Consider the following 121,896-nt stretch of genomic DNA (forward strand, 5'->3'; position numbering starts at 1 on the left):
CATATCTAGAGATGTTAAAACCACATTTCTGCCCCTGATCCGAGTCCAAGTTGTTTGAATTTTGATTATCTTCCAATACTGAGTCCTGTTCTGATACCAGGTGGTGATGCAATGCATTAAAAAAAGAAGAAAGTAGTCGCTCTTCTGACTGTATTTGTCATTTTGTTATTTTAGCCTTAAAAGGTCACTCATTCAGGAAGTACATTTAACAGGAATCAAGATTCAAGATAATTTATTGCTATTGCACAGGTGTACAACCAAAGTGACTTTGCGCTTACTAAGGACAGCTCTAGGAAAAGGTAGTAAAATAAATGTAAAATGAATGCAGCCACAGAAAGTTATCCAGTGTAATGTACAGCTATGTTAGCTGAGATCTTTTTCCTGTCAGTGGAAAAATCTTGATCCCATTCCATGATCTCACTGAACTTAACGCTAAACATGAGAGCTCTGCTACCAACCTAACATCAACACCCTTTGGGCAAAGGCACCGTCGTCCCATACGTGGCAGGAGTCTCAGAGAAACTGAGAAGAATCTTCCCCAAACACAACATCCCAGTAAACTTTAAACCCAACAACACCCTCAGACAGAAACTGGTCCATCCAGAAGACACAACACCCAAAAAGAAGCTCGGTGAGTTCGTTTATGCAGTCCAATGTAGTGAGGACCGTCCAGATCTCCACATTGGGAAAACTAAACAACAATTACACAAGAACATGGCACAACACAGGAGAGCCACCTCTTCAGGTCAAGAATCTGTACAAGGGACACACCTTTGAAGATGACAAAGTCCACATTCTGGACAGAGAAGATAGATGGTTTGAGAGAGGAGTAAAAGAATCTATCTATGTCAAACATGAAAAATCCACTTTAAATAGGGGCGGGGCTTAGATTTCACCTTTCCAACACCTATAATGCAGATTTGAATCTCATTCCTAAGCAGTTTCAGTCTAGGTCACACCTTCCTGCATCTAATCAACACGATGACTCACCATCAATAGAGGCTAACGACTCATCAGGGGATGGAGAGGAGGGGTACTCAGAGTTGTTTCTGCTCATTAAATAACGACAGCTACAGCTTATAAGCTTGACTCTCCCAAATTCCAGTTAGAATTGACAAAGCTCCTCAGATGAGAAGTAAAACATTTGTTAAGTCCAGTTGCCTTTATTTGAATGCTTTGGAGAAATAGTCAATAATAAAAAAATATATCATGAAGTCATAAAACGCATAATTTATGCTCACATTCAATTTTACCATCTCTTTGTGGGAGGTGGGAAATTTATCACGGTTAACCCTCTTATGACCATAAATATAACAGGTATTTATTTTATTTTTGTTTTTTGGCTTTAAAATTGTAATAAAAGTGCAAAATGTTTGTAACTCTGCTCATTTTTTCCGAACAACCTCAGCTTTCAGTGTCTGGTTTGTATTTAGTGTTTATGTTTATTAAAGTCTGTAAAACTGCAGCTTAAATGAAAAAAAAAACGGATTTGAATTTTCTTTACATTTATTACTAAACAGGTACTTGACTTGAGCAAAATATTTCAAATGACCAATTTAAACTCAGAACTGTGTTGCAAACACAGAAAAAAGTGTGACCTCTGGCCTCACGTTTACCAGTTTAATGACTGCAGCCCTGTCTGTGACCACAGGTCTATGCTCTGGTCCAGAGAATGGGATACAGTAAAATAAATACTAGGTTACATAAAATAACACTCATACATCACAACTGTAGCTACATCTCTACCAGCATTATAAACATCAGTCCCCAGTTGAAGATACCATCTCCACCAAGATTGATTAGGGCCCGCTTCACGATTCTGACAGCTGCCTCTGCTGCACCATTTCTATGAGGAGAATCTGCAGGGTGGATCTTCCAAACCCATTCTGATCCATGCTTGGCAGCTAGGTCTTCAACTTCAGACTTGTTCGGTTGGTCAAGGAATTTGTACAGCATTTCCAGAGCAGGCTTGGCTGCTACAAAGTAGGTGCCTGGGTCTGACCAGAGTTTCCTGGGGTACCCTCTCAGCAGTGGCGTGTCCAGATCTTTTAAAATGGGGTGGCCCATGTGAGGCACTACTTTGTGCATGGGTGGCACCAATTGTTTTGCCTTTTTTTTTTTACCTCAAGCCTTTTGTGGACAATGAAAAGCCCATTTAAAGGGAATTCAGTGTGGTGGCACCTGGGGTGGCCAATCAGATTCCAAGGGTGGCATTCGCTGCCCCAGGCCACTCCCTGGGCACGCCCCTGCCTCTCAGTGAAGTGAACCTTTGGTAGGCCATCAGGAAACCCTCAGATGACTGGTCACTTACCACATCTGTGTGTATGGCACAGGAAACCACGCGGCAGAAGACGATTCCCTAATACCTTAAGTTTGGTTCTTTTCTTCACTTCATCCTTTACTTCATATGGGCGAACAAGTTTATGGTGGTGAATTCGAAAGGATCAGCTGGGTTTGTTTGCTTGCTCTGGAGGTAAATGTGCCATTATTTGCTGATACAGCCTTGTTCTGCTCTTCCTGCAGGTCACAAAACTGTCAACCATTTTCTTGGCTAATCTCCTGCCTTTCATTGCCCATGCTGTCTACCTGATCCGGAGTTCCTGCTACTCCTTCATGGTTAGCTTCATGGGACTCTCGGGCTAGCAGAGTAGACACCCATGCTTCAAATGGCAGGACCGGCAAGTTACTCTTCTCTTCATCGAACACCTGGATTCTACCTCCACAAAGTAGGAGTCCAGTGTTCACATCTTTGTATACTGCCAATCTACTGAGAGTTGTGTCTGGAAAAGTTACATCAACTTGAGCTGCGAGAAAGAGGCCATCACATGCTCTCTCCAGGTCTTTGCTGGTCAGCCCAGCGTGCGTGGGTGTTGTTGCCTCCCATTTTTGCAGTTTTGGGTTTGAATTCCTCTTCAGCCACTGCTTGGCAGCTCGACGAGTCCAGGCAATAACTCTCTTCAGTTTGGTCAGGCTAATAAATTGTGTTACATCAACGAGCTGTTTAACCCAGCCAGTGGTCTATCTTCTTGGCAGAGTGGATTTCGCTCCTTTGCAAAGACTTGCGGTCAGTGGATCTCCTCCCTGCTGACTCATTTTGGTCTGAACTCTGGTTGGTGCAGCTAAAAATACCTTTCTTTGAAGTTTGTTTACACTCTCTCTGGCCTGTGCTGCAACTTCTCTAGCTGATTGCACAGGCCACTCCTCTACTGGCCACTTCAGGAACTCTGGTCCATTTTGCCATGTGGAATTCTCCTTCAAATTGTCAAATGAGCCTCCATTTGTAATGATGTCAGCTATGTTTAGATCTCCACGGACCCACCACTAGTCTTGCACTGGTGCAGCCTTCTGGATTTCACCCACCCTATTCGTAAAGAAGGTTTGGTATCCATAATTGTCTCGATGAATGGCTCCTAGGACTGTTTGACTGTCCAGTAGATGGAACCATTTTTTAATCTTCATTCTAGCATATTTTTCCACATATTTCCTGATCCTGGCTGCAAAGACTGCGCCACAGATTTCTGCCTTGACAGCATCTCCCATTTGATCCAGGGGTGCCAGCTTGGCTGTTGCTTCCACAAACCGGACTTCAATACTTGGACTTGTCTCCCATCATAGGTACATCACAACTCCAAAGGTTTTATCACTTCTATCTGAAAAAGTGATGCCCCAGGGTTTTCCTCTCCAGTCAGATGGTGTTAGGCTTCTGTGGAATTTCACTTGACAAAGCTGCACATATTCTTCAAGAAGCTGAATGGCCTCTTCTTTGAGGCTTTCTGAGAGGGGTTGGTCCCAGGTTTATTGGGTCAGCTTACCATCCCCTCCTTCTTGGAATGCTTTCCGAACCAGAATTGCTCCTTTCTGTTTAACTGGTGCAACTAGACCAATAGGGTCGTATAGCACAGCAACTTGGCTTAGCGCTCTCATAGTTAGTGGGTTAGGTGTTTCTGTTCTCACCTCCTCTGCAAGAAGATTTTTCCCAACTCGCATCTTCTTTTTCCTTTTAGAAAAGTTCACTGCAGTCAGCATGTAGTTTGTCCTCCTCTACTTGGTAGCCGATGCCCAGGGCTTTGTTGTTTCCTTCCATCATTTGGTTTGGAAGAATTAAGGTTTTCCTCTGCTCCTGGCCTTCTGCATCAGCTCCCTTCCTCCCACTTTGTCTTGACCGGACCCATGGCTTAAGGAAGAAACCTCCACATTTTAAGATTTTTTCAACTCTTTCTGTAATGTTGTCAAGTCTGTGCAAATCTTTGTGGGAGGTCTAGAGGTCATCCACATAACTATCCTCTTCAACAACTCTTCGTTCATCCTCCAAAAGAGCAAAGTTAGGGCTTGCTGTTTCCCTCATGGCCAACTGTGCAATGCAGCCTGCGGGTTTGTCACCGATGTTGACTCTGGTGATTGCATATTCACTGATATTTCTGCTGGACTGTCTCTCCACAGAAATCTGTGCAGGTGCATCTCTCGCTCCTCCAACCAGACAGAGGTGTACATCTTCTTTACGTCTCCTAAAGCAGCATACACACTTTCCCTGGACAGCTCTAATGGGATTAAGGACGTCAGGTCCCTTTAGGAGAAGATCATTCATTCTCATACCTTTGTATTTCTGGCTGCTGTTCCAGACAATGCGAACTGGTGTTGTCATTGAATGAGGGTTTGGTGCTATCAGATGGCTGACATACCACACTGGTCCCGTTCACTTCTCCAGACTTCACTAGTGAGTTTCACAGCTGCACCTCTTTCGACCATTTCATTAATCTGGGTTGCATGAGCCTCCTTCCAACCTGGCTCTTTGCTCAGCTGCTTTTCCATTCTCAAGTAGCAAGCCTGGACTGCCCTTTTGTTCTTGGGGAGGGAGGTAGGATCTTCAGTCCACGGATACTTTGCATCCCAGTGTGGAGTAGGTGTGTGAGCATCCTTCTCCTTGTAAGTGAGGCCTCTTTTGATGATTTCAAACTCCCTCTCCTCAGCCAAGGTCATGTCCCTTCCTCCGGGTGGACAGTTTCCGCATCGACATCCTCCACATCTTAGCTCACATGCAACTCCAATGCTGTCCCAGTGCCACCATTCAGTATAAATTTGGACAGAGCCGCATCACATTGCCAGGCTGGCTTGATTGTTGGAACTGTGATTTCCTGATAGCTGACAGCAGCGGTTCGCATGGAGCGAGCAAAGTAGGTTTTAGCCCCAAGTGCTGCCACCTCCACTTTTTCGAATAAATCAGGATGGGCTCTGCCCACTGTTTTACCCAATGGGCCTTCCCACAAAACAAGGTCTCCGATGACTTTAAGCTGAACCAAAGCTAACACGGAGGTGGAAGCTAAGCTAACGGAGGTAGCAACCTAGCTACAACCGGAGTTAACTGTGCACAACACCAGAGCTTCTGAGTCAGAGATACGCTGGGCTGACCGCTGGGTAAAACCGGGTGGAACACAGAGGTCTCGGAGACCTCCACAAGCCGGCAGCCGCACAGCAGACAAGTGCCGCTGCAATCTGAGATGCGCTGAGCTGCGGGGAGGGGAGAACCGGGTGGAAAGGTTTCCATCCCAGAGCTCCACAAGCCGGCAGCCCGCGCAGCACACAGAAGCCGCAATCAGACAGAGATGCGCCGAGCTTTGGGGAGGGGAGAACTGGGTGGAAAACATCGGTCTCCCGAGAGCTCCACAAGCCGATAGTAAGAACCCAGCTCCACCAACATGTTATATTTCAACCCATTTTCTAAAGTGCAGCGTTATGTTAAATGCACTGGGTTTTACCCTGTTACATTTAAATGTCATGGTTAAACAGTACATGTTAAAATCTAAGCTCAGCCATGAAGAGCGGCAGTGACCTAAAATCCATAAATATAATTTTACTTAGTGAAAAAAATGAAGTGGAGACTCCTATTAGTGCAATTAATGCCACAGCAAGTCATTTTGTCCAATAATTGCACAAATAATATCCAAAAAAGAATACACAAATGCGAAAACTAATGGTCTAAGTTGAGAGACTGAAAATGACCGAACAGTTTTCAGGCGAGGCCGACGCTCAGGCTGAGGCCTTTCCACGGAGCTAGCTCTGCGGTCACATAGGTCTGATGCTCATTAATTATACAGAATTTTAGGCTTTTAATACACTTAAACAGAAGAGTGAGAAAAAAAATTCACCCCCTCAGAGTTGTCATGAGTGTAAAATAGATCATTTAAACCAAAAACATGTTTTGTAACCAGTCTGTAAACATGTTTATTTCTGCTGTGAAATTGGTATTTTTAACATGGGAGTCAATGAGGATTTGCTCGCTTCTGACACCAGCCCCCAGCGGATGAGTGTGGAACTGCAATTTATTTCACTCCCGGGATTGCTTCAATTTTTCACCCGCATTGTGGAGGCTCGGTGGGGAATTACTTTGCAACACTCCCCAGGAGACGGAGAAGAGGGCAAAACATTTCCGTGGTGCGTGCGTGTCTCTCCCTTTTGGAGCTGACGGAGAAGCATGAACCAGGCTTAACTTGCAGCCACGGAGAGGACAGACCAGTGTTTGTCTGCGGGCAGGTGTCTGCGGTCGTCTCCCTGTAAGTTTATTTTCTGCCTGCTTCACGTCAGCTGGATGGATTTTAATATCAGAGCTTTTTTTTTTTTTTTTTTTTACATGCATTTGAGTCCGTGGCTAGTGTGTTTGGAACAGAGTCAGGTAGCTGCAAATGAGACAGAAAAGGGGACATGAGAGAGACTTCTGAACTGCTGAAGAAACTCACTCAACAAAGAATCACAGATGTTGATATTTCTCACTCTAGATTCTCCGGGTCATAACTTCTGAATTACAAATCAAATAAAAATAATTCAAACGGTGTACATAACAGAGGTCTAACAGAAGATTCAGCTTCATTCCAGCATTATTTATATTTACATAAAATATTTATTTACCTGAAAATATAATTGTATTAGTGCAGAATTTTATTAGTTGACTTTTTGTCATGAAATGTTTAGCTTTCACCTTTTATTTGGCTTATTGATGTTTATAATGCTGGTAGAGATGTAGCTACAGTTGTGATGTATGAGTGTTATTTTATGTAACCTAGTATTTATTTTACTGTATCCCATTCTCTGGACCAGAGCATAGACCTGTGGTCACAGACAGGCTGCAGTCATTAAACTGGTAAACGTGAGGCCAGGGGTCACACTTTTTTCTGTGTTTGCAACAGGGGCGGATTCATTTTTTTTTAAACGGGCGGATTTAGGACTGAAGAAGATCCGGGGCTTAACACACACACGCGCACACACACACGTGACACACACTAGTCAACAACATATTTGTCTTGTACCACATAATTTTTAATCTGAAGCTACATGTGGCAAGGTGGAGAAACGAGGGCCTGGGCGGGATTTGATCCTCAGACTCCCAGGTGAGAGTCACACACTCTAACCAGTCAGCCAAAGGGACATCCCCTTGGCCAAGTAGCCAGGGCGCATGATCAATCGAGACACTGTGACAGGACCCTCACACTGTCACATACATATTAAGCTTTTGCAGGGCAGAGTATTGTTCCTGTTAGTGTTTTGTGTGAGATGATAGTAGATATTCCCTTTCTTTCTCCAACCGCTTTACCTGATAAGCTAACTTTAGGCAAACCAGCAGCACAACAAATATTTTCAAACAAGACTCACAAACCTGAGTCAACACCAGTCTCATCAAAGCTGGGGTTCTGTCATTGTACTTTTTGTCTAAAAAACATCCTTATGTCCATCTTCACACATGCGTTTCAGGCAGAGAGTGTAGAAGAAGCCGGCTGCTGAAGGGCTTCTTCTTCAGTGGTGGAGGCTCAGGCAGGCTGTATACAAACTACTGCCAGCTGCTCCCTCTCTGTTGGACTTTGGTACTGCATGTTACTTCCACGATTTAGATCCTGGGCTTTTTATAAAACATCCGGGGCTTCAGCCCAAGTAGCCGGGCCTAACGCCGCCCCTGGTTTGCAACACAGTTCTGAGTTTAAATTGGTCATTTGAAATATTTTGCTCAAGTCATTTTAAAGTACCTGTTTAGTAATAAATGTAAAGAAAATTCAAATCTGTTTCTTTTTTCATTTAAGCTGCAGTTTTATGGACTTTAATAAACATAAACACTAAATACAAACCAGACACTGAAAGCTGAGGTTGTTTGGAAAAAATGAGCAGAGTTACAAACATTTTGCACTTTTATTACAATTTTAAAGCCATAAAACAAAAAAAAAAACTGTTATAGTTATGGTCATAAGAGGGTTAACCGTGATAAATTTCCAACCTCCCACAAAGAGATGGTAAAAGTGAATGTGAGCATAAATATATGCGTTTTATTACTTTATGATATATTTTTTTATTATTGACTATTTCTCCAAAGCATTCAAATAAAGGCAACTGGACTTAAAAAATGTTTTACTTCTCATCTGAGGAGCTTTGTCAATTCTAACTGGAATTTGGGAGAGTCAAGCTTATAAGCTGTAGCTGTCGTTATTTAACGAGCAGAAACTACTCTGAGTACCCCTCCTCTCCATCCCCTGATGAGTCGTTAGCCTCTATTGATGGTGAGTCATCGTGTTGATTAGATGCAGGAAGGTGTGACCTAGACTGAAACTGCTTAGGAATGAGATTCAAATCTGCATTATAGGTGCTGGAAAGGTGAAATCTAAGCCCCGCCCCTATTTAAAGTGGATTTTTCATGTTTGACATAGATAGATTCTTTTACTCCTCTCTCAAACCATCTATCTTCTCTGTCCAGAATGTGGACTTTGTCATCTTCAAAGGTGTGTCCCTTGTGCAGATTCTTGACCTGAAGAGGTGGCTCTCCTGTGTTGTGCCATGTTCTTGTGTAATTGTTGTTTAGTTTTCCCAATGTGGAGATCTGGACAGTCCTCACTACATTGGACTGCATAAACGAACTCACCGAGCTTCTTTTTGGGTGTTGTATCTTCTGGATGGACCAGTTTCTGTCTGAGGGTGTTGTTGGGTTTAAAGTTTACTGGGATGTTGTGTTTGGAGAAGATTCTTCTCAGTTTCTCTGAGACTCCTGCCACGTATGGGACGACGGTGCCTTTGCCCAAAGGGTGTTGATGTTAGGTTGGTAGCAGAGCTCTCATGTTTAGCGTTAAGTTCAGTGAGATCATGGAATGGGATCAAGATTTTTCCACTGACAGGAAAAAGATCTCAGCTAACATAGCTGTACATTACACTGGATAACTTTCTGTGGCTGCATTGGTTTTACATTTATTTTACTACCTTTTCCTAGAGCTGTCCTTAGTAAGCGCAAAGTCACTTTGGTTGTACACCTGTGCAATAGCAATAAATTATCTTGAATCTTGATTCCTGTTAAATGTACTTCCTGAATGAGTGACCTTTTAAGGCTAAAATAACAAAATGACAAATACAGTCAGAAGGACGACTTCTTTCTTCTTTTTTTAATGCATTGCATCACCACCTGGTATCAGAACAGGACTCAGTATTGGAAGATAATCAAAATTCAAACAACTTGGACTCGGATCAGGGGCAGAAATGTGGTTTTAACATCTCTAGATATGTCAGCTTTAAAAACTAAAACAATCATTTATGAACTAACATTAACACTAACATTAATTACACTAATTGATATATTTTTATTGTGTTTGAACTCAAGGGTCTCATTATCAGAGTTTTCTAACTTGTTGGATTGTGAATCTGTTTAAAAGTTTTGCTCTATAAGTGCCCCTTTTTGAACTTTGAGTACCCGCCCCGTCAAAGGTCTCTGCACGGCCCTGCCTGGAAGTTCAATCAACCCATACTGATAAATATCAAAGCACTTCAGAACACCTGGAGAGCTGGTCAATACCACTTTAGGAGATGACAAGAACCTCTGGATGCTTGAAAGCAAGAGTATAAATGATATGCTTAGGACTTTTTTACTAGATAAAACAATTAGATCACAGTGCCAGGATACTTAAAGCAGAGGTGTGACCAAGTCACTGCTTTGCAAGTCACAGGCAAGTCACACGTCTTTCCAGTCAAGTCTCGAGTCAAGTCCAAGTCAAAGACAACCAAGTCCAGGTCGAGTCCAAAGTCAATGATGTGGAAGTCCAATTCAAGTCCAATTCCTTAATTTTGAATTTTCAAGTCATAATCAAGTCATCTGTCCAACTTCAATTTAATGACAATGTTAATAAATACATTCCAGAAGTAAAGCTTCTTAAAACTTCATTTATTTGCTCAAACAAGCAGAACGTGCAACTAAAACTGATTATAAACAAAGTGCTGCTACGTTTAGCAGTACATCAAACCCAGAACCAAGAATGATGTAGGATTTTTGTCCATGTCGTGCCACTTTTGTGCTTAAAGATCAAATATGCTCAAGTCATCATCAAGTCAACAGATGCAAGTCGATTCAAGTTGCAAGTCATTGGCGTTCAAGTCAGAGTCAATTTGCAAGTCTTTATAGATTTTATCATGCCAAGTCACCTAACAAAGTTGCCAATGTCGATTGTTATTTCCTATGCTTGTCATTTCAAAATCATTAGTTTAATTTGAAGAATTAAATCTTTTAACTTTCAAACTTGTCTCTTCATTGAACTGAAACACAGACCCACGGATATTATCGGCAGTTTATTGATGAAAACAACCTTTGAGTCTTCTTAAAACTAAAAAATTTGGTTATTAATTTATTAAAATTAATATCTCAAATTAATATGTAGAATGGTTCCTCTTTCATAAAAGAGCATAAACCATTACTCTACATAATTGACAGAGCCTAATCAGGTTCACTACAGAGGTCATTAAAATAATGACTCGAGTCTGACTCGAGTCCACACCTCTGCTTGAAAGAGAGCAATGGAAACAGATGAGGTTTTCTGCATTGTGTTACTTTCTCCATATGAGTTCCTGCACATCTGCAAAAAGGAGCTGCTGGAATGTTGCCTTGTGCGTAGTGATGGTGCGTTTCCACCATAATACACCCACTATTTCAAACAATGTGAAAACGGCCTCTAGCTTACTGTTACTCATCCCGCTGCTTCCTTAGACGCTATCAGGAAACCGGAAACATTTTCTAAAAGGGACTCACTAAAAACAAGACTGGCAGGAATATTGTGCGCACGTGTGTGTCACTCAGCTCATTAGAAAGCAGAGCAATCACTAGAAAGTGGTTTTTACACTACAGATCATGTGTTTTATGACTTTCCAACATGTCAAATTATCTTTTATTATTCTAAAACATGAGTCAAAAGGGATCTTTTTGGAGCATCAGGGATTTGTGAGGTCACGACGATCATCGTCTAAGAAGATCTTCTCATTTCACGTTTGAGGAGCGTGTTTGTGCCAGAGTGAATGAAAAACATTCCACATGTAATGGCAGCTAAACACCTCTGTCTGATGACATGAAAAGGAAATATGAGGTGTGCTTTGTTCTGTTAATCAACCGTCAGATTGTTGTCTTTTCTTTCCTCTTGTTTTGGTTTCTTTTTGAGCCATGTTCAGACCGGCTGGGTGTCATCACACCTCCAACAGGGTTGTTATTAGGAAATCAACATAATTGTTTTTCCAGCATGTGCTTTAGGTCTTAGAAAATGAGTCATTGTGATCATTTTTAATCACAATCAGCTTTATATGAATTATAGAAGTTATATGAAACATTAAAACACAGCACAGGGATGAGAATTTGAGGGGAAAAGTTAACATTTTTAATTAGAAAACACATAATCTGGGTTAAAACAATAATACTTCTAATTGTAGGGATTAAAATACAGCGTTCAAGACGAATGTGTTCCACTTCCTGTTAGAGACGTGAAACTTTATCTAAAAAAAATAAGTTCAGGATCTGGTCACATTAAAACATTTCCTTTAGATTTTTCTAATAATTGAGACACTTTTTGTCAACTTCTCCTTAAACTTGTGCAGAAATCAGCAGACGCCCGACCTGGAAGGGCAGTGGGCGGGGCTAAATAAAAGATTATAATCTATTATCAAGGTTCAAGGTAACTTTATTAATACCCACGGGTAAATTTGATTTGCCATGTGACACGAGAATTAGCGTCCAGGTTACGCACACAGTCACAAAACACACACATCAATGAAAAATATAAACAATAAATGAATAAAAATAAAAAATAGTCACGCCAGACTCAATTCTTATTGATTAACGCTACTGCCTCGGGAATAAAGCTTGTTTTATACCTCTTGGTCCTGCACTTTGGTACAAAAAATCTCCGTCCAGATGGCAGGAGAGTAAACTGGCCATGCAGTGGGTGGCCCGTGTCCTTAACAATGTTATGTTTATTTATTTCGCAGACGCTTTTATCCAAAGCGACTTACAATTTATAACTTGTAGGGCATGTTTTGATCAGCGGGGGAAACCGGAGTACCCGGAGGAAGCCCACGCATGCATGGGGAGAACACGCAACTCCACGCAGAAAGGCCGCGGCCGAGTTTCGAACCTACGAACTTCGTGCTGCGAGGCAACAGTGCTAACCACTGCGTCACCATGCAGCCAATATATGAGCAAACAATAGCTTTAGCAATCCTCTCTACCTGCCCACTGTACAGCTGTGCCACACTCTTCCCTGGTTTTCCAAGCAGACGACCTGACCACTTTACTATCCTGTTCAGCATTTCCTTTTGCTTAAGATTTGCCTGACCAAACCATGAGGCTAAGGAAAAGGATAAACACTTTCAGTAAAACAACAGTAAAACATGGATATTATGGAATGAGGCCAGTTTTCTAAGGCAGTACAAACGCTGCTGGCCTTTCTTACCCACAGCATCAGTTTTCCTCAAAATTCAGCTCCCCAGATATTTATATGATTTCACTTGCTCAATAGTTTGACCTTTAATTATGGAAAGATCATGCTGTTGTTGTGGCTTCCTTCTAAAATCCATGATCATATCTTTTGTTTTAATTGCATAAGTTGTAGATGACTCATCACACCAAGAGATAAAATCCTCAAGAACAGGTCCATGGCTGTGTTCCCCTTCTCTCAGGAGACTTACTACTACCGAATCATCAGCATATTTAATAATTGTCCTTCTCTCATGTTTGCTTCAGCACATGTTAGTGTATAAAATATACAAAAAGGGGGACAAAACACAGCCCTGGGGAGGTTGAAGTTAGAGCAACAGGACGGAAATCGTTTAAAATACCTGGATGCCTCACCTTAGGAATCGGTACAATTTCTGCATCCTTCCATAGTTTAGGGACCTTTTGTAACCGTAAAGATTCATTAAAAATGTGCAGTATCGTGTCAGGTGGTATGCACAGAATCTAAGTAAGCAGCCACAAATGTCATCTGGTCCTCTGCTCTTATTTACTCTAACTGTCCTGATAGCCCTACCTATGTCCTCCATTTCAGCTTTAAAATGCTCACTATCCTTAAATTTCTCCCTCAGGACTTCCCGTTCCCCGCTGAAGTCCAGAGCGTCATACCAACAATAAAAACTGTTCAGGGCATTAGCTAATTCCCTGTCAGTGTTAAACGGGTCTAGACAGACGGTTGTATAATGGGCCTCAGAGCCATGTCCTGCAATAATTTCCATGCTAGTCCATGCTGAACCAAGTTTATTTGCTGCCATTTTATTATTATATTTTATTTATTATAGAGAATAAGTTGTGTTATACGTCCCTCAAAGGAAAGCTGTTGCAGCATTGTTCTTTGAATTCTCCATCATCCGGTCTGGTTCCTATCAGCGCAGGCTGGACTGGTCAAATGAACACACACACACACGCACACACGCGCGCACACACACACACGCACACACGCGCGCACACACACACACACACACACACACACACACACACACACACACACACACACACACACACACACACACACACCCCAGGTACAGGTGTTTTTGAGGTAGAGTGCAGCTCTTCCTCCAGTAGCTACAGTTTCCCAGCAGTGACCTTATCTCCTGCTTTCACTGACTGGCCCAGGTGCTGAGAATGTGCCCGCCCCTTATGCCTGATAGGCTGACACCTTGACATTCTTCTCACCTGTTTCTGTGTTTATTGCACGACTTCTAGCACAGAAGGATCACACACACAAGACCTCTGGAGCCTAGCCGGTGCTCTCGTAGGTGTGGGATTGTGTTGCATGACTTTATTTTCCATCATGAGCCTGAAAAACAGGAAATCCTCACAAGACAACTTGTAAGTAAGCTTCTGTTTCTTTGTGAAAAGTGTATCGTTTTAGTGATCTATTGACTATTTTCTCATCTGTCATCGCTGTAGTGGTTTTGCCCTTCCCTAAAGATATTTACATGAATCAAATTAGAGTTGGTATAAGTCCAGGCTGCGTTGTGTCTGCTCTATGAAAGTGAAACCTTCCTCTGGAGATCCTGCTGTTTCCCAGAGAGCAGACTCCTCATGCATGAGCAGATTCACAACAACACAGGGACAAATTCGGTTTTTATTTCAGTCAAACACTTGTTTTCTAGTACAAACTGACATGATCCCTGTAGCTTCTAGCCGTAATGCTGAACATATATCTTTCTTTTTTTATTCGCTCGACTAATTCCACCTTTCTGGAAATAAAAACGATTTCTCTGAGACGATAAAAAGAAATCCTGACATGTTTGCTGTCAGCTGCTTTAATCCACACTCTGAAAAGCCTGTAAATTTACTCAAGCTCCTGTCAGGAAGGGAGCTGTTTTTATTTATTTGTCAGGATTTTGTAGGATTTGATCTAGTTTTATATTGATCTCACCTCTTTGACTGGTGTAAAAGCTGGATCATCAGTTTGACGTTCCTCCCCGGGTCTCTTGGATTAGATCTCCAACACAATCTGGACCTGGTGTTGTGAGAAGGAACAGCAGCTTGCTCAGCAATAAGAGATGGTCCAATCCGAGTCAGAGTCCAGAAACTGCAGAACCGGAAATATCCCTCAGGTACGGGAGGCTCTCCAGCTTTTAATATCACACACGCAAGGAAAAAAATGGTTAAATTAGGCAAATTTATTTGCAGAAATTAAACAACAGGGTTAACGATGCGTCTTTGACCTTAGAGAGCAGAACCTGGCAGAGGAGTATCTGACTAAATCAGATGGGTTCGTCAACAGCAATGTGAGTTCTGTGTATCCATATATTTTTTATATTTATAAATGTTTTAAATACAGTTTAAGAAGAAAAAGGTAATGACAAAAGGTTTCTGCTCAGGTTTGCAGCTCATTCCCAGTGTTTTATGCATCAGGAGCATAATAAAATTAATCATTGTTGCTTTCATGGGACTGTAGGGAAAGCAGCAGGTGGTTTGCTGATGTGGAGCATACAGGATGACCAGCGATGGTGAAGCTCATAAATCACACACTTGTTAATGCTGTATACTGTATGTAATACTTAAATTGGCACATTTATCACATTTGTGTGGTCACCATTTTTAAATAAAAACAAAATCTCTAAATATTTCCCACAAATATGTAAACTAACGCTCCACGGATTTCATGTTGAATCTCGTTAAACAAAAGATGCTGATTGCTGTAACATTTACTCTAAAATGAACCTTTTAAAAGTTTTGGGGGTGGGGGGGTGGGATAGGGTGTCACAGAATTGCTAAATAAAACATTTGTTTCAGTGTGACACTGCAGTTTGAATATGTTCGGTATTATTCTTCCTTCAGACTAAATTCAGATTGAATCAGCTGAGATTAAATGGAAATTGCCAACCTGCAGCTATTTGGTCACATGGCTCAGCTCGACTATTAGACTTCTATTCTGCAAATATCCACAGAGAAGTGTGTGTTCTCAGTAGATGCACAGAACATGAAATTGCCTGCAGACGCTGACGGAGCGTCGATGCTGTGCTCACAGCTTGTTTTGTGCTAAGTGTAAATTATTAGCCACTGCAGGTCCAGGTCTAATTACAAACCTACTTTCAGTGCCTTCAATACATCCTCGGATAATTCACTCAGCCCACACTTTGTTAACGCCTCGCTGTTTTCCCCGCAGACCTTCCTGAAATACAATAAAACCTTCCACAAGCTGTTTCCCGAGGTTCCTGAGGAGGACAGAGTGACACACAGTGAGTCGTCTCGCAGCCATTGATCATGGAAACCGTATGGACAGTGTCTGTCTTGTCCACTTCCCTTAAGTCTTACTTCTTTTTACTAAGTGATCTGTGATGGATGCAGAGATGAAAGACTATTTCTGATGTCCAGGTGGCGCTGGGAGGTTTTTAATGTTCTGTGCGTTCTGTTGCAGCATTTACCTGCTCCTTGCAGAAAGAAGTGCTTTATCACGGAAAACTCTTTGTCTCTGAGTGTCATGTGTGTTTCTACTCGTCTGTACTCCTCAAAGAGACCAAGGTAACACATTTAGGGCATGTCTAGAGTCATTTTTGACATAAATGAGCATATTGACCAATTATACCCCGCTAATATCACCCGACTGGCTCAGAGACACAAACGCCCTTATTTGTGTACCAACTGCTGAAACACCCGATGTAGCCAAGTCACACTACTGTAGATGTGTTCTAACAATAATCTTGACTGGCATCAGTCTGCGTCTCATCTTAAACAGTTAAGATACCAAAAAAGCACACCCAGTGCAAAGATGCTGCTTCTGATGTGACGGGTTGATGCATTCGTTCCAGAAAACGGCACCATGCTAGCTGCAGTCTTGCCTTTTTGCTGTAGCTTCACAACATCTGAACACTAATTCTAGCAACATTCTCCACTACAGTTTTTTCACCATGACTCAAAAAGTTTTTTGTCACCAGAAAATCAACCTGATGTGACTTTTCTGACTCCCTGCAGGTAGTGATTCCTTTTTCTGATGTGAAGGAAATCAAGAAGTATAAATCCCCTTTGTCTATGCTGTCCATTCAGACCTCCAGCAGAGACAAGGTCAGACAGTGTGCACTTCTGAAATATGCAGTGATTGTTACTTTATGCAGAGCACTTTAGCCTCTGCATGTTGTCTAATGTAAATTATTTAGTCATCTGCAAAAGCTAAAACATGCATTAAAAACTGCATCTTTTAGAAACTGAATCTCCACCTAAACTTGATATTATTCTTAGAATAATTAATTATAAGAATTGTATCATTAAACATTTTATGCAGCTTTACATGACATAAAAATATACATTGATTGTGAATTTATTTTGATTAAATGCATATTTTCCTGGCATTGACTTTGAATGGGTTTGTCCCATTTTAACAAGGATTTTTTATCCTTCGCCTCAAAGTTCTAAAATAAAATCTAAAAGCAGGAGCCTGACCTCTTTTTCTGTTGAAATCTAGCAATCATTAGAAAGTAAACATGAGAAAATGAAGTGTGATCATGCAAAAAAGCCTTAAAATGCTTAGAAACAAGCCTGTGACTGAATTATGCTCAGATTTAATCCTTTCTCTCATTTCTCTCTCTCAGTATTCATTTGCATCTGTGAGGAATTATAAGTTGTGCTACAAACTCCTCCACGGCATCTGCTCACAATCACAGGTATCCCATAACACACATGCGACTGAGGTTTTAGTTGTAATAAACTCAAACATGGTTTGGGTTTTTGCAACAGGAGGAAAGTGGAAACAGCAGCCCTCAACTGTCCCCAGCAGAGAATGAAGCAGAACGTGACACAGTCAGTGCAGCTCAATTTAAAAGAAGTGAAAATTAAAAAATACAAAAAACAAGGATGAATAATCTTCTATCCTCATCTGCAGGTTTCCAGTTGTTCAAGTCTAGAAATTGGGATGGAACAGGATTTGATTAGCAGTGATCTTGAGCGTGAGTTTCCTCTGATGACCAGTGAAGGTAGAGATGTAATATTCTTATTAATCAGTAATTACCATAAAATGCTGCAACATTTAACAACACAACTGTCTTTTCAGCTTCCAGTACTCCTGGTTCCACTCAACAAAGAAGCTTAACGAATAAAGACCACAGAGGTGTGTGAGCTGAGTCAGAGTCGTGGTTCAACAGAAATGATTGAATTTAAAGGTGCAATATGTAGCAGTGAAGTAAAAATGGCATCCTGTGGTAAAATATGGTTACTGCAACCACTTTAAACATTTCTGGAGCATTTTGCCGTCAAATTGCAATTCTCTGTGCTGCAGTATTAGCTCACAGGAGACTCAGAAACCCTGCATTCACTGATGGTAAACAGTTACGTCCCTCCTACCTTTATTTTGAAAGGAGAAAAACTGACAATCCCCACTGCCAGCTGGATATGAAATATGTGTCAGTATAACCTTCCTTCCAAAATGACTGAAACATTAGACTCTTGGGATTTTCTCACTGTAAAATTCTCACTATATTCTTACATACTGCACCTTTAACTGTCATGTTTATTTTTCCAGCTGCGCCATTGAACAGGAGGTCAACAGAGACGGTCACGCCATCCGTCTCCAGAGAAGTTACACATTTCAGCATGCTCTTCTACATCTACGTGACGCTGTGAGTATAGATCTTAAGATGTGCTGAGTCACACTTCATTTCTTCACATCATCTAAAGTTTTTTTTCGCACATATTAGCTGCTTTTTTGGCCCAGTGGCCTCTCAAAAAAGAGGAATGCATTCTAATTTCTATGCTAGAGTTGGCAAATGATGCTTAATATCGCACAATTAGATATTGTTCAAGTCAAATGCCAGCTTTTAATTAATCGGTTGCCATGGATCTGGACCGGCGCCATCATGTCTTGGAAAGAGAGATATCTAATCCTTCAGATTGTGATGATGGACACGTTATCTCTCTGCACAAAGAATTTACAGATTACATTTTTTCTTAGAGACATCCAGCATCTCCTTCTCCTGATGAGCTGCGCTTTAGAGTATACGGGAAAAATTCAGGACCTTGTGATATTTGCAGGTTGTTGCTGCTGCTGCTGGTGTCTGGATACATTGGGTTGAGGATCACAGCTCTGGAGGAGCAGCTGAGCTCTTTGGGAGCCCTGGCTGATTTGTACTAACACAACAGAGTGAGTAACCTAAAACAGAGAAAGCTTTCCTAAAAGAGCAATGTAGAAGGAGGTGTGCTGGAGAGAGTGTAGGAGGGTACAGAAGGAGATATCTGAAACTGGTTTGGAGATCAGATTAGATATGAGTGGAGCCGTTCTACTGGTTTAAAACAGTGAGAAGAGACGACTGATTACATTCCTGAAGGTCACACCTACCAGAATGAGTCTGGCTTTTTGTATGAGCTGATAATAACCTACGTGTTTAAAATCAGGGTTCATTTAAATGTAATCTATGAGCCACTAGAACAACTTTAAACTTTGTAATTGTGATGCATTCAAGAGAATGTTTTTAGTTTAACAGCATTTTTGTTTTTTTTTATTCTTTCAGCTGTTCCCTTTAGAAACCAGAAAACAGCCACCAGTAGCAAAGAAACCAAACATTAGACTGGCAAAAGTCGTCAAAACAACGTTTCCCGGCTGGAGGGACAAGATTTTAACCTGACAGAATGAAAACTGGAGGCAGGTCCTTCTGCACAGAGTCATGGGAAGAAAGTCTGCTGATAACATCTTTATTTTTGGGCTGAACAGCTGAGCTCAGCAGGCAGCAAATACAGAAGTCATGGGAGACTTTTTGTCTTTTTCAGGAGGAATTGATCCAAATCTGCAACCAAGGGATCAAATTAAAACGAAACTCTGCATGGATATAAAATAATTACTGTGAAAACTCCGTCATGTAAAAATAGAATGTAACCAGCAGAGGGCGCTCACTTCTTAGAAATGCATTGGTCCTGCTGCATTAATTACTGCCAAACATGTCACTGATTCACGTTTTCATAACGATCTGTTAGCTACCAGGTATTAATGTAGATGGAGTTATAAATTATGTATAAAATTATTTAACTTTATTATTAATTATTATTTAAACTTTGGGTTGCCTTTACATTGTAAGAGTTGATTACATTTGAAATAATCTAATTTTATTACTATTAATACTGCAACTGTTCTATTTATAACCATCTGATCTGTATGTGGAGTTAAAGAGCAAGTCACCACCTACCAGAGTTTTTAAGCCTGGGGCGCAACGGAGGCGGACGCTGCACGTCACAGCTCGTTGCTTGCTGTTGCCTGGCAGACCAAGAGGTCGGAGCCTCTAATAAATACATACACACCGGCTTACAACATTGTGAGATCATAGGGTACCAGCTAACGTCATAGTGTACCTACTGGCCATTTGCAATGGCAGATTTAAATTCAAATGCAGTGCAGTTTTAACCTGAAGAGGGCGCAACACTGACAGTTTTAGGCAGAATATTTAAGCACTAAAGTGCCTCATTGACTGCACACGTCTACAGCATGATTAGACACTGGTTTTCAGCAATAAATTGTTGATTTGGGGTGACTTGCTCTTTAAGTTAATGCAAATATTAACATTTTTATATAACCGTCACAGGTTTAATGAACTGAATAAATCTACGAATGTTTTGTACATAAGTGATTTTTATTTTTGTCGTCCATAAAAAGGTCAAGATTCAGTCCATGAATTAATATCATTACATCATGTTTTCAGTTCAAAAAATGCAACATAAAATTACAAATCAAAATACAAATAGAATCGTTAAGTACAGTAACCATATAAAGAGTCTACCTATGATGTCTACCCCCCAACTCTAACACCAAACTCAACAATACATCAGTTAGTATCAGCAATTAAAAAAGTTTTTTTAAAGAGCTTTTATGTCCAACATCCTGTTCAGCTTAACCTTCACGTAGACGACACAATAGATAATGCTCCATCCTTTCATTGGCTCTGCAAAACACGACATGCATACAGTTTACTTACTGCCCCCACCCCCAACAATACACATTCAAGGCCAGAGGATACAATATACGTCGAATGTAGTGGTAATGAATCTTTTTTTTTTACCCCACAAACAAAATCCAGAAAGTTTCCCTTCTTCCCAAAAAGAAAACACCATAGGAAACCATCTTCACATCCAGAGAGACTTCCTCTGAGGACTCAAGATTCCTGGTTTTAAAAGATTTCCATTACTCAAAAAAAAATAAAAAAGAAAAGAAAAGAAAAAGGAAACCAAATGACACGAAGCACAAGATGGATGAACTTTTCCCTGTTCAAGCTAACAGGAAGTGAGTGGTGATCAGAACCCTTTAGGCTGCTTACACCCCATAAAGGAGCCAGTGGTAGATCACAAACGCTTCCTTTGATAAAACACCACTGAAGCACCTTCAGGTACCACACCAGGTCTTCACACAGGGCCCAGTAGTACTTACACCCCCCCCCCCCCCCACCGAAGAGCCTGGAGAACACATTAACAATAACAATAACTAAAAAAAGACAGACTAACATTTTATACCCTTATTACACTTTGGATGCTTTGTACAATAGTGCTGAACTTAAGACCTGCTCTTTTCATGCTCGATCCGATATACATAGATATATAAGGGTGTGTGTGTGTGTGTGTGTGTGTGTGTGTGTGTGTGTGTGTGTGTGTGTGGTGGAACCTGCACCACACAAACAGTGAGAGGCTCAAATATGGCTTGTGTCAGACACAGAAGCCTGCTGCCACCCATAAGAGAGCAAATGTACATTTAGGGAAGTAAAAGCACAGCGTCCCATCCAAAATCACATTTGTTACTCAGAACATGGACAGATGTGGTCATGAAATGAGCTCTGGACCTCCGCATCGCCACCAACACATCTGGATTAAATACATCAAGACAAGAACTAGCAAGAAATATGCCGAGTCACGTGATGAACTAGAACAGGACTAGGAGTTAATCAGCATGATTTTGATGATCTGTGATATTTATGAGCAACATGAACTTATTCATTTACTGAATCAGGCAGCTCGACATGATGGAACAATAACCAGTGACTCGGTTCTGCACCCAGCGGCTCACTTAAATCACGCTTGTTCCTTTGCACCGACCTTTTAGCACCATCTGTTGGTGCTCTGAGGGTCATTACTCCATCCAAGGAAACAAATGTTTCTGATCAGTGAAAAGTGGTCGAATAAATCCTGGAATTAACATGGAAGCTGGACGTAATACAAAAATTAAAAAAGGAGATAAAGTCGGTAACATCCACCAGAGCTGTGGAAGTTCTTCAGACAAGTGTTTCCTCAAAACAGCCCCCGATAAAAGTCACAGGAAATGAAACCTAACAGAGTAGTGTTAGCAGAGCGGAGACTTGGGAGACGCCCCGGCAGTCGTACGAGTGTCCGTTAAAAAAGGTAAACAATGAGTGGTGGGTTAGGAACGCCCGACCAGGGTTTGTCCAACGGAAAGAAAACTTGTCAAGCTGTGGAGGTATTCTTCATACACACTTGGAACAAAAAAAAAAAACAAAATCAAAAATTATTACAAATATTAACATCGAGAAGTCTCCGCTAGCCTCCTACAGTTTTCCAAGTCATCAGGAAGTCCTTCATTTCTATCTAACACACACAAGTCATTCAGGTGTCAAAGGTCAATGAGATTTGCACGCGCCCACATTCACACGCTTTAAAACAACATCTGTGTGCCTTTAGACTAAACTGTCGCTTCCCCATTACAATTAGATCAACTGTTAAATTATGTGTCTTCATTTATTTTTCAGTGTTTAACCAACACTGTACAAATGTATAAAGCTAACGACTTAATAAAAAAGTTACCACCTTTAAAAACAGGAAACAAAACAAGCGTGTGTGTGTGTGTGTGTGTGTGTGTGTGTGTGTGTGTGTGTGTGTTCATCTTGTAGCTGTACTGCTCATACAACACAGATGTGACCCAAATCACAATGTTTTTAGGTCTATTTCACACACACATTTTCAAACACGCCGACACCCCCCTTTCACATGCATGCAATCATTTACGCACACACACACACACACACACACACACACACACACAGTGCCATAGATATGACGACAGAGAGGCTGCTTGTTTCTCAGGCGTGCTGAGCAGCCAGGTCCTGGTTGATGAAGCGCCGTAGCCGCTCCAAGTACTGACTGTAAAGCTCAATGTCGTTGTGGCCCGCCCCCTCCACCCAGAGGGGCTCCACAGCCTTGGGACAGCGCTCGAACAGGGCCAGGCCGTGAGAGAAGTCGATCACCTCATCCTCCGTACCGTGAATGATGAGAACTGGAGACGGGATCTTCGACACTTTCTCGATGCTGATAAATAAATAAATAATAATAATGTCACTTTCCATATAGACTATTATTTTAAATAAATAACATCTTCTTACTAAAATCTGGTTTTTAGGTGTTTGACATTTAAACTGACAGCCAAAAGTAGTTTTGTAAATTTCACATCAAACGTTTAGCATTAATAACTTTGCTCTTTCTACATATTTTGCCTTTCCCACGATTCACTGATTTCCCTCTTTCCTATTAATTTTCTCTTTCCTTACATTATCATTATTTTTAAATCAGAATATTTTTTCTCATTTTAAACATATTTTTAATCATTTTTTGCCATCTTTTTTTATATTTTGTTTTTGTTTATGTGAAGCGCCTCGTGATTTTTATCTTGAGGCGCTGTATAAAAGATCGTTTTCTTTCTTTCTTAATAAAAGAAGGTTGTAAAGTCCGTGTTTTAACCAACCTAGTAAAAGTTAGTCATTGCAAATGATCTGTGGGCGCAGCTTCATCATTTCAGAGCTAGAAAAAACTAAATTTGGTTAAAATGTTTACAAATAAACTTTTTAAAATGCAGCCATCAGTTTGATAGTCAATCTTATGCAAATTGTTGAGCCAAGAAATCTCACAACAAAATTGGCCTGAAAACAAACCTATTCTGCATGTTTGAGTCAAAATGCTGTAAAAGCAGAAGATAATTTTGCTCATTTGCTGAAAATTTATTTTTAAGACATGAAAACATAGCTTGGTGACACGGTACAGCAAGATATTCTAATAAAGGAGCTTTCCTTTTATTTAAGTCTGGTATCTTATGCACTTTCTTGCTTTTTAAGGCAACAAAGTACAACTTCATGTTTTACTTCTACCTAACTATGTAACTTGCTTTTTCAATAAACACAAGAAGAACTGATTGTTTTTAGAATGAAATAAAAAGTCAATTCAAAGTAAAACTGCTTGCATTAATCACAATAAAAGCTTCTAATTTTAAAGATCAGGCAGATTTGTTTTGGCTCTATATGATTTATATCTAGTGGGTAAAAGTGACTTGATCATCTCTTGGAAATGCAAACGAAAACATTTAATTTAGAAAATCAAACTCTTACTTGTGTGGAAGTCTGTGCTTAATTAGCTATGCCTTCTGTTAATTATTATATCATTTTTAAACCATCTCTAAGGTTGTTTTAGTGAATAGAATCAATCTAACACCTGGAAGGAGTAGGAGGGAGGAATGGAGTGAAAATGTTTCAGATGAAAAGTCTTTTGTAAATCATATCGCTGATATTTCATTACGGCCACAAGAAATTCTGTCAGTCTGCAAAGTAAAAGATAAAGTGTCCCTTTAGCAGGACTTCAGCGGCTGAATTAATGAAGCATTGATGATAAAATCCACTAAATCTTCAAACTGAAACCACTCTTGTCTTTATTTCTGACAAACTTCACCTCTCTAGGATGCCTCTGATGCTCAGGAACAAATGAACCTCATTAGCTGGAGGAGTTGATACTTCCAGCAGCCTTTCAGGTCCACTGCTTACAAAAACTTAAAAATGTGAAGATTGTTTTGTTTGACATCCATATTTATACGTGTGAAATTTTATTGTCAGAAAAAGTCTCTGACATTTTAAATGCCTCTTTTTTTTTCAAATATCACTGCATCTGATTTGACTGCAGATGCCTGCTGGACTGTGCTCTCTGCCTGGCGTAGTGAACTTACTTTGGGAAGGCATCGAAGCAGTAAGTTTTCTTAGTGTCGGGGAAGGCCACCCTCATGCCGGAGGTGAGAGGAGAGTGAAGGACCACAGCAGCACACTCAAACCTGGAGGCTAAATCTACCGTGGGCACTGTGCCAATGCTCTGTCCATACAGGATGATATTCTCGGGACTGATGCCGTACCTGCAACACAAAGGCTTGGATTTCAGAATAAAAGTCCAAAAAGGAGGAGCCTTCTGCTCTGCAAACATACATTTTATTGTGAATAAGTAGAATCATTTTATATGGGAACTATAATAATTATTATTATTGTTTTTTTTGTAGATGTTAATCTGGCTAAAATGATGTCTCTCACTGTGAAAGGACATATTCTGTTTTTCATGAGTTAATTGTCTGAGAACCTAAATGATAATCATAGTGACCCATATGTATTTGTTAATGTGGCTTTTTGTCTTTGAGTTTTGATTGAAAAAGGTTGAGCTGCACACTTTCAAAAGCTCCATGCTCTAAAAGTAATCAATACTTACCATCTAAAAGCAATGCTAATGAGTTTGTAACACTTTAAGCTGCTTTCAAACTGGTTTTAGTGGTTCTTGTTAGCCTGGCCTGCCACACTCCTCTGTTTAATTCTGCACAGAGAAAGGGTCTGGGAACTCTACTATTCAAATAACCCCACCCCCTGAGAATCAGCGCACAGCCAATCAGCACCGAGTAGCGTACATCACACACCACAACTCCGAGTTTGTCATAAACATGGCGACTGAAGCGGAGTTCGCTGTGGCTCTTTCCTCTGTTCTAAATGACTTGAATGTCTTTAAAACCACAAGTAGAAGCGCTAAAAGCCTTTCTTCAAAAAAATATTGAAGATGTTTGCGCCGTTGCCAGACGACTTTTTTTTACTACAGCGTCGCGGAAATAGACGGTATTTCCGTCTTTTTTCTGATTGGTTATTTTTCAGCTGCCTAGTCCCGCCCCTCAAGTGCCTCTCTGCCTTGAGTTACCAGACTTTCTCTGTGCAGAATCAAACAGAGGACGAGTCTGGCAGGCCAGGCTAGGTTCTTGATGCAGAAACTGGAGCAACTTTCCATTGAACAGAACTCTGTCGCCCTCTGCTGACCAGAATATGCACTTAAAGCTTCTTCCCAGAGTATTTCTCTGATCCAATGGCACCATCTAGTGGCTGACAAGCGTATCACACAAAACTGCTGTTCCTCTGTAAGATAGCAACTTCACGTTTCTGTTTATAAATGTGCTTCTGTAGCCGACAAACAGAGCTAAAACACGTTGCTTTGCAAGTATTATTCTCATGTCATGTCATGTTTTCATATATTTATATTTTAGAGACTTTCTTGTCCCTAAAAAGTTCATCAACTCTGCATCAGCCGAGGTATTCCTTAAATGTGAAGCATCTAAGCGGTAGTCTAACGCTACTGGTTAGTTATGGTTGGCGCTCAGTTTCCTATTGCACGGAGCTCTGCCGGGCCGGGGGCGTGCTTAGCAAAAAATAAATAAAACAAAAAACTTGTTGCTTATATTATATCACAGTACATGATAAGATCACTTTTACAGATTTCTGACAAATCAAACATAATTTCTGAAAGAGGAAAACTCAGGAAAGCAGCTTTAACCATTTCGTTGTTCAGGTAGGGACACCAGTGGGAGGTCTCTACCTGCTTTATAGCAGTATCATTTTCAGTGGCTGTACCTCATATAAAGGTCAGCAGTTAGCTTTTTAAGTTTGCCACCCATCAATAAAAAGTACAAGAAGAAGAACAAGAATGTTGCTTTTGTTGGCATCATGGCAGAGCCTTTGAAATAAGAGAGTAATGTCTTTGGAGTAAATTCAAAGAGCTAAAACCAGCGTGAGTATCAGAGCAGCCCGACTCGTCTGAGGGAGATGAAGGATGCTACAAATTCATGGGCTGGTGGTGACCTGGCTTTGTTGTTACTGGACTATTTTTAGTCCAACAGTGTGAATCTTTTTACTTTGTGGCTTGTGTTAGTGTTAGCTTGTTGTTAGCACTAGCAAGAGCAGGGTTGTTTACGGCACTTGGAGGAATATGTAGGTAGGAGGGATATGTATGAAACTTATTAGTGTCGCTTTAAGATGTATATAGCTTCCTCAGTTGTAAAAATATCACTTACAGTGGGTACAGTAAGTATTCAGACCCCCGTCAATTTTTCACTCTGTTATATTGCAGCCATTTGCTAAAATCAATTAAATTTATTTTTTCCTCATCATTCTACACACAGTACCCCATGTTGACAGAAAGCACAGAATTTTTTTTTATGTATGCAGAGTTATTAAAAGAAAAACAGAAATATCACATGGTCCTAAGTTTTCAGACCCTTTACTCAGTATTTAGTAGAAGCATCCTTTTGAGCTAATGCAACCATGAGTCTTCTTGGTAAAGATGCAGCACATTTCTTACACCTGGATTTGGGGATCCTCTACCATTCCTTGCAGATCCTCTCCAGTTCTGTCAAGTTGGATTGTGAACGTTGGTGGGCAGCCATGTTTAGGTCTCTCCAGAGATGCTCAGTTGGGTTTAAATCTGGGCTCTGGTTGGGCCATTCAAGAACGGTCACAGAGATGTGAAGCAACTCCATTACTTTAGCTGTGTGCTTAGGGTCGTTGTCATGTTGGAAGGTAAACCCTCAGCCCAGTCTGAGCTCCTAAGCGCTCTGGAGAAGGTTCTTATCCAGGATATCCCTGTACTTGGCCACACTCATCGTTCCCTTGATTGCAACCAGTCGCCCTGTCCCTGCAGCTGAATAACACCCCCACAGCATGTTTATGTTTATTTATTTGGCAGACGCTTTTATCCAAAGTGACTTACAATTCATAACCTATAGGGCATGTTGTGATCTGTGGGGGAAACCGGAGAACCCGGAGGAAGCCCACGCATGCATGGGGAGAACACGCAACTCCTCGCAGAAAGGCCGCAGGCGAGTTTTGAACCTGCAACCTTCATGCTGCGAGTCAACAATGCTAACAACTGCGCCACCACGCAGCCAGCATGATGCTGCCACCGCTATGCTTCACTGTGGGGACTGTATTGGACAAGCTATGAGCAGTGCCTGGTTTTCTCCACACACCGCTTACAATTGAGGCCAAAAAGTCTATCTTGGTCTCATCAGACCAAAGAATCTTATTTTTCACCATCTTGGGGTCCTTCAGGTGTTTTATAGCAAACTCCATGCATGCTTTCCTGTGTCTTTACCTGAAGAGAGGCTTCCAACGAGCCACTCTGCCATAAAGCCCTAATTGGCTGAACGGTGCAGTGATGGTTGTTTATCTACAACTTTATTCTATCTCCTGACTGCATCTCTGGAGCTCAGTCACAGTGATCTTCGGGTTATTCTCTCTCACCAAGGCTCTTCTCCCCTGGTAGCCAAGTTTGGTTGGACAGCCTGTTCTAGAAAGGGTTGTGGTCGTCCTAAACATTTTCCATTTAAGGATAATGGAGGTCACTGTGCTCTTAGGAACCTTATAAGTGCAGCAGAGATTTTTGTAACCTTGGCCAGATCTGTGCCTTGCCACATTTCTGTCTCTGAGCTCTTCAGGCAGTTCCTTTGACCTCATGATTCTCATTTGCTCTGACATGCAAAGCTCTTTAAGCTCCTTTCCTAACGGTGTGTCTTCTACTGGAAGCATTACTAGCAGCAGGGTTTGAAAACACTTGGCAAAATCTTAATTTTCAAACACTTTCAAGACAAGATGAAAGAACTTTTAGCACTGGCATGACCATGGCACACTAAAACCGAGTAACTAAAAACAAGGCCAAACAAAGATCAGCATTATAACTTTTACCTGTATTTTTATTTAATTTATTTATTTAAATCCACAACTGGATAAATAGTAAAGGTTCTGGGGGAGGATCACCTACTTTCCCATCAGCCAGTCTAGTCTCAAAATAACCATTTCATGAGTGTTTCTGTACTAAAACCTGGAAAATGCCGCATTAAGGATGTCTTGCACCTGTAAGAACTCTGTACCGGGAGCCAATCCTGATCAAACATGACATACGGAGTTTGGTCAGCAGGGCACAAAGACACATGTCCAATGTTTCTATTTAGCTATTTTAAAACAACAAAAAGTATTAATGAATCTGTTATAATTTTCATATCTCGAAGGGATGTGGATACAATTCAAAAATGCTCATAGCTATGACAGAGTGGTCGTTTTTTTAAACTGGCCTGTGTTTGTATAGCGCCTTCATGGGGTTTTATAACCCCCAAGGCACTTCACAACACAACACAGTCATCCACGCATTCACACGCTGGTGGGGATGAGCTACGATGTAGCCACAGCTGTCCCAGGGTGCACTGTTGGAAGTGAGATGGCCTAACACTGGTGCCACCGCTCTCTCCAACCAGCAGGTTAAGTGTCTTGCCCAAGGACAAGGATTTGGTTTTTTTGTATTATAGTTGACTTGGATGTTTCTTTTTAATTTATTCAAAGACTTTTCCATCCATCCATCCACCCATTTTCATCCGCTTATCCGGAGTCAGGTCGCGGGGGCAGTAGCCAAGAGGCCCAGACTTCCCTCTCCCCAGCCACTTGGGCCAGCTCATTCGGGGAAATCCCAAGGCGTTCCCTGGCCAGGTGAGAGACATAGTCTCTCCAACGTGTCCTGGTTCAACCTATAGGCCTCCTCCCAGTTGGACGTGCCCAGAAAACCTCACCAGGGAGGCATCCTGACCAGATGCCATCTGAACTGGCTCCTCTCAATGTGGAGGAGCAGCGAATCTACTCTGAGCCCCTCCCGGATGACTGAGCTTCTCACCCTATCTCTAAGGCCACTCTGCGGAGAAAACTCATTTTGGCCGCTTGTATCCGCAATCTCGTTCTCTCGGCCACTACCCAAAGCTCATGACCATAGGTGAGGGTAGGAACGTAGATCGACCGGTAAATCGAGATCTCCGCCTTCTGACTCAGCTCTCTCTTCACAACGACAGACCGGTACAACGCCTGCATCACTGCAGAAGTAGCACCAATCCGCCTATCGATCTCACGCTCCAGTTTTCCCTCACTCGTGAACAAGACCCCGAGACACTTAAACTCCTCCACTTGGGGCAGGACCTCATCCCTGACCCGGAGAAAGCATTCTACCCTTTTCCGAATCAAGACCATGGTCTCAGATTTAGAGGAGCTGATTCTCATCCCAGCTGCTTCACACTCGGCTGCGAACCGCTCCAGTGAAAGCTGAAGATCACGTTCTGATGAAGCCAACAGGACCACATCATCTGCAAAGCAGAGACCTGATCCTCAGGCCACCAAAACGGATGCCTTCCACACCTTGGCTGTGCCTAGAAATCCTGTCCATAAAGGTTATGAACAGAATCAAGGACTTTTCCCCAACAAAACACACTAAACCATGCTCAACATTTTTTTTTATTCTTTATAGCTCAAACACCTAGGCAGCTATCATTGCCAATGTTTATCTTTCACATGAAGAAAAACTAATTTGAGTTTGAAACCTAGTAGAGTAAACATTTGACAACCATTCTTTAGAAATACCACTTTATGTTAAAAAACAAAGTAAATGAGAGTCAGGTAAAGAATTCCTCACAGGATGTGTCTCAGCTGGTTGATGGAAATCTAGCCTGTCAGATTCTCTCTTCTTCAAAACAGTACTGGCCGGTGATGTGAGTAGCTGCTAACATTTTATCTCTAAACTGCACCCTGATGGGCATTTTGGCTGTTGGTTGTGACAGAAACAGGTTCTTTGCTTACCGGGAGCGCAGGGCGTGCCAGGCAGCATCGATGTCAGCATAAAGGTTCTTCTCAGAGGGCTTGCCAGTACTGGCACCGTAGCCTGAGTAGTCGTAGGAGAAGATGTTGCAGTTGATGCGTGTTCCTAAACCGATGTAGAAGCTGCTCATCTGACCCAGGTCCACAGCATTTCCGTGAGAAAACAACACAGTGAACCTGAAGCAAAAGGAAAAAGGAACAAGTTAAGAATAAAGATAAGTTATTGAACTGTGTGACTGAGGATAAACACACATCGAGAGGAACGTGTGTGTTTCAGGATGCTCAGACTCACCTAGCATTGGGAGCACAGCGAATGTACATACATCCGACTCTGTTCCCCCGGCTGGATCTGGTCAGGAATACATCCGTCACATCCAGCTCTCTCTGTGAATACTGGAACTCTGCTCTTTCTGTGAGATGCAGCTTCCACCTTCCTTCACCCACAACGCTAGTGCTGCCAGTGGTGCTGGCCGTGCCGCCACCACTAACATTGCTGCTGCCACCGCCGCCGCCACCTCCACCACCTCCTCTGTCACCTCCACTACTAGTGCTCAGCCGTGAACGCAGTCCCGGGGCTCCCAGCGAAGGAGGAGCAGCACCAGAGTTGGGAGCAGACACAGTTGTAGCTCCTGAACCTGGATCTGGGTCAGGGAGTAACGCATAGGTGGGCTCTGGAGGGAGGAAAGCCAGTTTGGCTGCAATGCGGCTGGGGCAGGGGGGGCAGCAGAACAGGCAGCATAGCTCCCGTATGGACAGACCGTTCATCTTCTGGTACAAATCTGGATAGCAGACACAGACATTCAGTGTAAAAATAACTGAAAAGGTCACAAAAATCATTAGTTTGTAAGGTAACAAACGCTAAAAGGACCTCCTAACTCCACCCGCATCTTTCTACAACTGTAAAGATGCTCCAACTTTTAGCAAAAAGATGAACGTGTGCGTGTCACGAACCAGCAGAGAACAGAGCCCGAGTAGGTTTGGGTTCTGGAAGTTTTGACCCATTATTCATGGAGTTTTCCCAGATTGTTAGAGGCACTGACCTGCTGCGATCTTTGAAGTTAAGAATAAATCAAGAAAGCTAAACGCTGCCTCATTTTCCACCATAAATTCACCAAACCACAGATTTCAATAACCTCCATGGACAAACCACCACTGTGTAAATATTCCCTCTTTAATTACAGGATGCAAATTAAGGCTATGTACACAGAATGGTGGGTTTTTGTAAGACCGAACATCTATCCCGACCATTTAGGCTAAAAACTTGGGACGACGCCACCTTGTAGCAAAAAAATTAATAATAATAATCCAGGGCATGTAAAGCACATTCATTGACATGCCAAGCCGGTAGGTGGGAGTAGTTCCCTAAATCATCAATGTCTTTGCCCAAAAACACTTCTTGGACATGAAATAACTAGATGGTGGGTCGGCGAGGGGAGTGCGGGCAGCAGAGGGTGACACGGAAGAAGGAAGTAACGCCAACAGCGGCCAAGCTGAGGATGACTACAGTGGTAGTCAAACAACTCTTTTGCTGTGTTAAAAAAGAACCAAGTAATGCAGATGGATGAAACACACGGAATGAACGTACAAAAGATGGTTATGGTGACAGACTGTTTAGCTTTGTTCAGCTTTAAAATCCAGCTTGAACCTGTTTTATATTAAAGATAAAATTAACTCATTCACTGCCAATGACGAATAAAGTCATCATTTGCATTTTTTTTTTACTGTGTGGGCATCGGAACGAGCCCCCGCACCATGAGAACAAACATCTCAGCTCTAAAGCTGATCTTCATCCGCATATGTCACACGTCACATGATCAGCAAGCAGAAAATCCATGTGTTAGGAGATCGTTTTGGGCCGCTGCTGTAAAAAAAGTGAGGCGCGAACCGGAAAAGTTTCTGCCGATCACAATTTAACAACGGATTATGAAAGAACGGATAATGCTCAAACATGCAGATTCTTCCCGATGTAAGAGGTGAGTCTCCTCTTTGTTTTGGTTGTTTTGGTGTCGACATCATCCTAGCGCGCAACGTTCTGTGACTCTTAAAAAAAAGTGAAAAAGGTGAGAAACGCTGGCAGCGAAGGCCTTTACCGATCAGGAAACGGCTGGCAGCGAATGAGTTAAAAGTCCTATTAGTCATCATCACACACTGGTGATATTACATCTCTGCATTTGACCCATCCCTGTGGTAACGATGTTTTTTTTTCTTTTTACATTTTATTATTTTATAATCATCAAGAGGAGCTGGCATTGAGAAGTGCCAGTTGAGGTGGCTCAGGCATCTATTTAGGATACCTCCTGGGCACCTCCTGGTGGGGTTTTCCAGGCACCTCCAACCAGGAGGAGACCTCAAGCAAGACCCAGGACACGCTGAAGGGGCTGTCTCTCAGCTGGCCAGGGAACGCCTAGGGATACCCCCAGAGGAGAAGGAGAGGGAAGTTTGGGCCTCTCGGCTTAGGCGGCTGCTCCCGTGACCCAACTCCGAATGATCAAAAGAAAATGGATGGATGGATAATTCTATCATCATTTTAAGTCCACCGAATCACACGGCTGACTTTATGAGGTTTGTTCTATGTCAAAGATGAGCTCTTAAATGAAAATGTATAAAAAACACATACATTTTTCAAGGTAGTATTTATTGTGTGCATTTATCCTCTTTTTGCTTTCAGGAATATGAAAGCACCCCTCCCATTAATTAGATAGGGTTTCTTTTTTTTTTTCTTAAAAGAAGCACCTTTGGTACCTTGCACAGTTATGTGTTGAGCATACCTGATTTCAGAAAAGCTTTGGTCTTGATGTCAGCTGGCACACCACTGCACCAAGGTCTTCTGGTGTTGTCACTAGGCCAGCTAGATACTAATACAAATGAAAAAAAAACACTATTAAAAAGGCAATCATGTAACAGATTTAAACAGACATCACTTCCTGCAGATCGATCTTTCCTGGATGCAAACCTGATTCAATAGCAGATGCTGAGTATGATGTCTGGCATCCCACGATGAGGAAAAGGCAACCATAACGCTAACTGACGTGGATTACATGGTTAGCTATAACAGGGATCATTCAGAGATGCTGAAGTAAATTTAAACCATTTTAGGTTATTTAAGGACAGCAGATGGTCACATTTAAGATATCAAATGCTTCTGACCAAGGATGATATTCAGACTGTCATGCTAATGCACATGATTAACACCGGTTTTAACTTCTAGCTTATCCAATAATGTAAGGGTAATATAGACGCAGAAAGCCGGCGTGCCACAGCTGTAACGTAAACTAGGCTATTGTCTCTTGTGTGGCAATTTTAGCTACCAGCAGTATCGACAGAAAGACTAGCAGCTAGCGGCTAGCTGGTTAGCTTGAAAGTGAGATACTCACCGTTTCACCGGATGGTGTGCCCGGATATGTAGGCTACACAGAAGCAGCACAAGACCTCCAAAAGCCTGCCTGTGCCTTGACATTGATGGTTTTACTTCAGCGGACTGACCAGTTGTCGGTGGCAAGCTAGCTGGAATTCTTTTTTTTTTTTTTTTTTTTTTTGCTACAGTCCTACTTCATCCGGAAGTGACGTATACCGTTTTCAAATCTTCGTGCAAATGTCGCATAGAGACTTTTTTATTACAATAAACAAACATAACAGCAACATAAATGCAAAAAGTGGATGAATAATATTAGACAGTTTTAAATATTCAAATCGTAGACCGTAATCTCACTGAAAGAAAACTTGTGAACTTTTATTTAATGGCTCACATGATGAGGGTACTGCAGCACTGTTGGAAGCTGTTTGGTCGTTTTGGTCACCCTAATAAATTCAAACTTGATCTGACTGGAGTTTATTAATTTAGGAAACATATCTGTCTTAATGGGGCAGTGGTGTTAGGAAATATCCCCTTCAAGAATTACAATTGTCTTGTTGAGAATGACAGGTGACTGATAATTTTCCTCTATGGAAGCCTGTTCCTGCCACCCTGATTTAAACAAATGTTTTAATCTCATAATAATGACTTAGATGTCTTATAATAATGACTTAGGTTTATCTCATGATTCCACTAATTATGACTTAGCTACCTTATCTCATAATTATGACTTCACTATCTTATAATTATGACTTAGCTATATCTCATAATTATGACTTCACTATCTTATAATTATGACTTAGCTATCTTATAATAATGACTTAGGTTTATCTCATAATTATGATTCCACTAATTATGACTTAGCTACCTTATGACTTCACTATCTCATAATTATGACTTACATTATATATATATATATATATATATATATATATATATATATATATATATATATATATATATATATATATATATATATACTATTTGTAGAATATACTCTACAAATAGTAAGGTGTATGAAGGTCTATAGATGAATATAACGATGAAAAACAAAGAGAAAACAATGTGGGGAAAATGTATTTGTTACGTGTTCACTGATTTATCTTTGAAACATTTCTTCATCTGAGCATTAAAACTTTTAATTAATTCTATTTCAGTTCTTTGTGCAGAGTTATTTTTTTATATGATGCTTTGTAGCCTGCTCAAAATGTGTGTTTATCTTTGCCTGCATTTTCAATTAATTGTTATAGTTGATCATTTAATTATCAAATATGAAATATTATTCTCATGTGAAACGTTTTCGCCTGATTTTTGTCCATCAATGTCAAACAAATAGATCTTTTAACACAAAATGAACGCGAGTGCACGCGTGAGATGGAGAGAGAGAGAGAGAGAGAGAGAGAGAGAGAGAGAGAGAGAGAGAGAGAGAGAGAGAGAGAGAGAGAGAGAGAGAGAGAGAGAGAGAGAGAGAGAGAGAGAGAGAGAGAGAGAGAGAGAGAGAGAGAGAGAGAGAGAGAGAGATGCTCCATTCATCACTGATCCACTGCAGGACCGTTTCAGGGGCGGGTGTGAATTATGGGCCCCTCGCTGTCACCGTGCCTGCTCTGCGCTGGACATTTCACCTCGCCACAGTAAATCCAAACCGGGGATTACGTTCTGCTGAGTAGTGATTTCAAAGCAAGTGCAGAAATTTTCTCCTCCTCCTCCTCCCGACAGAAGACTTCGTCCTGCAGGATCTGGGATTGCACAGGGGTCTGGAACAACATTCGCTGGATAACAAGACAACCTGAGAAGTCGCTTTTTACGGGGAACTGACTCTTTCTCTCCAGGGAGGGGTGTGAGAACAGTTGTGTCTGGTTCACTGACTGGGCGTAATTTGGACGCGCTCGGTTCAAATATTAATAATAAAAAAAACGGGGATGCTTCGGCGACGCGCCGCTGGAATCACAGAGAGAAGAGACAGGTGAGGTGCGGCTCAGGAACGCTCTTCCCTCCACAGAGAAGCTGCTGTAGAGCCGTCAGCCTTTTTCCTCCTCAGAGGCACCAGAGAGGGCGGGTTGGCACCTGCTTCAGCCTCTCATACCTGGCCATCTGCTGCGGTGAGTGAGCCAAACGGAGGGATTGGGGTTGTGTGGAGAAGGATCTAGGAGGGGGGTGATGGGGGGGGGGGGGGGGGGCTGACCAGGTATGTGCGCAGTTTTCCATTATGTGCCAAGACGATGCTGCATCTTTTTGAATCCTCTAATCAGTGACTATTCAGCACTGTCTGGACCTTCTGGGCTGGAGCTGGTCTTTGTGTCTGCTTTAAGTTAGATGTTTTTATCACTCCATCATTGCTCCTGCACGTGTTGCTCCTGGATCTTATTGCAAAACTGGATGGCATGGAGGATCAGTGTTATTTATTTATATGGATCGCAGTTCTTATGTGTCTTGGGTCGGAATGAATGAGATTTATTGGTTCTCTTTGTGATTTGATGATGTCGTATAAAAATGTGTTTACGTGTTGGTTTACGATCCTTAATAGAAGAAGAGGTCAAGTGTGATGGTTGGAAAACCCTAAAGTCAATTGATCATGTCATCGCATGTATATTTACATTACACATAATCACGCACACTTACAGCCTACGTAGCCTTCTCTACCTGGGCCCAGTATCAAATGCATTGTTTACAACTCCATTTTCATACTAAAAGCCATCAAGTCCTACAAAAAAGCCATAACATCTCCCAGCTGCTGGCGTCTATGTTTGTGTCACTGTGTGGGTTGAAAGGCAAAAAGAAACATCTGGAAAGGGCAAAATAAAAGGGAAAAAAATTTGGGGGGGGAAACGTGGGAGGAGGATGAGATTTGGGGAGACAGAAACACTGCTAGACAGATTGAGGGTATAAAGGATAAAGTGTGGCAGAAAGCAATCTGGCATGGCTGTGTGGGGATCAGCAGAAAGTGTAAAAAAAACAAGAAAGAAAAAGAAATAGTGCAGAAATGGCTGAGTGAACCAGCATTGAGGGAGAGGGGTTGCAGGCGGTAGTCTGAGCGCCTGTGAATGGTTTCCCTGTTGCCCACACAGACAGCCACACAGCAGCCGTGTGAGCAGGTGCTGAGCCCACAACACAGCAACCACAGGGAACAACAGGTGCAGCCTCTGTTTCCCTCGACCTCACTTTGAAAGTGAAGATAACACCCAAACGTACAGTTGAACTAAATCTATCAAAGCCCCCACACAGACAGAAAAAAATCTGAATCTTTTTCATTAATTAGAAGCTAAAGCAGAGAAACGCGCAGGTAAAACAATCCAAGAGTTTTTAGGAGTTTCACTGAGCTGTATTAATCACACGGGACCCTGTTCTGTTCCAAATAGGTCGTTTCAGGCTCTGGATAGAACCATAGTGTACTTTGCCCTTAAAAATGTGCAAATAAACAGTAGATTAGAGTGTCAGAGTAAAGACAGACTGAGATATTGAATGCACAGAAACAAGCTGAAGATGCTGGAGGATAAACGTTTCACTGATCTTACAGATGTCTGGAAATTTATCGCCTTCTTTTGCCCTTGATGCACCAAAACATTTAGTTCTCTGCAAAGATTGACACCTTTTAAGCCTGACTTGATGTAATATGTAGAATTTGCAAAATAACATAGAGATCATGTTTTTATAGTGTTGTTTTAATTCAAACACAACATATTCAGGATGATAAATCCTGTGTTTTTCACATTGTGGCTTGTTTGTCTGGTGATAAGGTTTGTCTGGATGCTTTTGAAATAAAACCGACACATCAGAGGAGTGTTGAGGTGCAAGGACCTCCAGGGCAATGAAAATTGGGAGGATTTAAGGCTTCTGGAGGGTGACCTGTTCCAGCAGGGTCTTTGATAAAGAACCTTGGGGAGTCACTTTGCAGGATTAGGGAGGCCAGAGGGTCACACGTCCTGCAGCCAAACTTCCTTTTGATTGGGCGAATCCAATTCATGAGTTATTGTAAAGCACAAACCTTTTTTGTGTGTGTGTGCTGCAGCTGGAGCCTTTTAGGAGCCTGTTTCCAACAGTTCCCTCCAGATAAAAGATAGAAAAGCAGATTAAAGTGAAGCTTTTCAGATCCAGGAGTGAATTATTCAACGCAAGACGGATGATGTTCAGATGGATGAAGTGGACGCTCCGTGTGGATTTAGTTAGCTGCCTCAGACACACAAACTCTACAATAAAACCTTGCAGTTATTTTCAATACCAACACCTCTCCAGCTCTTTAAAGTGGCCGTATATCTTTGGTTTTATGACACCCTGCCCTCTCTGATTCCTCCTGGAGACACACCGTTTTTTCACCCGTGTGTGATCCCAGCACACGCTCTAATGTGCTAACATGTGTGCTCGTTTCACAGCGTGCTTTGTCCATTGCATCATCTCAACAACACCTCTGAGACTCCCCCTGTCCAGGGGTCAGGCCGATTATTGCCTGATCTGTGAGCATGCTGTGCTCGTGCATCTTTTGTGTGCATGCACACACGTGTTGCATTGTGTGTGGAGATCATTAAAAGTTTGCCTTGCGTGCAGCTGCTCCTCCTTTTTAACTAACTGCTAATTGGATCGCAGGAGATTTTTCAGCTTTTTTAAATTTGCCGTCTGATCTAATACAGTATGTGTTTTCTCATTTGAATAATAATATTCTTTTTTTAAATGGAAAAAGTGACTTCCCAGTTTGTGTTCTCACTAAAGCACACACACACACACACACACACACACACACACACACACACACACACACACACACACACACACACACACACACACACACACACACACACACACACACACACACACACACATTCACACAAACAAGATAACCTTTTCTTAAATGCCACTGCTAAGGCGCTTGACTTTTTACTTCTTTGCACAAACTGAGTGGGGCTATGTGTGCCTCGGCCTATATCTGCTCTAATTTAGCTGCTTTTGTTGTTCAACAAATTCCACAAGCACCTGTGCTAAACGCATCCTTCAGTTATGGCAGCTTAGCCGGAGGGATTTGGAAGATCCGAGTTCTTTGTGTCTGAGATTTTTGCGCTGATTTCATATCCAGATGGAGGTTTACTGTGACTCATGTGTGTCTCGCCTCTCGTTTCTTCCTTGCGCCCGTCCCTCTCACACAACAAACACACCTTTATTCTTTTAATTGCAGCTTTTCATCTGGGGCCTCAGTCACAACTGAGAGGAGCAAAGCAAAGCGTAGCCAAAACACAATTATACCTACGAGGAGGAGAGAAAGCTCCCAGCGGAGCTGTCGTCTCCATGCATGTGTGTATGTGTGTGCATGCATCATGTGCACGGACATGCATGTCAGTTTTCAAGCAAGTTCTTCGGCATTTTCTTTGCTGCTGCATGTAGACCACCTATTGTGAGCTGTGATCCTTTTAGCAGGCTTCGGAGTTATATTTACCTGGAGTGGTGATCACAGAGCTCAAAGAACAAGACAACATGAGTTACCTTTCACCCTTCATCTATAGGAAGATAAAAGAATCCACTAGCAGGGTAGGAGATATTTGGTAATGGATGCCATGTCGAATCATGAGTGCAGCCTATTTAGCATGCTGACGTGCAAGAATAGAGGGTATGTAGATGTTCGATCAGTGAAACAATAAAGGCAGAAAAAACATGCATGTAATAGAGCTGCAGCTTCAATTACAGTTGATCTTGTACAAAACAAAACGAGCAGCAGACAATTCATCTGTAAGCTGAATTTGAGCTGAACATGCTCCCCGTGGGGACGGTTATTATGGTCTTCCAGTGCAAAGAGAGCAGCAAAATAAGAGTATCGACTGCACAAAAGCTGGCCAGATTCATATGTCACTGTTGTGTAATTAGACTGCATCTTTATTGCTGTTACACACCCAAGTGTGTGTGTGTGTGTGTGTGTGTGTGTGTGTGTGTGTGTGTGTGTGTGTGTGTGTGTGTGTGTGTGTGTGTGTGTGTATACTGATAGTGTGTCTGAGCGTGTGCACTGCATACTCATGTGCTTGCCTTCAGCTCTGAGCTGTGCAGTGAATGTATATGTGCTTACTGCAGTCAAACTCTGGTTAGCAACGTTTGCCCTTGCTGCAGCTTTGTACAGCAGCACAGATGCTGATGTGTGTGTGTGTGCATGCATGTATCTGTTTGTGTGTGTGTGTGATGTCTGAGTTTAGTGTTTTGTGAATTGTTGTCTCAGTCAGTGCACCAGCAGAAGTGAATGCATTACCTGCATTGTTGCCCAAACCAGGAATATTTTTGATTGCTGTTATTGGGTGGTTTATCCCACTGCATGCACATATCCACTGAGCTGAAAACTCGCTGCATTCACAGATTCGCGCGCGCGTGTGTGTGTGTGTGTGTGTGTGTGTGTGTGTGTGTGTGTGTGTGTGCGCATCACTGGCAGCAATTTGGCTTTAGGCAGAAGGTCTGATTGAGGAAGAAGTCTGAGGAGAGCTGGAGCTCTCTTTGGCAAAACTCCAGCTCTGTCCATCCTCTTTTAATTACCTATGGCACCCTCCTGGGGAATATCTCTCTTCTAGTATCTTCTCCTCTCTCCTTACCTTCATCTGTCTTCTTCCACTTTTCATCTTCTTCTCCCATCATTCTTTTACTTCAACCAAATTGGTTTCTGTTCTTTTGTTTTTCATTTGTGAGCATAACCTTACAGCAAAACATCTGTGTCAAAGGTGTATGCAGAAGTAACCTTTGCATTAGCATACAAACGACCCTTTAGACTGAATAGTATTTTAGATATTTAACTGCAGACGACAGACCCCCTTAACTCTGATTAAAGTAGTTCTGACGAGACAGGCGGCCACTTGAGGGAACATCGCCTCCGCCTCAATAAGATAAAGACTTGACACAGTAATTCCACCTCTCTTTGTATTAATGTAGACTCAAACAGGCTGCAAATCTTCATAAATATCCATGTGTTATTATTTCTTCTTCGCTCTAACCTCATTGTCTTGACACCATGTCGTTCTCAGATATTTGCTTTTGCTCCCATTCCATCAGAGCGTGTTCCAACTGTTGCTCTGACAATATTGCTGCAGATCATTTGTCTGAACATTTACCAGCTTAAATTCATCAATTATTATGTTAGCATCGAGCCAGCTGACAAGGAAAGATAATAAAATGAAATAATCTTTAATAAACATCTATATTGTAGAGGGCTGCTCAATGTTCTGCCTGAAGCAGGAAGGGTGAAAAGCACTCTTTTAAGAAGTTTTAGCTATCAGCCACCTCTACTTAAATTAATATGAAAAAATTGATTAATATACAAAAAAATGATGCTTTGTTTCATAACAGATTGTTATTTTTATTCTTTAGCCAGCAACAAAACATGCATTAGTCCTAACCCTCTCCAGGTTTTATATTCATTTGTTCAGTTGGTTAGCAAAGGAGGGGTCAGGGCCTCACTGTGGGTCATGAGACAATAGTTTGAGGTCCTGAGATGACCTCCAGAAACCAAATGTAGCTGAAAAATAGTAGCTAATACATTAACTTCTCTATGGAAAAGCTAAAAACTAAATAGATAAGAGTGGTACATCTAAAGTAGCCTAGAAATTTAAGCAAACCGTAGCAGCAGTAGCAAAAGATTTAGCTCTGCATGTCGGTCTAGCCACGCTCCGTTGTCTCAGCAGGTTTACCAGTGGTCGGAACAGTTTTAGGATGAACATGTTTGTTGTTCAATGCTCTGATTGGTCCTAGTGCTGTCCACTTGCATGTGGAGACAGTTTGGAAGAGATTCTGCCCCACTGTCTATGGATCGGGGCCAGACTCTCTATTTACATGTACCGGTACGGCTACATCTCAAGTAGAAGCTACTTATACTTTAATTATGTTTGCATTTATTGTTAACCATGTTGGCGTGGTTCTGACTGCATCATTTCATGTTGTTGGTCTTTACCTTTGTTATTTTGTGAATCAGAAGCCAGAACTTTAACATGTTTTACGGTTTAAACATTTCAATTTTCCACTTTTCCAATTTATTTTCAAACCAGTTGTAAAACATGAAGTGATACGATAAAATGCAAGCTTTAACATCGCTGTCATGATGTGTAGGGTGGAGATGGTGAAGGGTGGAGATGGCAGACCATGTGTGGTGGAGAGTTCCAGGAGGCAGGAATGCAGGCACGGATAAAGTAAAAATAGGTTTAATGACAGGATACGGCAGGAACAATGAGAACAACACGACAAACAACAATGATCTGACAAAGACTGGCACAAGGAGGGAGGTATAAATACACAGGGAAATCAGGAACACATGGGCAGGTTAACAAGGGGCAGGTAAGAACAATAAGGGCTAATCAGGGCAGGAGAGGAACACAGTCAGGAAGGCAGGGGCAGGTCGTGGCAATCGCTTGTTTGTTAATGCAGGATCAGGGAAATATGTGGTAATACATGAGTGAATCCCACGTTTATGGAAAGCTTTTATGGGCTAGATTGAATTTGATGTTGGATGTAGAGTTCCCCAGTCCACCAGAAGCAGTAATGGTTTGGTATAAATGAAACAGGTTGATCCTTTAAAGAGGTTCTTCACTGAATAAACATTTTTTACTTATTATTTTTGAAAATGATTGGTCAGTTTGAGTTTAACGTGCAAGCTGAACATGAAAACAAGTCTCCTACACGTATCTCCTGCATTAGCTTCTGATAGACAACAGAAGGTGAAACGCTGGGATTTGAAAAGCCTGACAGATGTACGTCGCAATGTCACTTCACGTTCATGGACTCACCCATCTTGACTCACGAAGGGGATGGCTATTGTTGGTTCATCTTCTGGGAAACAACAGACAATGTCTCAGCTGGTAGAAGCTAACCATTAGCCTTAGCAACTCCACCACACAGTAGAACTCCTTCAGGCTTGTGTTACCTGTGGAGATAAACACATCCATGTGGCAGAGCAGAGTCAGTGGTAGAGTCATGTTGCTGTTAGCCAACCGAGAAGTCCAAATATCTGTCATCTAAAGCTACTTTCTCCGTGCTGAAACTGGCGACCTACAGACCACTGCAAACACATAAAAAATACGATCCACTGTCTATGGATCGGGGCCAGACTCTCTATTTACATGTACCGGTACGGCTACATCTCAAGTAGAAGCTACTTATACTTTAATTATGTTTGCATTTATTGTTAACCATGTTGGTGTGGTTCTGACTGCATCATTTCATGTTTAGCTCAACATCGGGGACATCATCTTGTATTATCCCTGATGTTGCAGATGGATGTTTTTAGAGTTTGAACTTTCCTTGTCAAGTTCCTTCTGAACACCACCTTCACTCCCAACCGTCGTGAGTCTTGTAATGAATTTGCTGGGTGAAGTTGTGAAGTGTCAAGGTGACCCACTTCTCCCAGTTTAGTCTGTGTCTGTGTTTCTACCCTCGGGCCATCTTGCTTTATTCCAGGCTTTAACCTGCATACTGTCCCAACGGACCAAATGGGAACAAAGTCTAATGGATTTCACTGAAACTGAAGGCGTCCTCAGTACTGATACTTCTGACATGAGGACTCAGGTTTACCGTTTGCAGTTTAATTAAGATTTATTTTGCTGACATGTATCAGTTTTGACTCAGAAATCTTATTAAATTAATCACACAAATGCATGCAATGAGTAGATTTTTGTGTTTTAGTGAAAAGATTTAACTATTGATCCACATGTACTAGATATTTTGCCAGCGAGTGGATAATTATGGAGACAAAATGCTCCCAGCCTTCCCATCCCCCTCCACTGCAGAAAAAAGCCCCCCCCCCCCCCCACCTTCTGACTTACAGAATGTTTATATTCATGAATCCTCATAAAGAATCATCATCTGTCTAGGTTAAAACTCACAGCGGTGTGTTCATATGCTTATGTATGCGCTCATGCATGCATGTATGGACCCACCCAGCTCGCGTTTTACATCTGCTGCAATAGAACATCTCTGCCGAGCTTGGCTATTGGTTGCTAGGGTAACAAAGGCACCGAGTGGAGTGGCTGCAGCATCCAAGCAGAAAAGAAAGGAAGAAAGATTCCGCCTGTGGACCTGATAACAGCCAGTCCGACATCAGAAAACACAGTTCAGATGCGGTGGTTAGGAAAATGTCAGCGCTAAGAGGAGTTGGGTCCATGTTTACTTTGCTTTCTTGCATGTTCACACATCAGCAGATTAATTGTTGGTTGTGCAGAGTGCAGCAGAGGTTCATCCCTGCACTTATTTGGTTGGATTTTGTTTGTGGTGTTGTATCAATGCTCAGGCCTTCTGCATTCATGTCTCAGCTCCTCAGTATGGATGTGGGGTGATGTTTTTTTCTTTTTTCTTCCCTGTCTCTGTTTAGTTGGATGAGAGTTTATATTGATCCCGCTCAGCAGCTACAGGAGTAGAGATGCCTTGAGCATCTTCAAGATACACTTAAGGCAGTATCCAGGTATAAGAGAGCTAAACGTTAAACAGATATTCATTAGGTAGAAAACCTTTATGTAATTTATTGGTGGTTGCTTTAAAAACATATGTACTCCCAGCATGCATTTCACCCCTTATCATCCCTGCCAGATCAGCTGTAGCTGCAGAAATGGAGCACAGCTGAGGAAAAGGACACACATTGGTGCCAGGTGAAAGCAGGTGTGTTTTCTCCTCTGGATGACCCGCTGATTGGCCAATGATGTGGATGTTAGCAGGTGATTTGTTAATTGGTCGCCTGACGAGGATAGATTAGGCCGTGCGGCTGTCGAGATCATTACACACATCCCATGATAACAGTGTTGGTGTCACGGTATTAAATCCTATCACGCCAACATGATCTGACACCGACAGCACGGCAGCCCCTCCCCTCCCCACTGGCTCGTCTCTCCTCTCTTGATGTTCTGATACTCATTCTGTCATCGGTCTGGTTTTTATAGCTTGATGAGCTTGAAGTCTGTAGCAACTGCCATCTCTGCTTCTGTCGTTCACACAATGCCTGTCTTTTATCTGTCATCCGTCTTTTGGCTGAGCATGGAAAACTCAGAGCCCTTGATAACCTGACACCAGATCGCTGCACAACACCTTTTTATTTTTAAGTTGGAACCAAAACAGCGCTTCAGCCACAGCTCCGGACAGCAGCAGAGTTTTAAAATGTTGGCCTTAACCCAGATTTGATGGTTTATCTTATGGATCAATAAGCTTAATCAATACACGCTCTAATGAGGAGGATATCGACCCAAGGAGTTTTCTGTGTTGCACATGCAGTTTGCAAGAGTGTTTCTGTGTGAGACAGCTAAGAACAAGTTTTTCTGAGTTCAAACTCATTTGTTACCAGAACAAAAGCTTTTTTTTTTAGTAAAAAAAAAAAATCTCTGATTCTCTCCTTTTTGTGTTTCAGTGTTGGAATTTAAACATTTGGGTGAATATTTACACATAGTTCATGTATTTTACTCTTACTACCACTTTAGATATTATCTTCTTTATTCTAACACCTTGTAGATGCACTGTGAGAATAAAGCAGTTTGATTAATTTAAACAATAAATCAATCAAGTGCATTTATAGAGCGCTTTAAACCACGAGGGAAGGTGACCAAAGTGCTTTACGTAAAAAATAAAGACAAAAATACGTAAATATAAAACAAGATAGCAATAAGAAACGTAGCGACGAACTTTAAGGCCCAAAGCTAAAAGGATGAGGCTACAGAATTTCAAATTAAAGTTGTGGAACACTGGAAAACTATTTCTGTAATCTTATTTCTGATTACAATCAGTCACTCATCAGTTTTTCATGCAACCTGAACATGGAAATAGTCTCCTACACAATCTCCTGCACTAGTGTCTGATAGAAACTAGACAGTGAAATGCTGGGATTTGAAAATCCTGACAGATCTACGTCACACTGTCACTTAACACTCATTAACTCACCCATCTTGACTCACGACGGGGAAGGTTGCTGTTAGTTTAGCATCCGGGAAACAGCAGAGAACGTCTCGACTAGTAGAAGCTCACCCTTGGCATTAGCAACTCCACCACACAACAGAACTCCTCCAGGCTTGAGTTATTTGTGGAGATAAAACATCAATGTTGCAAAGGATATGGAGTCAGTGGTAAAGCTGCATTACTGTTAGCCAATCAGAGGCGAAATGTCCAAATATCAGGAAATAAGACTCCAAAACTTCTGATGTTTCTCACTTCTACTTTCTGAAACAGGTGCACCGGAGCTTTTTTTCCCCAGCTTACAACTTGCAAGGCATTCATTCCTACTCGAGACCATGTAAATGTATTGTTCAAGCAAGTGAATACATTGGTATGGTATGGAGTGAACTACGCCTTTAAGAAAAAAAAGCACACCACCTTTTCAGAACTCATTTGATGACAAGGCCTGTTTGAAAATGTTAAACTTACCGAGTAAAAAATGTTATTGATAAAAAGTCAGAAAAGGTGGTTTTTTGTTGACTTTTAAATTGTGGCTAGTCTGCAGTAAGAGGCAGATCTGTGAGAAGTTTATTCCAGAGCATAGGAGCAGGCCCGCCGGGGTGTCAAACTCCAGTCCTCGAGGGCTGGCATCTTTTCGTGGTTTCCCTGTTCCAACAAAGTTGAATCACCTGTGCAGCAGCTCATTAAGCTCTCCAGAAGCCTGTTAATTGCCTGCTGATTGAAATCAGGTGTGTTGAAACAGGTAAAGCACTAAAACTTGTGGGATGGCGGCCCTTGAGAACCAGAGTTTGACGCCTGTGGAGGGGCTGCCACCGAGAATGAGTGAGACCACCAGCGCCTGTACCTGAACCGAGGGCTAGGGAGTTCCAGAAAAGCTTGGTTAAAATAAATCATTATTGACTTAATATGCATTTCAACCTGCTGCAGCAAAAATAAGTACTATGTAAATAAACTAGAGCTAAAACCTGGAACTAATTTACATTTACATGGAAGAGAGAAGATTTAAATTTGATCCAAAGCAGACAGGAGTCACTGACTTGTGCTATTTATGGTCTCCGCTTTGAATAAACAAAGCTCCAAACAGAACAGTCAAAATCTAAATGCATGCACAGTTTTTTTGTGTTTATTTTTCAAAGGAATAATGTTCATAATTTGGTTAAATTGAGCAGATTTGAACACCTTTTTAATATTTATTTTGTAAGAATTACAGTAAAAGACTGCTGTCAGCCTAACATTGTATGCTTTTGGGCTTTTGTTTGTTTTGTTCATAGAAAATGTCCCAGATTTGCAGTTATTGGGTTCTGTTTGCACCTTTTCCAGTGGAACTTTGATGTTGCTTTCTTCATTTATCTGTTTTCTTCTCAAAGAAATGCTTAAAATGACCTTTTTATGGTGAACGTGGACTTGTTTCACTGTATTTAAACAACAAAATTAAATTTTCAAACTTCTCTAAATAAGCTACAGTCTAATCATGTCACTTTAAAGCTAAATAGGTAATCATGCCAATTAATATAGATTGCTTTTCATATTGCACAACAACACAGTTTCCATTTGCTATAACCCACTGATTAAAACCAGGTTGGTTAAAGCAGGACACTAACTAAAGCATGCTGTGGAGGTTCTGCAAACAAGCTAGCTTTTAAACACGGTCACAGAATACTTGCCCCTCCCCTCGGGTGTCTTCACTGTTTCCACATCCTGCCTGAAAGGAAACCTGCGTTTCCAGAGGAAATGAAAGAGCGCTACTTCTTCTTCGGTTGTAAGGCAGACTAGACGTCAATCCGGCGTATTGCTGCCACAGCAACCTACTGTTCACACACCGACGATCACACCCTCGCGTACACACCAACCCGATGCAAGAAAGCCATCAGTGTGCCCACACACCGCCCATTCTTCGCCCTCAACAATGATCGCAAGCTAAAAACCTCTACCCCCACAGAACCCAAAAACCCAAATAGTGCCCTCCTCTCGACTGAGTAATCGGGACACTCCAGCAAAACATGCGTCACTGTTTCCTTCACCCCACAACGGCTCAAACCCTCAGGGTGCTTCCCCACTCGCAAGAGACACCCCCCCCCCCCCCCCAAAAGACAGCTATGGCCCAACCTCAGCCTCGTCAACACCACAGAGTCTCTCCTCCTGCTAGGATGGCCAACTCCAGAAACCTCCACCCGACGCTGCAGATCATAACAAGTCCTGCCATTAACCCCAACATCCCACGAGGCCTGCCACAGGTCAAACACCATCTGACTCACCGCCGAGCGACACTCACACGTTCCCAACCCCACCTCTATATCCACCCCACACCTCGACAGCGCTCCCTTAGCCAAAGCATTGGCCCTCTCATTACCCTCCACCCCCACGTGAGCAGGTACCCACACAAAACAAATGTCACAACCCAAACCAACTACCACGTGCAACATCAACCTGATCCTAATCAGTAAGTCAGGCCTAGACCTGGAGAATCCCCCCACCAACGCCTCAAGAGCAGCAGCAGAGTCAGCAAATCACAGATCTCGTCGGCCGATGTTTTGCCACCCACTGCAAAGCCCACAATATCGCAACCAACTCTGCCGCAAATACAGAACAATAGTCCGTTATGCGATGACCTAAACCAAATCCTAAGAGAGGGACACCCAACTCCACTGCCACTCTACCACTCTCGGGATCCTTGGAGCCATCAGTAAAGGGGTGCAAAAACGAACCCCACTCCACTCTCATAAAATTCATACAAGCTCCCGCCCCCTGCCACCCAGTGGTCGAGTCATAAAAGAAAGGTCCACTCTAGGGACCGGCAGTAGTCTGGGTGAATCCTCAGGCCACATCAAATGGGAGCGAACCGACCAGTCAAGGAAGCCCCTCCCCACTGCCAGAGTCCTCAGCTGTTCAGGAAAACCGCCCCTAGACACCCGCTTCCCCCTTTCAAACTCCCAGTGACTGACCAACAGCTCCGAACACGGGCTATCCGCACCCATACCCTTAACCTTCATCAGATAGCGTAGCCCCAGGTTAATGCAACAGAACTCCAATGGCGTTTCACCCACCTCTATGAGGAGAGCATCCACAGGGGTAGACCGAAACACCCTTCTACACACCCGCAAGGCAGCAGCCTGCAACACATCAAGCAGCTTCAGAGTAGTAGGCGCTGCAGATCCGTACATTAGACAGTCATAGTCCAAGGACGATCTAATCATGCCCCTATAAACCTGCAGCAAAGTGTCCCTGGAAGCCCCCCAATCAGTACCAGCCAGACAACGCAAGATATTCAGAACACGACCACACCTGGCTACCAAAAAACACACATGCTTCCCCATGTGAAATTGTCATCCAACCACAGGCCAAGTACCTATAGCATAACACCCGCTCCAGCATGTGCCCGCCTAACTTCAAACCCTCACACAGCACAGACCTCTTAAAACCAAAAACCATAAATTTGGTCTTGGGCGAGGACAGCAGAAAACCCCATCTCCGAGCCCAGGCCACCACCCTATCCAACCCCTCCAGGACCTTGTGAAAAACAAAATGAAGGTTCCGGACACGCTTCCAGAAAGCACCATCATCGGCAAATAGAGACCTACCAAAACCACCACCCAAGGAGATGAACATCCCATTAACCAAGACATTGAGCAGGACAGGGCTGATGACACTGCCTTGCGGCACCCCATTGTCCACCTCAACCGACTCCGAAAGAGTGGAACCCACCCTCACCTGAATCTTCCTACCCCTTAAAAAACCTCCTATCCAGCGCAACATCCTTCCTCGTACCCCCGCTACGTAAAGGGACATCAGGAGCCCATCCACCCACAACATATCATACGCCTTAATGTCTAAAAACACCGCCAACACCGCCTCCATGTCCGCCAATGCCCTCCGAACATCCAAATCCAGCGGGGCAATGGCATCCATCGTGGACCTCCCCTGACGAAACCCGCTCTGACTCAGGGCAAAAAAACAGACTTCTCCAAGAAATACAGCAGTCGTGTGGAGACCATATGTTCCATCACTTTACACACCACAGATGTCAGTGCAATAGGCCTATAAGGATCTGGGGCCCCAGGGGGCTTCCCCGGTTTAAGGAACGGCACAATCACCGAATGTCGCCATTCTGCGGGTAACCGTCCAAACCCCCAAACCGTATTATACAAGGACAAGACCTCTTCGAGGAAGAGACCTCCCGCATGTTGCAACAGTGGATAGCCCAGACAATTCCCTCCCTGGACTAGTGTCTTGTCCAAAACGGATCGCAGGTCGAAGCTCATCCATCAAAAAAAAAAAAAAGATTCAAGTCTGTCTGGCCGTCCACATCCCCCCACAGATCACCCATAAAATCACTCAGCAATCCCTGTCTAAGAGCAAGGTCTTCTTCTAGGATATTTGCCGAACTACGAACCCTCTGGAAATGCGCAACCAGCACATCAGCCTTCTCCTTATCCCCCACCACCGACCCCCCCCCCCCACACACACACACACACACACACACATCTCGCACCGAAAGTCCACATTGTACCCCTTCCCCAGACATCCTGCGGACCATGCCCCACAAGGATCGCACAGATGTATGAGGCCCCAGACCGCTATAGAAATCTCGCCAACCAGCCCTCTTCACGTCCTTCACAGCCCTCCGACCCACCGCCCTCAACCTCTTAAACCTAATTGCGTTACCCTCCACTGGATGTTTCCTAAGCAGCCTGCAAGCCCTATTCCTATCCCAAATGGCCAGATTACATGCCTCTGACCACCACGGGACCATAGACCGACCAACAGGTGCACATTTCCTCGGAATATAGACCTCCACCACAGACTGCACGCAACCAGAGACAGCAGCATACCAGCCATCAATGTCATCTCCCCCTCTCAGCTGACAGACAGCATCCTCCAATTCCCAGCTAAACGAGGGCCAACAAGCACATTTATAATTAAGCCCAAGGGCCATCGAGCCAGAGCCCTCCACCACACCCCTTTCAAAGATGCTCAGCACAGGACAGTGATCACTCCCCATAGCCAGCTGGCTCAATACCTCCCACCCACATGCCAATGTGGCCAAGTTAGCCGAAGCTAACATCAAGTCCAAGTCTGACGAGCAACATCCTTCAAGTATGGCTGCCATCATTTAATACTACCAACCCAGACTCATCCAACATATCCTCCAACACCCTGCCATTCCCACCAGTACGACAAGCCACCCACAGCTCACTATGAGCATTAAAGTCCCCCACCCAGATAACCGATGAAGAACTTCCGGATATCAGACCCCTAAGAGCCTGGCCATCTAATGCCCCACCAGGGTTGTAGAAATTCACCACCTGCACCACCTTACGATCAGTCCACACCTCAACAACCACTCACTCAAGAACCGTGTTCACCAATTTCCGGCGATAATGCAGCCCCTCCCTGAGAAAAGTGGTGCAACCCCCGCCCGACCGACCCACCCTATCCCACCTTTCACACACATAACCATACAGCCTGAAATCAAAGGAAGGTTTCAGCCACGTCTCCTGGACACAAATCACATCCAGTTTCTCATTCATGTCCTCCAAGGCCTTCTTAAACTCCTGCCTATTGGCTACTAGGCTCCTAGCATTCCACTGCAGGATACGAAATACCATAAAAGATTAGCCCTCCGCTCAACCCCCACCCTCATCTAGATCCATCCCCATTTCATTTTCCACAACTAAACCAAGACCCCTCCTACCCCCCAGACCCTGCGTACAGGAGGCTTCCCAAACCTCCCTGGGATCCATACCAGCAAATCCCAGTTGGAGTTCAGCTGCTACAGTCACCTAGCCACGTCCGACTTACTGTTCACCTGTATCTTCACCCTCCACATCGCCTCAACCAAAAAGGCCAGAAACCGCTTCTTATCTCCCACAATCACAGCCTTCCCCGTCTCAGCGATCCTCCCCCCAGCTGACTGAGCCCCGCATCGTGGACTAGGGGCTGTATGAACTAGTCAACTTCACTGCTCTGTAGTGACTTTTTATGCCTTTCAGCGACTAGTCGCTGTCACGTGATAATGAGCGACAAGATGCAGTCCTCAGAAAAGACAGCAGGTGACGAGCCGCTGCGCATCGGGAGGCAACGCGCTGTGCCAGAGCGTTGGTACTGACGCCCGCCGTAAAACGGACATTTAACCAAATTGTGACGTTTACCCTCTTGCAATTTAACCTTCCCCTCACCCCCATCCTAATCTTAATCAGTGTGCACATGCAAAGCTCTGATCACTGACGCGCTCCAGACATCTGCGTCCTGAGCACGGCCACAGTAACATCAAATTAGTTGTCGCCACCTCAAAAACAAATTTAACACGCGATCGTTCATGTCGACTCATTTCCTTTGATGTTTTCTGTCTTTTATTTGTGCCTGATGCGTTTCGCTGTTGTGGAGTGGGGCACATCACCTATTTTGTCCTCCAATAACTTCACCTCACTGATACGGTCGGCGAGTAGCGTGCACTCCGCTGTTTTAGCGGTCGGTAGATCAATTAGAACTGTAGTTCAAAGGTAACTCATGAGGTGAATATATATGAACCCAGGTAGCCGTTTTTCTTTAGGATTGAGAGGAGATGCAGGAAGATAATAAACAGACAGGACAGAAAAATAGTCAAATAAAAATAAGTTAGTTTTTGTACCTGGTGGTTGCAACAAACAGACACCACTGAAGGTAATCAGAAGTGAGGAACAGAAAATGAAATAATTATTTTCATGTTTAGAGCAGCAGCAACTCTGAGAGGCTGCAGGCGCACTGCGCATGGGGAGGGGGGAGAGAACTGAAGTGGAGCAGTATAGATGCAGAAACTACCGCTGTTAAAAGAGATGTGTTTAACTTTGAAAATGTGGGCTCAATTTTAATTGTCAAAAATTCCAGCGACCCCCACCCCCCACCCCCACCCCCCCGCTTCAGGTGTATGACGTCATCAGCGACTAGTCAAAGTCGACTCGATTTTCATTACTTGACAGTCGACTTTAAAAAAAAATTTAAGTCGTGCGGGCCCTATCGTGGACCAGCTCCTACAACCTCCTCACCACCACCCCGCTCATCCGACGCACCGCTTCAGCGTAGGACACCCGATTCTCAGACCGATAAGATTCCACTACTACAGCTTGTCGATAGAACACACAGCCCCTGAAAGCAGCCTGATGCCCCCCGCCACAATTCACGCAGCACAGTTCCTCCCCACACTGACGACCCTCATGATCGCCCTCACACCTCCGGCATCTCCTGGCCTCTACACACACATTAGCCACATGCCAGAATTTCTCACACCGAAAACAACGCAAAGGAGGCTTCTCAAAAGATCAAACAGAATAGCTCAAATAGACCAGCATAACACAGTCAGGCAATGCCGTGTCACCAAAAGACGACAACAAAGGGGTGGACCCCCGAGCATTAAAGCCCAACCTTCGCACCACCGTCACCATACCCCCTTTCAACCCGCTCAGCAGCTCAGCCTCCGAAATGTCGTTAAGAACGTTACAAACCACCCCCTGAACCCCAAAGCCACTTCGTGAACTGACACAACAACCTCCACGTCCAAAAACCGTTTGAGCTTAAGCGACCTATCACGCTGAGCCTCCATGCGACAAATCACAGACAAAACCCCACCCGGCATAACAGCAGCATCCACCACATGCCCAATCCCCTCCTTTATCACCTTCGATAACCAAAGAGGACTGGTGGAAGAAAATCCTCCCCCGTCCGAAGCCCTCAAGCGAAATACCAAACTCAACGCACCAACTCCACCCGTCTGACAAAGCTTAACCAAATCATCCCCCACCACAACATCTGGTGACAAATCCCCACGGTCCCTCTTAGCACTTCCTCTACTCTCCACCTGTGGAGCGGCCCACCACCCGTCTTCCGACCCATGCCCTCCGAAACGTTTCAACAGGAGCAGTATCGGAGCACCGAGGTACTGGACCTGTACAGGCCGTCGGTCGACACTCCAAACACCCCTCCTGAACAAACTAAGCCACCGACCATGCGTCTAAGTGCGCCGTTCCGTACAGCATGTCACAAGCAGCCTTCGAACAAGAGCTCCCTCCCATGAAAGAGCACTAAACACCAGTCGCCGTTTTCTAGGTCCAAGCATCTTTTGTTAACTGTGTTTTCGAATAGTGTTTTTCTTTTTTGGACTCTAAAGTTGAAGTGGTAGCAGCCATCCATACAACTGGTCGACTCTTGATTCGAGACACTGTGATGACTCCTTTGCTCTATTGCGCCATCAAGTGGGCGATTCAAGTAAAAGTATAAATATTGAAAATGAAAAAATAAATGCTTGTGATGGCAATGTACTCTTAATATTGTCTTGAACTGTCCTTTTAAAATAGGGTCTGGTCCAAACAGAAAGGAAACTAACAGCACACAGGGTTTCCACAGCACGATGTGGGGTTCAGCAGTGTTTGGCTGCCCCTTTTATTTCGAATTCGGCGCAAACCTGTGAGCCAGTTCCTAAATCATGGCACGGACTGCCAACAAGGCCTCGAACTTCACTGCTTATGTAATCAACACAATCCTCGGTACGCGCTTCACAAAAAATCTTCCTTGTTACCCGACACACACTTCCAAGCGTCAACACATCGGACACATGTCTTATTGACAGCATTGTCGGGTAAAAACGGCTTTTCTCTGATATTGTTGAGCAGAGAACCTCTCACGCCAGCGGTGTTCTGTTGCTAAATACACAAGTGCGTAATGAATGGAGGACCCAGAGAAATGCGGCAGTTTGGCGAGAAAAACACTGGTCTCGCCAATGGTTGCCTTTGGTCTGAGCTAGAGCTGGGTGATATGGCTTAAAACCAATATCACGATATTTTGAGGATTTCACCTCGATAAAGATAAATGGACGATAACTACAGGTATGCGCAGAAACAAAGTTGTCCATTAGATGGGGCTGTCACGTGTATAAAAATGTGACTCAACGTGGTACATCTTCCTAAAGGGACATGAACGTTGCCAACCTACACACATCTTTTCATTTTTTTACTATCAAATTAATCGACATGGGGAAAAAATATCTCGATAAGAGTCAGAAACTTTGATAACGATACATTTTCAATTTATTGCCCAGTCCCAGTCCAAGCTAAGTTACCTGGTAGAGATTTTTAGACAAATGCGAGAGGACCACTTTATTATCATTGTTTTTTTACCCCCACCGTATATTTCTAGCTATACTATGTTAGAACATTGTTAAGTGTCATGTAAAAATGTTTTAAGCACATTTGTATCCCAGATGTGCTGTTGCAGCTTTAAGTTAATTCCAATAGAATTTTTGAACTTAAGTGAACAGCATTGAGTCATTCAGACTTTTGCTGAATTTACAGAGCAAAACAAAATTATTGTTGTGTTAAAAGTAAATGTATATTACTCTTTAGGTGCATTGGAACCAGTATGCTTAACTTCAGTGTTTCTATGTTTCCTTTCTTACTGTGTTCCACCGAAAAACTAGACCAATAGAAATATACAGGGAGTAAAAATACCTCTTTCTTATAATTGGTTACAATGTTTTTCCAATGTAAATGAAATAAATAAAACAAAATGTGCTGTACTTGTCTACAACAATAAGAACAGAGACTAACACAGTATTTCATTATTTATCAAGCCATTAAAACTGTGTCTGGTTGTGACTGGTTAATGTGGCGCGGCTTGTCCGTGTGGCAGCTAATCTCATTGGAATGTTCGCTTCATTTACTTCCTGTCATCATTTCATCGGGTCCACGTGTGATGGGAGAATTTCAGTGGAGGTTTTAAGCATCAGTTTCTGGATTCTGCTCATGACAACAGCCATAATGAACAAGGCCGGCCCCTGAAACTGGACTGGATCCATTTGAGCCCAAGTAGTCCCAGTGGACAGTCAGATGAAAGGAGCCTTCCCCTTTCCCCCTCACCGCCTCCCCTTCAGGGGCTCCTCCAATACCTCTAAAGAGAAGAAGGCTTATGTCAAACTAGCAATCTCTGGGCTACAATTTGGTTTGAAGTGCCCCCTGAGTATCATCTCCAGCTTTCATCACCTCTCTGATATCTACAAACAGCCTGTCAGTCTGGATCTGATGCGTTAGCAACACGCGTGACTCTGCTTACTATTAGCCCGATGCATCTGGGGGCTTCAAATAGCACTCATCACCTTAGCAACAAACACGTCTACCTGGCACACTATTACTGAAAACACGTGTGTGTGTGTGTGTGTGTGCGTGCGTGCGTGCGTGTGTGTGTGTGTGTGTGTGTGTGTGTGTGTGTGTGTGTGTGTGTGTGTGTGTGCGTGTGTGTGTGTGTGTGTGTATTAAGTCTGGAGACAGGCTTGATGAGGGGTAGAGAAAAGGATGCAGGGAGGAGGTGGATACTGCAGGTAGATAGATTGATGATGAAAAGGAAGTACATGAAAGGTGAAGAGTGAAGACTATTCAGTCTGATTTCCTCTCGATTAATTTGTGTTCAATTGAATTTCACAATTTTCCAAGATTTTAACTGTTCTGTTTGAAGCCTGAGATTAAAAATCTGTGCTCCACCCTCCATGCTTTGCTCATTTAGATTTTTCTCTCCCTCTCTTTCTCTTGTCTTAGCATTCGAGGTATTTTCACACCAAAGACGACTCCTTTTACTACAAAAAGATGCATTGTTCACGCTCAGAAATCTTGAGTGAGGAAAGAAAAGCTTCCACGGTCAAGCATGTTTGATAGTGTGTCTCTCAGTTAAATCCAGCAATAACTCCAATGTGACAGAATTATTCCACTATCTCAGTTTAATAGCTGTGAGGAATTCTGATCTATACAAAAACATTTTGCTTTGTCAGATTGACTTTTAAGTCAGTTTGTTCATTATGCCAAGTGATTTCAATCATTGCTGGTCTGATTGTCATGTTTTTAATCACAAACACCTGCTCTGAGGGGGAAACACAATTCCTTTTCCTTGCAGGGTTAGGTTTTTGATTGCTGGAGTAAAAAAGAAACTATAAAATGCAATATAAACATTTATGTTTCTCCTAGGATGTATCTTAATGGCGTTGCAGATCCCGTGAATATCCTCTGTGCTGGCCTCAGGCTCAGATATCCTCGTTCGATTCTTTGGAACGTGACTAAATCCTTCTGAGTCTGCCTCTGGTCCAAAGTCAAGTCTGATCAAATAGAAACAGTGATTCTCAGCCCCTTGGTAGACGAGTGTTTGGATTTCGTTTGCAACAAAGCAGAAAAACTCACTGCAGATCATCAAACTCATATGTTAAAAAGGTGGATGCATGGCTGGTGGGAAGTTAAACATCAGAGCTGAAATACCTGACTGAGGATGTGAGAAATTGTATCAGCTGGATGGGACACACTGGAAATGTCATCCATCCATTTTCGTCCACTCATCCGGAGTTGGGCCGTGGGGGCAGCAGCCTAAGCAGAGAGGCCCAGACTTACCTCTCCCAAGCTACTTGGGCCATCTCCTCTGGGGGAATCCCAAAGCATTCCCTGGCCAGCTGAGAGACACAGTCCCTTTAGCGTGTCCTGGGTCTTCCTTTTGGTCTTCCCCTGGTTGGACATGCCTGGAAAATCTCACCAGGGAAGCATCCAAACTAGACGCCCGAGCGCACCTCAACTGGCTCCTCTCGATGTGGAGGAGCAACAGATCTACTCTGAGCCCCTCCCAGATAACCAAGCTTCTCGTCTTATCTCTAGAAAACTAAGTTCAGCCGCTTGGATCTGTGGTCTCATTCTTTTGGCCTCTGCCCAAAGCTTGTGACCATAGGTGAGGGTAGGAACGTAGATCAACCAGTAAATCGAGAGCTTTGCCTTCCGGCTCAGCTCTCTTGTCCTTGACCCGAAGAAGGCATTCTACCATTTCCCAACCTACACAGGAAATGACTGTGACTAAATGTACACATCTGAATATTAAAATACTTTATTTATGTCTAAGTTGTGCTCCCTAAGTTGAGAGATTTGTTAATAAAGTTCATTTGAGCTCTCTGGCATTTGCAATGAGCCCTCTGATTGCTGCATACATGCACACACGATGCAGAATATGACGTTTTTTATCTGGACGCCTCTTTGCAAATGTCACATCTGCAGAACTACAGTAACTCTGCTTTTATGAGAGAGAATAGCTCTTAAATGTAAATCAGTGGTTTTATAACACTTCACAAAACAAACCTCTTCTTTGTCTCATCGTTTTATGCAACGTTTATAAAGAGCTGAATTTAGTGACACTAAGGAATGTTTGTTTTAGTAGCTGTAGGTAGTGATGCATATACATTTCCTCATTCTTCCCCATTCTAAATTTCAATTTAGCTGCAGCACATTCTCCTATTTACTGAGTTGCTGCTGTTTCATTGACCAAACAACGCACCTACAAAAAACCATGAATTGCACATGATTTGGAGGCTCTAGGTCACAAACATCAGTGTAGAGAAACTTGGCCTGCCTTGTGTGTCTTCATAGTACTGCAAGAGTCCTCTTGTTTGACGAGAAGAGACATTTTTGACACCAAGTTTCTGAAAGCAGACAACAGAAACACACTGAGCTGCTTTTGCCGAATCCAAGACAGCAGAAGCACAAACCTGTTGGGTCAGTTTCATTCGCTCTGATAAATCTCTAAAAAATGTCGATAGAAATATGCGCACACTCTCTCGCATGTAAGTAGCTGCACTGTGAAACCATTTCTATTTTCTCTCTCTTTGTTAACAGTGCATGTGTGCTGCTGCCATGACAACCGTGGCTCCTCCCCTTGCATTTCTTCTCCTGCTGCTTCAGCTGGCTGATGGCTCATTCCCAGAGGAGCCTGGTCCTCTCAGCTACGTCCCTGTAGAGGGTACGTGTCCTTCGCCTCTGTGTGTGTGTGTGTGTGTGTGTGTGTGTGTGTGTGTGTGTGTGTGTGTGTAACAGCACAGGTGTATGTGCAGAATTCATAAATGGCTCTGTAGTGGATGTGGAAATTGGAGGTCAAGGGTCAGAGCCTTGGTGAGGAGCTGCATTGGAGCTACCGAGGTGCACAGATAAGAGATGAAACTGTATATAGCTTCAGATTTTTAGAAATGCAATAAAGCCTGACAGATTATTTGGATTGGGAGAGGAGACATTATGGGGATGGATCTCTGTCCTTCTTCTCTATTCAAACCCAGTGTGACATTTACTCAGTTTCTCTCCTGATGGTGAGGACTCCACTTCAAAAAACTTTCTCTCATTCTGAGTTCTGCCCTCCACTTAATGTATAGTTTAATTCAGATACATGGAAGACATGAAAGATGCCTTTTTTATTCCAAATAAAATAGTAATTTCACAGTTTTAGTCATTATGGAGCTACATGAACCAGCAACAGCAAGACAGAATTAGAGTGTTTTGGTGTGCTTCCTCTGACTTACAATCAGCCTCAGCCTGTTATCAATGTTTGCCTTAACAAAGGCATCAGGAATGATTGAAGACACTATTAAAGTGAAGGTTAGAGAAGGCATTTTACTGCCTGGCCTCAGTACTTCTGGTAAATATAGGAGGAAAAGTGCTTGTTCTGTCCTCAGCTGTCAGAGAGTCCTTGAGCCAGGAACACACCTTATTTTCTTTTCTTTTTCCTAAACATGAAAATCACTTCTTTTCTGTGGGATCATGGCTCCAGTGGTCAGGAGGTACCCGGTGTTCTTGGGCCGGGCTCATCGCTCAGCTCAGAAACAGGAGCTGTACATCCAGACCGTCCTCCAAGTCAACCGCACTCTTTACATCGGAGCCAGGTAACCAACAGCAACCGCCTCCACTGACACACTCGCATTAAGATGTGTTGGCTTTCCATCTGCTGTCACTCTTCAAGGGACTTTTTCAAATTTTCCTAGTGATGATTTATTCAGTGCTGCTTTTAAATGTCAAGTGTGTGTGTGTGTGTGTGTGTGTGTGTGTGTGTGTGTGTGTGTGTGTGTGTGTGTGTGTGTGTGTGTGTGTGTGTGTGCGTGCGTGTGTGTGTGCGTGCGTGTGCGTGTGCGTGTGTGTGTGTGTGTGTGTGTGTGTGTGTTCATTCACATTCACCTTTAACACTGGAGATTGTAGCATCCAGCAATGCTCAGTTTAGGTACAGCCTGACCTTTTACCATCTATTCAACATCTGGTCAGAAAGGAGACACAACATTGCATGTGTTCCCTTTAAACGAGTCTGCCTTCACACCAGTTGGGATTCACAGACGCTGCTGGTCTTAAAGATAAACAATAACTTTCTCTCCCAAGTTTTCATCCGTCTGCCTCCAGAAGACTCCAACTCCAGCTCGAATTCATTGCTAAATTCAAGAATCATTTACTAAATCAATATGAACTCCTTCTATGACTTATAATCTAGATAATCATTAAATAAACGTTTGTTTATTACTACTGATGATATTTAGTCTTAGTTTAGTTTATTTCAAACAAAGAAAACATACATCTTTTTTTTTATTCCACAAACAGAAAAAAATACATATCATCATCCCTTCTTCTCTGTTTGAAAAGGAGTAGGCTGAAGTGGAAACTTATATGTCCCTAACCCTTTATACAAGTAATTTTTACTTGTTTACAAAACACAAAACCTACATTAAAACAAACAAATATTTATAGTACAATTAAACGCTTCATTAATCTGTGCTTACTGAACGGATGTTATGTTTGTCTACTAGACTGCAATGTGTTCACCATGTTTTGACGACAAGGTCCTCACACCTGCTCATCAACAATAACAAGTATGGTTAAGTTAAATCCATTACACATAGCTAACCTTTTACCCAGATCAGAGCCTCCGTATCAAAGAAGGTGTTTCTGAGTGTCTTGGTAACATCTCTCAAACCAGCCTCTGATTGGCTATCCAAATCATAACATCAATTCCTTAAAACTAAATTGCTTTGAGTAATTTGTCAGTTCTAGAGAAAGCTTTAGACCGGCCATCTTTAGCCAAATCTCTTCAACCATCAAAGATTTTGACATCGTCAAAATCTTTTTGCACCTACAAAGCTGAGACAGCAAAACCAGTTCCTGCAGAAACAAGCTGATATAGTTAAACTCCTTAAGAGTTATTCCTGAGACGCAAGCTGATTCCAACCTGTGCTGCCTGTTGGCAACTCTGAACTGGAGAAGTCGGTGCTTGAGGTCAATCTAACGGACCTGGGTGCCCCGAGGTCATCCAACCTCTCTGACCTCTGGATCCGTGACGAGGGTCATCAAAAGGGTGAGGTAGAACAAAGAGAGATTGCGTCTGAATGTGCTTCTTACTTCTTACGATAACAACTTCATAGCTTAAGCAATCCAAATTATTTTTCATCCGGAGACACCGCTCTCCGAAATTCGGGAGTTCTGACCAACATCTCATTGACACATAGCCTACATCACCTTTAGCTTCATCCATTCACAGTAAATGCTTAGTTCACTTGTCGTGTTATATTTGTAATAAAATAATTTCTTACTATTATAAACCTGACTCTTTTCTGAATCAAAACAAAGTGTGTATAATTACTTAATAAAGCAAAAATCCTAGAATGTTCTGATTAAGCCCTATAATCTTCTGATATTTACAATAAAGATCAAGCAAGGTAATATTGTATATTTATACAGAATATCAAGTAAATAATACACATTAGCCTCCGCTACAAGATAAACAGAAAAAAAGCACATGGTTAAAACTGTTCCTCCATTTGAAAATTATAACATTTCTTACTATTCATCAACACATTTTAATCATTAACCAACACACACACACACACACACACACACACACACACACACACACACACACACACACACACACACACACACACACACACACACACACACACACACACACACAATCCGTAACCAACAATGTTTTGCATCAGCATTTTGCTGGTCCAACATTGCAACTATCCAATCATGTTGCAGTGATGTCACACTTCCACAGCTTCCCCAGCGCCGCTGAAATCAGCTCTCTCATTGTGGATTCTGCATTGATTGACAGGATGCATCAGCTAAATGATTTTACCGATTGGTGCGTTTTAAAATAATGCATCTTTCCAGAATATATTGCAGATGCTTTATTTTGTGGTCATCACTTACACCTGCTGTTGGCTGAGCTTTGACTACTTGCAAGTTAATGTCATTAACTAATAAAAAATGGTCAATCTGATGCTAAATCAAATTAATAATATTCATGTGAAACAAAATTTATAATTTAAAGTTTATTTCTTTTATTTAAATATTTGAATTTGGTTCAGTATTTCTTTGTCACAACAATGCTTTGTGGCGATAACGCTTATATTGCTGGACAGCCTGATTGGTCCAGCTTAAAGTGCCAAAATGTAATTTCATCATTAATCTCTGGAAATATCTATCAAAACTGTAAAAATTAATAAAATGATGTCCAGTCGTTGAAAAATATTGGCAGCTTTGGTACTATATACCCATAAAAACCAAGTCTAAAGTACGTAGGGCGAGGGTCTAAGTCTCTGGGGGACACCATATTAGATGCCATGTTTCTCTCAGGCCGGCTCGGAGTCTTGTGCCTGTTGATGACATAACACTAGATGACTGGCTGGACGTACGACTTACAGAAGTTACATTACCACGTTCAAAAACATTTAGATAGTAAGAAACATGATTTTTATAACAAAACTGCTAAAATATTTCCAAAACCTGTTTGAAATAACAGGATTAAAAAAAACGATATAATATACTTTGGCCAAGTGGTGTTGCCGTAGTATGATGATGTCATCGGCAGGCGCAGGACCCCGAAAACTACAGCACCAGAAAGCTAGCATCAGCTTGCATTCTCTGGTTGGAATTAACTGAAAGACCGTCAAAGTCTGAGTCACACCGAGGTTTCATGCTTTCTGCTCCACAGGTAACAACATTTACTGTAATGTTTTTCTAAACTAGCGATGGTCACAGCGGTATGCTGTAAAACTACCCTGAAATGCATGTACTGCCCCCTAGTGGCAGGAAACTACACCTCCACTTTAACAAAAGTAACAATTGTATAACAAACAATTGGCCTTCACAATAATGAGGAAAAACACATAATGTCAATTTTTACACTTTGATGATTGTACACACTCAAGGGCCTCAGTGGCAAGTGAAAGTCCATATGCAGCCACGACAGCTTGGCTCCTCCTCCTTTGCGCTGGTCACATGAATGACCATTCCACTACACTGGTTACACACCTGTGACTGACACACCTGGCAGCACATAAACCTCAAAACAAGAGTGAATATCAACAGAAGAATGTTGCAGGAGATTTTGGCACACATGTTAGGTTTTCCACATGCATGACTCGAATAAGTTGTACCTCAACGTAAAAGAGACCAATGGAATCAGATTTTTTAGTTGTTAATCTTTTGGTGTAAAAGATCTGCTCATGCATTACTTCTTGGACAGAATATTGGGCTTGTTTATCTGAATAATGAGATTCAAGATTGTTTTGTATTCTCACGTATAGGTTGTCATTTACCAGGGGTGTCCAAAGTTTTCAAGATGAAAATAATTGAATTAAATTAAGTTCTCGTGGTTTACAAAAATTTTTTTCTTTAAATTGATTATTTTTATGGTGATTGTTTTTTTCTGCTCAAAAAGACCTCAAATAGACATCTTAGTAAAAATCTGAACGTAAAATAAGTTGCTCTAAATAGGCAGCTTGCTGGAGAGACAAAACTCTTCCATAATTTTAACTAACTTTAAAAAAAATCCCATTGAGCTCCAGATCTCATTTGTAAGGGAAACCAAGCCAAGAGGACAGCAGCACACAACAAAACAGAACCACAAACATGATGGAAGATCGCCATTGGTCGTAAACAGAAGAGCATTTGTGGTTATATGACTGTTAAACAAAAGACTTTTGTCTTTTTTATCCAAAGAAGGCAATGGCTCTAAAAAGTTTCAAGTCATAAAGTTTAGTTTCTGGAGCTCTTTGTAACAGTGAAAATTAGAAACACATGCACCCACTGATGGACGCTTTTCCCTATTATATGAAAGGTTTTCAGTGAGACAAGTTCAGACATTTTCAGTTCGGCTTGAAGATTATTCCATGAAACCCGTTTATCATCTTAATCTGGACCTGAATGCAAGTGAGGACCACAAAATCCCTCGGAGGGCCACAAATGGCCCTTGGGCCGCATTTTGGACATGCCTATCCCAGACCAATATTTTAATAATTATATAAGACATTAGTCTTTAAACTTGGTAAATGTTTTATTACGTGATTTTATGACATACTGTTGAAACTCTTCGTCTTCGTCTTCGTCTTCCTCCGCTTATCCGGGTCCGGGTCGCGGGGGCAGCATCCCAATTAGGGAGCTCCAGGCCGTCCTCTCCCCGGCCTTGTCCACCAGCTCCTCCGGCAGGACCCCAAGGCGTTCCCGGACCAGATTGGAGATGTAACCTCTCCAACGTGTCCTGGGTCGACCCGGGGGCCTTCTGCCGGCAGGACATGCCCGAAACACCTCCCCGGGGAGGCGTCCAGGAGGCATCCTGACCAGATGCCCAAACCACTTCAACTGGCTCCTTTCGATCCGGAGGAGCAGCGGTTCTACTCCGAGTCCCTCCCGAATGTCCGAGCTCCTCACCCTATCTCTAAGGCTGAGCCCGGCCACCCTACGGAGGAAACTCATTTCGGCCGCTTGTATCCGCGATCTCGTTCTTTCGGTCATTACCCAAAGCTCATGACCATAGGTGAGGATTGGGATGTAGATCGACCGGTAAATCGAGAGCCTGGCTTTCTGGCTCAGCTCCCTCTTCCCCACGACAGATCGGCTCAGCGTCCGCATCACTGCAGACGCCGAACCAATCCGCCTGTCGATCTCCCGATCCCTCCTACCCTCACTCGTGAACAAGACCCCGAGATACTTAAACTCCTCCACTTGAGGTAGGACCTCTCCCCCGACCCGGAGGTGGCAAGCCACCCTTTTCCGGTCGAGAACCATGGTCTCAGATTTGGAGGTGCTGATCCTCATCCCAGCCGCTTCACATTCGGCCGCGAACCTACCCAGCAAGAGCTGAAGGTCAGAGCTGGATGAAGCTAGGAGGACCACATCATCCGCAAAAAGCAGAGACGAGATTCTCCTGCCACCAAACTACCACTGTTGAAACTCTAAAACTTAGAATGTGGCGCAAAAGTTCATTTATTTCAGTGATTCATCTAAAAAGGTCAAACTACTAAATAGACTCAATACATGCAAATCCGCTTCAGGCCTTTGTTATAATTTTGATGATTATGGCTTACAGCTTATGAAAACCCCACATTCAAAATCTCACACTCTAATCAGCTAATGAATCCAAAACACCTGCAAATGGTTTCTGAGCCTTTAGATGGTCTCTCAGTCTCTCAAATACTGACATAAATGGACTTTTGTACAATATTCAAATATTTAGTTTAGCCTGTTTTTCCATTTATTTTATTTTATATTGTTACATTTTAGGTGTTGTGGTAATCTATTGGACTGCTTCAGACAGAGCTGATATCATGCCTTCCTGACTTTTTCCTGGTTCCATAGGGATAAGAAAACCCTGCAACGTGATTGGATAGTTGTGATGCGTCATTGGTCCATGACTCGGAACAATAAAAGAATTATAAGACATCTATTTAACACAGGTTTCTCCTGTAAGATAACACACTTCTCACATTTGCAACAGAAGATCCTCTGGATGTTACTGCAACTGGAGTGACATCTGAGTGGATGTTGTAGACCAGATTCAAAAGGTCGTCTTTTGAAATTGCTGTTTCAACAGTGTAGCTGGAGGCTCCATGATCACTCTTTTTAATTTAATAATAGTAGTAAATGTATTTGAATGTGTAAAAATGACTATAAGTAGGGTAGTTCAGCAGAAAAGTGTATGAAGAAGCATCTATTACACACACACACACACACACACACACACACACACACACACACACACACACACACACACTCTCTGGAGGATTTGCTCTTGTGTTCACATCCCAACACACTCATCAGTCTTCCAGGCTGCTGAGCAGAGTGAGTAATCTCAGGAGGAAGTCAGGACAACAGGGCTATCACCTTTGTAAAAATCAATGAGATAAAAATCACTAAGAAAACCAGAATCACTTCTACTGATCAGAAGTCATTTACATTTACCTAAAATGCCAGAAACGTTGCATAATTCAGAAGCAGTTTCCATGATTTCAGAACATTTCCCTAGAATAATATCTGGCTGTGACTCATAAGAAGCACACAGGCAGATGGCAGAGCGACAGAAATTGTATTTTGATTAATTTTTTTCTAAAAAGCTGTTCAAGTGTGAAGAAAGCGACTGTTTTGAGAAGCATGCACTGACATTTACTCCCCAGCTACTTTGTTAGATAAACCAGCAGAATGATTTTTTAAACACTAATGTGCCAATCAGGTTGCAGAAAGTTAAGTGTAAAAGTCTTGAGTCATGCCTTGTTTTAAAAAATATATTTGGGTTTTATAAAAACTAAATCAGTGATGAAAATTTCTAACTTTTGAAGAAATGCTGAAAAATTCAGGCATCACAGAGGAAGAATATTAAAAAATGAATTATTCAGTATTTGAAATAAAGTAAATCATCAGCTCAGAATTAGAATGGCTCTCAACTACCGCTACGTCAAATAATATCTGTAAATCTGACAAAATAAATGTTGTTTTTTGTATTTGTTAATGCTGATTAGCTGTAGTGGCGATTCTAAAAGGAAGCTCTGATGATAACTTCATAAAAGTTTAATTAATGTCATATTTCTGCAATAAATTTAAAAAAATGCAATGATTGTTGCTGTTGACGTTTTTTTTATATATTAAATAACCAAATATCTTCATATTTATAACACAAACAGTTGATTTGTGGGTGTTTTCATCTGGTTTGTAGAGATGACTTGTATCGAGTGGAGCTGGATAACATGGTCGGAGAGGAGATGTTTTACAGTAAGGTATGACTCATTTTTGTCACAAACACACACACACACACACACACACACACACACGCACTAATAAATAACAACATTCACATAACAGCATGTGTAACAGAGGGTTTGTGTTGCAGAAAAGGACATGGGAGTCCAATAAGAACGACATCCGGGTGTGTCGGATGAAGGGCAAACACGAGGTAAAATAAACAGCACCACTCGTATTTTTGTTTCTTTTTCTGTTCTATAACAGGCAAACAGATGGAGCAGCTGTTTCAGAGACCTTGTGGGTGCACCTGCAGACGGGGCTTACACAAACTTGATCTTGTTGATACACAATCAGCAAATCACCTCATCAAGCAAATTCAGGGAAAACCGGAAGCTTTGAATTTATCATGCAGATCGTGTTAGATTCCTTAATATATGGAAAAGAAGGGAACGCTGTTGGGTTCGTGGAAAAGTCAAGCCTGAGAAAGTTTTGAGTTATATGGAAAAAAGAAAAGAAAATGGTATTATTTAGGGGCCATTGGCAAACTTTTGTGAGAAAAGTAAAGATATGAAATAGAAGGGATATTATAACCGAGGATAGTTTAGTGACACGGCCTCGGGGAGTGAACAGTAATTGAAAACAGGTGATGAAGGGAAGCATAGGTAACAATGAGATGTGTGGAGGTGGAGGAAAAACAGAAAATAAACTAGGAGGAGGAGAGGGCAGCCACTTACTGGTGGGAGGGCAGATGAAAGAGGAGACGGTGTGGGAGGGAATAAGAGAACTAAACCAAAGGCGAGAGGAGAGGGAACGGCTCAAGGTGGACGTCAGATAAAAACAAACAGGAACTTTGTTGGATTACTTAAATAGTACAGATTTTTAAACTTCTGCATAAATTTTAAAGGGAACAAAGTGAATCATCCGGCTAGTGCTACAGCAGTGAAGTAATGAGGACAGCCATGATAAAATGAAGAGCCACTCTGGTTATAGAGGAGTCTGCATCAGCTGGTTTTCAGACCCTCCATTTATCTTAAAATTTATAAATCTGGATTATTTAACTGGAACACAGATTACTGAGGTGTTTAAAGGTGTGGTTGACTGAAAAACATTTTTTTATGATTTTTTCTGATAATATTTGGTCACTCTGAGTTTTTCATGCAGGCTGAACATGAAAATAGTCTCCTACACCTATCTCATGCATTAGATGCTAATAGAAAATAGACGGTGAAACTCTAGGATTTCAAAATCCTCACATTACTATGTCACACTGTGAATCTGCATTTGTGGCTTTGCCCAGCTTGGCTCGCACCTGCCCACAGGAAGGCTTTTTCTTTTGTTTATTTATTTTTTGCGAGAGAGAGAGAGTGGAGAGTGTCTTGGTTATAGTGACTTTGCAACATGGCTCAACATGTTCTGTTAGCCAATCAGAAGCCAGGTGTGTACATATTAATAATAATGAGTAATCCTGCTGTTTTCAACCTACCTCTGCAGCAAACTTCTGCATCTCAGAGCAGGAGCATCATAGCTTTTTTTTGATAACTTATAAGGCACTGATTTACACTAGAGTACACTGCAAATGTATTGAATGAACAAGTAAACCACACCTTTAACAATCTTACAGATTTCGTATTTAAACATGTGGGAGCTTTTGAGTTTTTAATGAGTTTAAGGGTAAAAATTCCCATTTATTTAAGCCATAATTTGTAACTTTTTCATAAGTTTAAAATTTTTTCTTGAGCCATTATGGGCTAAAATGAACCTTTACAGGTCGATTTAATGAAAGGCCTCCCAGCCAGTCGCCCCCGTGGCCAGAATATTCCATTTCCAACTTCAGAGTGGCGGTCCAGTCTGCTGAGACTCAGAAAGAAAGTAGCTGACTTACCTGGCGCTGCAGTCTGCTTCCAGTGTGTTTCTTGCATGTTTTAAACTATGGCACAGCTGATTTGTTGAATTTAGTGATGAATCACTCCTGCAAACACTAATGAAGGCAGGGGAGATGTTTCAGCTGTTAAGTTAAGGTGTTCAAAAGACGAACGCACAGCAAGGAGATATGTTTTGCTGTTAGTTCTGCAAATTGACACTAGGGGATGCTAAAAGTAAGTCAAAACTTCCTAGTTCCCCTTTAAACATCACTCTGCAATGAAAACATATTTTATCCCAACTGAAAGGCAGTAGTATTTATGAGTTACTTCCACCAAAAAGAAATAAAAGGAACACAAATGCAAACATAAGAATTTGTTCAGAATCATCCTTTTCATCTCTGATTCCTCCTCTCCTGCAGGGCGAGTGTCGTAATTTCATCAAGGTGTTGCTCAGCCAGCATGGAGGTCTGTTTGTCTGTGGCACGAATGCCTTCAACCCTCTGTGCACCAACTACACAGTAAGTATTCACCTACCTGCAGCCTGATGGCTTGTTTCGTATCCACCTCTTATAAAACATCTCAACATCTCTTTCTGCAGCGAGACACTTTAGAGGTGGTAGGAGAGCCCATCAGTGGGATGGCACGGTGCCCATATGACCCACGACATGCTAACGTGGCGTTATTTGCAGGTATGGCTTTGCTGTCTAGTTTTATCTCAGACATCGAACTTGGTTTTCAGCTCCAGACTTTGAAGCGCTCACACCTATCAGTTTACCTTTACAGGTGATTTATGGTCAGACCTCTCACTGCAGCTCTTGTTTGGCTTTAATCTCTCTGACCTTGTGCTATCTCTGCATCTGTATCTTCCCCTCTTTCCTTCTTAATCTTCCCTCACTCCCTCCCTCCGTGCATCCCTCTCTCTCTCTCCTTCAGATGGAAGTCTTTTTACCGGCACTGTGACGGATTTCCTGGCCATCGATGCAGTGATCTATCGCAGCCTGGGCGACAGCCCTGCGCTCCGCACCGTCAAGCACGACTCCAAGTGGTTCAGAGGTACTTTTAGAAACATTAACGGCGGCCCTTCAGGACCGGAAACATTCCGCAGACGTGCAGCAGAAACCGCTGCCTTCAGTTATTTACCAAAATAAAATGGAGCCACCACTAGTGGCTGCTGTGTGCTATGGGGCTAAAATCTGAACTTCAACTGAAGCAGACATGATTAAAATTCCCTTTAATAGACTTTTTATAATAGGAGCTTGATCAGATGGAGTGATGTATTGAGGTTAGTCAGATTCCCCACAGATTCAGAGATTTCAGTCCGCGATTGAACTGGAAGGCCTTGGGCAAAAGGGTTCAAATGTGTCAGAGCTGGAGCAGGAAGAAAAAAGGATGAATTAGTTGTTATGTATTCTGCTAGATTAAATATAAGTTCGGTGTTGACATGGAGTCCGGTTTGTGGATTTTTGTATTTCAGAACCCTATTTTGTGAGCGCCATGGAATGGGGGCCTCACATTTACTTCTTCTTCAGAGAAATGGCCATGGAGTTTCATCATCTAGAGAAGGTCTTCTCCTTCTCTCTACCTACCTCCTTCATTAGTTCTTTTTTATAACTTCTTCAGTTAGACTAAAGGTTTATCGAATCATTCTTTTCCCAGGTGATGGTATCCCGAGTTGCACGTGTGTGTAAATCAGACCTGGGTGGCTCTCAGCGCGTCCTGGAGAAACAGTGGACCACGTTCCTTAAAGCAAGACTCAACTGCTCCATCCCAGGAGACTCGCACTTTTACTTCAACCTCCTGCACGCCACAAGTGACATCATCCACATGCAAGGGCGAGACGTCATCCTGGGCTTGTTCTCCACACCACCTAACAGGTAATACAAACACACACACACACACACACACACACACACACACACGCACACACGCACACACACAGTGTGGAATAAACCAAACTTCCTTTCCCTCTTGTCTCCGTAGCATCCCCGGCTCTGCTGTTTGCGTGTTTGACATGCAGCAGCTCGCTCATGTTTTTGAGGGTCGATTTAAAGAGCAGAAATCCCCCGAGTCCATTTGGACACCTGTTCCGGATGAGGCGGTGCCTAAACCAAGGTGATGTGATGTAAAGTGTGTCTGTGGGGGGAAAGAAAGAAGAAAAAAGCGCATCAGCAGAATACTGCAGTGCTGCTGTTCTGTCCTGGGCATCTGTCTCACAGATTCTTCACTGCTCTTCTATAAAATCCAGCTTCAGAAGATAAAAATATTTTTCCATCCCTCCCATGTCTCCTCCTCGTGTCTGCAGGCCTGGGGGATGTGCAGTGCAGGGATCCAGATTTAGCTCCTCAACCACGCTTCCAGACGAGGTGCTGAACTTTGTGAAGACCCACCCGCTCATGGATGAAACTGTCCCACTGCTGGGGCACAGACCATGGGTGGTCAAGACAATGGGAAGGTGCTGAAAATTACACTTTTGATATTAAATCCTGAGCCTTGAAACATGTAAGCTGAACATATGTGTGTACATGCCTGTGTGTAGCGCAGCAAATGTTCTTTAACCACCTAATTTATCAACACACGTGTTCATATAGGTACCAGCTGACAGCCATGGTGGTAGACACAGAAGCTGGGCCCCATAAGAACCGTACCGTCTTGTTCCTGGGCTCCACCCGAGGGACCATCCTCAAGTTCCTAATGATTCCTAGTGGAGACTCTGTCTCTCACAGCAGCGTGTTTCTGGAGGAAGTGGAGGGATTCAACCCAGAGAAGTGAGTGGGAGTCAAGAGATCCTTATAATTTATCTCAAATTTATTACAATTCCTGGCATAATGCTTCAGATATCTGGTCCCAGTGCACCAGCTTCCAATTGTGCTTTCCACTTATGGACTCACTTTGGTTGCCATCACTGAAAAACAGCTCAGAGTTTCCACTGAAAACTACCGTATCCATCACAGGTTACTTATACCATATATCAGGTGTGCACATAAGTGGTCCGCAGGTGCGCACGCGCTGTCAAAATAAACAATGCGCACCTGAAAAAAAGCTGCAGCACGCACCTAAGATTTTGTGGAGGAAGACAGACATTTCTGGAACATTTTAAAGATGTCCAAGAAGCAAGCTCCATTAAGTAATTATTTTGGTGTTCCTCCGCCTCCAAAAAACGTCAGACTGAGTCGGAACCGCAAAAGAAAAGAGTATTCGCGGAGAAGTGGCTGCAGGAGGTCGGCTGGCTTCAAACAAACGATGAACGCACAGAGATGTGGTGCAGATTGTGCCGTGAAAATCCCACCCTGGCAGACAAAAACAGCGCCGCTTACATAGGCACTGAAAACTTCAATCATCCAGCGTTTGATAAACATACTAACAGCAGACAACATCAGAAAGTTGTCCTCTGCTGCGTGTGAACTGGAGGAAGCCAGTCAGGATAGTGAGGAGGATGATGAGGAGGATGATGAGAGTCTGTAGAGATAAAAACGGCATTTATGCCATTTTAAAAACTTCAGCGCTCTGAAATAGTAATTTTGTTAAGGGCTTTAAAATTCATTTTATTTGATTTTTGTTATCACAAAACAGCTGTTTACACATTGTGTTTTACATTCAGACAATTCAGTCATGTTGTTTGAAAATTAGAAGGTTTAAGTTAAGCTGGCAATATGTGTCTGTTGTACTTATTGTTTTCAGTCAAAATTCAAATATGTTGCATCATCAACGCGTTACTCTGTTTTGTTCCTATTGTGAGTTGGGTTAAGAATTAAGTGCATTAAAAAAATGTGAGGACCAAGCAACAGCCATAGGTTCTCCCCTGAGTGCCAACTCAAAAATATTATGTGCACCCCTGCATATAATTAAAGCAGGACTGTATACATTTTTTGCTGAGCTGCAGCTACGGCTGCCTCGGTGGTGGAAGTTACAGGATCTATACTCATTAAATTCTGTTGAGCTCCAGCGTGAGCAGAGAGGAAAATTAGAACAAAAGCGTGTCAATCACTCATGCAACAACCACTAATCTAACTGTCCGTTCATGTCAAGTCAGCATCCGACTAATGGGATTACTCTGACCGAAACCGCCTCTACCACGTTGCTTGTGTGTAAAGGTATTTGTGTTAAACGTGTGTTTCACATGAGATTTTAGAAATGAAGGAGGAAGTCGGTCCGTTTTGAGTCAGTGTTTGGTTTGAGAATGAGCCTGAAACGAGTCCATTCCACGTAATTAAACCAAGTACAATAACCCAGTTTTGATCACGTCAAACCAACTCATTTGGCATTGGTGGTTCAGTTTAACTAATTACATTGGATCAACGTAGTATTCTTACATTGGCTCAAAATGATTCATTCAAGTATGTAGAGTGAAAATATTTTAATAATTTCCACAACCTCACTAAAACCCTTTTTTAAGTGTGTCTGCGATGCGCTGTGCCAGAGCGTCGGTATCTGACGCCCGCCGTAAAACGGACATTTGACCAAATTGTGACCTTTACCCTCTTGCAATTTAACCTTCCCCTCACCCCCATCCTAACCTTAACCAGCTTGCGTATGCAAAGCTCTCATCGTTGACGCGCTCCAGACATCTGCGTCCTGAGCACGGCCACAGTAACATTATCAAATTAGGTGTCACTACTCAAAAACAAATTTAACACGCGATCATTCATGTCGGTGTCGGTACAAGATCTGCTAGGGTGCAAGATCGGCTCGGGGTCCGTCGGCTGCCGATGACATCAAAGTAGTTGACTGGCTGAACATGAATCTTACGGAATTACGTAATCACGTTACGTTGTAATCACGTTACGTTGGTCCAGGCAAATCTTTCTGTTGGAAAGATGGACAACTTTTACAAAGAAATCCATTACCTCTGAAAATACACTTTTAGCATAGAGCTGCATGTATATTAGGGCTGAACGATTAACTGCATGTGCAATTAAATTGCGATGTGACAAAAGGAGATTTTCTTATCGCAAAGGCTGCAATTTGGCAGCAAGTGGTTAGCGTAATGCTAATATACGTGGAAAAACCCATAGGAATGCTAATGCTAATATCGCTGATTACATTCTTACAAATTATGAATTAGAAACGTGCCAAATGATTCCATTTGGAGTCTAGTAGAAAGTAAAACTACCATCAATCAAATAAGTACAGACAGATATTTTAGTAAAGCCAGAAAACTTTAAACTCCAGAGTTTTGGCTAGCAGCTATGAGTGTAACTGAACTACGCATGGACAAGACGTCAAAAACTCTAAACACAAAATACTTCAATAAACGGGACACACTTCTTTCCTGCAAATACAATTTCACAGGTGTTGCTAATACCTATGATTCTTCAAGGGATGTGCTCAAAGAGGAGTTCAACATTACGAATACAATATAGTGTTTTATTTTACAAATACCATTATGAACAAAAACTTACGTCTTAAGAAACATTATTTTAATAACAAAACTGCTAAATTCTTTCCAACAGTATAGATGTGTAGTGTGTTTTGTCCGAGTGGGTTTGCCGTACTTTGACGTCATCGGCAGTCGAAGGACCCCGAGCCGATTTTGCACCCAAGCAGATCTTGTACCGACATCGGCTCATTCCGTTTTATGTTTGCTGTCTTTTATTTGTGCCTGATGCGTTTCGCGGCTGCTGTGGAGCGGAGCGCATCATCTGTTTTGTCCTCCGGTGACGCACCCCACCGGTGCGGCCAGCGCGCAGCACACACTCCGCTGTTTTTGCGGTCGGTAGATCTTTTTTATCTGCAGTTCAAAGGTAACTCATAAGGTGAATATACATGAAGCCAGGTGGCAGTTTTTCTTTAGGATTGAGAGGAGATGCAGGAAGATAATAAACAGAGACATGACAGAAAAATAGTCAAATAAAAACAAGTTCGTTTTTTTACCTGGTGGTTGCAACAAACAGGCACCATTGAAGATAATCAGAAGTCTCTTAAATATATAAACACATTAGTAAATACACTATCGAGGACCGCATACACGAGTGTTATGGTGGCAGGATACCACAGAACAGTGTTACGCCCTCTGTTGTGCTGGCGGAGAATAGCTTTGCAACACTCCGCTGCCTGAACAGAAATTCGAATGTGAAAACCTTTTCGACACTCCTTGTGCGTCTCTCTGCTGAGGAGCTCTGAATTATAAATCAGGCTTCACACGATCCTTTTCAATCATGCTTTTAGTTTTTTGCTCACTGTCAGCTTATCAACTATACAAAAATGTTTTTAGCACATGCATATTTCATTTAATTAATAATGGGAAATCTGTTCCATCCAACCAGTAATCGGCAAGCAAAATCATGAACACAATCTATTCATGTTACCCCAACAAGAAGGAATCATGTATAAATTACATTGTACCCATAGTGACCCATAATTCTTGCTCAATTTTTTTCTGTGGTAGAAGCCCAGCCTATCAGGGGACTGGTGGGCGTGGTCAGCAGCAGCTTATTTTCTTAAAGTGACAGAGCCCCTAAACGGCTCACTCTGGAAAGTACTGAAAATATCAAGAACAGAACAGGGATTGTAATTTATGTGAGAGGGACTTTATGGGAAAACGTTATAAATGTATTTTTTATTGACCATAAAACTATTATAACTGTCATAATTGGTCCCCTTTAAACTCCATTTTAAGCTGACTATCTGATGATTCTAGTCATTTTTATTCACTGTTTGAATTTACAAATGTCCTTGTCTATGATTCCGCTTTACTGATTTCATCAGCTGGTGACATTAAAAGTTCTGACAATGTTTTCAAAAGTTGTTCATGAATTACTTAAAACAGACTGATTTAACACCTAGAACTGCAGGAAGACGAGGCACAATGAGCTCATGGAATTTTCATTCAGAAGTGTTTATCCATCCATTCATTTGTGGCCACTTATGCGGGTGTCATCTCGTGTCCTCCAGCATGTCCTGAGTCTTCTTTTAAGTCTTCTCCCAGTTGGAGGGTATGCCCGAGCCACCTCAACTGGCTCCTCTCGATGTGGAGGAGCAGCGGATCTACTCCGCTGAGTTTTCCCATTCTAGTCTTCTTAATTAAAAGAAATGACGTGATCAGAGCCAGATCGCTATTAGAAATAATGTAATTTATGCAAAACCAAAAACATGTTTTTTAGCCGACTTATTCTGTATGTTCATTTTCACTTTTCATTTTGGTTTTAACTTCTTTTTTAATTCAACTTCTTTTATTTTAATTGAACTTTTTTTCTTTTGATCACGTTTCAGTTCTTGGTGACGTTTGTTCAGAACTTCTTTCTGTTACCAGTTATTCTCTCCTGGCATGTGATCTGTTTATTAACGTTCTGTCAGTGGCAGGTCCCTGCTGTCTTCACCTGCTTTTATTGCTGCACACACCTCCTCTCTTCTCATTCTGCCAGCCTGCTTTAATCATGCTAAAACAAAGCAAACCCCATGTTTTGTTTACTGCACATTTCACATGGAAATGTTCTGCCCCATCTTTATTAGCAAACTACTGGTAGTTTGTCAAACTGACATGGAGTAAACTGGCAGAAATTTAACAGGGGTTTGATGTCAGGTGAAAGTTTGCATGAGATGGCAACACTTAGCAGATCATTTTTCACTCCATTTCTTCTCTGTGCATCCATCCATGGTTTGTTTATATTTGTGGGCAGCTCAGCAAGCCGATGCCGTACTTTACTGATTCCTTTAATAAATCGTGGGCTTTTACACTTGATGACGTGATGGTTGGAAGTTCTGACACAGTTTGCTGGAATTACTTTTGGACAAATTAATGAGTTAAAACCGAATTTATTTTTCGATGAGGTCACAGGTTTTGTCCTCTTGTCTGCAGGTGTAGTGAGGACTCTCCTCAGGCCCGCCAGCTCCTGTCCCTGACTTTGGACCGAACCAGCCACACTCTGCTGCTGGCCTTCCCCTCCTGTCTGGTCAGAGTGCCAACATCACGCTGCCATCTCCACTCACGCTGCATGAAGTGAGTTTGATAACGCCACTTTTATTCTTTTTAGAGTTTTCTTTTTTTTTTTATTCCTCCCAATTGTGTTTTTTTTTTTGGCTGGTTGGTGAGTTTCTGTCCCTGTCTCTCTGTTTCTGTCTGTCACTGGCCAAAGCAGTCCAGATTTGTTTCATCTCTGATTCCTCACTCAATTAAATTTGCATTTCTGTTTGTTCCAGTCAACAGAGGAGGAACGACATGTGTGTTTACCAGATCGCAACTATAGCTTGTTTGCTGTGTTCTCCAAGAAATCATATTTATCTGTAAGAAGAAGAATTCAGGGCCGTGATCTGATTTCAGAACAAAGAAAGCTTTTGTTTGTTATCATCTATATGAAGAGGATAATTCCAGCTTTATTTTCAGCTTCTCTCAGAGGACATTTATCTCACTTCAAGTACCCAGAAAGATACAATATGTGCTACAGCTCTGTTCTGAGATAAATGCATCATATTTAATATTTGACAGATTCTCTGCAAATTTCTGAATGGATCTGAGATTTATCTTTTAGGACTTTTACGAGCCACTGAAACATTCCATCTTTGACAGCAAACAAATGTGCATCTAGGCTGCATCCTAACTCAGTGAATTCCAACCTTTTTGCATGAGGACCCCCCTTCCTGTGTCCAAGACAAGCCAGCCCCAACTCCTACCTGCATGCACACAATTAAAAGTGAAGCGTCACAAACTTTATACAGCCATGCAGAGTTCAAAACAAATCAAATCAAATCACTTTTATTGTCACGTCACATGTGTAGGTACACTGGTACAGTACATGCGAGTGAAATTCTTGTGTGCGAGCTTCACAGCAACAGAGTTATGCAAAAATACAGTAATGTAAAAGCAAGTAAAATATAAAAATGGCTAATCTAAGTAATAATATGTATAAGTTGTAATGTATATACATTACTAAATGTTTATGCAAGTATATTATTATTTTTTTTAATATATTGTTCTACGTGTGTGCGTGTGCTTGTGTGTGTGTATAGTGTGTATATACGTGTTTTACAAATGAATAAAGTAAACTATGAGATAAGAGATATAAAATATACAGAGGTTGGTATGTGCAAAACAGTGGCATTAATGTACAGTTTGGAGTGTGTAATGTTGGAGTTTCAGTAGTGAGGGTGAGGTGTCTGTGAAGTGTTCAGCAGTCTGATGGCCTGATGGAAAAAGCTGTCTCTCAGTCTGCTGGTTCTGGACCGGATGCTGCAGAACCTCCTTTCTGATGGAAGTAGTCTGAACAGTTTATGGCTGGGGTGACTTGAGTCCTTGATGATCCTCCCCGCTTTCCTCAGGCACCACTTCTTATAGATGTCCTGGAGGGAGGGAAGCTCACCTCCAATAATCCTTTCAGCACACCGCACTACTCTCTGAGAGCTTTGCGGTTGTAAGCGGTGCTGTTGCCATACCAGGCGGAGATGCATCCAGTGAGGATGCTCTCAATGGCACAGCGATAGAAGGTCCTGAGGATGCGGCGGCTTATGCCAAATCTTTTCAGTCTTCTGAGAAAGAAGAGGCGCTGCTGTGCCTTCTTCACTGTATTTTCCGTGTGCACTGACCACGTAAGATCCTCAGCCAGATGAACTCCAAGGAAACGGAAGCTGCTCACCCTCTCCACAGCATCGCCATTGATGGTGATGGGGGTGTGTATGAGTTGTAGCTCTTGCAGGGTTTTGATTTTACTAACAACAACCTCAGCACAGACAAAATTATGGGGACCCGCTGCAAACTTGTGGGGATCCCCTTGGGGAGTCATGGACCCCCGGTTGGAAACCACTGTCCTAAATGTTCCTTGTCATATCAGTGCTAACTCAGTTTCAGTTATTTCCTAACTTATTTTATTCAAACCTTGCAGGAGCTGTCTGGCCTCCAGGGATCCATACTGTGGTTGGACCAAAGGCAGCACCTGTTCCTTCCTGAGACCAGGCACACGGTGAGCAGCAAAAACACACACAAAAAACACAGAGCTGTTTTTTTAGATGCTCTGCCCCCGAGGTCACTACAAACTGTGCAGACGAATTTCAACTTGAATGTTGTTGCTGTGAGGCTGAAAATGCACAAAATAGCAGGAAATTACCCAATTTTGGCATTTAACGCGTCCTTCATCTACATCTACATCATATGGGATTACTTGGAAATGCTCTTGTTTTTCATGGAAAACACACATGTGTAATCCAGAGGAAGAGCTGGATAAGAAGCCAAAAGGATGAAAGTTTTTGTAAACTTTGCTTCCATAAAAATTAAAGCTGCTCCCAGAACAGCTCAGCAGGATTCAGATGAAGAGGCTGTGGTGGCCGCTCCACTACAGCCATTAAATATCGCTGACACATTTTGGTCTTGTGTTTTCAGTCTGGATGAAATCGAGCCTAATCAAGTATTATCCACAGGGAATGGCATGGCCTTCCCTCCTCCAGATCCCTTCCACACTGTGAAAATCTATTTTATTACTCTATAAAATGATTCACTGGGATTAGCAGCCGTACAGAAGACAGATGAGTCCGGCAAAAGGCCTCTGTGCAAAAAATAAAAGTAAAAAATCATTATCACTTTTGAAAGGTGTGGGGGAAAAATTAATGTTCATGTTAAGATAAACATTTAAGCTGTAAATGAAACGATAAAAATTGACAAGAAGGTTTTGTTATCGGTTTTGAAGTTTCTGATGTTTCCAGAGATAAAGATTTTAACACAGTTTGTAGTTTGATCTTTCATTCTGAGTTTGACATGCAGGTTGAATAAAAGATTTGTCTTCTACGTCTATTTCCTGTGTTAGCCGCCGATAGAAAATAGACAATGAAACTCTAGGAATACAAAAGCAGTCAGATCTGCATCACACTGAAAATTATCATTCATGGATTCACCCATCTTGGCTCAAGACTCGAGGCTCGAGACGGGGAAGGCTGTTGTTGGTTTTGTGTCCAGGAAACAGCAGAGAATGTCTGCTAGTAGAAGCTAACCGTTAGCGTTAGCAAAACACAGCAGAACTCCTTCAGACTTTTGTTATTTGTGCAGATAAAACCTTCTCAGTGGCCAAGTGGTAGAGTGTCTGCCCTGGGACTGGGAGATCGGGTCGGGTCACACCAAAGACTTAAACAGGGACCCAATGCCTCCCTCCTTGGCACTCAGATTTACAGGGTTGGATTGGGGGGTTAAACCACGGAGTAGTTCCCGAGCACAGCCACTGCTGCAGCTCACCACTTCCCCTGGGGATGGGTCTACTGAGGAGATGTAATTTTACCAGTGTGTGATGTGTGTGTCAACATTGCTAAGCAAACTGAGTCAGTGGTGGGGCTGCGTTTCTGTTATCCAATCAGAGGTACGATGTCCAGATATCAAGACTCCAAATCCTGTCATCTTCTGCTCTCCTCTCCTGGGACTAACTTCTGCTTCCAGAAACAGGAGCCTGAGAGCTTTTTTTTTCCACCGAGATCAACTCACAAGGCATTCGTTCATTCTAGAGACTTCTGCAGATTAATTATTGTAACGTTTGGCACTAGCATAGTTATTATGGCTTTACAAAATACTGGGATTTGCTATAAACACTAAACCTAAATGGTAAAATTACTAATTCAACTCTCATCTCTAACTGACTGGTCGACCTTCACCTTTGCCCTGTGAGAAGATCAATAATGAGATCAGTAGCGTATCCAATTACAACTGGTGATTCGCCATCTTGTGCTGTACTGGTTTTAGAGATAACATTACCACTGTGTAATGAGAATCCCTTTCCATTTTAAATAGACCAACAGTAGGCTGCATGGTGCTGAACCCCAAGTGGTTTTAGTGGTCCAATGTTACAATACTAGCTTACTGCCTGTGTAAATACATGTACTTTTGTTATTATTTCCTTTTAAATTATTCTCTGAAGTGTTTGTGCTGCTGTGACGAGCGAGTTTCCCCACTGTGGGATCAATAAAAATTATTCTATTCTATTTTTTAAATTCACATTTCTGTAGGGTTTGGTAGAGAACACCCGTGCACACACTTGTTGAAGCTTGAAGTATAGCCAATAAATGTTGCTCATTTCTGTGTTTTGTTTCTTTTCTTCAGTATTCCTTTCCAGCAGGACGTGGAATATGGAAACACCAGCTCCCATCTGGGAGACTGTGATGGTAAGTTGCTGCATTGACATCTCCTCACAGAAGACTTAAAGAAAGCTCCACCTAGTGGGCGAAAGCCTAATTACAACTGAACCTTTTGTTCTGACCCTGCAAACCGAGAGTATTTTTCATTTTTATTCTGCGTGATAAAACATTCCTCGCCAGAACAGAGCGATCCAATCAGTTTAGTAGCTCGTTGTCTTTGTCAAACGGATTCAGGAAGATGAAGAAGAACCAGCTTTTTTAGTCAAATCACTCCCCAGCGTGAGACGGTTTAATGATGTAAAAAGGGTTCTGATGATGCCACGAGATTGGATGTGAAATGTCCAATCTCAAAACTGAGCTGAGAAAGAAAGCTGGGAAGCGTGTTCATCAGGTGGGCTGAAGCAGAGACATGGAAAACATGCAGGGCAGGGGGGCGTTTGGTAAAAGCTGGGTTTAGTATTCATTTGGGTAGGAATGGGTGATATGGCCGTATCACAATACATTCTTTTCTTCTAGGTCACATGGTCACAGGACCTCTTTGTGAAGCTTAGTCCAGGTGCAGAGTCATAAAATTCTTCAGTTTTACCACATTTTTATAGCAAAAACATTAAAAAATCCATATTCCGGCCACTAATCTCACACATTCGTCTTAAACTGATATATAAGAACTTCTTGCTTTTATCTCAGCTCCTTGAAACTGACACTGTTAGAAGTAAGTGATGCCAGACTGCAGAGCTGACACACTCTTATCCGAAGGATGAAAGCGCAGGAGCGGCCGAGCCAGAGACGGACTCAAGCTGCTGTGTCTGCAGATGGGAGTGATTAGAGCTGGTTGGAAACACTGAGGTAATGGTACACTGTGAGGAAAAGACTCTCGGGCCAGGCTGGAAAGTGTGAGGAGAGAATAAAAAAAAATTGTCTGCTGTTGCTGTCTGAGCCATGCTGATGACAAGTGCAGGCCTGGCTTAACCTGGAGCTTGTGAGACCTCAGGGCCAAACTGGAGAAAAGCTCCTCCATAGTATGAATTTCACATTCAGTAGCTTATATTACACAGAGGATCATCAGAATGATGTATCAGATCTAAAGTCTGAGGGGTGATTAGGTAAGAATAATGATGATGCTTTTAGAAAGCATTGGGTGGCTTATGAACTGTCTCTCAATCTTTCAGGAATCCTTCAGCAGAGTTTGCTGATTGAACCAGAGAGCTTGGTGTCCCTCAACCTCCTTGTGGCATCAGCGGTTTCCGCCTTCACCATCGGGGCAGCCCTGTCTGGACTCGCCGTGTGCTGGATCATGGCCCACAAGCCTAGCAACCGTCGCCATGGCAGCGCCTCCCAGTCCTCCATCCAGCGGCGCGAAAGAGGTCTGCTGAGTAACGCCGGCGGGATGGCGGGATCTGTGCTGAGCGTGACACGACAAGGAGGAGGAGAGCACTCCTGCTCGCAGGGTGGGGAGACCCTGTTCGTCATGCCTAACGGCTGGGTGAAGTCCGGAGAGCTCGACCCTGGGTTCCTGCCCACCCCAGAGCACACACCCCAGCAGAAGCGTAGAGGCCTTCGACTATCTGACTCCAACTCTGGAGGTTGGGACACCAGCCAAACGTACCTGGGGGGAGGTTCTGTGGGCCTGGGTTCGCCCTGCCGCATGCCCCCCTCTGTCTACCTGACCACCAGACTCTTCCAGCAGGGTGGAGGCGGGAGACACAACGGTGATGGCCGTGGGAACGACACTCTACGCCAGCATTATGTCTGTCTGAGCAAACAGGAAAAAGCAGTGAAGGGTACACCCAAAGCCCCGCTCAGGAAGTCTGCAGGAGAGTACGTCTACCCCATGACCCCCCAGGACTCGCCTGAACGTCGGAGGGTGGTCTCAGCACCCAGCGCCCCCATGGAGTACAGCGAACCGCTGCCTTTGCGTTGGCCAGCCCCAGAAGGGTACATCCTCAGCAGCCACGGGATGGTCCCTGTTCCCCTGCCCCCTCCTGTCATGCCTCCCCCTAGTGGTCAGGGTTATGTGTCCCAGCAGCACACACCAGGTCTGAGCCGGGCTCTGCTGAGAAGCGCCCTGGAGCGGGGGGAGCTGGGTGAGCTGGTGGATCTCAGTCATCTAATGAGTAAGAAAAACTGTGGCGATAGAACTCAGACCGGCCAATGACTGAGGAGGAAATGAAGGAGACGGGATTCTGTCCACGTGTGGAGCTCTTATTACCTTAGATCTCTCTTCCTCCTCATCCTGTCAATCCCTCTCTCCTTCCCATTCTCCCCATCCTACATATAGATCTCACTGTCACCTAGCTCCCTCTCTTCGCTGTCAGCCTCTCAGGCAACCCTCTTCGTCCCGTAATGAGTCTTTCCTTATGACTGGCTGCTGGCTTTGCCACTCATATCCAGGCTCACACTAATTGGTCAGATGGACTGAGGTTGTTGCTGTGTCTGCAATGCAGAGTTGCCTCTCTCTCCGGCAGCAGAACGAGGGAGAAGAAGGGATGAGGAGGAAAGATAGACAGAAAGAAAACCCAAATGGGGAGCAGAGCAGATGAGGACAGAGACTTAGAGACTTCTTCCTCTCTGCAAATTGACTGAGGCTGCAGAGCCAGGAGTGGGACGCCGAGTCCCTCCTTTGTAACATTAACAGGACTGCCAGCCAGCTGTTCCCATCTCTATTTCCTGTTGGTCTGATTGCCAACAAGGTACTTGAAGGAAAATTGCAAATTCTGAACATCATAAAAGTCTAGAGCTCGAGGTGACTCATCGGGCGAACATTTGAGTCATTCGTGACCAAACAGATGAATCAAAGCTAAATAACTGCTCTGGTTTTTTGCATTATTTCTCCTTCCTGCAAACATCTGCTTACTTGTACAGGTGGGTCTTCGGTATCCTATAGAAAAAGCATGACCTGTGTGCCAAATGCCTCTAAGTTGTCTCGTAGGGATATGGGGCCATAACTCATGTCCGTGGAGAGCAGAGAACAGGACTGACATGTCAGCAGTATTCCTGCCAACCGTACGCTCTCTGGAATGACGGCGTCTCAGCTGTTTGTCCCCCCTGCCCCCCATTCTCTTTAACGACCAATAATTCCTCAAGGGCGTCAGGTGGGACTGGACCGATGTGAAAATCCCAACCGGAAAATATATAGAATAACTGCACGGCAATGCGTTTGTCTCTGTAGTTTTGCTCAAACCAAGTTAAAGACGTGTTTCTTGGGTTAGATTTGTTCATAAACCCACTTTGGGTCAAGACCCAATGAATGTGTTTGGTGTTAAGTGACAGTTCTGATTGAAGCCTCAGAGCCAATAGGGCTAATGGAAATGATCCCAGCAGACAAATGGACCCATAAATTCAACCTATCAAAGTGTCCCGTGCCATAAAGTGTGTTTGGATCGACCCAACATGAGGTTGCATGGCAGCACAGACTGAAGCAATTAAAACGTTTATTTGGCTTGATTTGTCCATTTGTTCATCGACCAATGAATGCTGTCCCGTGCTGACTCCCCATTGTGTACAGCAGCATCGAGTTTTAAATGTAAATAGAAAACTGCTCATGTAAGAATTATATATAAATATATAGAGGCAGGTGTTAGCTTGCAAGTGAACATTTATCTTTCAGTTCATAAATGTTTTTTGTTTTGTTTTGTTTTTATTCAATCGGCACCGACGTGGATTTCACCAAGTCACAAGGGTGTCTTTCTCACATCGACGTGCCAAACCAAACCGATGGAAGACTTTGTGATGCCTGATTACTGAAGCAAAAAATATATATAAAAACAAACTGAAAGTAATGCGTCTTAAAGTGCCATAATAGAACCATATCTATCAGCAGTGCACCTTTCCCATGTACTGTGGTTTTAAAGAACTCTTATTGCAGTATATCTGTGATCTGTATGCCTTTGACCTTACATGCTGAATGTCTGTTTTATTTTGTTTTTTTTTTTTTCATTGATGTTGACTCGTACTGTTGGGATAACTTGTCCGGTTTGTCCATCTGGAAGCTTCTGAGGGTCCGTCCACCTCATGCCGTACCCTGTAAATATGTAATACGGACATTTTATCACACGCCGTGTTGATGTGTTCTCCTACGCCATGACAGGAACTGTGTTTGCTCACATTTTATATCAAGTTCTTAACTAAACCACTGTGTGAGTTGCTGGTTTCCCTGATTTTGGAGGTTTCGTCCTGGTTTACACTCTAGTGATTGTCGTGTCTTTCATTCCCGACCAAACTGCCATACTGAGGGTTCTTGGAAAATATTCTTCGGCAGCCTAAGGCGAACGAATGTGCCTCATTCTTTTTGTTCAGTGGTCATCATGCTGTGCAGTAATAACGAAAAGCACAAAATGTTTCTGTATCTTGTTTTCAAAGGAGCTGTATCATTTGTGAATAGTGTAAATAATCACATTGAATGTATCATGTATCACTTTAGGGGTTTTGTTGTTTTGAGGACAGGGGACGGCCTGTCTTTTCCCCTCTAAGACAGGGCCGTGTTTAAAGTGTGAGGCTCTTGTTTTTATTTTTCGGTGACAATGCTGTGAATAAAATGTATGTATAGTACCTACGTGACTTTGGCTGAACACAGAGTTCAGCAGGTTCCTTCCTGTTCTTAGAGTTGGGTTTGCAGACCTGACCTCAGTCGGAGCTGAGCCTTTCTCTCATTTGACTGATGCCTGTAACGTTTCTGCAGCTGCTAAGCTGCTGCTGATGTAATTATCAGTATTGCTATTAAACGGCACTATATAACTGACTGCTAAAGGTGTCGGGCGTGCTGCATCCACTCGCTGAAATAAACACACAAAATCTCTCAAATGCATTTTGCAGGACATTGGTTCGTTTTTGTTGAATGACAATGTGTGCACAAGTTTTCAGCAGGTGAAGAATGTTCTAATAAAAAAATCATTATCGATAAAATGCAAAGTGATTGAAAATGTTGCCCTGCACAGTGCAGGCTGCACCTGCAACATTTGCCACAATCTCCTGTATTATATATCTGCTCTCAGTTATGCAATCAGATATTTCTGATTTTGACTCATCAAACCGAAGCAGCTATTTAAGTTTTTTTTATCATGTTTTTGTGTCAAGTATTTGGCTTTTTGAATGCAACTCCTCCATGAAACAAGCCTGCTGCAACAGATGGGTGGGCTTGATGAAGCAGACCAGTGTCTGACATTTTTGAGCTCAAGGACATCTTCTGATTTATGAACAAAGTAAGTATTATTTACATTCTATTTGTCATATTTGGTTTCCTGTGGCAGTCTGAATCTGCCTGCCCTGAAGTCTTTGTCTGGGAGAGACCATGCTGATGTCATCAGTCTACCTCATGTTTTGCTGCTGTGATCAGTTTTGTTGTGGTGTCTGACCTTCTGAAAGAAATCTCTTGGTAGTTGAGTTTAACTTCTTCTAGTTTTGAGTCTCCTACAGAGTCGATTCTGTTTGTATCTGAAAATGACGACTGTTGGATCCCCTTTGGAACAACTGGCTAGTGAAAAACCTACTAAAACCATATTTTTGTGTAAAAGAAAGAAGGAAAAATGAGTGCTCACACAAATGACAGCATTTATTTAGACTTTTCTTCTTTTATATCATTTTGCAATTAAAGAAAAAATACAAAGAGCTTAAAATATTTTCACAGTTCCCATTAGGCAGACTTAAGCAGACACCTGTTCCTTATCAGCACGTTTACTCACCACTGGAGGTACCCGGATGTTGCTTCCATGTGAGGGCTAAGAACCACACTGACAACAAGCTGTGGTCTATAAATGAGAACAACTCTCGAATGGTATTTTAAACTTGTTCTGTGAAAATGCCGCGTTTGTTGTTAGACAGATCGATAAGGGAGGTTTTAAAGCATCAAAACACACAACAGGATTTTCTCAGCGAAATGGAGGAATACAAAAACAAAGTGATGATTTAAGAAACAGCAACAAATGCATAAAAAGTCATCTAACAGCATGACTTTTCAGTTAGGAATTAGCTTGTAGGGGATAAAATCCAATTACTTGTGAAACTGTTTTGTACATTCAGCTGAAGAAATAAGCAGGAATCGTGATTTCAGTGTTTTAACAACATCAGCAATCATGAAAGAAATACCTGAAAATGATCTGATAAAAGAGTTAAAATGCAGAAAAAGCTGCCAGAGTCCAAAAAAAAAGAGTAAAATAAACCTTCAGACTGCTTGTCAGCAGATTTTTTTGTGAATGCATCTCAGTTCTTCATGCTGAGTCATGAGTTCTTGCTGCTCTCATCTTGTGACCAAGGGAAGAATAATAAAAAGGCGAATAATTTTCAATAATTTCACAAATAATTCTCTAACTTGGTCTAAAGTTTACTGAACCTCAGACATGAGCAAAGGTGCGTCAAGCTTTTCTCAAAGAAATTAATATTGGAGAAAGTTATTATTTTAAAAAATCGTATTAAAAACCTAAAATAGTCAAAGAAGTAGCATTTCTGTCCAAAACGATGTGTAACCAGAATAAAGAGCTTGGTTTATTGATAGCTGAAAAATAAAAATTATGTAAATAAATGTTTCGATTTGTCTATAAAATTATATTTGATGAATAATTTAAACACATAACATCTAATAACATTTTTCAGACATCTTGATTTTTATTATTAATTTTTTTAGGCCTTTATAAATTTCTGTCTCCTCATAACTTTTGGAAACCTTTAAAAAAACAGCCGGATGGAAGGAAGGTTACACTGAAACAGATTTCCTCCTCAGCCAGCTGGGAGGTTGTCAGATTTTCTCTGTTAGATAAAACTAAAGAGGTCTTTGTTTATAATCTGTGAAGTTGCCAAGTCTGCCCGAGCTAATGCTGCAGGATTGGCATTTGTAATTTGACACCAGCCAACAAAATGCTGCGGCGTTTTGTAAAGATCCTAAGCCAGTAAACAGAAGTGGCCAGAAGTTATATCTTGCACCCCTAAGAAACCACGGCATCTTTTTGTTTTACTATAATATCGGGTGAAAAAGGCTAATGGCTAAAGTTGAGCTCACAATGCTAACGATGATTTAGTAAAAAATAGTTGCCTCCATCAGTGCGCCTCAGGGTAGCTGTGGCTACATTGTAGCTCATCATCACCAGCGTGTGTGTGTGTGTGTGTGTGTGTGTGTGTGTGTGTGTGTGTGTGTGTGTGTGTGTGTGTGTGTGTGTGTGTGTGTGTGTGTGTGTGTACATGGATGAATGATTGATTGTGTTGTGAAGCGCCTTGCGGGGGTGCTATAAAAATACAGGCCAGTATTCTTCACCAGTAAATAGTCAGCTAACATATCTCAAGCTACTTTTTCAATGACCAACAACTCAATATTACAGTGAAATATCTTACTGCGTATGACTCATCTTTGCTCATCATCTAGAATCTTCTGGCGCTGATCGGGCAGCAGCCATGAAACTCACGGTAGAGAGCAAGGGCGCCCCCAAGGGGTGGCCACCCCTAGAAAATTATTAATGTTCACTCAAACCATAAATCGATTTTATTTATTCAATACATAATTCTAAAACAAAATAAAATAAAATAAAATTAATGAGTAAAGAAATAATCAGAATAAAAAAATGCATATGTTTTTGCTGCTCACCATTTTAAAAAAGTTTTTATCTCCTTAGTTTTTTTCTGAACAAAGCAACAGGTGAATGAACCTGAAAAAAATAATGTTTTTATTAAATTTGGAATAACATTTTAAATAACTAAAATATATTTTTCTGAAATGTTTGTTTGTAAAATGTAAGTTAAATTTTTTGGATACAAGTTGTTTTTTAATTCAAAATGAACAAAGTAGCAATGCAATACATCGCCACAGGCTAAACTCTCCCAGAGTTACCATGAGGACCAATTTGGTGTGCCACCCCCAAAATGTCTTTGGCTCCATCTGGCCACCCCTAACAAAATTTCCTGGAGGCGCCCCTGGTAGTGAGAAAGTCACTGGTGTGTTTAGAAAAAGGGCTGCAGTAACCAAATGTGACCAGAAGATGCCATTCTTACTTCATTCTTATGTAGCGCAAATTTAGGGCATCAACTTGAGCATCGCCTGTGCTCTCAACGATTTATGTGTAAAACTTTTTCAATAAAAAATAATAGCTGATAGAATCAAAGCAGCAGTTGGTGGAAGCGATCCACTCAGAGACTCGTAGATACATGTGAACCGGTGCGTTCCACCGCTGCGGGTCCAAAGGAAATTTATGGAAGTAGTTAACAACAAAGGCGACGTGGAGGGGAGTGTAACAGACCAGGAACACTATCATGTTAGCCGTTACTATGCCAATGATGCTTCTCTGTTCCTCTGACCTCTTGCGTCTCTTCAACATAACATAGATGATCTGACTGGAGCAGAACACAACAATCAGCAGAGGAATGAAGAAACCACAAAGCACCAGAAGAAGAACAAACTTAAGACTGAGCGAGAAACATTTGCGCCTTTCATAACACGTCCAGAGTTTTTCAGGGCTGTTTTCCTCACGAAATACGACAGCCAGAGTCACCAGCAGAATCCAGAAGATCTGGCACACAGCAACAGCTGTCTCCTTCCTCCTCCTCCAGGATCGGACGTGCAGAGGGAACTTTATAACCACGTAGCGGTGGACACTGATGGCTGTGGTGGTCATGATGCTGGCATACATGTTGATAAAATGAAGGTTCATGAGGAACGTGCACAGGGAGTTTACCGGCAAGCAGAAGAAGGTGTCATAGATCCTGAAGGGAAGGGAAAGGATGAGGATGAAGTCAGCTATGGCCAGGTTCAGCATGTAGATGTGTGTGTTTGTCCACAACTTCCATTTGGATATGAAGGCACGCAGAGCCGCCACGTTGACCAGAAAACCCACCAGGAAGACTGGGCTGTAGGCCACCAACTCAAAAGTGCCGACTGTGCAGTTAGGTGAGAAGCTGATGTTGGTGCACATAATGATTCTGTGAAAGGTTGAAAACAATAAGGATGACAGTCTGAGAACAAGTTAATAATAGTTTTATTCTAATCTAATAGTCTCAGATGTCTCTAACTTAAGCAGTAGTTTTAGACAAGTCATATATATATATGTACAGTTATATATATATATATATATATATATATATATATATATATATATATATATATATATATATAAAAACAGGTGCTTTACCATTTTATTCATCAACAATGTAATAATTACTGTGGTGATTCATTTTGACTTCTCAGTTGCAGCAGAATGCAATGTCGCACTAGCGCTGGTAAAGCTGCTAATTTCTCAGCTTACTGATGACTAGAGTTGAGAAGATGTGGCTACACGGTGTTCTTCTTGATTGATAATTGTTCAAGATTTAACTGGTCCAGTTTCCTCATTAACATGAGTGTGTTTACCATTACGGATAAAGAATCGCCCTATTTGGCATTGTTACCCCTCGTCTATAGCATCACCAGATTGCCAATGCACACCCCTTATCATGACCAAATGTGTTGGCATGCAGACCCAGATCATCAAACATGAATGTAACTATATATTTTTATTTTTATATGCTCAGCAATAAAATAATCACAATATTTTAATGGAAAGGAAAAATATACAAATGTATTTAGAGAGGATATACTATATATATATATATATATATATATATATATATATATATATGTATATATATATATATATATATATATATATATATATATATATGTATATATATATATATATATATATATATATGTATGTATGTATATATATATATATATATATATATATATATATATATATATATATATATATATATATATACACACACACACACACACACAACTGCAGGAAGAGGTTTTATGCTTATATGTAGCTGCAGAGAGAGGCTACACTCTTGATAAAGGAAATGCATTCTTACTGTAACTTTGGAGGGTTCCTATCTTTTGTGAGTTAAACTCACTTTTTTCTGTGACATTTAAAACAACTTTATCTTTAGCACCAACTCCCAGCTGATCAGAACCAGCCACTAAAAGGTCAAAACTTACCGAACGATCAGCTCTTCTGTCCTTCTTTGACTCTGTTCCACTGGCCCTTCATCTGAAAGCGTGTAAACTTATTGCTTAGAAGCAGAATCATTTCCTCTTTCTTCTGAGCACATGGTTGTGGTTTGTGCTTGAGTGGAACAACTTTTGCAAAGACAATTCAGTTCAGTTCAATTCAAGTTCATTTATATAGCACCAAATCACAACAAGAGTCGTCTCAGGAGACACGAGACTCTAAACTTCTGCTCATCTCCGAGATCTTGGAAAAGGTTGTGGCTAAACAACTCACAGCTGCTCTTGATGAACATTACATCTATGATAGCTTCCTGTCAGGTTTTCGTAGAGCTCATTCTACTGAAACAGCTCTTCTTAGGGTCTCTAATGACCTTCTGACCCACAGTAATGCAGGGGACTGTTCTGTTCTGGTCCTGCTGGACCTGACTGCAGCCTTTGACACTGTTGACCATCACCTGCTACTGGAGAGGCTGAGAGACTGGGTAGGCCTATCAGGATCTGCTTTGGAGTGGTTCTCCTCTTATCTCTCTGAGCGCTCCTTTTCTGTGGCCGTCTCCAAGTTTAGGTCCTCCACCACCTCTCTTACCCATGGTGTCCCACAAGGTTCTGTGCTGGGGCCTCTGCTCTTCCTCCTCTATCTGCTTCCTCTTCAGCACATCCTGAGCTCCTTCAAAGGAATCTCCTACCATCTTTATGCAGATGACATCCAACTGTACATCTCCTTTAAGCCCCATGAGATGTCTAAGCTGCAGCTGTTACACACCTGCTTAGACTCTATCAAAACCTGGATGGCTGGGAGCTTTCTTCAGCTGAATGAGGATAAGACTGAGATCCTCATCTGTGCCCCAGACAAGCTGGTTCCCAAAGTCAGAGACTCTCTTGGTCAGCTTGCTTCTCACACCAAACCTTCTGTCAGGAATCTTGGCATGATCTTTGACCCAGCTCTCATCCTGGATTCTCATGTCAGTTCTCTTGTTCGCTCTTCCTTCTTCCATCTCAGGAACATTGCTAAGCTGAGTCCCATTATGTCTCGCTCTGAACTTCAGACAGTTATCCACACCTTCATCTCCTCACGCTTAGACTACTGTAACTCTCTTTTCACGTGTCTGAGCAGAGCCTCCCTGAACCGTCTACAGGTGGTTCAGAATGCCTGTGCTCAGGGTTCATTTCAAGATCCTGGTTCTGGTCTATAGGGCCTTAAATGGACAAGCACCATCTTACATTGGTGATCTTCTTAGTCCCTACACCCCCAGCAGGCCCCTGAGGTCCAGTGATAAAAGCCTACTGGTTGTGCAGCACCAGGCTAAAGACCAAAAGTGACAGATAATTTGCTGCTGTGGCCCCCAGACTCTGGAACTCTCTCCCCCTGAGCCTGAGATCAGTGGACTCAGTGGTCTCCTTCAAAAAGCAGCTGAAGACTCACTTGTTCAAGCTGGCTTTTGTATGACCTTCTTCACCGCTCTCTCTTTATTCTGCTCTCCCCACCTATTCCACCTTCCTCAGGATCCACTGATTTCCCTCTTTCCTATTCACTCTCTCTCTTTCTTAACATTTTTTTCTTTTAAATCGCAATTGCCTATTCTTGCTCATTTTAAATATATTTTTAACATTTTCTAAATGCTTTTTTATATTTTTAAAAAATTTTTTATATTTTTTGTTTTTGTGACGTGCCTCGTGATTTTTATCTTGAGAGGCGCTATAGAAATGTTATATTTTCTTCTTCTTCTTCTTCTTCTTCTTCTTCTTCTTCTTCTTCTTCTTCTTCTTCAAGGCACTTCACATGGTAAGCATTCCAATACAGGTCAGTTCATTAAGCCAATCAGAAAAATGTTTCCTATATAAGGAACCCAGCAAATTGCATCCAATCACTGACTAGTGTCAGTGACTTTACAGCAATCCTCAAAATAAGCAAGCATGCAGCGACAGTGGAAAGGAAAACTCCCTTTTAACAGGAAAAAATCTCCAGAGGATCCTGGCTCAGTATAAGCAGCCATCTGCTACGACTCACTGGGGATCGAGAAGACAGAGCACACACACACACACACACACACACACACACACACACACACACACACACACACACACACACACACACACACACACACACACACACACACACACACACACACACACACACACACATAACGATGCGGTTGGAGAGGTGTGAGTGTGGGTGTAAAAGTGATTTAAAGGGTAAAAGTTCATTTATTACACCTGCTAGATAGACATAAATTGGTTAAAACTTCATTTATTCTAACTTTTTATTTTATGATTGGCAAAATGAATCAAAAAACATGATTAACACATGATTGCATCTGTTTCCCAGCTCACCCTCAGAAGTTTTGTTAAAAATGTGCAAATTGACACAGCAACATATAAAAATAAACTAAAATAGTATTTTATCTTTACTTTGCTGACATTTAATGAGCATCTATAACATTCACACTGATAAAGTCAGCAACTATTAAGACCACCCTCCCCCCAATGAGGCCACAGACCACCAGTTGCAAATGCAGTTTGTACCAGTTGCATTTCCTGTTTTACATCTCAGGTTAGCAGCACAAATCATTCTCCGGAAACAGGAAGTGACCTCCAAATGAATCAGGCTAAAGAAGGGCGAGCATCTGCCTCAGAGTCAGAGAATAAATACGTAGTCTGTTTTGCTGCCCTCAAGAATGAGGAAACCCACAATAGGATAACAGCACCGCATCGAGAAGTGTGAGAAACGAGAAGAAGTGCATGACAGACTGTCCCACATGCAGCTGTGCAAAAACAAAAAAGCAAAGTTCATCTTAAAGGAAAACGGAAAACTGGGAAATTTCAAAACAAACGTTCTACTCAGAAAAGTTAATGAGTTTTTTCTAAAGTTTGCGAGATTTGTGATGCTGATACTTGATCAAATTCAGAGAAGAAAGAACAAATAAAACATTTACAGGCTTTGCAAACTAACATTTAAGTGAGATCATATATTAAGGAATCCCAGCTGTTGATGACTGACAGATTGCTGTTGAAAACACACTAGCTGTGTTTCTGAGGGTTTTAACCCTTTAAAGCCTGATAGTTATAATCTAATCTCAAGACAATTATATAATAAATTCAAACGGTAACTTCATATAAATTGCTCTGATGTCCCAAGGAACTTAGATTTTCCACTAAGAAGTTTAGGATTATGTGTATCAGATACATTTGCCTTTAATATCTTTGTTTTTGTGGAGCTTTCAGCTCTAAATGCTCATTTGCATCAGCCCTCAGCCATCCGTTTGTCATCACATCACAACACAAGCGAACCTTTGAGGGTTTGAATAAAAATGTTGAAAAGAGGCAGAATGTCAGAAAAAGTAAAGAATTCTGGGAAAGCGTTTTGGATAAACCAAATGGAACTGATGAGTATAAATGACCCGGTAACAGATGACAGAGCTGGTTTGGAGAATAAAGTTGGCTTTTTATTAATTACATCTATATAGGATTTAGGATTGTCTGGAAAATGTTACTGTGCTCTGCTTGTGGAGGGAAAAATAACTGCACAACTACACCCAGGCACAAAGCCTCCATCCTGAAGAAAATACTGTTTAAATCTAGGTTAAAAGTGTAAAACGTGCCTCAATCTGCAGATATAAGTATAGGTTACATGTTCAGTTTTCTGCACTTTCTCTTGCAATAAAGTCATAAAAGCACAAGAGATGCTTGATTAGATCTGGTTTATTAGACTGTGTTTGGCGGTTATTGCATTAAGATTTTATTAAAAGCCTTAAAGACATTGCTCTGTGGAAATAAAAGTGAAAATCTAATACTGAACAGGATATGAAGGAGCTCTGTGTTTAAGATGCAGGCTGCTGTTATCATCCATTTTATTTTAAATCTGTTCATCCGATTTTCATGATGCATCCTAGTGAAGACTCGTTTGAAACTGGCTTCTCTGTTAACCCTATGACCTCTGACTCTGCTTTCAATTTCATCTGAAAGTGCCCTTCACACGTCACTGGGGAGGAAGAGGAGGAGGGGAAGGTGGAGGGGGGTTTCCATTGCTCTAACTAGGTCATGGAGGACACACCCCTCCCTCCCCAGCTCCCCCTGGCTGCACCCCTGCTACCAAACCCGCCTCCTTTTCCCCTCTGTGACGCAATGCAGACTTTTATTTCCTGCACACCTCCTAAATCTGACAGTCATCACCGTCCTCCAGCTGAGTGACGGAGGCAACATCTGGCTGCTGCAGCCCAATCAGAGAACCAAAAACAACAGCTGGCACTTGTATGGGTGCCCCTTGACTCGGATGACTCAGCAGCACCGTTTGGGCTTGCTGTTCCACCCTTAATGTGGTCCAGCTTTTTGTTGTGATTGTATAACGTCCTTGCATCTGTGACATTTGGAGGGGTAGCGTGTGTGTGTGTGTGTGTGTGTGTGTGTGTGTGTGTGTGTGTGTGCGTGTGCGTGTGCGTGTGCGTGTGTGTGTGTGTGTGTGTGTGTGTGTGTGTGTGCATGTGCGTGTGTGTGTGCGTGTGTGTCAGGAGAGAGCACAATTGCTGCTTTCATGTGTAATTTAAACACCTCGTAACTCCTTTAATTTGTGATTCGGCATGTGTCCCGGCTGCTTTACGACCATATTGAGTGGAAACCATTTAAAAAAGAGAGAAAAAAGCACAGAGAGCAAATTCCAAGCATTACATAAGCCGAGTGTGTTATAGCACAGATTCAACACTGGATGTCTCTGTTTCTGCTGCCTGCTGCCAAGATGAGTCATCAAGCTGGTTACATATGAGCCAAATCTCACGCATCCCTGATTCTCAAATGCATAGTTAATCTCAGCAAACAACAACCTGAGGTGAGGAGAAGGTGGTTGAAATGGTTTTAAGGCAGGATACCGAGAATTTACTCTAAAGAGTCAAAGTGATTTTCCCCCCTCACACTTTGAGTTGAGAGTCTGTCTGAGGCAACAAAAAAAAGATGTGTGAAAAGTAAACAGGATTGGGTGGATGAATGAAAGTGGCAGGGTGGGCAGGGTGGAAAGGCCCGGAGATAAGGAGAAATGTTGATAAACACCAGATTTAGGTCATCAGGTCAAAGATGGAGAAGTAGGAACAGTCGCAGCGAATGAAAACCAAACAGGAAGCTGGAATAAATCCTTCATTTTGGCCTCGATATTACCAAAATATTGCTGCTTTGTCAGGCGTCCATGTGTTGTTACGTGTGCGAGCCCATGCTTTCTCCGTAATGTGCACTCACACACGCCTGGGCGTATCTGGGTCAAGCTCACATTGCCAAGCACGTTGAGTCACACCAGCAATAAACACAACCCAGTCGCCATGGAAACCCCTCTTCCCACTTGCCACATCCTTCGCATGACGTACATTTGTATTTGCATCAGATCCTCATCCTGGAAGATGAGTGCCAAATCGGCTGCGATGGAGCGTTTTGTAAACAGATCGGTGTGACGGCTGTCATCAAACTCAATCAGTAACAGCCTTGTTTTGTGTTGAAGGGAATTAGAGGTCTGGTTTCTGAGCCTCCCTCTCTCTGAGCCCACATGGGTGTGGATGCTGAACCTGCTTTTGGTGACGAACAAAGGAGAGGCACATCGACGGGCGGGGGAGAAGGAAATCAAAGGAGGAGACGGCAAATGACAGGGAGAGACATTTGTTGCTGGTTGTGTTTGTCAAGACAAGTCCAAGCATCCAGGGGGAAATTGTGTAATTCGGCGTGTCGCAGCTTGTTGTTTACTAAATCAGCTGAGACTTTCCGAAACAGAGATCGTCTGATTTCAGCGACAAATATGGAAGAAGTGGCCACAAATCACAATAAACCATTACAAAGAAACATTAAATCAACATATTGATCGTCTTTTCTGAGTCAGTTAGCTGAACACAGGTTTTCTGCGGCTGCTCCAGCTTCCTTCCACACCACACAGTCCATAATAAATCATATGTGAATAAAAAAAATGTTAAAATCTCATGCATGTTCATTAAAATGACCATTTAGTTAGTTAGTTAGTTAGTTAGTTAGTTAGTTAGTTAGTTAGTTAGTTAGTTATTCACTCACTTTAGACCATTCAAACAAATTAAAATCAAATACAAAATAAATTTTTTTTATTTAGAGGATTTAGAGATTCCTCTTTGGTTCTTAAAGTGGAACAGGGAGAAGCTCAAGGCTTTTCATTGCCCTATCCCCTCAACATCTTTCCATTTCCAAAATCCAAATAAACATCTCTACACATCATTAACAAAATCAATAAGCAAAATTAGATTTTTCACATTAGCAAGAAATCATATAAACACTTATACTTTACATCTTAAATAAAATCCTAAATCAAATTCCAACTTCTAAATTAGATCTTATTGACTTTAATTGCTTTACCAAGTCCTTAATGTCTGTCATAATTCATTGGCAAATTAGTAATTTTTCAAAAGTTTTCTTCTATAAAATTTTTTGAATGGCTGCACAGTGGCGCAGTGGTTAGAGCTGTTGCCTCACAGCAAGAAGGTCCTGGGTTAGAGGAGTGAGCACCACCTCACCCCTGCCACATAGACCTCAAGGGATAAACCATCAATCCTGCTCAATGGTCAACTTTCCTGGTGGGGTCACCCATAAAGACAGTGGGAGGGTTAAATATGCTAAGAAAATTATTATAAGCTGAGTTAACATTTTTATTATCAAGAACTGTTTTCCAGTCTTCATTTAGTTGCTTTTCTAGTGCATTCAGGGCATCACTTGTTACTGTTCTTTTAACTCTTTTATTATTATCAATGTCTTTTGTCCTCTTGCCACCATCAAAAATTGCAAAAATGGGAAGATGATCACTGATTTCATTTAATAGCAATCCACTGGTAATTTGTTTTTCCATGCAATGTAGTGCTATACGTTGTTATTCTGCTAGGCTTTGTTATCATCGGGTAGAGACTCATACTATGTACTGAAACAATGAATTCATCTGTCTTCTTATGCTCTCTGGGATTCAGCAAGTCGATGTTAAAATCCCCACAAATAAAAGTATCTTTTTTTTTTGCACACTTGCAAAAAGTTCCTCCATAATATCTTTAAACTTGTCAGTGTTAGAATTTGGTGCTCTGTATATACAGCTCACTATTATATTCTTCATATTTTTCCTAATAATTTCAATAGTATTATATTCTCAACTGCTATCGTCATTCTTTCTACATCTTAAACTTCAGATTTTCATCCACATACATTGCAACTCCTCCTCCATTTTTATTTGCCCAATTTTTGCAAACCATTTTGTATCCTTGCATATTAAAATCCACATCTTTCTCTTCTTTAATCAGAGTTTCAGAAATGATTATTACTTCAAATACTTTATTGAAACTCCTTAGGCAGTTTTGAATATTCTGAAAATTTGCGTACTAACTTCTACTGTTAACGTGGATAATTATCATACATTGTTCAAACTTATTTAGCACATTTAACTGCTCCTCAGTGTAATATTGACAACTGTTATTCAAATTATTAAAGAAATTATTATCAGGACAAATTTCTTGATCCTGCTCAAACATACTTGAGCTGGCACAGTAGTTTTTTCTTATTAATCGTGTCCTGTGTATTTGTCAAGTTCCTCCACACTTTTTATTAACAGAACTTTGGCTTCTTCAGGTGTTCCATTAAGTCTAATGCAGACTCTACAGTTCGCTGTCCATGTAGCTAAGATTTTCTTCAGCCTTTGAAGAAATCTGGCTTTTTTAGCTGTTTCTCCGTTATGTTTTGTCAGATGTTTGTTTATGTTGACTTCTGTTCCTTTTAGTTTAGGTCTCTATCTCAAAATTACAATCTTACATTTCCCATTTGTGAACCTAATGATTATATTTGGAGGTTTGTCTCTCTTTCTGCTGAATAGAGAATGACAAGCTTCAATATCATCTGTTTTTACTTATATTCCCTTAGAATGGAAGATGGGGATGACTTGTTTTTCCACTGATTGCATCTCTGTGTCATTATTCTGCTCATCATTTTTTTTGACACAGCTTGGGCATAAGACCTAAGTTTTACTTTGAGCCCTAAGACAATAAACTCATTAATTCTAGAGAATTGTTCTAGGTCAGCTACCCTATTTTCCAGCAATGCAATTTTGTTACCTTTCTCTTCATTTTTCAGTCTTAATGCTTTTACCTCCACCACCAAGTCTATGATTTGTCTTTGCTGTTTTCTTACCATGAACACCTCTTCAGACAGAAAGTCAATGGCTTTTCTGAATTCTTCCAGTTCCTCACACACTACATTTCTTTTTGGTGGCGCTTTAATGTATGAGTTTTGCAGCGTAGGGGATATTCCAGTGCACAATCCCGCTGATCACCTGGTCTGGCCTGTCAAGATCTGGATCTCTAATACTGTAGGGTCTGGGCTGTTGTCTGGGCCTGGTGGCTGGTGTAGGGCCTGGAGCTGTGTTCTTTGGTGGCCTCTCTTGTGTTCCTAATCTGGAGGTCAGTGCTGGGGCTGGTGCCTGGTCGGGTGTGGCAGCTTGGCCTGGTGGTCGTTGTCAGAGGCTGGATCCTGGACCAGGCCTGGTATTCAGTGCTGCAGGCTGTAACCTGCTTGATCCGGGTGCGGCGGCCAGGCCCGGAGCCAGGACCAGGCGCTGAGGCTATAGAGCCCGGGCCGGTCGTGATGGCCGATATTGAGCCTGGAGCCCGGTGGCCTGGCCCGGCTGCTGGCACAGAGGAGCCTGTGCCTGGGCTGGGCCCAGTAGAGAGTAGAGCGGCTGAAGCCTCTTTATGATTAAATAAAATCAACTGAACTCTCTGAGCATCATTTTGAAGAATCCAGCTCTGGTCTGCTGACCTCTGTGTGGTCGTTGTGTGAGGTTTGATCACATTACAGTAAAAACAGCAAACAATCCAGCAACTGTTGTCACACAGTGAATCTAATGCTGATAAAGTGTATCTGATGCACACTAACGTGTAATCACTCTCCACTAACACCCACAGCAGGATCAGCTCAGCAAAAACAAACTAAGAATAGAACAAAACCTAATTTGAATAACTTATTATTCAAATGGCCTGCAGTCATCGGACTTGGCATTTTCTTCTAATTTTCTGAGATAGAATTTGTTCATTTGCTAAAACCAGCCAAATCAGACCGCTGGAGGACGTTTCCCTCAAAATGACAAGGTGTATTTTTACCGTTAATTTCTGGAAATATCCATCAAAACGTTGTTGAAAATGAATAAAATGAAAAATATTAGCAGCTTTGTAATATCTAACCATAAAAATCGGATCTAATGTACACAGGGTGTGAGTCTAGCATCATTAAAGGACGCCATATTAGACGCCATGTTTCCTTCTGGCCGGCTCGGGGTCCGGCACCAGTCGATCACGTCCCACTAGAGGATTGGCCGGATAAACGACTTTACGACTTTACCATGTTTAAAAACATTTAAGCAGTAAGAAATGGGAATTTAATAACAAAACAGCCAAACTCTTCACATATGTGAAAGATCAGAATCAAAAAAGAGATGCTAAATATTTTGGCTGAGTGGTATTGCCATAGTCAGGGGTGGACTGGGACAATAAGTCCCAGGCCACCACCCTATTAACACATAGCACTAAAAGTGAGTCAGGTTTGGCACCTGCTGATGTAAAAGTGTAAAACAACAAAATGAATGATTCACATGTTCCCTGTTTCTTTCCTCTACAGTGAAAATATTTGTGTTCTGCAGCACTTTGCCAGACCCTGTTTGCTGCGTTTCTGTGAGCATCAGGAGAGCAGATGCCCCCATGAGCTGCATGAGGGATTGTTCATTTAGACATCACGCACTTCATGATCGTCAGCAATAATTGAGCAAGCCAGATTAGGAGCAAGACCAACCGGGAAATCTCCCGGTGATCCCAATTGCCAGTCCGCACTGGCCAGAGTATAATGATGACGTCAGCAGGCGCAGGACCCCGAGAAGATCAGAAAACTACAGCACCAGAAAACTACAATCGGCATTGCAATCTCTCAATGGAATTAACCGAAAGACCATCAAAGTCTGAGAAGTCACGCCAAGGCTGCATGCTTTCTGCTCCCCAGGTAGCGACAGTTACCATAATGTTTTTTTTATAAACTAGCGATCAGAGAGAGATGTGAAAGAGTGTTGATCGCTAACAGGAGCAGGAACATGGAAGGTTATAAGAAAGAAGAGTGATTGGACAGAGATGTTCGAAGACTGAACAACAGTGATTGTGCTTCTCTCTGACACACTGACCTAGCGACGCAGCAGAGATTACAGCTCCAGATTACAGAGCCACGGCTTTACGGATGGGGAGGGAAGGAGGAGTGGGGGACTAATCCTGCTTCTAGAGGGGAGAAAACAAGGAGATTAACTGAATGAAGGAAGTAGTGAGGGGATTACATATCTGTGGATGGGTGGAGCCTGAAATAATCTCGGCAAACTGAAGCATATTTGTTCTTCTGTGTTTTTTTAAAACAAAACTGGCAATCATTCATGCCTGCATGTGGATGATTCCCAGTTTTGTCAGAAAGCTGGACTGATGCTGCAGAAACGGAGCGTGAGACCATGTGCACCCCATCAGTTACAGTTGCTCCCTCCTCCCTACAGACTCTTTGATGTGAACGAGGCCTTTAAATTCAACTCACAGGGAGTCACAAGACTCCCCAGGCTTTGATCTGGCTGTGGAGAAACCTGAAGCCATCCCTAACGACAAGATGTTCTGCAAAACAACAAAATCTCTTTCTGTCAGGCGTTAAAAGTGTCGCCAGCGGGCGCAGACCCACACGTGGGTTCAGTTAAACATCTGCACAACATTACTGGTCAAGAATTAATCTTCATTTTTAATATTAAGATGAACTGTTGTCCTATTTCATCTCAGGAAGCCTCTTCTTGTTCTAAAATAAACAACCTGTCTATTTATGATCTCACCCCCCACCCCCCACCCCACCCCAACAGCTTCCTCATCCTGTTATGCTGCAGCTGGCAGCTTTCCAGAAAAATCCTCCAGCTTCTCCTCTCCCAAATTCTCTTCCCCTCTGCTTCTCCTACTTTTGTTGACGGACAACAAAATGTCTGCCATATGCACGCTGAAATCCTCCTCCTCCCTCTCCGTCAGCTTCCTCTGCTGAGCTGTGCAGCGGTTACATAAGAGCTGAGGTCAAAGTGTCACTGCCACAGGGAGTTGCAGAATGTAGGAGCTTAGGACGGTGGGCGGGGAGGTGCACAGGTGGAAGGGAGGGAAAACGACATGCTGCAGATTTTTATCTGTGCATGCAAGCGAATAAAGACATTTGAATATATTTAAATGTGCCAACAGAGATGGGACAGGGAAGTGGGTGCATTAAAATGATGTGAAAAGGGGAGGAAGTGACAGAGAACAAAGAAGGGGTATACAAATTGTCTTGCGTGTGGTTCTAAGATTGTGTTGCTGTGGGAGTTCTGTGATCCGCTGCTCCACTAACCCAGTTTAAGTAATCTCTGCCTTCATACTGTTTCATAACACCAGATCATTGCATCATAAGGCCTGCCGCCACAGTTGCACCACCCCCCATCCTCCGTCCCGTTCCCAGAGCACCCAGACACAAGAACGTGAATCACTTTTGTTTTAGTTCACTGATTAAAACCAAAACATGAGAGAAACTATCCACTAAAAGAGCATGAAACAAAATGATCGTTTTGCAGCGCAGCTTAAATGAAACAAAAACAATAAAAAATGATGTGTCTCTGAGTTTATTTAATAAGATACAAATAAAAATGTGACATCACTGGATGTAATACCCACAGAGTTCCTAATGAATAAAAGGTTAGAGAACGATCACCAGTTCTGATCTACTCTTTAATTCAAATGAAGGGTTTGGAAATAAACTATCTTTGTGCTCATATGCAGAACCCACCTTTGAGGTCCTCTACCTGCATGTTTTCTGTGAGTCCTTGCACCAACACACCTCAGTAGATGATTAACAGGCTTCTGGGGAACCCGCGAGCATGCTGAAGAGCTGATTTAGTCATTGAATCAGGTGTGCTGGAGCAGGGAGACAGCTAAAACATGCAGATCAGTGGCCCTCCAGGGCCAGAATAAGATAGCCCTGGTACGAAGTGTCTTGATTTTTTTTCTTTACTATTAAGTTGCAGTCTCTGAAAGGAGACTGCTGACATAAGCAGAAAGCCTGAGCTGAAGGGGATTGCTCAAAAAGGAAATGCAGAGCCAGCAGAGATGTGTTTATTGATGTTTTGTAAAAGGAGCAGATTTATTATTTTTATTTGAACATTTAGAGCAGGGGTGCTCAATTACATTTGTTCAAGGGCTGGAGTTTTATCCAGCAGACACCGTGAGGGCCGGACGCTCTTCTAAAATAAGTATTATTGTATCTTAATTTTCTATCTAAACTGTTTTTATTGTAGTTTTAGTTGTGCTTGGAGAACGTCAACAATTATTGATATTTGGGACATGAATTTTTCTGCTAAACTCAAACTTCAAAGTCCCCTAATTGGGCCCGTGGAACGGTCTGGTGAGCCAGATGTGGCTGTGGGCCACCAGTCGTGATTCAGTGATTTAGAATAACAGAGGTTCGTCGTTGGGTTCAAAGGTTCTGTTAGCACCCTGATCTGTTGGTACCATAGAGACCAGACCAAGATCCTAGATCACCAAAACAAAAAGGACCTTAAAGAAGGAACTAAAATAGATCCATAAGAATGTCTCATGAGTTGATTGCTCCAGTAACCCATTTCCTATCAGCAGGTCCTGCTTCACACACATCTGACATGTCAGTCAAACTGCCTAAAATCAGGTTTTTCACTTTTCATGTATACCTTCAAATCCAAAAAGCTTAAATGACACTTCTACATCAGTTTTGTTTCAAAAGACTTTTTCTAAAATATACTTTCAAAAATACACCAGAAAAAAGATTCCTCTCAATTTTTGACTGTGTTACTAGCTTTATACTCAAATCCATCAGGCCAGAAAACCATCTACAAGGTATAAGATTCACATTACATCCTGCAGACCAGTCTAATGGAGTCCCCAAGGGGGCCCGACAAGATTGCATGGGGTCCCCATAATTTTATCTGTGCTAATGTTGTGAGTTTACCAGGATTATAATTGTAAAAAATAACACACCCAGAGTATAATCAAAACACTGCAAGGGCTCCATCCATCCATCCATCCATCCATCCATCCATCCATCCATCCATCATTTTCATCCGCTTATCCGAAGTCGGGTCGCGGGGGCAGTAATCTAAGGCGAGAGGCCCAGATTTCCCTCCCCCGTGCCCGGAAAACCTCACCAGGGAGGCGTCCAGGAGACATCCTTACCAGATGCCCGAGCCACCTCAACTGGCTCCTCTCGATGTGGAGGAGCAGCGGGTCTACTCCGAACCCCTCCCGAATGACCGAGCTTCTCACCCTATCTCTAAGGGAGAGCCCAGCCACTCTTAGGAGAAAACTCATTTCAGCCGTTTGTATCCGCGATCTCGTTCTTTCGGTCACTACCCAAAGCTCATGACCACAGGTGAGGGTAGGAACGTAGATCGACCGGTAAATCGAGAGCTTCACCTTCTGACTCAGCTCTCTCTTCACCACGACAGACCGGTACAACGCCCGCATCACTGCAGATGCAGCACCAATCCGCCTATTGATCTCACGCTCCAGTTTTCCCTCACTCGTGAACAAGACCCCGAGAAACGTAAACTCCTCCACTTGGGGCAGGACCTCATCCCTGACCCGGAGAAGGCATTCTACCCTTTTCCGAATCAAGACCATGGTCTCAGATTTAGAGGAGCCGATTCTCATCCCTGCTGTTTCACACTCGCCTGCGAACCGCTCCAGCGAAAGCTGAAGATCACGTTCTGATGAAGCCAACAGGACCACATCATCTGCAAAAAGCAGAGACCTGATCCTCAGGCCACCAAAATGGATGCCCTTCACACCTTGGCTGTGCCTAAAAATCCTGTCCATAAAGGTAATGAACAGAATCCTGAGAAAGGGCAGCCTTGGCGGAGTCCAACTCTCACTGGGAATGAGCCCAACTTACTGCCGGCAATGTGGAACAAGCTCTAACACCGGTCATACAAGGACCTAACAGCCCCTATCAGAGGGCCTGGTACCCCATACTCCTGGAGTACCCTCCACAGGGACCCCCAAGGGACGCGGTCAAACGCCTTCTCCAAATCCACAAAACACATGTAGACTGGTTGGGTGGGCAAATTCCCACGCACTCTCCAGGATCCCCCTAAAAGTATAGAGCTGGTCCAGTGTTCCACGGCCAGGACGAAAACCACATTGCTCCTCCTGAATCTGAGGTTTAACAATCCGACGGACCCTCCTCTCCAGAACCCCTGAATAGACCTTACCCGGAAGGCTCAGGAGTGTGGTCCCCCTGTAGATGGAACACACCCTGCGGTCCCCCTTTTTAAATAAGGGGACCACCACCGCGGTCTGCCAATCCAGTGGGACTGCCCCTGATATCCACGCGATATTGCAGAGCCGTGTCAGCCAACACAGCCCCACACCTTCCAGAGCCTTAAAGTACTCCGGGGGGCAGATCTCATCCACCCCCGGAGCCTTGCCACAGAGGAGCTTTTTAACCACCTCAGTGACCTCAGCACCAGAGATTTGAGAGGCCAACCCAAAGTCCCCAGACTCAGCTTCCTCACTGGAAGATGTGTTGGTGGGATTGAGGAGGTCTTCCAAGTATTCTGCCCACCGATCCACAATGTCCTGAGTAGAGGTCAGCAGCACACCGTCCCCACTATAGACAGTGTTGGTAGTGCACTGCTTACCCCCCCACCCCCACCCCCACGACCCCCCACCCCACCACACCCCCACACCCCCTGAGGCACTGGATAGTGGACCAGAATCTCCTCAAAGCCGTACGGAAATCTTGCTCCACGGTCTCACCAAACTCCTCCCATGCCTGGGTTTTTGCCTTGGCGACCACCCGAGCCATGTTCTGCTTGGACTGCCGGTACCCGTCAGCTGCCTCTGGAGTCCCACAGGCCAAAAAGACCTGATAGGACTCTTTCTTCAGCTTGACAGAATCCCTAACCGCCGGTGTCACCCAGCGGGTTTGGGGGTTGCCACCATGACAGGCACCGATGATCCTGCGACCACAACTCCGGTCGGCCGCCTCAACAATGGAGGCACGGAACAGGGTCCGTTCAGACTCCATGTCCCCCGCCTCCCCCGGAACATTTTGGAAGTTCTGTCGGAGGTGGGAATTGAAGCTCCTTCTGACAGGAGACTCTGCCAGACGTTCCCAGCAAACCCTTGCGATACATTTGGGCCTGTAAGGGCTATAACTAAATAATTATTTTTAATGTGTGTATGCAGGAGGTGGGGTTGGGGGGCCCTGGCTTGTCTTGGACACAGGCAAGGGGGCCCTCATGGAATAAACGGCTGGGAACCACTGGTCTAGGCTAACTATCCAGCGGGAACCACCGAAACATTTTAATGTAAAAACGATGTTGAATTATAGGGTGGATTTCGTTTGTTTTTCTTTTGTACTGCTCAAAAATAGGCCTGAATTTGTAAACGTGTACAAACAAAAGTGTTGATAAGTGTCGGGATGCATCAAGAGCCTGCTGGTGTCAGGATGTGCTCCTGCAGCCTCCTGTGTCTCGTCTCCCTTTGTTAGTTTTGATTGAACTCACCTGCACTTTGTTACCCAACCCACCCGTTTCCCTGATTATCCTCTTGTGCTTCTCTGTGTCAGATCCTCGTCTTCCCAGTCTTGCCATTATTCATTTGAACAGTTCATCTTAAAATGGCACCTGCTTTCACTGCATACGTTTGGGTCCCAACAACAACTCCACGTCATGACAGCTGGAGAGACAAAGTTCTAGGAATACAGTTCGGAGCTGAACAAAATCACTGCGAAGGCCAGAAATGACCCCCAGGCTGCACTTTAGTCATGCATGCTAAGTCCTCTGTGTTAGTCATGTGGTCACCAGCTCAAATATGTCATCACGCTTAAATCACTGAATCTGGCACAATTTAATGATGGAATCACTGATTTAACTGTTCTTGTGAATAAACCAGTCAGGGTGCATGAACCACCAGTCACCCAGACTCAAATCAAATGCACATTTTTAAGTTCTCTGCCCAGACTGGTCCAAATGTCCAGACCAAATGTGGAAGCCATTTCCAGAGCTGGAACATCCAGGATGAAACAGGCAAGTGTGAGAGTGAAGTCTCCTTGATTCACTTCTCAAATACAAACTTGCAGATCAGGAAGAAAGCATATGCTCACATTGTTTATGCAGCAGGTTTTTCCCTCGCCGTTAAAAAGTTATGCAGGGTAAGGACATAAGTTTATGAGCCCTCTGTTGAACAACAAAAGCTGCTTTATGGGCAGCAGGGGAACGGGGAAGTGTTAAAGCAGAACTGATTGCGGCTTAGATTGCCTTCCTAATACATGCCGGCTCGTGTGCGTATTTATTTCACCATTGTTTATGATCTACGAGCTTTTAACCAATTTCGCCTGGCCACCTTAAACTCGCTCCCGAGCGCGCGCCCGCGTGCGTCGCGGGAGGGTCTGACGGCAGTGAGATCATGTGAGAGTCCACGCTGGGAGAAAGTAGGTTAGCAGGGTAGACTGAGAGGAAAGCAGCTGGAGAGGGGGGCTTTCATCGTGGGACGGATCTGTCAGGAAACAAAAATCAAATAAAAGTTGACGCGGATCGGGTCGTCGCGGCGCTGCGGAAACGATGCGAGCCGGAGAGACTTCCCTCACTCTTTTATTTTGCTCGAACTTGATCGAGCGATAAAAACGGGAGACTTTTGGACACTTTTTGGTTCTTTTTTGTGCATCTTCAATCTGATTGCGACAAAATTAATATTTAAAGAGCCTTTTTAAAAATTATTTTCCGCTCCTGGATCCAGCGCTTAATTCACCCCAACCTCTATTTCCAACACTGGCCCCATGTAGCCAAGTCTTCACCGTTCCTCCCAGAAAACAAAACACCAAAATGAGAGGTGAGTTGATTCCTGATAAATCGGTGCATGTGTTGTGTGGTTTTATGTGCGCCACATGTGTGCGCACAGAGACTCCGGTGCGCCTGTTTTCCAGCGCGCACTAATCTCCCATGACTGGATTATGGCTGCACAAGCGCCCGAGGAGGCGGTGTGCGACACGCCGAACTTTACAAATGAATGTCTCTTGAGAATATATTTATGAATGCATTAAATTAGTTTGGTGGAATAATTTTGAATAAAATCAGGTGAACCGTTTGCTCTGGTGCGTAATTGTGCCATGATGTCAGTGCCAGGAGCCTCACCTGAATAATCCGGTATCTTTTTTTTTTTTCAAATCTATGTAAGAGTTATGCAATGAGGAGAGGGAGGAGCATGAAGAAAGGTTGTTGTTAACCAAAACTACTATTATGTAATCGAGATGTTAATCGACCCGATTACAACAAAATATTAATTTTTTAATCTTATGTCTTTTGTACCCATTTGCTTAAAATGGGGGAAAGTGGTAAAAAAAAGTGATATAACTCATTTTAATGATACTTTCCTAGTGACGACCATGCTTGATTACGTGCGTAATGTTGCGCGTTAGGTGTTGGATGGGTCTGAGCGGTGTTTGGTGCGGCTGTGGTGTTGTTATGATGGGGTGGCTGTGCCAGCATGGCCGCCTGCGTGAGTTCCAGAGGGAGACAGGCCCGGCTGTTCCACTGACCTAGTTATGTCACGCAGTTTTATACAGCATTCACAGCGGAGGGAGGGACGGGCAACTCAGGGAAGCGTCGAACCGCCCGACGCGCAACATCATGTGCGTTTGCATGCGCGCAGTGACGCTCGGTGCAATCCCAGTGATAGCTGCATGTTTTTTTAATGTGATATTAAAGCATAACAGATTAAAAGTGCAGCTGTTTTGTGCATGCAAAATCAGAAAAATGGGTTTTGAGAAAAGGACTAACAAGTCCTTCAGGGGTACTTCTGAGTAAAAAAAAAGCTCATGAAATATGTATGTGGAGTAACCAGGTAGGTAGGTTTTAACGTTGCAAATCTGCAACGCCTGCCTCCAGAGGGTTAAAGGAATGACATCTGCAAAATTGGATTAAAATCCATTTTTAAACGACTTAAAGGTTGCTTCAGTATGGATTTTTTAGGGGTTTGCTTTCTTAAGATGGAAGGAAACATAGATGCCCCCTGCTTTCAAGTTAAGAAAGAGGGGAGGGGGGGACTAGACAGACAGACAGACAGACAGACAGAGAGAGAGAGAGAGAGAGAGAGAGAGAGAGAGAGAGACTTGGCCGAGAGAGAGAGAGAGAGAGAGAGAGAGAGAGAGAGAGAGAGAGAGAGAGAGAGAGAGAGAGAGAGAGAGAGAGAGAGAGAGACTTGGGCCTCTTGTGGAGGGAGGTTCCCTCTCTGTCAGGATATCCAAATGTAAACAAACTACAGCCCTCTCTTAGCCAGCTGGGCCAAATGATGTGGGTTTCTCTCACATAACCTGCTGCTTCCTCGTTGAAAACCCAGCATTTTGCAGTTTAAGCATACTTTCACAGTTGTTATGACGAGGAAAATCATCTCTTACAGCTGTGCAACATTAGAGGCTTGACCTCTGACACTTCTCTGGTTTGCAGCTTCATGCATGTCTCCTAAATGCATTAAAAACTCAGTGGAGGATCATCACACCCTCATCACACACTGACGCCCTCCAGGAGAGGCCAGAGAATTGCTTAGCTCTGTTCTGTTTCCCCCCTCCGTGGGCCTCAGCCTGGCCTCCGCTGGTATTTGCATCTTTTAAAATAGTCCTCTGAAAGCGCCTGCAGCTAAACGGACAGTGCACGGGACTAGCCTTGAACACATTTCTGATTGACAAATGCATGAGCTTTAAGATGCTGAAAGGGGTAAGAGTTCACAAAACAGTGAACAAATCAAAGCATTTTCACTCGTGAGAAAGTCTGTAGGAAAACAAAGTTGCTTATGTAATGTCCAGAAGGAAAACAAACACTAGCTGTGATGCAGCGTTGTGCACGATTACTAAATGAGGCCCCCGCCTCCAGCTGGCTGTTCTAATTTTCTTTGGCCTTTTTATTGAGGAGGTGGTGAGAAAAGTCACATCAGTTACTTTTCCCTCAAGAGCTGTTTCTCATTGTATCATTTTTCCTGAAATTGTAGCCTCCATAAAGCACGATCCCATGGAAATACAGGTGGCGCCTTGAGAGTGTGAATGCGGCGATGTGGCAGATAAGAATTCATCCTTTGCTTCAGTGCCGACACACAAACAGTTAGACACACTAGCCAGGAGGCACCTGTTGGGCAATTATCACCCTTTTTTTTCTCGTTAGATACAAAGAAGTGAGCTGCTGGAAGCACAAAGTCAGTGATTTTCCTCTTTGCCCCACCCAGAATAACCTCTCTCTGCTCAGATAACAAAGTTACACATTTAGCCGACTGATAAACCCTCTGAGGTTGATGCGTTTGTCTCGGTCTCGTCTCTGTTTGTTCTGTGAAAACTTTAGGGTGTGCTACACAAGGTTTCTGTCTCTGAGCTAAAAAAAAAAAAAACCTGCTCTACTCGTACCTGCGTTTGTGCTTCGCGTTCATCAGAAGCTGTTTCCTATCAGGCCGATATGGCGAGTGCAAAACTCTCCATAACTCGTAGCACTTGGCAGAAAGCCGGTATTGATCTCTTTTAAATGCTTCGTATCTCAGGGGAGCTAAAGTTCAGAAACCTCTGACTGGTGTTGCTTCACAGGTCAGCAGGGTTAAAGGTAAATGTTTTTTTGTGCAGCATAGACAGCTAACTGTCATAAACAGGTTACCTTTTGTGACATGTTGGTGGTGATAAGTCAGTCCAGATGACACAACAACAATTATTCTGTTGACTAATTAACATGTTTAACCGAAGATGCAAATTATAAACAGACTCCAAAACTGTAAAGGTTATTTATTTCCAGATAGTCAAGGACAAAAGTAAATGACAGTAGGTTCAAAGTTTGAAAGTCTTTGCATTGCAGTATTTCCACACGGTTTTAATCGATAATGCAGAACAAAACTGGTTGTTGAAAATTATTCCTTTTAATCTGAAGCTTTTCTGTTTATATTTTCAATTTTTCTTTAATAATTGCTAATATCTGCACAGTCAAATTGGCCTTTAGAGTTTAGAGTCCAATGAATCCTGACTTTTTCTGCCTAAGGGTTTGTCAGCAAGTGAAATCCTGCACGTTTAGGGTCCAGATTGGTAAAAATTAGATAAAAAGCTGTCGCTCATCTCCCAACAGGAGCAAGAACAACCATGTGTTGGCTTCACAAATTCAATTCAAATTCAAAGATACTTTATTAATCCCAGAGGGAAATTAGACTTTCATGTTAAATGCAAGTTTCAAGGTTTTGTTGTTGGTTTTTAAGAATCTTACAGAGACAATGTGTAGTTTTTACCATTAATCTTTGGAAATATCCATTGAAATGTTGTTGAAAAAATATTGGCGGCTTCTAGGGGTGTGTGTTGGTGAAATTCTGGAGATACGATACGTATCGTGATACAGGAGAGACGATACGATATATCACAATATATTGTGATACATTCAGCTGGAGAATATTAGTGATTTTTAGACTGATTTTATTGTAGGAAAACTCAATAAACAGTCCAAACTGCTACGTAACATGTTTAGCATGAGGTATCTGAACCATAAAAGAGAGATTTACAGTTCAGTGATGAAAACAAAACCCATTGCACACTGCTGCCAACTAGTGGTCGGCCTTTGAACTGCACCAAAAGAAAATAAACTAAACAAATGTTTGCATTTAAATCCTTCCAAACATTTGATACATAGCTTTTGAATATCGATTTAATATAACAGGAAAAATATCACGATATATTGCCATGTCAATATTTTCTTACATCCCTCGTAGCTTTGTGACATATAACCATATAAATCAGGCCAAAAATACATGGAAGCAAGGCTAGGTCTCTGGGCAACGCCATGTTTCCTTTTACGGGAGCCCGTGAGGACAAAAATCATTTATGGATTTGTAACAAATCGTTACAAAACTTTTGCCATTCATAAACATTGTTTTACACATTTACCTCTTCACTCCTGGCTAGTGATGAAAGAGAGTTTGTGGTGCTTGTCATTTTGCTGGAGGTTGCACTCCCCGGGATTTTTGACCCTTATGGCCATCCATTGGTAAGTTCTTACTCAAAGAGAAAAATGTCGCTTGATTGCGGTGATTTAGGTATGCACTGCCCCTTATCGCCAAAGAAAATACACATCGTCACTTTAATGATCTTAATGGAAACTCAACAGCATTATGTGTGTTTTTATTCTACCTTTCAGTCTTTTTGATTCATCTTTGTGTGCATGTGGATGTGTGTGTGGGTGTGTGAGGCTGCTTTGGGTGCTTGGCTGGGCATCCGAGTGAGTCTGGCTCTCAATGTGGGACAAAAATAGAATGAACTGAAGCAGAAGCTCAATGTCAAAGAGCAGGAACAGTGGGGGATGTTAACTGTCAACTTCAATGTTTGGATGGTTTGAGTGTCTTTTTTTTTTTTTTTACTAAAACACCACAGTCTTAATTCTGATGAAATTATGAGATGAAAAAAATTCTGATTTAATTACTGAAGATTTTTAGGCTCGTTTCCTCCTTTATTTTGCTGTCATGTAATAAAGCCAATTTTCTAGTAACGTGGTTTATTGCAAAGTCTAATCGATGATCCATTCCACCTTAAAACAGCATGAAGCAGAATTGCACTGCTGCTGCCTCCTCCCTCCTCCTCTTGCAGTGGGAAAGTGTGTCAGTGGGACAGACCGTCCACCTGGGCTGACAGGCTCCAACTTTGGAGTGATGGATGACTCAGCCAATACGGAGGAGCAACCAGCGCCGCACAGCCAGTGGGCAGGGAGAGAGTCTGGGGAAGGCGGGGCGTCTGCACTGCTGGAGTGAGCCTGCTCATTGAGTGTTGAGAAGAATGCTCACAGACAGGAGTTATATAATCAAGAGGCTTGGGAGGGGTGGAGCAGGAGAGCGAGGGAGGGAGGAGGGAGATATTTTTCCATTGCATGCCTGCAGCTGCCCTCATCAGGTGGAGTATTTTAGTCAACGGCTGAGGAGAAGAGGCAGAAGGGAGTTCATTAAACTGGAAATTAGATGGAAAGTTCAGTCTCTCTGATTTCCATCTGCTGACCTTAGCCGTAGTTCTTGTTAGGTATCATGCCGACGGCAGGACGCAGCTGTCTCTTCCAATAACTGTTGCTGCTTTTAATTTGACCAGGACAAAAGGAATCTTTGTGCATGTGTCATTTGATTCCTGATCTGTTTGTAACACTGATAAAAGTGTTAAGCTGACTTTACAGGCTTTTGTTTACCACCAGAAGGAAAAAGGTCCCTTTAACATGATGCTCTGGTCTTTTCATAACCTCCAAAACATTCCCAGATTCTATGTTGAAAGCAGCAGAACTTTAATGAAACACAGGACGGTCACAAATAAATAATAAAAAGGTTAAAGACGGGATTAAAATAAAGGTTATGCTTTGGGCCACCACGATAAAACAAGTACAGCTTTCTGTCAGCGCGTGTTTTACTAGACGGAAGCTTCAAATGCACACTGGGCTCTGGTAGTGAGACGTGTTTCAGACTCGCAAACTCATAAAGTGTAAGTGGAAACCTTGTAATGTTGTCAGCATGGCTTCTGGAGAGGAGAGGCAAACAGTTAAACCACTCAAAAAAGAAAAAAGGTTTTACATCAGTCATCCATAAAAATATGAGCTGAACAGACCCCCTTTTAGCACCACTACAGACTCTTCAAACCCAAGGGAACGCTGACTAATTAAATTCAGTTTATTTATATCACGCCAAATTACAACAAGAGTCATCTCAAGACACTTTCACAAAGTAGCCTTTCCAATTGAGTTCAGTTCATTAAGCCAAATAGTTAAATGTTCCATATGTAAGAAAACCCAGCAGACGGCTTCGAGTCACTGACTTTTGTCAGAGACTTTACCACAATCATCCTTCCTAAACAAGCATGTAGCGACAGTGGAGAGGAAGACTCCCCTTTAACAGGAAGAAACCTTCAACAGAACCTGGCTCAGTATGAGCAGCCATCTTTCACGACGGAGAACACACACACACACACACACACACACACACACACACACACACACACACACACACACACACACACACACACACACACACATCATTCATACCAAGTCATGTTATGACTGCATACATTGTGAATTCTTGGTAGAGATTCTGATTCTTCACTAAATAAACTTTATTGTCTTTATCTGAGCAAATCTGTAGTTACTTCAACAGATGAACTAGTAGTAGCACTTTCTATGTAAAATAAAGTAAAATGTTAATATGATGAGACATGAGAGGAAGAATGATCAGTGGTTGGCAGTAGTGTGCCAGCCGAAGGCCCCCTCCAGGAGTCTAGCACAGCTCAAAGCTAAACAGAAATCCAGAACCAAGATGATTGGGTTTGCTTCGAACTGATTATATCACATCCATCTGGATTCTTATCTAAGACAGTTGAAGATCTTTATTTAGTGCATTTTCAACGATTTCCAATTGGTCGTTGTGGAACCCACTTTGGTCCTGCTGCACTGTAAAATCTGATTAGGTAACCTCACTGGTAAAAAAGCATGCAATCTGATTGCACTTAAGTACAAGAGTAGGTATTTATGAGTTGCAGCTACTAATACTTACTAAGTAAAAAGCATTTATGCTTCTCTTTGCTACGTTCATACTGTGTTTGTTATCCAGTTTCATTTTCTTTTGTTCTTCGTTATGCAGAGTTATAAGGGTTTGTTGTTACCTTTGCTGACATGTTTTGACGTTTCACTACTGCCTTCGTCAGAGCAACCGCCGGATGTTGGTGGTGTCACTTCGAATATGCCACTGTTACTATAACTTAAACAAAACAGTGTATATTACTTGGAAATGTGCCTGAAATTATTTTTCTGAGTTGTTTATATTTATAGTAAAAATAAGCAAATTTCTGTATACATTTCACTGGTTTGTCTTAATTTATACTAACTTATATTTAAGTGCATTTATCTTTGACTGCATTAGTTGCTCCAACACATAATTATCTATTACTGTGTACTTGTTTGTGTGTGTGTGTGTGTGTGTGTGTGTGTGTGTGTGTGTGTGTGTGTGTGTGTGTGTTACATTTAGAGACTATACAAATTACATCAGTGGCCTAAACCTTTCTCAGTGGCCTAGTGGTAGAGTGTCCGCCCTGAGACTGGGAGATCAGGGGTTCGATTCCTGGTCGGGTCATACCAAAGACTTTTGGGCCATTCCCATCTGTACCGGGTCGGCCCGGGCCGGGTAGCCCCAGTCGGCCCCAGCCTGGCCCGGTTGATTCCACACATCCTTGTCTTAAGCCCATGTGGGCTGATTCTACCCACCAATCAGAGGCTTGCTCTAATGGAAGGTGTGAATTTGCTGTCAGCAGTGGGTGTGTTGGCCCTGGTCGGCCTGAAGCAGACCCCTCGAGAAGAGGGCTGAGAATGAGCCTTGGTTGGCCCGGAAAAATACCAGGCCACCCAGATATGTAAACGACCTACGCTACCCGGCCCGGGCCGACCCGGTACAGATGGGAATGGCCCATTTGTAAAAATGGGACCCAATGCCTCCCTGCTTGACACTCAGCATTAAGGGGTTGGATTGGGGGGTTAAACCACCAAATAGTTCCCGAGCGCGGCTGTGTCTGCAGCTCACCGCTCCCCCAGGAGATGGGTCAAATGCGGAGAACAAATTTCGCACACACACCTCCAACTAATGGGACTTTAATGTAACGGCTCGTTGGTGCACATTAGCTGAACGTCATGTGGAGGTGGTGTGTGTTAATTTAAGCATTCTCAGAATTTTCTTCCATCGTCTCCTGGATGATTTTTTTATCCACATCTTGTAAAACACCCAGATGCTGATACCATGTGCCCCAGCAGCAATCATCCACTAGAACTTGCTGTCAGGGAAACAAGTTTGCACGCTAGTAAAAGTTTGTGCTTCATTATGTTTTCCGCTGACCCGTAGGCTGCTTTCTTCCCCCAAAACGTCCAGATACATGTGGTTTTAATATCAACAGAAAAACATTCCTCAAGCAGCATTTTTCTGCCATTCCTCGCTGTGTTGTTAAGAAAACACAGATTTCCATATGGTGTGTTTTGCCTGCCGGGCGTTCTTCCTCACATTTCTTTTCCTGAGAGAGAACATCTTTAGCTCAGGCTAAAACATCCTCACACACACACACTCCTGTTTGTGTTTGGAGCTCATCCGTGGAGATTTAGATTAACAAATGATGAAAACACTCACTTTAAGGGAAATCTGTGGAGGAAACACCACAGCTTTACAAGCCAGAGCTCAAACATACAATAAGATGTGCCTGAATTTCTGATAAAATGTTGATTTAAAAGTGAAAAGCTGAGTGAGACTCTGACTCTGGGTGGGCGGACGTCAGTCAGCCCATCTGGGGCTAAGTAATACCAAATATGGACTGTTGTGAACCTCCGTGTTTCGTCTAAAAAGTGTGTTTCCAGTCAGAATTGTGTTGTTTTTATATTTGCTAGTGAAAACAAGCCAACAGCTGTTCTTGACTGATTAAACACTGACTTGTCTTCTGACTTGTGGTTTTGGTCCTGCAGCTCAAATCGAGGTCATCCCCTGTAAGATCTGTGGGGACAAGTCCTCGGGAATCCACTACGGAGTCATCACCTGTGAAGGCTGCAAGGTGAGTGGAAAACCCTCAGAATGGGTAACACAGTATTAACCTGCCCAGTTTTTAACAATAATGTTGGGGCTTTTGCGTGTGTATCCAGGGTTTCTTCCGACGCAGCCAGCAGAACAATGCCATGTACTCTTGTTCTCGTCAGAGGAACTGTCTGATCGACCGAACTAATCGTAACCGCTGCCAGCACTGCCGTCTGCAGAAGTGTCTGGCTTTGGGCATGAGCCGAGATGGTAAATATGTTCTTTAGAGTCTTTACATGCTTAACTTGTGAATGGATTTGAATAAAATGAAGAAAAGGTACATATGTAAGTGGTTCAAGTACTGTAAAACTTATTTTTGATCGCTATATTTTCATTCTGCAGCTGTTAAATTTGGTCGTATGTCAAAGAAGCAGCGCGACAGCCTCTACGCCGAGGTTCAGAAGCATCAAAAGTCTCAGGAGTGTGCCGGCTCCGGCAGCGGGGAATCTACTTCTCTGTCTTTCAGCGGGGAGGACGGCGTGTGTGGCAGCAGCACAGACGATGGGGAAGAGGGTCTGAGCCGGTCCTACAGCAGCGGCGGCTCCACCTCCACACTCAGCGACCTAGATGACATTGCGGCGCTCCCTGACCTGTTTGACCTGCCGCTGACCCCCGAGGAGGCCAGCGAGTACTGCAGCCTGGAGCTGCTCGGAGGCGGAGGAGCGAGCACCGGGAACACCTCCAGCTCATCATCTTCTTCTTCGTCCTCGCCCATGTCCAATCAGAACTCCCCACAGCAGACCATTCTGGACACAGCAGACACCAATGGGAGCCAGCTTCTGCACACACACCAGCTGCTGGGGCGCAGACATGCACTGTTGGACCATCTGCCTTATGACTGCTCAATAACAGACCTTGGTGAGTTTGAAAATGATCAACAGCATTTCATTATTCACCACCCACTCAATGACAACGGAATAAAGTGTCTTTATTTCTCACATGGTCGCTCTGCCTTGGCGTACGTGCGTTAAGGAGGTCATAATGGGCAGGATATTAAAGACAGGCCTGATTTAACAAGACCTATATTTTCTCATATGGCTGCAGTGTGTCATGTTAATTTCCTGCTTCATGCAAAATGAATACTTCTTCCAGATGTTTCCCATTAAAGGGCTCTCAGCAGTTCTGGTGCAGTCCTGTTTTTTAGAGGAGTAGATTACCAGGCTCAGAAATAAAGGAAGTCGTTTATATATTAAGAGAAAATGAATAATGTGTGCTTCCTAGTAGGAATTTCTAAATGATCTGAGAGAAAAAGGCAGCATGGGTGTTTAGCTGAGAATTTACAGCTGTGGTTTGGTCAAAACGAGCAAAACAAGGTATGTGTTTGTAGAGTGGGAGAGGAATGATGATATTTATACATTTAAGAGGGCAAATACTTTACCAGAGGAGCCTCCAGAGACCTCGAGGAGAAAAGCCTTTCTGTTTTATTAGATTCTTTCTGGCAAAAATTATCTGTTTTCCGTGGGGTTCTGAAGGCTTATAAAGGAAGAAATTAGATAATGTGATTGGAGGAAGTAAAGCGCAGGAGGTGGGAAACATCTCGCATGTAAGGCGAGAAGATTAAGCAAAGCATCTAATTAAAGGTGGCGTGGGTCAAACAGTTGTCGTGATCAGGAACCTGCTCCAGAATGGGGCCACATTGAGGTCCTTGTGTTTTCTTTTGCAGAGAACATCACACAAAGCATTGTAAAGTCTCACTTGGAAACGTGTCAGTACAGTTCTGAAGACATGAAGAGATTCACCTGGGTCCAGTACTCGCCTGAGGAAACTCGGGCCTTTCAAAATAAGGTGCATAAACAGATAACGTATTGTTTTCCATGTGGCATACGTTTATAAAACATGGGTTTTGTGGTGCTCTCCTTCAGTCAGCTGAGTGGATGTGGCAGCAGTGTGCACACCACATCACCAACGCCATCCAGTACGTGGTGGAGTTTGCCAAACGCATCGCTGGCTTTATGGACCTGTGCCAAAATGATCAGATCATTTTGCTGAAAGCAGGTCAGTGCACCATCAAATATGTCCAACTACATTAACAGAGTTATCCAAAAGAAATAAAAAAGTTTTAATCTTGCTAACTTGAATTCTTTTCTGCTTGTTTTTTTTTTGTCTCCAAACTTCTACCTTTGCCCTGTTTGTTTTTAAATCATCCATGTGTTGTTGTGTTTTTTTTTTATTAATTACACACATCTACTCTTAATTCTGGATAAACACATTTTTGTTTTAAACATAAATGTCTGGGACTATAAAATACATATATTTAACAATTCTGTAAATGTTCTGAACTGCTGGATTCTTAAATGGTTCAAAATTGTCTTTTACATGCTGTCCACAAATCTGAATCAAAATTATTTACGTTTTCTTTTATGTTTTGTGCATGTTGGAGTATTTGGGGGTCTTTTTCTGTTCTCCCTCCTTTCCATGTCCGTTGCTGTGTTTGTGGCTACATCTTTATAGGCTGCCTGGAGGTCCTGCTCATACGTATGTGCCGCGCCTTAAACAGCAACAACAACACCATTTTCTTCCACGGGAAATTTGCTTCGCCCCAGTTCTTCAAAGCCCTCGGTGAGGGTTGCTGTTTCACTTAATTTAAGGTTACTGGGGTTTCGGCTCCTACACGACATCAATGTTACAATACCATCTAGTGGGAAAATGACGAATTTGCATTATTTTTACTTTGAATATTTGATTCCTGTGGTTAACCCTCTGGAGGCAGGCGTTGCAGATTTGCAACGTTAAAACCTACCGACCTGGTTACTCCACATACGTATTTCATGAGCATGTTTTAACTCAGAAGTACCCCTGAAGGACTTAGTTGTTCGTCCTTTTATCGAATATTATTTTGAGCCTGAGAGGGTTAATGACTGAGGAGACATTTTAAAATGATCATTATTCTTTCACTGTAGCTAAGTGCATAATTCTCATAGTTTCCTAAATTGAAACACCACCATGTTTGGATGTTTTAGTTTACTGAGGAATAGGGATTAGTCATTTTGACCCTCCTGATTAAAGATGGCGTGCTGTGTGTGCAGGCTGTGATGATCTGGTCAGCGCGGTGTTCGAGCTAGGGATGGGACTCTGTCGGCTGCAGCTCTCTGATGAGGAGATGGCTCTGTTTAGCGCCGCTGTCCTTTTATCACCTGGTAATCATCTTCACTTCTCTTTTCCTCACTCGCACAAAACTCATGAAGACGAGCACTGTTGAGGAACAAGTTTACATTGTTCTGCAAAGGGATGAACATAATACCCACTTCTGTTTTGTCCGTGGTAAGACAAACAGCTGCTTTCACGACAAAGGGCCACTATGTGTTATTCACGCTAGGAAGTTTCACTTTTGCTAAAATTTCTATTTATTCTAAATTATAGTCAACTTTACAGTTTGTACTTCAAAGCAGGATGTTGTCAATTGAACATTTTATCCACAGCTCTTGTGAAACTAAGTAGTGCTTGCTAAACAATCTGCTGTAAGCAAGTTGAAGTCATTGTGAATGATCTTTAAAGAGACAATGTGTAGTTTTCCCCATTCATTTCTGGAAATATCCATCAAAATGTTGTTGAAAATGAATTAAAAGATGCCCAGTTGTTGAAAAATATTGGCAGCTTTGTAACATGCAACCATAGAGTAGAAGGAGTCACCGCTCGTCTGGGAAAAGGTGCTGGATCAAAAAGTGGAATAAACAAAGTGAGAATCCGCACACTTCAATCTGTGATGTAGGAGTTTATAAACTCCTGAATAAAGTGAATAAACTCCTACATCGCAGATTGAAGTGTGCGGATTCTCATTTAGTTTGTTTAACATGCAACCATAAAAATCAGGTCTAAAATACATTGGAGCGGGTCAAAGTCTCTGGGCGACACCATATTAGATTCCATGTTTTCTTCTACGGGAGCCCATGAGGGCAAAATCCATTTACTGATTTGTAACAAACGGTAACAAAACTTTCATCATTCTTCAAAGTTGTTGTTTTACACATTTAGCTCCACTTGTTGCCAGTGATGGAAGGGAGTCTGATGTGATTGTTATTTTGCTAAAGTTTGCACTCCTCAGGGCTTTTTGGCCCTAATGAGCATCCATTGGTAAGGTCTTACTCCAACACAAAAATACTGCATGCTTGCAATGATTTGGGTATCTACTGCCCCCTATCGCCAGGAAAAATACACAATGTCACTTTAAAAAAGGTTTTGGTTTACTGCAAAAGAAATATTTGTATTTTAAAACTAATTTAAATTACTTCAAATAAAAGCAGAGGAGAGCCAAGGTTTGAAACAGGATCTGAAAGTGGGATTGTCTCTGCTCCTGTAGATCGTCCCTGGCTGACAGAAGGCCAGAAGGTTCACAAACTCCAAGAGAAAGTCTACCTGGCTCTGCAGCACAGTCTACAGAAGAATGGTGCTTCTGAAGAGAAACTCGACAAGGTAAACACACACAATCAGTCCTGCCTTTCAGTTTCTCATGCTGTTTTTTTACTGGTAGGCATCTTCATCAAACATTTTTAGAAATAAAGTGAGGCGTAAACTGATTATTGGATTCTTTGTTTTATTTTTAGGAAATATTTGGTCAAATTTGAACATAATCACAAACTAATTCTCATATTTAAACCACCAGAGTCAATTTTAAGTGTTAAATAAAGCCAAGTGTCATCAGCATATAAATGGATGAAATTGGGTCTTTAAATTGTGAGCTAAGAGATAGCACCAAAAAAATTGAACCAAATACACATCCTTGAGGTACACCACAAGCCACAGACTGGCCTATAGAGCTTAGAGGAAGAAATGTTAATTACTTTCTGTACCAACACATTTACCACTTCTCAATTTTGGTCTAGAATTAAATTGATCCAAAGCAATTATAATAGTTTTAGGATGTAAAGTTGCTTGTTGTAGTACAATTGTGGAAGGGTTTGTACCAAAAAGCAGACATTAACTTTACTTTTTGCTTTTCTGCCCACACAGATGGTGTCCAAGCTGCCCATAATGAAGTCTATTTGTAACCTCCACGTTGATAAACTGGAGTTTTTCCGGTTGGTCCACCCAGAGACCGCCTACAGTTTTCCACCGTTGTACCGGGAAGTTTTTGGCAGCGAGTTGTCTTTGCCAGACTCCACTGACAGCTAGACGGACGGATAGACAGATAGACAGACAGGAGAGATGGGGAGAATGTTAGGAGGTAGAGGATCAAAAGGAGAGACATAAAATGTTAGATAGGTTGAGCCTCAGCAACCAGCAATTAAGAGACAATCCAGGACTTTAAATATGTCGTCTCCCGAAGTAGTCCTCCACTATTCCAGCAGGGATAAGCACCTTACACTACAGACCACACATGCCCGTGTCCCTGTGTATATTGTAGCAAAGACAAATAAACGGGCATCTTAATAATGCCACAGCTGCCCGTGTGGCATGTAAAAGGCTCCAAACTCTAAAAGATATGAATGTACCTCATCAGACAGCACCAGTGCACAAGCAAGAACCCAACAACAGTGAATGTACAGTCCTGTCATGCTAAAACAAAGTTTCACATGTAGAATAAGCGTAAAGTTGGTCCTTCACTGTTTATCCAAACAAGCAGCATCTTTTCATCGACCCTCACTTAGGGACCAAGATCACAGATCAGAGTTTTCTCTGATTTAAATAGAAACACACAACGTGATCCACAACTCAGAGTAAACTTAGTAATTAGCTCAAGCACAGTTAGACACATTTTCAGTCCACGGTGTTCGGTGCTGCCTTTCATAGGCTCTTGTAATGCAAAGATAAACCTCAGTCCCACACACCCCTTTCCTTGTAAATGCCACTTAGAGACAGAAACTATCTGTAATATATATATACACATTTACAAAACGTATATTTTAAATAAGAATGTAAATAGGTAACTAAGTATGTGGAGAGAGTATGAGTGAGGGAGAAGGAA

At 42.5% G+C, this 121,896-nt stretch overlaps 5 protein-coding genes across 6 annotated transcripts; 3 read left to right on the forward strand and 2 right to left on the reverse strand.

Moving 5' to 3' along the window:
- Positions 1-13,964: 13,964 nt before the first annotated feature.
- On the forward strand, positions 13,965-20,931 carry LOC107384128 (GRAM domain-containing protein 2B). 2 transcript variants are annotated; one of them, XM_070556123.1, is made up of 13 exons: positions 13,965-14,113; positions 14,734-14,850; positions 14,967-15,024; positions 15,906-15,978; positions 16,158-16,261; positions 16,712-16,801; positions 17,326-17,397; positions 17,471-17,533; positions 17,616-17,679; positions 17,784-17,840; positions 18,252-18,348; positions 18,761-18,869; positions 19,237-20,931. In XM_070556123.1, exons 1-12 carry the CDS (start codon positions 14,058-14,060, stop codon positions 18,858-18,860), a joined length of 951 nt encoding a protein of 316 aa, XP_070412224.1. In that variant the 5' UTR covers positions 13,965-14,057; the 3' UTR covers positions 18,861-18,869; positions 19,237-20,931. The 2 variants fall into 2 exon arrangements, with proteins under 2 accessions (XP_070412224.1, XP_015812689.3); XM_015957203.3 differs by having other exon boundaries at positions 13,966-14,113; positions 17,616-17,706.
- LOC107384127 (alpha/beta hydrolase domain-containing protein 17A) lies at positions 20,328-34,011 on the reverse strand. Its single transcript, XM_015957202.3, has 6 exons — positions 33,828-34,011; positions 33,222-33,308; positions 30,746-31,232; positions 30,436-30,630; positions 24,699-24,878; positions 20,328-23,020 (listed from the first exon to the last, which is right to left on the reverse strand). The coding sequence occupies exons 3-6, from the start codon at positions 31,216-31,218 to the stop codon at positions 22,795-22,797; spliced, it is 1,074 nt and encodes a 357-aa protein (XP_015812688.1). The 5' UTR covers positions 31,219-31,232; positions 33,222-33,308; positions 33,828-34,011; the 3' UTR covers positions 20,328-22,794.
- A 1,754-nt stretch (positions 34,012-35,765) lies between these two features.
- On the forward strand, positions 35,766-82,686 carry LOC107384130 (semaphorin-6B). Its single transcript, XM_015957204.3, has 17 exons — positions 35,766-35,904; positions 58,333-58,456; positions 59,255-59,366; positions 66,458-66,518; positions 66,632-66,694; positions 68,765-68,863; positions 68,944-69,034; positions 69,279-69,398; positions 69,820-69,908; positions 70,002-70,219; positions 70,326-70,457; positions 70,648-70,797; positions 70,934-71,110; positions 76,141-76,281; positions 78,158-78,235; positions 80,350-80,411; positions 81,554-82,686. The coding sequence occupies exons 2-17, from the start codon at positions 58,336-58,338 to the stop codon at positions 82,537-82,539; spliced, it is 2,700 nt and encodes an 899-aa protein (XP_015812690.1). The 5' UTR covers positions 35,766-35,904; positions 58,333-58,335; the 3' UTR covers positions 82,540-82,686.
- A 5,584-nt stretch (positions 82,687-88,270) lies between these two features.
- On the reverse strand, positions 88,271-90,402 carry gpr35b (G-protein coupled receptor 35 b). Its single transcript, XM_054739067.2, has 2 exons — positions 90,340-90,402; positions 88,271-89,279 (listed from the first exon to the last, which is right to left on the reverse strand). The coding sequence occupies exon 2, from the start codon at positions 89,270-89,272 to the stop codon at positions 88,418-88,420; it is 855 nt and encodes a 284-aa protein (XP_054595042.1). The 5' UTR covers positions 89,273-89,279; positions 90,340-90,402; the 3' UTR covers positions 88,271-88,417.
- A 16,623-nt stretch (positions 90,403-107,025) lies between these two features.
- LOC107384131 (nuclear receptor ROR-beta) lies at positions 107,026-121,434 on the forward strand. The gene is made up of 10 exons (XM_015957205.3): positions 107,026-107,255; positions 115,889-115,974; positions 116,063-116,204; positions 116,337-116,852; positions 117,658-117,779; positions 117,857-117,989; positions 118,446-118,553; positions 119,021-119,131; positions 120,292-120,404; positions 120,942-121,434. Exons 1-10 carry the CDS (start codon positions 107,249-107,251, stop codon positions 121,101-121,103), a joined length of 1,500 nt encoding a protein of 499 aa, XP_015812691.3. The 5' UTR covers positions 107,026-107,248; the 3' UTR covers positions 121,104-121,434.
- The last annotated feature ends 462 nt before the right edge of the window (positions 121,435-121,896 follow it).

The sequence above is a fragment of the Nothobranchius furzeri genome, chromosome 11 (genome assembly GCF_043380555.1).
Source record: "Nothobranchius furzeri strain GRZ-AD chromosome 11, NfurGRZ-RIMD1, whole genome shotgun sequence".
Taxonomy (NCBI): Eukaryota; Metazoa; Chordata; class Actinopteri; order Cyprinodontiformes; family Nothobranchiidae; genus Nothobranchius; species Nothobranchius furzeri.

Coding starts and splice junctions, on each gene's coding strand:
- LOC107384128 (XM_015957203.3), top strand. CDS start 14,058: ATGACTTTATTTTCCATCATGAGCCTGAAAAACAGGAAATCCTCACAA. Junction 16,262..16,711: donor TACTCCTCAAAGAGACCAAG/GTAACACATTTA, acceptor GACTCCCTGCAG/GTAGTGATTCCTTTTTCTGA. Junction 17,398..17,470: donor GCATCTGCTCACAATCACAG/GTATCCCATAAC, acceptor TTTTTGCAACAG/GAGGAAAGTGGAAACAGCAG.
- LOC107384127 (XM_015957202.3), bottom strand. CDS start 31,218: ATGAACGGTCTGTCCATACGGGAGCTATGCTGCCTGTTCTGCTGCCCC. Junction 24,879..30,435: donor TGGCACGCCCTGCGCTCCCG/GTAAGCAAAGAA, acceptor TTTGTGTTGCAG/GTACGGCATCAGTCCCGAGA. Junction 23,021..24,698: donor TGCTTCGATGCCTTCCCAAA/GTAAGTTCACTA, acceptor TTTATTTATCAG/CATCGAGAAAGTGTCGAAGA.
- LOC107384130 (XM_015957204.3), top strand. CDS start 58,336: ATGTGTGCTGCTGCCATGACAACCGTGGCTCCTCCCCTTGCATTTCTT. Junction 66,695..68,764: donor GGATGAAGGGCAAACACGAG/GTAAAATAAACA, acceptor CCTCTCCTGCAG/GGCGAGTGTCGTAATTTCAT. Junction 70,220..70,325: donor TTCTCCACACCACCTAACAG/GTAATACAAACA, acceptor TTGTCTCCGTAG/CATCCCCGGCTCTGCTGTTT.
- gpr35b (XM_054739067.2), bottom strand. CDS start 89,272: ATGTGCACCAACATCAGCTTCTCACCTAACTGCACAGTCGGCACTTTT.
- LOC107384131 (XM_015957205.3), top strand. Junction 116,205..116,336: donor TTTGGGCATGAGCCGAGATG/GTAAATATGTTC, acceptor TTCATTCTGCAG/CTGTTAAATTTGGTCGTATG. Junction 117,780..117,856: donor CTCGGGCCTTTCAAAATAAG/GTGCATAAACAG, acceptor GCTCTCCTTCAG/TCAGCTGAGTGGATGTGGCA.